Below are 116,626 nucleotides of genomic sequence, written 5' to 3'. Positions count from 1 at the left end.
TTGTCTAACACACAAGATCATATTTGTTACTAGTGTATTTATCCACATAAGTAAAGCATCCATAGACCATCACCAAGATTAAAAGGAGACATCTGACTAAACTATTACTGTGCAGAAGCCTAGAGTTATACAATAGTTTCACCCATGACACTGTCCATATGGAAACTGGATTTTCTGGGCTGAACAGTATGTCCAGAGAGGGACTCCTAGTATTCTAGTGATCTTTGATACTATGACTCCCAGCAGCATGCTGTTCAGTAGTGCTTATAGTACAGGACATTCCATCACTGGGAGGCAGGGACTCCTAGCATCTTAGATAGCTATAATGCTACATAGTGTTCAGGCTGGTAAATCATACCATGGATTTTTAAACCAGTTGACTGTAAGTGCCCTACAGCATTCAAACTACGTAAAGGCTGAAAATCACAGCAAAAACTGACATACTGTGGGTTTAAACTAAAGGGCTACACAGTGGCTTAGGCTGAGATTCCTTCACTAAGTGAACAGAGTTATATTGTGACACTGAATGTGATGCGACTTCCCATTGCTATAAGATCTAGCAGTGCTAGTTTTTTTTTTTTTTTATACAATAGAATTCACAGTTACGGCAGCCTGCAGGTTGCAATGTGCACTCTTATTCGCTGATATTAAAGGAGTCGAAGGGCAACATAATTTTTTGCCCTAGCCTAATTTCCACAGCACAGGTCACCTTGCACTGCAGGAGTTTATTTGTAGCAGCATCTTGGTTGATATTTGCTGCTGCCAAGTTTGTTGCGGTTTACCCATTGCAATTATTGCCCAAGTGTGATGCATGAAAAAAATGTCTGTTCTGTAACAGACACCGCACAATATATTAAAGGAATTCTATTAAAATGCTTTTTTTTTCATGATAACAAGTAGGAATAGCCTTAAGAAAGGCTATTCTTCTCTTACCTTTAGATGTCTTCTCCGTGCCGCTGTTCAGTTGAAATCCTGGTTTTCTTCGGTATGCAAATGAGTTCCCTCGCAGCACTGGGGGCGTCCCTAATGCTGCAAGAGAACTCTCCAGCGACACCTCCATCTTCTTCAGGAACCCGTCTCTGTGCACGTCGTCTTCCAGAGCTGGGTTTCAACCTACTAGGCCTCGGGCAGAGCAGACTGTGCATGCCCGCAGCCACAAGAAAATGGCCACTTACGCTTACTGTGTAAGTGGCCATTTTTTTTGTGGCCGCGGGAATGCACAGTCTGCTCTGGTGTGCCATTTGCATGATTATACTATATAATTGTGTAATTTGTGTAAATTTTTCTTGACCCCCTCTGGCTTTGCTCCTTGTGGGGTCTTATTGCTCTTGCTAATGAAGAATTTTCGATTGCACCCCTGGGATCCAACCTGGATACTGTTGCTGTATAGCACCCCCCCCCCCCCCCCCCCATACACACTTCTTTTTTTCTTTTTTTTCCCCCGTCTTTCTCCCCCCTCACTCTGTAGTCTCTTTAACAATGTTGCAATATGGGATGGGTCATTGGTAGTAGTTTCTGGACTTTTTGCTTTTTTATGCTTTTTGTTTGTATATTCATGTGTTTTGTGCTTATGGGGTGTGAACTTTAGTGGTTATATGTTATTGGTGCTAGTATGTTATAACATGCCATTACTAAGAGACGTGTCTCGAAACGCGTAGGAGTTTTCAGGATTACTGGATAATGGATATACTTTTTTTCAACATTAAGATTAAAAGTTAGATTTTAATCATAATTTTTTTTGTTTGGGTTCTAATCATGTTTACTTAGATGTGTTAACCTGTTTTGTTTTTGTTGCCTCGTCTCCTTTCTTTCCTCCCTTCCCCTCCTCCTCTTGTCCTCCGGCCTCTACTTGGGAGATCTTCCCGTTTTCTATAGTATAAACTGTTTTCCATGTCATTGCAGCTATCTGTTGTCACTGTATTTTATGCCTTTTTGAAAACCAATAAACGTTAAATAAAAAAACAAAACTACAGCCTGTTATGGGTACATGTTGTGCCTCCTCTTTTAGTGTATCTTCACACTTAGGTTATTTCCGTTAAATAACACTAATGTGAACCCACCCAGAGAAGCTAAGGGATCATTTCTCTCAAATTTCCAAAGAAAATTGTGGCGTGCAGTATTACATGTCATTTTCCATAGGTGATCTCAGCTAGCAGTGATGCTAAGACTGGTCACGGGGGTGCAGTATATACTTACGGTATGTACATTGTATAACATATAGGACTGTCCATGAGCCCCAGTAATATACTTAGATACATGCGGTTTTGTAATGCCATTTATACTAGTAAATCACTTTTGCACATGCGGTTTTTAACTGCTCCTCAACCACAATATGCGAATATAGCCACATATTGCTAACACAATAGGAAACCGTATACATAGCCCACAGTGCCATAGCACATTTATACAAACAAAAAACTCGAGTCTTCAGTAGTTGATTCCTTTTTTAATGGCTAACTAATAATGATGGTACATTGCAACGTTTCGTGGCTCTCGGCTTCTTCTTCAGGTATATCTGGGTAAAAAAATATGCAAATCTATTCTCCAGGATGTAATTAGGAGAACAGTGCCTCTGTATGCTGCCCTCTAGGGGCAGCCCCCTTTAACATCATGCATGACTCCGTTAATAAGCCTACTGACATGATGCGGGTTTATTGCCAAATTAGTACATCTGAAGATATACCTGAAGAAGAAGCCGAGAGCTCCGAAACGTTGTAATCTACCAGCATTATTAGCCATTAAAAAAAGGTACCAACTACTGAAGACTCTCAAGTTTTATTTTTTTTTTAATATTTCCTACCCACTGGCTAACACGGTACAAAAACAAACATTTTCCTTATAGCACATTTACACTAGCACATCCTAGTATTAGTACAGTTACACTTGCACATAACAGCATTAGTAGAGTACTAGCACCTGAACAGACACCACACACAAAGGTTTATAGTCCTCCCCCCAGCCTGGAGCATATGACTGCATAGCCAACCTATGTACAATGTCAGGGCTCCAGATCAAGAACCCGCACAACCTCCGCCGCGTTACGTAGTACAGAGGACGCGCACGTACAAGCTGACGCACGCGTAGTGGATCTATGAAGTCGGACGGCGTGATGACATCACTGCTTCGTAGATTGTTGTGCGCCACGTTACGGAGCACGGTGAGTATCAATTCAGGTGCAGTGTACAGAGCGCACAGCCGAGGTTTTCTGCCTCTGTGTGCCCTGACTGCACTGCTTGTAGGATAGTCCACATCGGTCTAGAGCAGGCTGTGCGGTGCTGACAGGCGGAAGTTCTATGTAATGGCTGCAGCCCCTATAGACACCTACTTCTTACAGATACCACCTATATGTTTTTGTAAACTGTTTTCCCCATTTTACATGGCATGCTCCCTATTTACAGGTCACACAATCCTTACTTACATAATAGCGCTGTAATGCCGGCTGCTCTTTGTTACATCCTCCATACTTTATATGGAAAGACTGTATTCATGGCCCCTAACCCTGCCTGTGTCCCCATTGTAGCCCCCCCCCCATGAATAGCGCCCTTTCTTATGTTGGGCTACACGCACATGATTGTAATGGTTTTTACTGTCTGTAATCTGTGACAAACATGTCAATGTCATCCTCAGTTAAGCTTGTATGAACCCTGACACCATTTCTTTGTGCCACGAATGCGGAGTAGAATAGGATCTGCTTCATAATTTGCAGCCTCTATATGTGGCATAGACCCACGGCTGTGTGTATGGTCTCCAACACAAAGTACATATAATATCCCGTTACTAGCCCACTCATACTCTGAAGGTTCCCTTTTGGCTATTCAGGGAGTTTATGTGCTCTCTCTCTCCTCACAGCCTCCTCTTCTCTAGTAGTCGCCCAGCAGCATGAAATGATCACTCCACTATGGCTGCTATGGTCCTGACTCCTCAATGGCCCTCAGCCATGATTTGCCATAGGTAATAGGACTCCTCAGAGAAGTAATAGCAGGACACCGCTCCGTCACAGTGTACACCCTGCAGTGATGTCTTGCCTGTGAGCTCCATGCTCTCTAGTCATTGTGTAAGAACACTGATCCTTCACTGACCAAAGAGTAATGGCAGTAAAATCACTGTGGCTTGTAAGCTCCGATGGTGCTATTCCCCATCATATCTGTGTAGCCACAGACAAAAATATCTGTGGCCCCATTCTGTCCTAATGGGGCCCTGAGAACAGCAGCCTAGTGTGTAAGTTGTAACTTAATTCTCTTGGACAGAGACAAGGTCCATGGACTCTAGGGGCTTATGACTCCACCCAGTAAACTTGCCAGCTCTTGTGGGAGGTCTCCCCTCATTTTAGCAACCTCCTAGATGTTCTGGGGCATTGGCAAGTATGCCTATAGCTGATAGCCACTGCACCTCAGTATAACATCTGTTACATTGTCATCATTGTCATGACCCGATACAAAGCCAAATATCGTTCCCTCTCCATAACACAATAGTCTCCAAGGACCCATAATGATACAAAGTCAGCCACAATACAAAGTCTTCCAATAGTGCCCCTATAATAAGAATAGCCATAGAGGCACAATACAGAGCCAACCCATAGTGCCGCTAAAATTGTTAAAACCCTTTATTAATCCATTAAAAAATATCCAAATGTTGTGATTGTTGTCTGTGAATTAACAAAAAAAAAAAGCAGAAGAGTTTTAATAGATTCCTTGAGTTGCTGGTTTTCTCTAAGGGTGCATTCACACTGAGTAAACACTAGCTTATTCTGAATGTAAAACACGTTCAGAATAAGCGGCGTCTAAAGCAGCTCCATTCATTTCTATGGGAGCGGGGATACGAGCGCTCCCCATAGAAATGAATGGGCTGCTTCTTTCACTCCGTGCAGTCCCATTGAAGTGAATGGGGAGTGCCGGCGTATACGGCAAGCTCTGCTCATGCCGGAGCGTACACGCCGGCACTCCCCATTCACTTCAATGGGACTGCTCCCATAGAAATGAATGGAGCTGCTTTAGACGCCGCTTATTCTGAACGTGTTTTACGTTCAGAATAAGCTAGCGTTTACTCAGTGTGAATGCACCCTTAGGGTGCATTCACACTGAGTAAACGCTAGCTTATTTTGTAGAGTAAAATTACACTTGTAAATTTTGCTATCCCATTGACTTCAATGACATTTTACAGGCGTATTTTTACAGGCGTATTTTTTACAGGCGTATTTTTACACTTGTAAAAAAATATCATTGAAGTCAATGGGATAGCAAAATTTACAAGTGTAATTTTACTCTACAAAATAAGCTAGCGTTTACTCAGTGTGAATGCACCCTTAGTGAGGATTCACAACCATTTCCTTTGGGCTTGTTCCATTACCAAGGCACCATTGCAGCAAATTTGTAGAAGTGAGCTGACTGCATCTGTGTTTAGTTCAGACATAACCATGGTGTCTTAATACATAGACAGCCCACCGGCCCCATAGCAATGCAGAGGCAGTGACAGTGCCAGCCATAGTGCCCACAGTAACAGCCTCAGCGCCAACCATAGCTGTGACAGCCACACAAACTATAATGCAAAGCTAGCTCACAGTGCCCCCATATCAGTGGCAGCCCTATTTCCTCCATATCCTTATTTTTTTTTTAATAATTTTCTACTGTTACCTGCTGTTTCTAAAAATCTGGTACAACACATTTGAGTGAATAGTGTTTTTCTGTACAAAGCAGCAATTTTGAGACACTGTTTTTCCACCCGCAGCTTGTACCAGTGAAATGCATTGAAACCTGCACAAGCAGCATGATTGAAAGCCACTATAATTAATACCACTATGTGTCTTGCCACCACAATGGATTCTCCAATTTGTCTACTACCACAATAAATGCATAGGAATTAGAAGGCAGACCCCAGGGATGAGTTTATATTATCACGAAAAGTTTCAGGCAAGCACACATTAATATACTCATTAGGAAGTTTGAAAAATAGGATTTTCCCAATAGCAACATCTATTCCTATGCACATAATGGGGAATAAGTGTCTGATCTCTGTTGCCATTGCTGGGACTTTCAGGTCATGAGAATGGGGGTCCTTAAATCTCATGGCTGAACATAGTGGTAGTGCATGGATGATCATTTACCAAAGTATATATAGGGTAGCAGCGGCATTCTGTTATGGAGGTGCAGAGGTAGGGTCCAAAATCATTATATGTATAAACAAGACCCTCACACACTCGGATTGGTAAAATATACCGGTAGTAGTATTCTTTTATTAGAATTGGAGCACAATACACGTGATATTTTAGTCTGGAACCTTATTCAGACACTGCAAAAATTAGTATATAGGATTCAAATAGAAGTACAAAATCTGAAGCCAATACAAGAAGTCAATGGAAAAGAGAAGACAAGGAGCATAATGTGCCGGTCTGGAACATCCGAGGGGAGAAACAATTTACACATCTGTTAATTCTTGCACATAGTACAATGATGCCATTTAGGGCCTCTTCTGGCATCACTTGTTATTCACATCAACTTGTTATATCGCCTTCACATTTTATATTTGTATTTGAATCCTGTATATTCATTTTGGCAGTGTCTGACAAAGGTTCCTGATTGAGATGTCAAGTGTATTTTACTGCAATTCTAATAAAAAGAATACTTCTATATTTCACTAATCCAAATGTGTGAGGTTCTTGTATACACATTTACTTATGTAAGCGCTGTATTGGCTATCTCTGTAGTCCCATATCATTGAATTGACCAGTGGCATCTCGTACACTACTTCTTCATTCATACAGGGGACTATGGGACTCCGGATTACATGATTGATAGTGTCCTAGTGGTCAGACTTCTAGGAAAGAACTGAGTGTTCTCTTATAGGAGTATATGGCTGTGTAGCTGGATGACTCCTATCTTACAAATTTTCACTGGCAAGAAGTTCAGTATCAATATAGCTTATAATGAATATATTGTATGAACAACCACATAAGTGACTTTCTTTATTTTCTTTGCAGTTGAATTTGTGGGGAAGTCTTACTTCAGTTTCCTCAGTGTTATAGCCTTCTTCTGAGACTTTGAGCCAACCGTGATTATGTCATCCATTAACAAATAAGAATTGTTATCTGGTAAGTGCCTATATTTATACCAAGTAAGTATTGACTTGGTCTTAAGGGTTGTTTCAACATTTAAAGGGGTTGTCTGGGATATTTTGAAATCCCTGCACTAATCTAAATGCCTTCCCTCCTCCTACGATCTACATAACATTACTAATAAAAAAAAAAAAAAAAAAAGAAGTATCATGTGACCGGGGGACAGGGACATTTTCTGATTATCTGATGACGATCAGTTTCCCATTTCTGGAAATGGATAGTCACTACTACTCCTCCCATCCACTGCACTCATACTTACCTAGCTGTGGCTTCTTCTGGCGAGACGGCTCCTCCTCCTGTACTGGCAGGTGCGCGCTCTTCTCCTACCATTGTGTGTGCATTGCTGCCAGTAAATCACCTCTACTGCGTGTCTACACATGTCCAGTAGAGGTGACTCCTCGCTGGAGGAGGAGCTGTCTCTCAGGAAGAGGCATCGGGGTTGGGCTGAGTAGGTAGCAAACAACATATAGGGGGTGTTCAAACTACCCTCGGTGTCCGACAGCTAGTGTCCGATGCTAATGTCCGTGCAAAATCTTGCGCGGATATTAGCATCGGACACTAGCTGTGTCCGTTACATTTTGCATTGATTTAATGGGACATCGGGTGCATTCTTTTACTGTCCATGTCTGTCCTTAAGTGTCCATTCACAAAGATGTCCGATTTTTCAAGCGGACAGCAAAAACCTACATGTAGGTTTTTGCTGTCCTCTTGAAAAATCGGACATTAGCATCGGACACTAGCTGTTGGACACCGACGGTAGTGTGAACGCCCCCATAGTATAGGAAGGATAGCTAGAGAGACAGGGAGGGGGTGTATGGGAAGGGGGGGAGTGAGGAAGGAGGGGGGAGAGAGATGAGAGGGGTTAGGAAGTTACATGGCAGGAAGCAGAAGGATGTAAACAAAATGGTTTAGCTTTGAGGGTGCATTCACACAGTGCAGCTAAGTCTGCATCTGAAAAAATGCTCGAGGTTTTCTTGTTTTCAATAGAGATGAGCGAACAGTAAAATGTTCGATATTCGTTTCGAGTAGCCGCTCAATATTCGACTACTCAAATTAAATATCGAATCCTATTATAGTCTATGGGGGGAAAATGCTCGTTTCAGGGGTAGGCAACATTCGATCAAATTACACTTACCAAGTCCACGAGTGAGGGTCGGGCTGGATCCTCCGAGAAGTCTTCTCCGTGCAGCGTCCCCGCGGCGTCTTCCGGCTCTGAATTCACTCTGCCATGCATCGGGCCTGGGCAGAGCCGACTGCGCATGCCTGCACTACAAGAACATGGCCGCTTACAGTCAAAGCGGCCATTTTCTTGTAGCGCAGGCATGCGCAGTCGGCTCTGCCCAGACCCGATGCCTGGCAGAGTGAATTCAGAGCCAGAAGACGCCGCGGGGAAGCTGCACGGAGAAGACTTCTAAAGGTAGGAGAAGAACCAGCGTTGTTTGGCCGACTGTATAGCATTCGGCCAATCAGTGCTGGTTCTGCATCGAACTTTTTCATTCGAATAGCGAGTGGTACTCGATCGAGTACGAGTATTTCGAATACCGTAGTATTCGATCGAATACCTACTTAATCGAATACTACTTGCTCATCTCTAGTTTCCAACAATAAATTCAGAAATGTTTTTAGTCTTCTGGTTAATATTTTTGGAAAGGTTACCCTGAGTCTGACAAGGTTGGGAAACACTGCCTCTAGATATACAATAAATATGCAAAACTGTTTTTGATCTCTTCCCTGCTGACATATCATTGCTTTAAACTGCAGGTTAAACACCTAACATTTCACTACTGACAAATTCATTACCCCTTTGTATTTCTGTTTGCGATTTTTTGTGGATTCATTTTATTGAATGCATCAAGATTTTATCTGGAATAGTGGCAGTGATGTGTACATGTGCGATAAATCCACATTGGGTTTTCAGAACAAAGCACCCGAGAGAGACAAGAATGTGACCTGTCATCATTGGGTTGTCTCAATATTGAAGCCTCAGCTCGGGACCTATAGTTTCCAATGATCCTAGAAATATATCACTATATATTACAATGTGCTTTCTTTTAATGAAATTGAGATGATTATTTGAATGGATTATTGCAAAAAAAAAACATTTTTTTTATTCTACTTACATTTTGAAGATTCCACAACATGAATTTTCCTGGCATTAAAGAAGACTGTGAGAACTTCCTTGGTCTCTTCCAGGCCACAGACAGTGTACGTTATGAAGAATTTTTATCCATATGGAAAGAGATCAAATTTAACACCATATTTTAGTAAGTCATTATTGATGGATTTTTTAAAACTCCTTTTAAATAATTTTAAGATAAATGTGTAGAGAAAAGTTAATAATCATTTTATTTTACTAATGTACTTTATTAGGGATTGGGCTATTTTAAATAGAAAACTGACTGTAAAGTTTCTTCTTAGCGACACTAACTGAGCATAAGTATTTAGAGCAGGCATATAAAGTTTGGTTGCAGTGACTGTACATGCAGAGACTTTTTTACTGCCTCTACTATCCCTACTATGCAGCTTGGCTGCAGTGACTCTCCGTGCAGAGGCTCTTTACTACCTCTGCTATCCCTACTATGCAGCTTGGCTGCAGTGACTGTACATGCAGAGGCTCTTTACTGCCTCTACTATCACTACTATGCTGATTTATTTAATGATTTTTACAGTGAATCTAAACATTAGATCACAGTCCCTAACTGCCCCTATGATTTCATTAATAAGCACCTCTTACCTCCCCCATTCAGAGACTGTTAGGGACAATGAATAAAAATTTAATAAAAATGGTTTGTTGTACTTTTTTTTATTATTTTCCTCAAGTTCATCAATAAGAGGTTGTAGGGGTTTGACATACTTAGGATCCACAGCACCTATAAACTTGGACCCCTTTGCTGTATAAATATGCAACATGCAGTAATGGCATCTAGTCACTATACAGGGCATGGAGTTATCTGCTTTTGGCTCTATGCGTGGTGTAGTACAAGTTCCCCGAGGGCTACCTAAACAATTTAGCTATGGTCAAATGCTGGTCAGAAATGACACTACATTGCTACAAATAGGTCACCCCCTAACCCATATTCTGTTTTCAGGATATGTCATTAATAACTAAGGGTGCATTCACACTACGTTTACGGCAGCTTATTCTGAACGTAAAAGACGTTCAGAATAAGCGGCATATAAAGCAGCTCCATTCATTTCTATGGGAGCCGACATACGAGTGCTCCCCATAGAAATGAATGGGCTGCTTCTTTCACTGCGAGCAGTCCCATTGAAGTGAATGGGAAGTGTCGGCGTATACGGCAAGCTCTGCTCATGCCATGCCGTACACGCCGGCACTTCCCATTCACTTCAATGGGACTGCTCGCAGTGAAAGAAGCAGCCCATTCATTTCTATGGGGAGCGCTCGTATGCCGACTCCCATAGAAATGAATGGAGCTGCTTTATACGCCGCTTATTCTGAATGTGTTTTACGTTCAGAATAAGCTGCCGTAAACGTAGTGTGAATGCACCCTAATAGATATGGGACTTGCACTAATGTTAAGAACAGGGTTCTCTGACAGTGAATGACTGGAGAAGTGGCCAGCTCTCTTCATTCTCTTCTATGAGAGTTACAGATTCAAGCCTGAAGACATAGGGCAGTCAACCATTGGACATTTATGGCTTATCCTGTGGAAATGCTATACATGTATATAGTGGGACATCTCTTAACTGCTGCATTTGCCATCTTTAGACAGGGGAAATGAAGGATTACACAGCTTCCTCTGCTATCAATGAGAGGCATATCCCATCCTTTGCATCATAGTCTTTTATATTTTATAGTGTAGTACATTTTTGTTGTAGTTTATTGTTTTCTGCATTGAATAGACTGTTCTATTGTTCTTATATGCTAATTTCTTCTTGTCCAAGGACAGTAATGACTTCATCGTCTTTGTATTGCAGTGGTGGGATGAGGAGTCTGGAGTTGAATAGATTCTCAAGGGAAGTGCTTTCTGTTGCCTCGGCCTATTTCCTTCCACCATACACATTTCAGATTCGAGTGGGTGCCATGTACTTACTGTATGGTTTATATAACACTCAACTCTGTCAGCCTAAACAAAAGGTATTATTATTATTGTTATTATTATTACTGTACACCATGTAATTTTTTCTTTTATTGCTCTTCACTGTAAAGTATGCAACAGGATCTGGTGTCCAAATGTTGATGTGTCCATCAGGGATTTTCTTTTTGTATTGTTTATAAATTTCTGTGCAATATAATTTGCCAGTGTACTAAACATAAATGATCTGTTGTTACCTGGAAACCATCAACAAGAAAGGTGCTTGCTGTACTAAAAAATCCTATTAAGACTACCTATTTTAACTATGTTTTACGTAAGTACCAAGGCAGCTTCTCTTACAGGAGTTGTTTGCTTTTGACAACTACTTTACAATATTCCAACAATGAGCTAATCACTGGAGGAAATCCTTATGTCTCTGTAGTGGACAATTAGCTTAAAGGGATTCTACCACTAAAACACTTTTTTTTCTAGTTACCACGTCGGAATAGCCTTTAAAAAGGCTATTCGTCTCTTACCTTTGGATGGGCTCTCCGCCGCGCCGTTCGTTCAAAATACCGGTTTGTACCGGTATGCTAATGAGTTCTCTCGCAGCGATGGGGGCGTCCCCATTGCAGCTCGAAAACTCACCGCAGCGCTGCCTCTCCGGTCTTCGGTGTCCTCCCCTTGCTTCTTCAGCGTACTGTCGGACGCCTGCGCAGTACGCTCTGTTCGACGAAGATTGCCGAACGTACTGCGCATGCGCGAAATAGCGGTCCCAGCCATAGTGTGGGCACCGCACTTTCGCGCATGCGCAGTACGTTCGGCAGTCTTCGCCGAACAGAGAACATACTGCGCAGGCGTCCGACAGACGCTGAAGAGGCAAGGGGAGGACACCGAAGACCGGAGAGGCGGCGCTGCGGTGAGTTTTCGAGCTGCAATGGGGACGCCCCCATCGCTGCTCCTGTGATGGGGACGCCCCCATCGCTGCGAGAGAACTCATTAGCATACCGGTACAAACCGGTATTTTGAATGAACGGCGCGGCGGAGAGCACTTCCACAGGTAAGAGACGAATAGCCTTTTTAAAGGCTATTCCGACGTGGTAACTAGAAAAAAAAGTGTTTTAGTGGTAGAATCCCTTTAAAGGGGACTTTTCACCACCTCCACCAGATCAAGCTCTTGGCATCTGTTAATAGTCTCTACTCCACTGATTCCTGCTCAGTTAGAAATTTATTTCTAGCTCACGCCATTCCCAAACAATAAGCACAGTTAATTTTGGTGCCTGATTTGCTGTCTCAGCTCTGAGATATTCTGGGGGCAGTTTCAGGCAAGGGGGTGTGATTCCTTGTCTGCTCCGGCCTGACATCGCCCTCCTGACAGTACAGAGCATAAATAGCATATCAGACGCCAAACTAACAGTATTGGTGGGGGCTAGAGAAAAAATTCCAACTGTGGTAGAATCGGTGGAACAGCAGCTATTAATTGTTGTAAAGAGGTGAAGGTGATGAAAGGTCCTCTTTAATGGAGGAACATGTCTATTTATCCAGTGTACAGCTGGTTGTTGCCGCTTTTTGTTCCTGGCCTTGAGATGTGATGATATTAGTGCTTAAGGGTACAGGCTGTAGTATTGTTCTTGTTGTAGAGACCTCGATACTCCTTTATGAAAAATAATGCTAATTAAACTCCATCTTTGGCATTTCCAGCGCAGGATAGAGGTGGAAAGCAGTGAATTGATTGCTGGGGCAGATTTACTAATCCTGCCTAAAAGTTAGGCAAACTTAGACTTCACAGTCTAAAAATATCCACATTTATCTCCATGGTGGATACTGTATGAGAAACCTGTGTATTGTAGACAGGCTTAGGCTAAAGCGTTGTTTTTGTCTGTTTATGCAGATTTTGCTGTGATATTTTTAGTTTACGTCAGCAGTGGCTTTAAAAGGAATGGAAAATATAAAAGAAACTCTTAGACTTTTCCCTTCTGTAAAACGCATTTTCGCAACGTAGGGCTGTAGCCTAAACCATTGTTCTTAACTAGGGCTGATTGGCTACAAAACACATTGATCAGCACCCATTCTGCACAGCCTCATTACAGCAGCCGATGCAGGAGGAACAACTACAGTGATGTATACTTTCATTGTTTGCATGCAGTACATTCCTTGTTAGATAGGTGATGTTCTGCCAATTATCAGTGACAGTCGCCTGATAAACAAAGCATAGCAAATGCTATTAGACAGGCTGACTATCAGGAATGAGCGCTTCTCGACAATTGGCTGTCAAACCACCCTGTCTAATAGGACCTTAACCTCCTATCTATACTGGTAGATTATTGAAGACTTTACCTAAATATTTTGCTTTGTTCTCCTACTATTTGACCTTATTCCTCCCATTGTTTACACAGCGTTGCTATAACCACGGGTCTATAGGACAAGTGACAACACTCACTCACTGCTCTTGCTGGCAGGACATAATTGCAGTTTTGCTGATAAACCCTGGTCTGTTATCTCTCTATGTAAACCCACAGATAACACTGAGTACATTCTGTACAAGCATCTGCATACTATCTGATCTATATAGGTGATGTGATACTACTTCGGCCATTTAGCAAGAAGGAAGGAGGAGAAATTCAGGAAATGAGAAGCAGATACAGCAGACAGACTGCAGAAACACTGAGATGGGAAAACCCCTTTAACTTTTAGAGCAAGTTCACATGGAACTACTATGCAATAGATTTCCTTGAGTACATTTGGTGCAAAAACTGCCCAGAAATGGGTGGTTTTTGTGTAGATATCTTCTGTGTAGGAGCATCAGATAGCTGCTGTTTTGAACCGTTGTATTGCAAACATTGAAAGCCAGCAGCATACACTCTGGTGTACAGTTTAACAGCATATAAATAAGATTTGGTGAACTGTCATCCACTTGGCTGGTACAGTGTGGTCCTGGCTTTTAATGTATTGCATTGGATTAGAGACCAGTTCTGACTTTCTCCTTTATCTCCTGCAGATACGTATTGCGCTGAAGGATTGGAGTGACATTGAACAGTTCCATCAGGAACTAGTCAGCGCTCAGCATTTAGATGCTGTATACATCTTCAGACAGATGCGTCGCATGCGGGCCTTTTATTTTACAGGGATGCCAACCATGGTAAGTGCAGATATGTCATCATTAGCCCTAATAACAGCATGTTGTGGTGAACACGCGTGTGCGTCATGATCTGCACTCAATAGCAAAATGAATTATTGATATAATAGAGTGCTCATTGAATGTCTGAAGGATCAACCCATTCCAATAATGTACCCTCTTTTGTACCTTTGAGGTAAGAGTGGTGTCCCCTGTTTAGGATCCTCACCTATTAACCAGATTGGATAGTGGGTACAATGAGCATCTCTTGGAGGATGAGACCCACTTTTGCATTTCATAACCTATTGATGTAAATTGATTCGGTAACGCTTTATTGAATATTTATTGTTGTTATGAAACATTATAAAAAATGTTTTCATATCTCATTTTTGTATAAATAGAATTGTAGAACCACAGTAAAGGCTGACACACAGACTAAGAGCGGGATCAGTAGGTGAAGTAACAATGCAATAATTGGTTTTCAAGAGGTATAGAGCTGATTGAGTGTTCACTGGCCCACTGCAAACCACATTCTGTGATATATATATATATATATATATATATATATATATATATATATATATATATATATATATATAATTCACTATGAGAACAGTGATATCGCCAGTGTCTATTTTGGAATCAGTGGCTTGGGAATATTCCACAGATCTAGGGATGTGTTTATACCTGCACTGAGAATAGTAGTAGATTTAACTAGACTGTAAGTTGTATGTCTTTTATGCACATTGATATAATATATATATTTTTTTTTGCATTTTGCAGCTGACATTCAGATCACAGAAGAGCATACAACCTGAAACATGCAGAGAGGAATTTATGGATAGAAAAGACAGAGTAGCCGACCTGATAACGTCAGAATCTTTAGAGGTAACATTATTTTTCTATATTTATTTTGAGTTTTCCTACTATTTTGTTCTAGGAAGCAATATTAAATCTTTATGAAGCTATGTGTTGCTCATCCATGTGCTAGCCACAGGGCAGGTATCCACAGGGAAGGTCAGAGTTAGAGATGAGCGAGTAGCATTCATTTGAATATCGAATCCTATTATAGTCTATGGGAAAAAACGGGAATGTTGCTCCGGTTTTCATGGAAACCAAAGTTCGACACCTTGGATCCTCCATGTTCCGGAAGTATCAGGACTATTATTATTTATTTATTTATATAGCACCATTAATTCCACGGTGCTTTAAATTTGGGGGTTACATACAGAACACAAAATGTACAGGTAGATATACTATAATACTAACAATGACCGACTGGCACAGTGGGGTAGAGGGCGCTGCCCACGAGGGCTTACAATCTATGGGGGAAGGGGGTAGAGACAGAAGGAGAGGGGGAGACTGTACAGATGGTGGTGCGGTGACAGTGTTATTGGAGGTTGTAGGCCTTCCTGAATAGGTGAGTCTTCAGGGCCTTCTTGAATCTTGTGATTGTGGGGATCAGGATGAGGAGCACGAGGAGGTTTTTGCATTGAATTCAATGGATTTTTCCCGCGTGGTATTTGACCGATACGAGTATTCGATCGAATAGTCATATTCGATCGAATACTACTCGCTCATCTCTAGTCAGAGTCTTTTCATACACAAAAGATCCATATTGTGCCTTGAACCATATTTTTTTTTCTTAGGAAATTATGAATATTCAAGAGCACTACCAGAAAACAAAATGTCATCTTTCTGCTGATAAATTCAAGCCAGATAAAACTCTAAACCTGATAAAAGAAGATTTTACAGATAACCTGCAATCTGTAGTAGAAGAATATCAGTTCTGGAAGCAAGAGAAAAAGGTGACGTAAAAGACACAGTATACAATGCATAAATATTATTTACATAGAGATTGTAGCTTGTCAAATCTGAGTATTTTTGACTAAATGTGTCAGATACACAGAGTAGTGAGATAACTTGACCACCAGAGGGTGTAATATCTCATTTAATGAGTTTTAGTAAGTGTTTGTGAAATCATCCCCATTGTGAAGCTGGATCACTGATCTTTGTAGAGCCCATATCAGAAAACTGCACAATCTGGGGCCACACGGTGGCTCAGTGGTTAGCACTGCAGCCTTGCAGCGCTGGAGTCCTGGTGTTCAAATCCCACCAAGGGCATAAAACCATCTGCAAGGAGTTTGTATGTCCTCCCTGTGTTTGCATGGATTTCCATCCCATATTCCAAAGACATACTGATAGGGAAAAATGTACATTGTGAGCTCTACGTGGGGCTCACAATCCACATTTAAAAAAAATAAACAAAAAAAACCTGCACAATCTGTTGTTATCACTAGGAAAAACTACAGCCAGCCATATAATTCCTTCCTGTAGGAGAAACCGGTGAGAGGAACACCCCACCCCCACTCTGCCACTATACTCTAATAGTCTTGTGAGTCTGGGTCTCTGAACTGTGGCAGTCATGAGAATGTGTGAGACATTTACAAAGGCACAATTCTCTGCATTTTTTTGTGGCTGTGTCTTTATGGTTCTGCAATTTTGCCTCGACTCTTTCACCAGAACAGAACTGAGATGCAAAAACCGATACAGTTGCCCTGAAAGATGTTTTCTGGGTTCAAGATATCGATTGCCTATCTTCAAGATAACCCATCAATATGAGTTCAGTAGAGATCCGATTCTTAGCATTCCTCCAGTCACTTGATTGAAGGGACTGCAGATTGTTTAGCGGCGTAACCTCCTTGCTCCTCCCGCTTTGTCAAACTCAACATGGAGAAAACAGAGTTCATCATCTTCGCCCCCCACCAAGTATGGCCCCTCTACCTGACCCATCTATCAAAGTTAATAGAACCACTCTTACACCTGTCCCACGGGTCTGACGCCTTGGGATAACCCTAGACTTATCCTTCAAATCGCATGTTCAAACCTTCAACACTTCCTCCAACTCAAGAACATCCATCGAATCGGCTCCTTCCTCACCCCTGAAACTACTAAGATGCTAGTCCAGGGGTAGGGAACGTACGGCTCTCCAGCTGTTGCAAAACTACAACTCCCAGCATGCATACTGGCTCTGCTGTTCTGGGAACTCCCATGGAAGTGAATGGAGCATGCTGGGAGTTGTAGTTTCACAGCAGCTGGAGAGCCAAAGGTTCCCTACCCCTGCGCTAGTCCATGCCCTCATAATCTCCCGCTTAGATTATTGCAACACCCTTCTCCATTGCCTACCAGCTAACACCCTTGGTCCCCTCCAGTCCACCTTAAACTGTGCTGCTCGCTTAATCCACCTTGCCCCCTCTTTCATCGGCTGCTCCCCTCTGCCAATCCCTTCACTGGCTACCTATTGCCCAATGTATTAAATTCAAGCTACTAGCGTTAGTATACAAAGCCATCCACAACCTGGCCCCTCCATATATCTCCAACCTAATCTCCCCCTACCTGCCCACACGTAACCTCAGATCCTCCAATGACCTCCTACTCCGCTCTGCTCTCATCCGCTCCTCGCACAACCGTCTCCAAGATTTCTCCCTTGCATCCCCCATACTCTGTAACTCCTTACCAAGACACATAAGACTGACCCCCACAATCACAGGCTTCAAAAAGGCCCTGAAGACTCACCTATTCAGGAAGGCCTACAACCTCCAATAACACTATCACCGCACCACCATCTGTACAGCCTCCCCCTCTCCTTCTGTCTCTACCCCCTTTCCCTCATAGATTGTAAGCCCTCGCGGGCAGGGCCCTCTAACCCCACTGTGCCAGTCGGTCATTGTTAGTATTATATCTGCTTGGACATTTGGTGTACTGCATGTGAACCCTCAATTGTAATGCACCATGGAATTAATGTTGCTATATAAATAAACAATAATAATAATAGATTGATGATAGGCTATCAGTCTTTTGAATCCAGATCCCCCCTCCCTCCTTTTGAAGGGCAAGACATGTAAACAAATGAACAGTGTCATTCTACTGGTTAGCAGAGCCCACAGGACTTGTGCCTGTCTTAGTAAAACACGTGTGACCTACCCTAATGAAGACCTAAACCATTAACCCTTTCGCTGCCAGGCACGTACACTGTACGTGCTCCCAAGGTGGCACTTCAGTAGCGGAGGACATAGTTACTACGTCCTCCCTACTAATGCCGATATCTCTGGACTGCATCAACATATCTTGATGCTTTAAAATGCATTTTAAAGAAGAGACTCTCATCTTTAAAATGATACCAGGGACTTGATGATTTTACTTACAGTCTTGGAGCCATTCACTGTTGAAAACACTATTTGGCATTGAGATCCAACTGCAGATCTCAATTCCCGACAGCGTTTCAACAGTGAATTGCTCCAAAACTGTACATCCAATCATCGAGTTCTTGATATCATTTTAAAGATGAGATTCTCCTCTTTAAAATGCAATTGAAAGTATCAAGATATGTTGATGCAGTCCAAAGATATAGAGCTCCAAAGTGTCCCACCCCCTCCTGTTTAAGCAAGCAATTTGCGATCTAACAAGAAAGGAAGAGGGACACGGAGCAGTGCAGCAGAGAGAGAGAGAAACGATCTGACTCTCTGCATAACTTGTATGTGACAGCAGGAGGGGGGTGGCAGGGACTCTATTGTCCCGATTAACCCTTCTCCTGCCAATCAGAGCGTATACTATACATTTGTCTCTGATTGTCACATACAGTTATAATGTAATTCCCCCCTGAGCTTTACTAGTGGGGTATTCTTATGTTATACCTCCTGAACATAACCAGGAAGTTTGTTGGCACTGTGACTCAGACGTTTACCATTGTCCAGGTCGCAGAGCCAAAAAAAAAAAGTCGCACCAAACACTTACACAACATATACATAAAGTCGCAAATAAAGTTTACATTTCACCCAATCCCTGTCCTGTCTATACCTGAGCTTTCTACAGTAAAATACGTCTCTAGTGATGTCCGTTACACACTAAAATAATAGTAATAACGATTATCACTAGAGATGAACGTATAGCTTGCTAAAATTAATATAGGGGGATGGGAAAATAACATTTTTATGTAAAGTCCTATTTAATTTGCATGCACAAAATGGGATGGCGCATTTCTGCGATTTTGGCGATTCTTTAACACCCGACCCTGTAAATATACACATGTGTGGTATGTATGAACTCCTCACATATTGCAGTTTTATGGACAGTACATTATGTATGCAGAAAGGGATTTCTTGAGCCGCACTTTAGTGGCAAATTTGAATTTTTGCGCAATTTTTGCTAGCAATCTCTGTTTGCGGCAAAGTTGAATGAAGGTGGTTGTATATATAAACTATTAAATTGTGTTTTTATATACGGTATGCTGTGTACTCTGAAAAAAGTTAGATTTTGGTGTCACAGTTTGGTAGGTGCAGTATAGCTTTTTAACATATTAATGAACAACAGCAAAATCCTGCTTGTCTTCTGCATTCATGTTTTTGGGAGTCCGAGCTCTTGTTGTAGTTGATGTTTGCAGTACATATACAGGTAGTATATTTACACATTGTATACACCATAAGCTATTATTTTAAAAGTATTTTGTATATGAATCTGAGATTGAACATGAGTTTTAGGTGCAAATATGTGTTTTAGCGTATTTTTAAAAAAAATTATTTGTGTTTGTCGCAAAGTTGCATGAAGGTGGATGTGGCTATCGATGACCCATTAAGACATTTGTAATCTTCAGGTTGTCTACTTTCAAAAAATATATAGGGTTTAGGGGTTCACTTACTTTTCATGGTGTGTAATCCCTACATTTTATAGGATGATACTTTTTTAACATTTCCAGCTTCAAAGCAGAATTTTGTTCCTTCCAGTTCTAGCGATTTTCTGAAGACACGTGCATGCGGGTTCAGGCCATGGTGATATGTATGAACTCTGCACATGTTGAACTCTTATTTTTAGGAGGTTTGGTGCATTTAATTTTTTGTTTGGTTTCCGCTTTTAACAACTAATATACATTTATTTGCATTTTTTCATAAAACATTCACTTTAAATCAAAATTGCATGAAGGTGCCTGTTCGTATACAGTACCAAGTTGCATTGAGACAATGCTGCAGGTGTCTACTTTAAGAAAATATATAGGTATGGGGGGGTTGGATGCTTTTTTAATGTTGCAATTTAGGTTTGATTTGTCCATCTCAAAAGTGTGAAAATTGCTCTGGCTACTGGAGGTGCAAAATTTCCAGAGACCCTTGGCAGCGAAAAGGTTAAGAAAAACTCCTGTTAAACCTCTGTTATGTATTTTTATTTGGTTTTCCTTTTATTAGGCACCAAGAACCCAAACTGACGATGAACAGGAAGGCACTTCTCAAGAATCATCAGAAGTAAGTGATACTACTTCATACATGCTCAATCAAAGGCACAAGGAAAAAGCTTAATGTTAATCTTACTTACTTTTGGTGTTGTCTGATGTGTTTATATTTTAGGGTTCAGAGAGAGCAAGGCATCTGGCAGCAATAAAATCGAAAACCTACAGTGCAGTGACCCAGGTAAGATATATAAGAATACTGCTGGGAATTCTGCAGCCTGGGCAGTGCACAGGTACATTGAGACATACTAGTCTATCATTGGTAACAATGTTTTCTCATTTTCATCTTGTTGATAATTCCAAGCAGTTAAAGCATACCTCCAATAATAAAACACTTTGTCATAAATTAATTGTACGGGAAAATATCAGAAACTTTGTAATGTATCTAATTAAAGGAGTATGTTTCATTCCTGACTTCTCAGGCTGAGTTGCTCTTTACACAGAAGTCTATGAAGAGGGGAGGAAGCTAGAAAAGACACAATTGCCCCCTCCTCTCCTCTCCATAGACTTCTGTGTGTGAACTGAGTGCAGAGACCGTTCTATATAAATAACCATTCTTGAGTGAAGCTAAGGATGTGGAGTGTCGCCTAATAAGTAGACAGGGTAAAAGATTCTTTAATAAGATATATTACAATGTTTCTTACATATACATTAATTTCTGAAAGTCTTACAATTTGACTTGCGTGTTAAGCATTGCATGAAGTCTATGTAATAATTTGTTGACCTGTAACAGAACAGAGTATTACTGGCCAGAGCTGGGCATCAGAACAAGATCAAGTAACATTCTGTGATTTGGGGGGATGGTAGCTTAACAGAACTCAAAATTCAGATGTACATAACTTACAATGTCTCAGTCCTATAATGATACACTGTGGGAAAAACACAGATGCATTAATACTACATATATGTAATCCTTGTGGAAGCCTATGGTATAAGAATTGTATTATACCTACATTTATTTTTGGAACTGAAAAGGTCTGTGGCTTTGGGCATTACCTAGAGTGTATATGCAGCAATTTGCCACTGACCTGCTGCTGTCTGCTAGCTCACATGATGGCAAGGCTAAGTCCTTCTACTAGTCTGGAGAAGTTGACAAGCTATGAGAGGGAGCAGCGGGGAGTGAAAACGTACATGCAGGCTTTTAAAAAAAAAAAATAAATAAATAGATCGGTTGAGGTCACCTAAATAAAATTTGTATACCCCTTATGAATCATAGTAACAAAGTAGATGAGATTGGAGGAAGAAACAGGTCCATCAAGTCCAACCTATAACCCTACTGTGTTGATCCAAAGGGAGGCAAAAAAAAAAAACAACCCATGAGGCTTATTCCAATTGCCCTATGTCAGGGGAAAGAAATCCTTCCTGTCTCCAATCTAGCAATCAATATAAAAATCTGGATCATTTTGTCCATACCAAAATCTAAAACCCATAATAATTTTCTTTTCAAGAAAGGTATCCAGGCCGTCTTTGAACTTGCACAATGAATCCACCATCACCACATCCTGTGGCAGCGAGTTCCATAATCTTGCTGCTCTTTTAGTAAAGAAGTCCCATCTATGATGCTGGTGACATGTTCTTTCCTCTAGACGTAAAGGATGTCTAGTTGTCAATGTCACCAGCCTAAGGGCTAGTTCAGACGGGGGACGAAATGGCGTATTTTGGTCCTGTTTCTGATGCGGGAAGCCACATCAGAATTGGACCAAAATGCGACTGTCGCGGCTTCCCGCTCCGCAGTAGGCTCAAATGAATGGGCCTAGTCCGGAGGGTGCTGCTGCGAGGCGAACGCCACGGTTGCATCAGCCAAGGAGTCCGCCTGAAGAAAGGGCAGCTTGTTTCTTTTTTCCGTGAGCCGGAACATACCGCTCACTGAAAAAAGAAAGCTAGCTGTCTACATAGACGTCTATTATGAGGGGGCGGATTCAGCGTCAGAATCTGCCCCCTCTTGCCCAGTGTGAATGAGCCCTAAGAGTACAAAGATCATTAGAAAGTTTTTTTCTGCTGTCCGTTCAAGTTACATGTTATTGAGTCTCCCCATAGACGTTCTCTCTTTAAACTGAATAACCCCAAGTTTGTTAGTCTATCATTGTACTTCAATCCACCATTCCTCTAATAATCTTAATCGACCTTCTTTGCATTCTATATCCCTCACTTATGTCCTTCTTGTATACTGGGGCCCAAAATTGCGCACAATAGACTTTGGCTGTACCAGTGATTTGTATAGAGGCATAACTATGTCCTTGTCATGAGAATCTAGACCTCTTTTGATGCATCCCATAATTTTATTTGCTTTGGCAGCAGCTGCCTGGCACTGGTCACTAAGGGTAAGCTTACTGTCTACCAACATCCCCAAGTCTTTTTCAGTGGCAGTCTTACCCAGTAATTTACTATTAAGTACATAATCAGACATTTTATTTCTTAGACCATACAGCATAACCTTACATTTGTTTATATTAAACTTCTTTTGCCAAGTCTCCGCCCATGCTTCCAGCTTCCTTAGACCACCGTGTAATATTCTACTGTCCGCCTAATTTTTGATTCCCTCACAGAGTTTAGTTTCATCTTCAAGTATAGACATCCTCTGTGTCTCTGTTGCAAAGACATCCCAATTTTTGTCAATATGCTTATTGCCATGTATATTACCATATAACCACTGTTTCAAAATGATAAGTGGCAATACCCTCATCACAATGAAGTGCTCATTTACATAGTGACATCACAGCAATATCTCGGCCATGGAGACGCCAATGGGGGAAACATTATTTGATTCAAGTTACCCTAACCCTTCTGGGCTCTGGTGACAGTCTAAAAATCTTTGTTCTGGTCATGTGATCCCACAATAATGGACACCGCTCTAAATCACCGTGCCATCTGTGTGCCCATTATATGACCAGGATAAATTTCCACTCCTGAGAATATATACATAAGCAAGTGATACAGAAAATATATAAGAAAATTGGATTGCTATTCATTGAAGAAATATTGTTTCCTGAAACCTTAATACTTCCTTAAGATAATCCAAGAGTTAAGACACACTAGTGATTTTTTTTTTTTTTTTTTTTTTTAATCAATGCATACGCTCAGGCTGTCAAATCCAGACGTCACCGTCAGGTTCAGATGGATACAAGACCTGCTGAGGTTGGGATACATCTTCCAGTCACAAGAGCAGAAAAGGAAAGACTAAGGAGAGCCAAGAGGAGAGCTGAACGAGAAGCTGCAAAGAGAGGTAAACTTTTCTTTTTGCATTACATGATCTGCTAAAGCCTGTGCTATCTCTACCTGTTGGGGGCAGGGTAGTTATCCTCTACAGCATGTGCGATTAATGAAATTAATTTGATTCATTTGTCCCGAGAGTTTCTGATTATTCTGCTATTATTATTATCCCACCCTGCCAAATGGCCCTAATGATTGGTTCTGGTTCTTATGAAAGCCTTTTGAACACTCCTGACTGCCTTTTAACAGTTCCATGGAGCACAGAAAACTGGAAGGGGGAGGTCCTATAGTGCTACTGCTCTGTGATTGGCTTCTCATGAGGTCACATGACTGTGATGTCATCAAAGGTCCTGTAGACACTTGTATGTAACATCTGCAGATAAGGTTGAGTCTAAATCCTAGTAGCTCCGCCCACACCAGAGTCCGATCACATGGTCATGACGTCATCAGAGGTCCATTAGCCCACTAGGATTTAGCATCTGCCCTTCAGATGAGTGGCCAGGATTCATTGTGTCTTATAGAAGATGTCTGTTGTATGGAGGAGAGGAAGCTACAGTAAAGTGACACACACAGGGACCTTTCTTTAGTTACTCTGCCTATTAATGTCAGGCATTTGGGGTTATTAATTTAGTTTCGGTAACTCCATGTGCCTCACATTAATAACAGTAAACCCCATCATGTCCCTCATATTAACCCCTGTGTACCCCATATAAGGGTTAACTAATATTCCCAGTTTTTTGTGGTAAAATTAGGGGTCTCGGCTTACCGTATATACTCGAATATAAGCCGACCCGAATATAAGCCGAGGCCCCTAATTTTATCACAAAAAACTGGGAAAACTTATTGACTCGAGTATAAGCCGAGGGGAAGAAATGCAGCAGCTACTGGAAAATTTCAAAAATTAAAATGGTCGGAGTTTTGGGTGCAGTAGATGCTGGGGAAGGGGAGGGGGTGTTTTGGTTGTCTGTCTGCCCCTTCCCTGAGCTTGAGGACTGTTTTTTTTTCTTCCCCCACTTGGAATTCAGTCTGGCTGAATATAGAGCATCTGCAGTGCTCCTATTAACCCCTTCCTGACTGAACAGGGGCACTGCAGATCCCCTATATTCAGTAGACCGGGCACTGTCAGACACATGGATACCTAATGTGTATGTGTTTCACAGTCATTTTCTACTTTAGTATGTATTCTAGGGAAAGGAGGTGATTTAGGACTTTTTATTTATTTTTTTAAAATCTTTTTTTTTTTTTTTTTTTTTTTTTTTTGGCATTATTTTATGGGAGATTCTATACTTTAATATTGTGGCTGGTCAAAGACCCCCCCCCCTAAAAAAAAACCTAGAGTATAAGCTGAGGGGGGCTTTTTCAGCACAAAAACTGGGCTGAAAAATTCGGCTTATACTCGAGTATATATGATATACAGAGTATATACAGAGTGTTGGCCAAAAGTATTGGCCCCCCTGCAATTCTGTCAGATAATACTCATTGTCTTCCAGAAAATGATTGCAAGCACAAACTCTTTGGTATTAATATCTTCATTTATTTTGCTTGCAATGAAAGAACACAAAAGAGAATGGAAAAAAAAGGTCAAATCATTGATCATTTTACACAAAACTCCAAAAATGGGCCGGACAAAAGTATTGGCCCCCTCAGCCTAATACTTGGTAGCAAAACCTTTAGACAAAATAACTGCGAACAACCGCTTCCGGTAACCATCAATGAGTTTCTTACAATGCTCTGCTGGGATTTTAGACCATTCTTCTTTGGCAAACTGCTCCAGGTCCCTGAGATGTGAAGGGGGCCTTCTCCAAACTGCCATCAAGAGATCTATCCACAGGTGTTCTATGGGATTCAGCTCTGGACTCATTGCTGGCCACTTTAGAAGTCTTCTGTGCTTTCTCTCAAACCATTTTCTAGTGCTTTTTGAAGTGTGTTTTGACACTCTGAGGGAGACCCGGCTTTCTCACACTGGGCCCTACATTATGCTGCAAAATTTGTTGGTAGTCTTCAGACTTCATAATGCCATGCACACGGTCAAGCAGTCCAGTGCCAGAGGCAGCAAAGCAACCCCAAAACATCAGGGAACCTCCGCCATGTTTGACTGCAGGGAACGTTTTTTGTTTTTTTTGAAGGCCTCTTTTTTTTTTTTTTTTCCTGTAAACTCTATGTTGATGCCTTTTCCCAAAAAGCTCTACCTTTGTCTCATCTGACCAGAGAACATTCTTCCAAATCGTTTTTGGCTTTCTCAGGTAAGTTTTGGCAAACTCCAGCCTGGCTTTTTTATGTCTGTGGGTAAGAAGTGGGGTCTTCCTGGGTATCCTACCATACAGTCCCTTTTCATTCAGACGCTGACGGATAGTACGGGTTGACACTGTTGTACCCTCGGACTGCAGGGCAGCTTGAACTTGTTTGGATGTTAGTCAAGGTTCTTTATCCACCATCTGCGCAATCTTGCGTTGAAATCTCTCGTCAATTTTTCTTTTACGTCCACATCTAGGGAGGTTAGCCACAATGCCATGGGCTTTAAACTTCTTGATGACACCGCGCACGGTAGACACAGGAACATTCAGGTCTTTGGAGATGGACTTGTAGCCTTGAGATTGCTTATGCTGCCTCACAATTTTGCTTCTCAAATCCTCAGACAGTTCTTTGGTCTTCTTTCTTTTCTCCATGCTCAATGTGGTACACACAAGGACACAGGACAGAGGTTGAGTCAACTTTAATCCATTTCAACTGGCTGGAAGTGTGATTTAGTTATTGCCACCACCTGTTAGGTGCCTCAGGTAAGTAACAGGTGCTGTTAATTACACAAATTAGAGAAGCATCACATGATTTTTCAAACAGTGCCAATATTTTTGTCCACCCCCTTTTTTATGTTTGGTGTGGAATTATATCCAATTTGGCTTTTTGACAATTCCTTTTGTGGTTTTCCATTGAAGACAAATTAAATGAAGATAATAATACCAAAGAATTTGTGATTTCAATCATTTTCTGGAAGAAAATTATTATTATCTGACAGAAATCTGGCCAGCACTGTAGTATTTCCCTTTGTAGTGTGGGATTCTTTTTGATATGGACTTTTGCTACAAATAGAATGTATATTTGATACTGTAGAGATTTCTGTATGCTTGTCAGTCTGCATACACTTTCCTTGCTGGATCTGGAGTTACGCATGTCAAGTCACGTTACCAATTTGCTGGGGGCCATTTGATGTGATGTTTTCACAGCTGAGACTCAAAATGGGAGCAGTAATAGAAAACATCTCAACAAGGATTACATGCTTCAGCGTCTGCAGCTGGAAAGATCTATCTTTCCTAATTCATCGCCTTTATGGATCCAAGAGTGCTATAAATGGATAACATTGCTTGTCTGCTGTTGTAGACAAACTGAGTGACATACAGGGGTATAGCCTATAGGGGCACAGGGGTAGTAGTTGTCCCAATTGCCCATATGCCACATAAAAAGACAATAGTATTGTAAATGGTATCCTGGTAAGTAAGGGCCTATTACAGATTTTGCATGTCTCCCTTTCTATTCTTTCTTCAAGGTTATACTTATACTAAGTTCTGTAAAAAGGTTGTCCAGTAGGGAGACATATTTTTTTTCTTTCCCCCAAAAACAGAGACTTATTTGGTGGTTAAAAACTTCAAAAGAAACAATTCTCGCTTTTCCCATTCCCTAGTGCTCGGTTTCTTGAGCTTATTAGGGCACTGCTGCTTCCGGGTCCCATCTTGATGCACAGGAAATGCCTGTCCGAGGCTGTCACCGCTGCCGCCAGTGATAGGCTGGGTGGTCATGTCCTGTGTAATGGGAGGGAGCCAAGAAGAAAAGACCAGCTAGGGACCCAGGCAGCATCAGACCAGGAATGACAAGTATCAGGGATGTTGGTACTGCTGTCTTTATTTTTAACCTTTTCTAACCCTGTTTTCCCTAGCTGGGCAACCCCTTTGATTCTTTTCTTGTAAGTTTTATACTGCAGACCTTCCACCAATTTTGAAGTTTGTCTTTGGACCCCTGTGTACAGTAAAAGCAATTTTAATGTATTCTTGATATTTAAGGGAACCTGTCATCAGGTCATGCTGTCCAGCATAAAATCTCAACAGGGTCCCCTCAGGACTGAAAGCTACAAAAGAAAATGTAGTTTTAAAACTGAGCCGGGCATGGCAAATGGAGTCCGCTATGCAGCTTCTCCATGCATTGCTGATTGACAAGTCGCTCCCCATTTCAGAGAGATCTGTCAGTACAGCCAAGCTAGATGGGGAGCAATCAAACAACATGTTCCTATTACAGTACCTGGTTGGTATGTAAACTATGAAGCTGAATTATCATGGCTTTTACAGCTTTGGGACAACACAGTGGCTCAGTGGTTTGCACTGTAGCCTTGCAGTGCTGGAGTCCTGGGTTCGAATCCCACCAGGAACAACATCTGCAAGGAGTTTGTATGTTCTCCCCGTGTTTGCATGGATTACCTCCCATTCTACAAAGACATACTGATAGGAAAAAATGTAGCAGCTTCTGTTGCAGATTAGAATCTTCATGCAAAGTTTATTTGGCATCCTTATGCAGTTTTCCTAAAAGGGAGCAAGGTGGGAAGCAGGGCCACCTTGGTTTATCATGGTTTACATCAGTTTTCTGGCATAAACGATGCCAGAAATCTTTACCATCAGGGAGCTGACGTAGATATCTGTTCAAGCTTCTGGACTCAGTGTTTACAATGTTAATCCCTACCCTGGCAGACTTTACACCTAATATATGGTTAGGCGTAAACTTTGACATGTCATGGATTATATGGAAACCCTGGGCTTGATAAATCAACCCCTTTGTTGTCTCTGAAATGCTACACAAATTCCGAATAAATCACAGCTCTTTACCCTGTGGTTTGGGCAGCATGAACCTGATGAAGGCTCCCTTTAAGTCCTATCTAATAAGTAACTATGGGATTTATATTTCAATTGCAGCTAATACGCCATTACCTCAGAGGAATCCAGTAAAGATGCCAGCAATTCCAGAGGAGGATTCCTCATCGAGTAATGAAGGTGGGAATATTAATATAGTCTTTCTGTGTCTCCAGGAGGGACGTCATAGTCCACAGCCTGTCTGGTATTCTAGTTTTATCCCGAATGTGCATCAGGGCAGGTTTATGAACGTTAAAGCTGGTTATACACGTTACAGTGCGGATGCGACCAGGGGTGCAGTTTAGTTATTAAAAAAAAATAAATGGAATTTTCATGTCAGAGATTGGCCAATGAAAATCTAATGAGTACGTCCAGCTTTAGACGTCACAGGCAATTACATTCTTCTGTGTAACATCAGTGACAGTTTCAGGTAGCTGTAATGGTTGCTAAATGAATGACGTGCTAATAGTGTTGCCTGATAGCCCTGTAGAGGTCGCTGCTTTTTATTCCAATATTTCTTAGAACTCTGCACTGTGCAGTTTCTCAGTTGTTCCTCCTGGAAATGTATGATCAAATCAACAACCGTGTTTATGGCACATTTTACTGACAAGGAGAAACATAACTGCCGGGTGTCAGTTTATTAATACATTTGCAGAATTTCAAGGGGAATACATGTGTATAGTGATATTATGACATGTAATAGTTAATAATAGAGCCTTTAGTAAACAACCCTCTACTTCTGTATTAACCTTTGCAGATCTTCCTTCTTCAAAGAGACCGAGAAATGACTGCGAATTCATGACCTAAACTACCAAAGAGGAGAGAAGAACTGTGAAAACATTTGTATATAAATGTAATATATTTTTTATATTGTTAATTGCAGATTGTTTCTTTATTTTTAAGAATGATTATAGTGTGTGAAATAATTTTAACTGTTTTTTTTTTTTTTTTTTTTTAATTTACCTTTTAATATCATTAATAAATGAATAATCACATGTGAATTGAGTCATCTGGATGTTAAAACTACCGTTGTAGATGAACATTGTTTCTACATAACGCTATTTTTCGTCATATGACTTGTATTCTGCATTTATTAGCAGTTTTTGCCCTCTGCAGCCTCCATCTAATTGACCGTTTACCATGAGCTCAGCTCAGTGGGTGGGGACCTGGTGATATGATATCTCCCATACACAGCACAGGTTACATAACGTGTTCTTGGTGCACTGCCCCGCTCTCACACTCAACCACAGAAGGAGCAGCAGTATAACATCTTCTAGTATATACAGCATGTTTTTGCAGAATAGAGATCTGTGGGCTTGCAGACATTAGAAATAACAGCCTCTTACTAAAAACTGCAGCTGTGTGCGTCTGTGCCTCAGCATCTGCTCCGTCCTTGTTTTCCTGCCCCCTCTACACAGACTTCCATGGGTAACAGCTGTAATCGCACCCCTTAGCGAAGCTAATAATGTCTCTATCTGTACCTTAATTCATCTATACCTCCATCTGCCTTTAATAGATTTGCCCCAATATGTGCAGTTATGTATTTTCAGTGAATAAAATCCAAATAATGCCAAAGTACTGTTTCCACTTGTGACTTCTAATGAAAACCATCATTCACTGAAAGCAGATAAGTGGTCCTATCCTATGAACAAAAATTCACTGAGGGGATCAAAAAGTCCCAGAATAGGTATGTATAAATACAATTCAAAGTTCACCATTATTGAGATTACTAATAAAATCGTATCAAAGGTAAAACAATGTAATGGGACAGCACTCCGGACGGAGAGGTAGCCAGTTACAAAATAGTGTGCGTTCAACCACTTCATGTACACAATGGTAGTACCAAAGGGAGTGGGAAACACAGGGACAGGCAATAAAATATGTGCTGGGGTAGATCTGTCATAAATCGCCAGGCAAAAGTACTCTTAGGCCGGGTTCACACGGGGTTTTTTGGTCCGGAGGCCGCCTCAGGTTCCGGTCCAAAATACGGGTAGCTGCGACTGGATGCCGGTTCAGTGCACCAGCTTCCAGTTGTGCACTCCGCTCCGCAAATGAATGGGCCTAATCTGTAGGAGCAAACACAAACCACAAAAAAGGGTAAGTATGACATAATAAACACACTAATAATAAAAATCTCAAAAAATCTTTATTATAATAATTTAACACATACACAAAATAGGACGATGCAAAGAAAGCAAATGTACACATACACAAATGGGTATAATGGATGCCACAACAAATAGTGGTCCCTGTGAATACTGCTAGTTTCCCTCATGAGCCATAATAAAGTACAAAGTACACACTCTCGTATTATGTATTGAAATTCACATAGGTGAGTGTTACCATCATAAACAACTATATAGGACACAATTATAAATTCTGACTCCCAGTATTTTTATGTTCACCCCTAAGGATACTATAATATCAAAGACTACAGGTCCTATTAAGATTTATCTTACTTCCTGTATACAAAGAGCGGCGTATACATTGCCCTCAGAGGTCTAGTAACCACCATATGTTAGAAGAAAGACATGTTGCAAGTACAAGAAGATTTGTATAGACACTCACCCATGGGGAAGGTAATCAGCAGATCACCAGGGACGGGCACCCACTACCCAAACCCCGACGCGCGTTTCGGCGCAGAGAGCCTTCGTCAGGAGGAGGAGGAGGAAACATACATGCTCCCTATTTATATGCCGGCATATAACATTGGGGTCCAATGGGAGCAGTCCCAGCTGCTCACAATAAACTCGCATCATTGCGAGTGTACGCCGCGGGCGAATGGTGGCGCATGCGCATGGTGGCACACGGACAGAACACATGACCGGGACCCGAGGTATCGCGGTCACGTGACCGTGATCTCGCGATGTTACGGCTCCGGCATGTGTTCGTGCGAGCGCCCACCAGGCATGCGCACTCACCCGTTGCAGTATGTTATACAGTTACTATGGACTCATCCAAAGGACCCCAAAGACTATGGGTTAAAGAGATAGTAACCCATATTAAATTCAGAACAATGGAAGTATACAATCAAGATACCTTTACAGGCTAATAATTACATTATGTACCAGGTGATAATGTGTATTATAAATACATTAATAAAGTGCAAATACAATTCAAAATAGCACCAGAAGACAAAAGGTGCTATATAAAATATTACAATATATATGAAAATTGTGTGTTAAATAACAAAGGTGACACATATATTGGCCCTTGCTAAATGTGATACCAACATTAACCAATATGGTATACAAAAATATTAAATATTATATTTAAATATATATTCTATCAAAGAATGTTTTTATATACTACATCCATAAATAGTGATAATACATTACAGTGATTAAAGAGAAAATAATAAAAAAATAATAAAAATGAAAAATAAATAAATAAATGAAAATAAAAAGTGAAAATAAAAAAATTTATAAATAAGATGAAAGTGATAATAATAATAATAATAATAAAAATAAAAAACTTGATTGAAGACTTCCGAGAGAACACGTATTAGAATTTCCGAAAGGACACATACATGGCAGACAATATCTGTAACAGAAAAGACAATATAAGTACAAATACTATAAAGAAGATATTTTACCATTACCGACAAACAAACAAAGAACATATAAAAATGTCAAAACAGCGCTCATGAGCTCATAAAAAGGAGCCAAAACCAAGAGTTTCATTTAAACCATTCGGGGCAAGGGTGCCAAGTCTCCAGATCCATTTTGTTTCTAATTGAGCTAATCTCTTCTTTAGATTACCCCCCCCCGGATGTTAATAGGAAGGGTATCAATGCCACAAACTTTTAATAAAGATGGATCTTTATTGTGGTACAAAGAGAAATGTCTTGCTATTGGCTTAGATCTATCTGTATCTAGATCCGTAATGGATCTGATATCTCGTACATGCTCCCGTATACGTAATTTCAATTCCCGAGTAGTTAGACCAATATAGATCTTGCCGCAAGGGCATGTAGCATGATAGATCACAAATTTTGTATTGCAATCAATACGACATCTAATCTTAAACGTTTTATCTCCCCTTGCGTTGCGAAATTCTGTTGTCCTAACCATATTGGGACATGCTACACAGCGTCCGCAAGAAAAATTACCCACCTTTGGTGGACCAGCCCCGAAAATTCTTGGTTCTTCGATTTCATAGTGGCTCCTGACTAGTATATCCTTTAGATTTTGAGCCCTACGAGAAATAGCAGTAGGATAAGTAGGGATATATTTAGCTAATATGGGATCCCCCAAGAGCACAGGCCAAAATTTTCTCAATACCTCAACCATTTCACCCCATCGCGAATGATATTTTGTAATAAAACGTACCCAAGGTGGGCCTTGTCGCTTTACTTTAGAGGAGTGGATTAATTCAGTCCGTCTGGAATTTTTTGCCCTCATATATGCTTGTTTAATGGATCGTTGGCTATATCCACGATTTGTAAAACGTTCTTTAAGATCAGATGAAAATTTTTCAAAACTTTGATTCGTAGAGCATACCCGTCACATACGTAGAAACTGCCCTGTCGGGATAGCTTTGATAGCCTGTGGAGGGTGAGAGGAGGAAGCCAATAAAAGTGAATTCACCGAAGTGTGTTTTCTAAAAATCTCCGTCTGTAAATTATGACTATTGTCCTTGAAGAGAGACACATCTAAAAAATCAATTTTAGTATTGCTGTAATTATATGTCAAACGAATATTACGATCATTTCTATTGAGTGTGTCAATGAACTCACCCAATTGTACATCTGTACCCTCCCAGACGATCAGGATGTCGTCGATGTACCGCATCCAAGAATGGACGCGGCACATCGACGAGTCCCGATCGTCCGGGAGGAGGTCCCTCTCCCACAGCCCCAGGAACAGGTTAGCATAAGAGGGGGCACAGGCCGCCCCCATTGCTGTTCCCTGGAGCTGCAGGTAGAGGGACCCTTTAAAAGTGAAAAAATTGTGTGTGAGAACGTATTCCAACAAAGTTAGTATTAATTCGCATAAATCAGGGGGAAAATTACTCACACTTAGAAAAAATCTGGTTGCACGTAGACCGTCTTCATGACGAATGCTCGTGTATAAAGATTCAACGTCACACGTTACAAGTAGTGTGTTCTCATCTAGGGGCAGGTCATCAATTCGCTTCAACAAGTCACTAGTATCCCGGAGAAACGAAGGGAGAGTCTCAACCAACTGTTTTAAATAAAAATCTATAAAACGACAAATGTTTTCAAATGGTCCATTTATACCCGAAATTATAGGCCTACCCGGTGGTGTAGTAGAGTTTTTATGAATCTTGGGTAAAAAATATAAAGTTGGTACTGATGGTTCGTCCACTTTCAAGCTATTATATACATCTCTAGAAATGACATTCCTCTCCAAGGCGGATTGAAGTATAGTTTCAAGATCTCTACAAAAAGTCAACATAGGATTAAATGTCAGTTTCCTATAATGTTTCATATCATTTAATTGTCTAAAGGCTTCCGCTTCATACATTGAGGATGGCCACACTACTACATTGCCACCCTTGTCCGCAGCCTTTATAAGAATATCAGTTTTCTGGCTAAGGGATTTCAACCCAGATCTCTCTTCCTTAGATAGGTTGTCATTTCTGACATGCCATGGTATTTTCTGGAATTCCTGAGATAAGGGTGGAAACTTTTTTGATGGGCGTCGTATGCATTCAGGTACATTCACAACAGATGCTGTTGTGGAGGGAGGAGAGTTAGATTCCTCATAAAGCTCTTCTAAAATGCTTAGAGCTACATGCTCGTCCTCACCTATACTAGACTCATTTGGAACGTCACTTGCAGGTAAATCTGATCTATGAAATAATTTTTTAAAAATAAGTGACCTTCCAAAAAGGTGCAAATCCTTAATCGCTGTAAACCTGTCAAAGCCAGCGCTTGGCGCGAAATTAAGGCCTTGCGGACGCTGTGTAGCATGTCCCAATATGGTTAGGACAACAGAATTTCGCAACGCAAGGGGAGATAAAACGTTTAAGATTAGATGTCGTATTGATTGCAATACAAAATTTGTGATCTATCATGCTACATGCCCTTGCGGCAAGATCTATATTGGTCTAACTACTCGGGAATTGAAATTACGTATACGGGAGCATGTACGAGATATCAGATCCATTACGGATCTAGATACAGATAGATCTAAGCCAATAGCAAGACATTTCTCTTTGTACCCAATAAAGATCCATCTTTATTAAAAGTTTGTGGCATTGATACCCTTCCTATTAACATCCGGGGGGGGTAATCTAAAGAAGAGATTAGCTCAATTAGAAACAAAATGGATCTGGAGACTTGGCACCCTTGCCCCGAATGGTTTAAATGAAACTCTTGGTTTTGGCTCCTTTTTATGAGCTCATGAGCGCTGTTTTGACATTTTTATATGTTCTTTGTTTGTTCTTTGTTTGTTTGTCGGTAATGGTAAAATATCTTCTTTATAGTATTTGTACTTATATTGTCTTTTCTGTTACAGATATTGTCTGCCATGTATGTGTCCTTTCGGAAATTCTAATACGTGTTCTCTCGGAAGTCTTCAATCAAGTTTTTTATTTTTATTATTATTATTATTATTATTATCACTTTCATCTTATTTATAAATTTTTTTATTTTCACTTTTTATTTTCATTTATTTATTATTATTTATTTTTCATTTTTATTATTTTTTTATTATTTTCTCTTTAATCACTGTAATGTATTATCACTATTTATGGATGTAGTATATAAAAACATTCTTTGATAGAATATATATTTAAATATAATATTTAATATTTTTGTATACCATATTGGTTAATGTTGGTATCACATTTAGCAAGGGCCAATATATGTGTCACCTTTGTTATTTAACACACAATTTTCATATATATTGTAATATTTTATATAGCACCTTTTGTCTTCTGGTGCTATTTTGAATTGTATTTGCACTTTATTAATGTATTTATAATACACATTATCACCTGGTACATAATGTAATTATTAGCCTGTAAAGGTATCTTGATTGTATACTTCCATTGTTCTGAATTTAATATGGGTTACTATTAGAGATGAGCGAACACTAAAATGTTCGAGGTTCGAAATTCGATTCGAACAGCCGCTCACTGTTCGAGTGTTCGAATGGGTTTCGAACCCCATTATAGTCTATGGGGAACATAAACTCGTTAAGGGGGAAACCCAAATTCGTGTCTGGAGGGTCACCAAGTCCACTATGACACCCCAGGAAATGATACCAACACCCTGGAATGACACTGGGACAGCAGGGGAAGCATGTCTGGGGGCATAAAAGTCACTTTATTTCATGGAAATCCCTGTCAGTTTGCGATTTTCGCAAGCTAACTTTTCCCCATAGAAATGCATTGGCCAGTGCTGATTGGCCAGAGTACGGAACTCGACCAATCAGCGCTGGCTCTGCTGGAGGAGGCGGAGTCTAAGATCGCTCCACACCAGTCTCCATTCAGGTCCGACCTTAGACTCCGCCTCCTCCGGCAGAGCCAGCGCTGATTGGCCGAAGGCTGGCCAATGCATTCCTATGCGAATGCAGACTTAGCAGTGCTGAGTCAGTTTTGCTCAACTACACATCTGATGCACACTCGGCACTGCTACATCAGATGTAGCAATCTGATGTAGCAGAGCCGAGGGTGCACTAGAACCCCTGTGCAAACTCAGTTCACGCTAATAGAATGCATTGGCCAGCGCTGATTGGCCAATGCATTCTATTAGCCCGATGAAGTAGAGCTGAATGTGTGTGCTAAGCACACACATTCAGCACTGCTTCATCAAGCCAATACAATGCATTAGCCAGTGCTGATTGGCCAGAGTACGGAATTCGGCCAATCAGCGCTGGCCAATGCATTCTATTAGCCCGATGAAGTAGAGCTGAATGTGTGTGCTAAGCACACACATTCAGCACTGCTTCATCAAGCCAATACAATGCATTAGCCAGTGCTGATTGGCCAGAGTACGGAATTCGGCCAATCAGCGCTGGCTCTGCTGGAGGAGGCGGAGTCTAAGGTCGGACCTGAATGGAGACTGGTGTGGAGCGATCTTAGACTCCGCCTCCTCCAGCAGAGCCAGCGCTGATTGGCCGAATTCCGTACTCTGGCCAATCAGCACTGGCTAATGCATTGTATTGGCTTGATGAAGCAGTGCTGAATGTGTGTGCTTAGCACACACATTCAGCTCTACTTCATCGGGCTAATAGAATGCATTGGCCAATCAGCGCTGGCCAATGCATTCTATTAGCGTGAACTGAGTTTGCACAGGGGTTCTAGTGCACCCTCGGCTCTGCTACATCAGATTGCTACATCTGATGTAGCAGTGCCGAGTGTGCATCAGATGTGTAGTTGAGCAAAACTGACTCAGCACTGCTAAGTCTCTGCATTCGCATAGGAATGCATTGGCCAGCCTTCGGCCAATCAGCGCTGGCTCTGCCGGAGGAGGCGGAGTCTAAGGTCGGACCTGAATGGAGACTGGTGTGGAGCGATCTTAGACTCCGCCTCCTCCAGCAGAGCCAGCGCTGATTGGTCGAGTTCCGTACTCTGGCCAATCAGCGCTGGCCAATGCATTCTATTAGCCCGATGAAGTAGAGCTGAATGTGTGTGCTTAGCACACACATTCAGCTCTACTTCATCAGGCTAATAGAATACATTGGCCAATCAGCGCTGGCCAATGCATTCTATTAGCTTGATGAAGCAGAATGTGCACAAGGGTTCAAGCGCACCCTCGGCTCTGATGTAGCAGAGCTGAGGGTGCACAAGGGTTCAAGTGCACCCTCGGCTCTCCTACATCAGAGCCGAGGGTGCGCTTGAACCCTTGTGCAGCCTCGGCTCTGCTACATCAGAGCCGAGGGTGCGCTTGAACCCTTGTGCACACTCTGCTTCATCAAGCTAATAGAATGCATTGGCCAGCACTGATTGGCCAGAGTACGGAATTCGGCCAATCAGCGCTGGCCAATGCATCCCTATGGGAAAAAGTTTATCTCACAAAAATCACAATTACACACCCGATAGAGCCCCAAAAAGTTATTTTTAATAACATTCCCCCCTAAATAAAGGTTATCCCTAGCTATCCCTGCCTGTACAGCTATCCCTGTCTCATAGTCACAAAGTTCACATTCTCATATGACCCGGATTTGAAATCCACTATTCGTCTAAAATGGAGGTCACCTGATTTCGGCAGCCAATGACTTTTTCCAATTTTTTTCAATGCCCCCAGTGTCGTAGTTCCTGTCCCACCTCCCCTGCGCTGTTATTGGTGCAAAAAAGGCGCCAGGGAAGGTGGGAGGGGAATCGAATTTTGGCGCACTTTACCACGTGGTGTTCGATTCGATTCGAACATGGCGAACACCCTGATATCCGATCGAACATGTGTTCGATAGAACACTGTTCGCTCATCTCTAGTTACTATCTCTTTAACCCATAGTCTTTGGGGTCCTTTGGATGAGTCCATAGTAACTGTATAACATACTGCAATGGGTGAGTGCGCATGCCTGGTGGGCGCTCGCACGAACACATGCCGGAGCCGTAACATCGCGAGATCACGGTCACGTGACCGCGATACCTCGGGTCCCGGTCATGTGTTCTGTCCGTGTGCCACCATGCGCATGCGCCGCCATTCGCCCGCGGCGTACACTCGCAATGATGCGAGTTTATTGTGAGCAGCTGGGACTGCTCCCATTGGACCCCAATGTTATATGCCGGCATATAAATAGGGAGCATGTATGTTTCCTCCTCCTCCTCCTGACGAAGGCTCTCTGCGCCGAAACGCGCGTCGGGGTTTGGGTAGTGGGTGCCCGTCCCTGGTGATCTGCTGATTACCTTCCCCATGGGTGAGTGTCTATACAAATCTTCTTGTACTTGCAACATGTCTTTCTTCTAACATATGGTGGTTACTAGACCTCTGAGGGCAATGTATACGCCGCTCTTTGTATACAGGAAGTAAGATAAATCTTAATAGGACCTGTAGTCTTTGATATTATAGTATCCTTAGGGGTGAACATAAAAATACTGGGAGTCAGAATTTATAATTGTGTCCTATATAGTTGTTTATGATGGTAACACTCACCTATGTGAATTTCAATACATAATACGAGAGTGTGTACTTTGTACTTTATTATGGCTCATGAGGGAAACTAGCAGTATTCACAGGGACCACTATTTGTTGTGGCATCCATTATACCCATTTGTGTATGTGTACATTTGCTTTCTTTGCATCGTCCTATTTTGTGTATGTGTTAAATTATTATAATAAAGATTTTTTGAGATTTTTATTATTAGTGTGTTTATTATGTCATACTTACCCTTTTTTGTGGTTTGTGTTTGCGCTTTTTGTGGTAAGGACATGTGTTTATAGGGCGTAGAATACATAATGGAACTGATATATCTACGTTTATTTTGTGTTCCGATTTTGCTTTGTGTCTTACAATCTAATCTGTAGGAGGGAGTGTCTCTAGGTGGATTCACGAGGCGAATCTGTCTGAATAATGAGCATGTCCGTTCTTTTTTCCGGGAGCCAGAACAAATGGCTCCTGGAAAAAAGAACGGACTGGTTCCCATTGATTTCAATGAGATCCGGCTTTTTGGTCAGGATTTTGAGGCTGATACGGCCTCAAAATCCTGACCAAAATACCCCGTGTGAACCCGGCCTTAGCCTGACCTTTTCATCCACCAATTTTTCTTAACCAGAAATGACTTGCAATGGACTCCATTATAGTCAATGGTGTACCCCCTGACTCAGATGATGTCGATTATTTTTGCAGTTTGTTTCTCTTTTCATCCGGTCCTGCAACAGACATCAGGGAAGATGTAAACTTAATGTATGCAGTATATAACATAATCTATGACAGAATTCAACAGATATGTGAATGTAGTCTAAAGCATGTATGTACAGATTTGCAACTATGTTTTTCCCAATTATGCTTATGCATGAAGAAAAAAAAATAGGCGAACAGTCTTGATCAAGAAAATGTCCTACAGCTTTGTGTGTAAAGCTGCTATGCTGACCCATGTGTCTACAATATATATATTATATACCTGCTTCTAACCTTCAAGTAGCGTAATACGGAAGTAATAGAAATGAGTCAAAGGTGACTGCAGCTTCAGACTACATGATATTTTTAATCGATTTTCATAGAAGTAAATATTACATGCAAGTTGTATGAAAAAGCAAAGTGGGGAAATCTTGGAAAAGAGAATGAAGCTGTTGTGGTAATTCTGTATCGAGCGATCCAGGTGTCATTCCTGGGCTTTTTCTTCCGTGCAGTACTATGGATCAAGAGATTACACACTGCTTGATCTCTACAGGACTATGGTGATCCAGTAGTGTCACTCAATAATGACAAGGTTTGCTGCTAGGCAGCCATAGTAGCAAGCACAGCATTTCTGAGAATTGTTTATTAAGGATTCATTACATTTAAGACACTGTATTGTCCCCATAGATGCATAATATTGAAAGGCTTGCCTGCTGTACACAATGTTTAATGACTCCCTAAGCAGTACTAGGCCATATAGAGGTAATAGAGCAGGGTGCCTAAGCCAAACCCCTCTACCCGTCATTAGCCAAAGCAGAGCCAATGCCAATATGTTCTCCTGTGCTGGAGGACTGCTCACATCCATGCGTTACACTGATGTCTATTGATTTTAGGGTGTATGTAGTCCTCAGTGGAGAGCCATTTTACGGCATCAGAATGGAAACTTAATGAAGTCAATCCTTTTTTAATAAGTAGGACAGAATGGTGTTCAGATAAGCATATGGCCAAAACCCTCAGCGATCAATGGTAAAGCTCCATCGATTGTCACACACTTGATCGTTAACTCAGGGTTATTGATCAGTACGGTTATTATTATCATCATAGTATATAGATGCTATTATAGTATCAGTAGCAACTCACTGAATCTCCAAACACATCACCAATCTGTATCCTACCATCTTCTGATTCATATTACTGTATTTTCTGGTGTATAAGACGACCCCCAACTTTTATAGTTAAAATATAGAGTTTTGGATATACTCACCGTATAAGACTACCCCTCTTCTGCGGGGTACCTCTTTTTAATGAATACTTACGCCTTGGCATACTCGTTAATGCTTTTTTATTTGCTTTCCAGTCCCGAATAGAGAAGAGCGAATAGTATTCGAAACTATAGTTTCGAATACCTCGCTCCTATCGGAATGAATGGAAGCGGCCGAACACCAAGGGGTTAAGCGCCGGTGTCGGCTGCTTCCATTCATTCCTATGGAATGAGGTATTCGAAACTATAGTTTTGAATACTATTCGCTCATCTCTAGTCCCGAACCATCTTTTATGTAAAGGATGGTTCACACTACCGCTGCATTGGAAGTCTCACCGTGCACTCTCTGCTATTCTCTCCTACGTGTATGCACAGCACAGGCTGCTGTTGCTGATGATGACACCTCTCCCTGCTCGCTCACACATAGGAGAGAATAGCATGGGATGTACGGTGAGACCTGTGCTCGCTGGAAGCTAATTAGCATGTGAATAAAAACGGGCTCATTCAAAAACCACTGAGGCGATTTACTTACGAAAAGTAGGTGTGGAATAGCATTTCTAAACACTATGCAACTATGTACTTATCTAAAAATGACTTTTTCCAATGATAGAGCCCCTTTAATGGATTCATGTAGACCAGGGGTGCCCAATACGTCAATTGCAAAGGACGTATGGGTCGATCGCGGGATGCAGCAAGGGATCCCCGTGTCTGCTTGTTCACAGTGCAGGCTGAGAGTCGACTCTCAGCCTGCGCTGTGAACAAGCACTCTGGACACTTGCAGGCCGGGCAGCAGCAGCTCCGGGGGATGACGCGCTCCCTGCTCTTAGGGATGGAGGGGGCCGGGGTGCTGCTTTTTCACAGCGCAGGCTGAGAGTCATCTCCAGACACTGGCAGGCGGGGCTGCCGCAGCCCCAGCCTGCCGGTGTCCAGAGAGAAGTCTCAGCCTGCGCTGTGAACAAGCAGACACCGAGGATCCCTAGGCGGCCACAGAACGCCGCTGTCTCCTGCTCTCACACTCCACCCGTCCCTGCCCACATGCCTGGCCCTGCCCACAAGAAGAGGGTAGTAGATTTTTTGTCTTGGTCAGTTTATAAAGTAGCTCACATGCTGAAAAAGTGTGAGCACCCCTGATGTAGACCTTACAATGGACCAATGGTCAATGGAAAAGAATAGAGACAAGCTCTATTTTGGTTTTGTGGATCACGCTACTCCATGCCTATGGGTCCATGAAAATCTTGGACAACACATAGCTGCCATCTGTATTCTGCAGTTTTTCATGGACTCGGGGATGTTGTAATGTAAAGTAAAATAAATAATTAACCATCCATTTTTCATGTATCATTCATAGACCACACCCAGACTAAAAATAAAGCCAGATCATGTGCTGCCCATGATTATGCAGACCTCACTAGTCCACTGAAGGCTAAGGCCCCACATTGTGGAAACGCTGCTTCTTTTTTGACAATCCCCTCTTGGCTTTGACTCAAAATGCAGCAAAATTAGAAAAAGCTGAATTTCCTCAATGTGGCCAAAAGCAGACATGCCAATATTTCCCTAATTTAGGAGACCTGGTCTGGGGTGTGAATTTGATTTGGTTGTTTGATTTGGGGTCTAAATTTGTATAGGGGGGGATTGAGATCTGCATTTGTTTACCGGGTCTGGTTTGGTGGCTATATGTTTAGTGGTTCTGTATTAGTTCAGGTGTCTGGTTTGATCTTTGTTTGGAGCCTGTGGGGTCTGTATTAGTTCACGGGTTGGGTATGGGGGTTTGTATGTGATTAGATGGTCTGTATTAGTTCTGGGCTCTATATTTGATAAGGAGTTGTGGGTCTGTATTAGTTCAGGGGTTGGGTATGGGGATTTGTATGTGATTAGATGGTCCGTATTAGTTCTGGGCTCTATATTTGATAAGGAGTTGTGGGTCTGTATTAGTTCAGGGGTTGGGTATGGGGGTTTGTATGTGATTAGATGGTCTGTATTAGTTCTGGGCTCTATATTTGATAAGGAGCTGTGGGTCTGCATTAGTTCAGGGGTTGGGTATGGGGGTTTGTATGTGATTAGATGGTCCGTATTAGTTCTGGGCTCTATATTTGATAAGGAGTTGTGGGTCTGTATTAGTTCAGGGGTTGGGTATGGGGATTTGTATGTGATTAGATGGTCCGTATTAGTTCTGGGCTCTATATTTGATAAGGAGTTGTGGGTCTGTATTAGTTCAGGGGTTGGGTATGGGGGTTTGTATGGGATTAGATGGTCCGTATTAGTTCTGAGCTCTATATTTGATGAGGAGTTGTGGGGTCTGTATTAGTTCAGGGGTGGGGTCTGGGGTTTGTATGTGATTAGATGGTCCGTATTAGTTCTGGGCTCTATATTTGATAAGGAGCTGTGGGGTCTGTATTAGTTCAGGGGTGGGGTCTGGGGTTTGTATGTGATTAGATGGTCCGTATTAGTTCTGGGCTCTATATTTGATAAGGAGCTGTGGGGTCTGTATTAGTTCAGGGGTGGGGTCTGGGGTTTGTATGTGATTAGATGGTCCGTATTAGTTCTGGGCTCTATATTTGATAAGGAGATGTGGGATCTGTATTAATTCAGGGGTGGGGTCTGTGGTATATGTGATTAGCTGGTCTTTATTAGTTCTGGGCTCTATATTTGATAAGGAGCTGTGGGTCTGCATTAGTTCAGGGGTTGGGTATGGGGGTTTGTATGTGATTAGATGGTCTGCATTTGTTCTGGGCTCTATATTTCATAAGGAGCTGTGGGTCTGCATTAGTTCAGGGGTGGGGTCTGGGGTTGGTATGTGAATAGATGGTCTGTATTAGTTCTGAGCTCTATATTTGATAAGGAGCTGTGGGGTCTGTATTAGTTCAGGGGTGGGGTATGGGGGTTTGTATGTGATTAGATGGTCTGTATTAGTTCTGGGCTCTATATTTGATAAGGAGTTGTGGGTCTGTATTAGTTCAGGGGTTGGGTATGGGGATTTGTATGTGATTAGATGGTCCGTATTAGTTCTGGGCTCTATATTTGATAAGGAGCTGTGGGGTCTGTATTAGTTCAGGGGTGGGGTCTGGGGTTTGTATGTGATTAGATGGTCCGTATTAGTTCTGGGCTCTATATTTGATGAGGGGATGTGGAGTTTGTATTAGTACATTGGTTGGGTCTAGGGTCTGACCTAATTTTGTTGTGTGATGAGGTAGATCATGTAAACTTTTAGGATTCAAATGCTGCGACATGACCTGACCTATATAAATAGGTGAGGTATAAGGAAAAAATGTATGTATGTATGTTTCAGAACCTCCTTGAACTCTTATTACGTATATGATTGTAATGGTATACGGTATGACAAATCAAGCCGTCTATGGCCTTGTGCAGACAGACAGATATGAAGTAATGATATGTGTTATGACAGCTGTCCTGATGCCAACATGAAATGATGAGCATTCAGCATATGCTTAGCATTGATCAGCATCCACTCAGCAGGCTCTCCAGTGACTTGTGTGCTCTAGATCTGCAGTAGATTGCTTAGCCCTGAGCAGTAACTCCTCACAGGAGGTAGTGAGGCTGCAGCTGGAGTGTGTGCAGGGTTAGCATGCACTAAGGCCAGCTGCATCAGCTCCACTAGCATTGCTTCCCTGTGCTGTCCGCCTGGGTAATATGAAGCCTCTCAGCATCATCCCTGCTTCTCGCTGCAAGCTGCTGCTGGGCTAGGGGTGGGCTTCTTCTGCGCCAAGCACCATGGCCACAGACAGTGAGTATATTCATGTGATGGGAGCCTGGCAGGGAAGGGGATGGTGCAGTCATTTTGTTTACTTTTGATAAGCAGGTACCAACCCCTCCTGGCAGATCTGCAATAGGAAGCTATGAAGGAGGATGGGGAGGTTAGTATGGGAGGGAGGCATCTATGTGACTGCTGTATGTGTACATCTTGTATGCGTGTCTGCAGTTAAGTCATGCGTATCATTTTTTGTGTGTGTGTGTATGTAGAAGAGTCATGTGTATTATAGTATGTGTAGTATTGAGTGCAGTTATGTATTGTATGTTTGCATGCAAGTGGAAGAGTCGTGTATTATTGTATGTGTGTATTATTGTATGTGTATTATTGTATGTGTGTATGCATGTGGAAGAGTCGTGTATTATTGTATGTGTGTATGCATGTGGAAGAGTCATGAGTATGAATGTGTATGTATATGAATGTGTGCAAATCTATCCTATCTATCTATCTATCTATCTGTCTGTCTGTCTGTCTGTCTGTCTGTCTGTCTGTCTATCTAATATGTATCTGTCTATCCAGTATCTATCTGTTGAGTATCTATCTATCTATCTATCTATCTATCTATCTATCTATCTGATCCATCTAATATGTATCTATGATCTATTAGTCTGTCTATCGAATGTGTACAGTGAAAATGGTGTTATACAAACCATAATGGCTCATTTATTTAGAATATATATTTATGAAATCTTGTAGAGCACTTTAGGAATATGATCGTCTTTGTATATTTTAGCCATTGTCTATACACATGTCTGCCACTTGTATCTATCAGCACTGTTCTAATATTCTCATGTAGTGACAGAGCGGATATACCATGTGTGTAGCCAGTGCAGCTGCACGAGGGCCCGGTAGGTAAGGACCCCACTGCTACCTTCAAATCCGCTGTCTATTAGACTGTATGTATAGGGCTGAGCAAAGGATTTCCAAAGCTTGATGGTTAGAGATATGTAATGGAGTGCCCTATGACAAGCAGTTAAAGGAGTTATGTGTTCAAAACTATTTATCCTCTCTACGTAGGATAGTGGATAAATTGCTGGTCCGTGGGGGTCCTAGTAGTCAGGCCTCTACTGATCAGCAATTTATCCAAGGAACAGAATTTCCACATTGTGAATGTAGCAAACCCCCTGGTGGACACAGATGCATCCCTGGCCCATTCACTTCAGTAGCAGGACTGGAGGTAGCTGTACTTTGGCTATCTCCAGCAGTCTCATTGAAGTGAATGAGAGCAGGGGTGCGTCTTTGTCTGCCAGGGGTCCCGTTTCCTTCACAACAGGGGTAAATCACCCCATGTTCTCAGGATAAATGGGGCCCCCACCAATCAGTAATTTATTCTTCATCTCGTGGATAAAGGATAAATATTTTTTTGTGGCATATCCTTTTATGGAGCCTGGGGGCCCATATAGTGCCCTTATCTAGCGTTCTGTGCTGCCTCTGTCCACCCCTGCATAGTCTATTAATATTGTTGCTCATAATGACCATATTTCTTGCATAGCTTTGGAGTGGTTTGGGGCAACATGTGCCCCGTGTACTGGATATTAGCGTGGGTACTATCAGGTATGGGACGGCTACCACAGATCTGATGCATTATATATTTCTGCCATAGTCTTGGTAGTTACCTTGGGGGGTGATAAGTTATGAAATAGTTAGTGATATTGATTAGACATTACAGCTTTCTGTCCACTTGGGAGGAACGTGTTGTTCATTCAGCTGTTACTGACTTCTTACAGAGCACTGATGGATGCACAATGCTGTGATTCTGTATGTGGAAGTATGTGGCTGCGTCATAAAATATTTATTCTCTTACATTGTCACTTACAGTTTAGCTCGCTGAATATCAGGCATGTTCACAGTACTTAGGTAATGGGGTGGCTACCCTGAGACTTTTTGTGTCTATACTGTTGGCCAATCATCTTCAAGCTGCTGCAAAACTATAACTTCAGCAACGACATGACAGGCACAAGTTAGAGATCAGTATTATAGTCTGTAATAGGCAGCCTGGCCATCTATATCCATTAATGTCTGTTGCCTCTCATCTCATGACAGATGAGAGCAACAAACATTAACTAATGGTAGTGCAAACCTACTTTTACATATGTTGTGAGAATCCGCAGAATCCGATCAGTGCATTGTAGAGAGAAAGCCGAGAGAAGACACATATAGGCTGCGAGGAGAGACCTGCCCATCTTCATTCACTGTGTGAAGAGAGACCAGCCCCCTCTCCCACCACTCACTGTGAACCTGTCTTGTTTCTGAAGGTAACTAGGTACGGAAATTCCCTAGTAACTGGGAGTGAACAGCTAATTAGCTAGAAGGGAAACACCTAGTGGCAGCAACTTTAAGGCTAAGGCCCCACGGGCTGGAAACAACTGCGGCGTGAACACATCACGGTTCTTCCCACAGTGCTTTGAACAGAAGGTTCACAGAGTTTTCCTCCACGGACTTTCTGTTACAATTATATCTATGGGGAAGTTGCTGGAATTTTTGTAGATATAATTGACATGCTGCGATTTTCGAAACTGCAATGGTTTTGGAAATCGCAGTGTGTCCGCGCTGCATTTTTTTCCCCGCAAAGTGGGGATGAGATTTGCATGAATCCCATCCACTTTGAAAGTACTGTAAAATGCAGCAATTTTTCCTGCGGTGGCAAAACTTTTAATCATTCTCTCTGTCTTCAATGTAGTTACTGAACTTAACTTAGAAGAACATCTTTAGGAGTTCTGACACATATACCAAACACATTACCACACATAGAAAGAGACACCAAGAGGAAGAAGAACTGCAAGTGGACCCCATCACCCATACCAGGGAGAAAATTAGAAGGGGTGCAGTTGTGAAATCAAGGGAATCATGTTCTAAGAGTAAGGAAGTTGAAGACACCTTTGTTGAGTATGCACTAAGGTTAGATAATGAAGCTACATGTCAATAGTACATGCTGGTAAGAGACTATTTTGTATAGTAGCCTCTCTGTTACTTCTTGTCTGCATTGACCTCTATGTCAGCAGAATCCATACACCAGCTGCTAATAGGTCACTGCTTGTAGCTTGCAGTTAGCAGAAAATATAAGAACAGAGAACAAAAGGATTTAACCACTGTATCTGTTCACAGGATAGGTATCAATGGCAGAGCCCAGTATTGGCACAGACAGATATAGGCCCAGCAATGACTTAGGTACCACATTACCTTGGGCATACAGTACTAAGGGCAGTGGGTTTTTTGTCTTATGATGTAAACCACCCGGGCCAAAAGATGTGAGCTAAGCATTCAGCACTCAAAAGAAAAATGAGCAAAGTTGAGTTTATTGTACAAAGTAGCAATCTAAAATTGCCAAGTCTCTATCAGGATTTGATGACAAAGTAGAATCCTACTGAAGCACCAAAGCATTGATTGAGTGACATGCAGATAATTTTTTTTTTATTTTTTTTTTATAAATTTCCGTGAGAGCAAAGCGTCATTGTAGTGGACATGGGGGACAAGAGAGCACTGTGCAGGATATGGAGGTCACTGTTGGGGACCATTATCATCCCGGAATAGTGGACAAATCCTCTAAACCCAGTGAAATGTATGTCACACCCTCAAAAAGATGGAAGTTTAGTAAAAGGGAGCATGATCATTTTATAATTATCACAGTACACCATGCATTTACATGACAAGAATCTGTATAACTAATGATATACTAAGTAGTTACAAGCCAAATTTATGAATGAGATAGCAAAGATGACTGTATATAAAATGATGGAAGTCTCACGTTGTAGCTGTAGGGGATGTGGAATATGGAGCATGAAAGTCACAAGTACAAAACATTGTTACCCTTTTGCTCGTCGATGCAAAATGTCTTTCAGTGCGTTACAAAAGCAGGTCTAACAATGATCACACACCAAGACATAGACTATCCAAAAGTGACCTCTGATAACCTTGTTACAGGAAATCACTTGTACGCCCTCTAGTGGCAAGACTTAGTGTCTTATCAGACACCAGTAATCCTTTACATGTTTGCCTGAGACATAACTACATGCTGAGTTTTGCAGTAATTTGACATTCCTGAGTATGTTATTTTTTGTCAATGAGTATACATGTATGCATTATTCTTTATGTAAATGGAGAATCATACTAGGTAATTCCCCCCCCCCCTCCCCCAAAAGAAAAACACCCCAAAACTCTAGAGATCTGTACATACTGATTATTAGTATAATATTTCAGCATTTGGCGGATGCTTTTTTCATTTTGCTAAGGGCCACAATTTATCTAAAGCCCACCCAGAGTTGGCATCAAAATCAAGGGAGGCTTTATCCTCACACACCTGGGAAGGCCGTGCTCCCCTCTGCCCATTTCATGGTGGTCGGCTATGGAATCTGTTGTAAACTAGTTGAACCCCCACCCCTGCTATAACATTCCATGTTAGGTCATTGAAGTTCACTGGACAATACAAGCAATTCCGGCATTGACAGGACTCAATATAGTCCTGCACCTGAGTCTACGCTCTGCAAACAAGACCCCCTGGTATGCTGGAGGGACAGGTAAATGGCCGGTCACCTGCTAGCTTAATACATGTGCAAACTTCTGGCGCCATTCAGTACCTCAGTGAGTGTTAATCCCATGCAAGGAATTCCAGACAAGCCAGGGGATACTTACAAACTGCAAACATGCAAAACCACAGAACAGATCTCCTTCTGAGATGTTATTGTCCTCTAGTTTTGCACAAAAGGACACAATTTTATCGGAAAATTTATGGGTTGCTAAACTTATCCAAGTTTTTAGAGATGCAGGAAAGTAAATAGAAAAATTGGGCTCGATCACAATTACATGACCCCCGCACATATCACCCGCTTGATAGGAGTGATGTTTAGGAATCACCAACATAATACTAAGAGGATTGTCAGACCCCCACAGATCAGTACTGATGATCTACACTGTGCGTTGGTCATCAGTATCCACAATGCATATCGGTTGGAAAATCCCTTTAACTTTCCTGACGTTTCTTAATAAATTTTTACATTTCCCATAAAATGATAATTCTGGAAGATCTTTATAGAGAACTTTGCATTGTGGTTTTCCTCTATTAGGGTGCATGCACACTGAGTAACGCCGGGCGTGTATGAGAGCCGTACACGCCGGCATTACGGCAGACTGCCGAACACTTCCCATTCACTTCAATGGGAGCGCTCGTAACAGCGGCGTTTACGAGCGCTCCCATTGAAGTGAATGGGAAGTGTTCGGCAGCCCTGCTGTAACGCCGGCGTGTACGGCTCTCATACACGCCCGGCGTTACGTAGTGTGCATGCACCCTTAGTCTTTCTGTAAATGCATGAATACATTGACAACTATCTATCACAATTTTCCCTTATTACGGCTTCTCTTTGTCACTGTCCAGTCAGGGATGAAATTTTGTCATCCAGTTGTCAATACAATCCTATATCTCCAGGAGGAAATACCGAGGATCAGCCTGGTCTGGCCTCCACTACACACAGAGACTACCTATATGTTATGGACAGCATTTTCATAAAGGATTTTCATCACAGAAATGTACCGCATGTCACGTCTACATGATGTGCTGTAGATGGCTGATAGATCTTATTTGTCAACTATCCCAGGATGTCCGGGACGCTCCTGAAATAAGCGAAGACTTTTCAGACTTCTGGAAGATCTAGCCAATATATATTAATCTCTATGTGATATGAGGGCACGGTATGTGCCAATCATGTCGGCATGGATGGAATATCTTCTCATCTCAATGTGACATGACCCCAAAATGGGTGTGATCATTTTTGACACGCTGTCCCTTCTGGACAAGTGCCACAAAATCTTGGAAAGTATTCTGATAGATCCATGTCTCAACTCCAACCCCAACCCTGTCTTACCTAGTGCAATGTTGTAACATTACTTTTGGGGTTATTGTTTTTGGCATTGTTCCTTTGTATCTGCAGCACTGTTGCTTATGACTTAGTGGACTTGGTCACTTGCTCACCCCACTCCATAGATATATTATACTGGCGATATATGGCCCTACCACAGTAGCTGTTTGTGATATTCACAAGACAAGGTTTCATAGCCACGTCCTAGCCATGGCACACGGCCCCATAGAATTGGTTCGCATGACCGATTATTTAATGGTCGGTGTGACTGGGCCATTAAATAATGGAACTTGCTCTTTCCTGGGCCATTTTTACGGATCCCTCAATAGAGTCAAGTTTACCCTAAGATATATTCTCAACGGTGAAAACAATACTGTTGTGTGAATAAGCACTAAGATGGATTGTTCAAAGCAGCTTCTGTTTTTTTGCTTAAGGGTGCATGCACACTACGTAACGCCGGGCGTGTATGAGAGCCGTACACGCCGGCATTACGGCAGACTGCCGAACACTTCCCATTCACTTCAATGGGAGCGCTCGTAACAGCGGCGTTTACGAGCGCTCCCATTGAAGTGAATGGGAAGTGTTCGGCAGCCCTGCTGTAACGCCGGCGTGTACGGCTCTCATACACGCCCGGCGTTACGTAGTGTGCATGCACCCTTAGGAAGATAAAAATATGGATGAAAACAGATGCTTTACATTTCTGTCCATCACACATTGACTTCATCTGTAACATGTTTTTGCAATATGATTATCAGAATAATGTAGCATCTGTTTCTATCTATTAGTATACGATAACATATTTAAGAATAAATAGATGCTAAAAAACAGACGATAAAGTGGTGTGAATTCCTTGTGGCTCTATCTTATTGGCGCTGGATACAAGAGGTATTTTGTCTCCGTATAACACCTTGTTCTGCTTTAGCTGCACTGTGTAGCTATATAGATACGTGACAGTACCACACTTTGTGGCACTGCTGAAAGAATATGGACCATTAGTTAGTACAGGTAACCCATCAAGGTAAACACAGACATTACAGTACCCTAGTGTATGAACTGTATATGGGCCCTTTGTTAACCAGTTCCTTATCATAGAGTACCCCGTATATGTCTCTCTAACAAAGTACCAGGAACCAGGCAATGAATTTACATAGCTATCTAATAGATAGCAGGAAGCAATGGTGGTAATAGACCCCCCTACCTACTGGCCCCCCCTGCAGCTGCACGTGTAGCGTACATGGTATGGCCAGGGCTCATCAGTTAGGTCATCCAAGAGAGAGGGCTCTTTATGCACTGCAACAAGTGTTAGGGAGAGAGGATTGGCAAGGCCAATATTTTATGTGGCCCATAGCACTGTATCTAGATCACAGACCTTCACTGTTATTTTATAGTAGGGTTAATAGGAAGGGGTATTACATCATTAACATTAAATGTGATGCTCCACTATCATAAGCATCATGGGGGTCCCAGAGATTGGACTATCAGACAGTGATAAGACATCCCAGCCAGATCATCACTTACAGTCTTACTGATTGTAATAGATTACTGGCAGAAACAAATGCCTCTGGGTAAGCAGCTAAAGATGAAGTCAGTGCTTAAGGGACAGAACATTACAGCACAATGAGCAGTCTATTCTGATTCCTGCTGCCTTCATGCTATGAACTGTAGCCATTGCTGGGAGGGGAAATTTAGGATCCTTGTCAGGCACAGTACCCCTGTACTGTGCAGCGCAGTATATACTAGAGTGGCACTGCCTTAGTTATATGGGCTTTCCAGGCTAAATATACTAATGACTCATCCTAACGATAAGTTGTCAGTATCAGATTGGTAATTATGAAACACCTGACATATTCTTTGTGTAGTGGTCAGACCAGGTACTGCAGATCTTCTCAATTCTTTCTGTGTCATCTACTGAGAATAACTAATCAATGGGGGTGAAGGGTGCTGGACTCTCCCCGATCTGATTTTTAGGATAGCTCATCAATATTTTTAGTCTGAAAGATCCCTTTAACATTTTGCTTCCTATATATCAAATAGGCATTGCAGGTCTATCCTGATGGTCTTGCAAATGAGCTTACACTAGGTTCACACTATTGCTGGTTCTTTGTTGTTCAGGTCCATCAGGGGACCAGAACAACATAGGCGGACCACTAAAACATCAGTTACACACAGAGCCCCGGGGACCCTACTGACTATAAAGGGTTCATCGGATGCCATCATTTTTAAACTGAAAGCGGAGGAGAAAAAAATCCTCCGTGCAAGACTTTTTCCTCTGCTGATTTTTGGCGGACTCTGCAACGCAATCTGCACTGGAGACTCTGACGCAGATGTGAACGCAGCGTTACTAAGTCTTTGTCCTTGATCCGTACATCATTGAACAGACATAATAGATGTTTTCCATCAATGTTTACATTATTATTATATGGCAGTCAGATATTAATGTCTGCAATAATTAGCTTCTTTCTTCAGGCATCTGTGGCCTAGATATGGGACCGTGCACACTGGGACACATTACACAGCTTGATGAGCGGCCCACGTGACAGGACTGTGATGAACAGAAGGAATATGCAGAGCTGGCCTAGTAACACATCCACAGGACTGACATGGCTGATTCCTACAGCTTTCTATATACTGTGGTGTGATATACAGGAAGACAGTGGGGTGCAATGTGCAACTGAAGCAAAGGAAAGGTTAAACCGTGGCCCACAGCAGGATAAGTGTTTATTACACTGTTGTAGTCTTGGCAGTCTTAAGTAAGATGGTCAGAGCGGCTGCACAAGTCTCTTCTGTCTTTGTTTCTAGTTTGATAGCTCTAAGGCTTTGTTCACATCTGTGTTGGAGGCTTCATTAGAAGTGTCTATCTCAGATTCAGCAAAAATGCCCAGCGATATTGTGTGATAAAGTGCCAGCCTCCTGACGGAAACCAATAGACCGCAGAGTCCGTGGGGCACTGATTGAAATAGAGACAAAATTCTGTTATTTCTGCATCTGTAATGGAACAACGGATATGCTAGTGCAGGTGTGAACAAAGCCCTATACTAATATACCCTGACACTAATCTTTGTTTTCACAAACTTAGCTGTGTCAGTGTTTTTAGATCTTTTAATCAGATGTTTCTATGATATACTGAAGTATAATTCTAAGTATTCATTGGCTTTTACACTTTCATGTTTAAGAAAAGACTGATGAGAACCAGCCCTTGGTCCCATTGAGAATCTGTGGACAGTCCTCAAAAGCAGCTAGACAAAAAAAACACAGATGTTGTATTGAACTCTTTGCCCAGATTAGACAAGAATGAGTTGTCGGCAGTCAGGATTGGCCTAGAAGTTGATGTCCAGTATGATTAATTGTACTTCAATATACCATAGAAACAAAAGATTAAAGGGGTTCTTCCATCTCAGGGCCCCTTCACATGGAGGATACGCTGGCTGATTCGGAACATGTAAATGTTCCGAATCAGCGGTGTTTAAAACAGATCCCATTGCTTTCTATGGGAGCTGCCATACGTGCGCTCCCCACGTTTACATGTTCAGAATCAGCCATCGTATCCTCCGTGTGAAGGGGCCCTCAGTCTTTCTCCAGGCTGCATGCAGTGTCTGCTTCTCACTTCCTGTATTTCTCCTCCCTCCTCCTCCCTCTTGCTAAATGGGCTGGAGAAGTCTCACAACACTTATACAAATCAGATAATATGCAGATGCTTGTACAGAATGGACTTTGTGTTATCTGTGTGTTTACATACAGAGATAACAGGCTTTATCAGCAAACTGCAATTAGCTGAGCTGATTTTCCTGCCAAGCACTGAGTAAATGAAGTCACTTGTCCAATAGGTCCGTGGTTATAGCAACGCTCTGTAAACAATGGGAGGAACAAGGTGACATAGCAGGCAAACAAGGTTTTCAGTGTCGGTCTGGAAGGGGGGGGGCATGTCAAAAGTTTGCCATGGGGCCCCGCCATTCCTAGTTAAGCCACTGCAGTCAAGTAACAACTTTTGGAGCATTTTTTCCAAGTTGTGCCATTCCTATTATTATATTCTATTCCTTCTGGAAATGTATATATAAATTGACATCTGTTTCCTTTATCTATAGGGCATCTTTCTACATAGCCTCAGTGTGACAATGATTGAACTGTGCAGAGACACATACCATTGACAAGGGTAATGTTAACATATGGTTGCCAATTTATTCATACATTTCCAGGAGGAATAACAGAGGGATGGCACAATGCAGTTTTGAAGTGTTGATGCTCTAGCATTGTTATAAACCAAACATGTCGGGGGAGGGGACAGTCCTCCTCAAGCTTTATTTGTATACAATTATAAAATCCCTACTGACGTAGTAGAAATATCCTCCTTACTGTAAACTGCAGCTTGTCAGTGGAGATTCTGGTTCCTGCGCTACATCCTGTACATGGACATTGTCTTAATGAGATTTGCAAGGAAGGAAGTGAGATCTTTTCCCAAAGTAACTTACTGGTTGAAGGAGTACAAATGTAAGAATCATATTAGTCTCCACTACTGCAGTCATCTTATATATTATTTATATCATGGAAAGTTCCAGGCAGATCACTTAAAGACAGGGAAAACGAGGTGAAGACTTTACCCTGCAAGAAGCAGAAGTCGGGGAAACATGTGAGTTGTGATAGTTTGCGCTTTCTTTCTTTAATTTTCCTGAAAGTGGTGTTCCAGTTCATTTTCTTTACCTTTAGGGAGACTTAAAGGTGTTGTCCAGGATAATATTTTTTTTTTCTATTAGGTCGGGGAAGGTGAAATTTTTTAAAAAAAGCCCATACTCACCTGTCCCTGGTGCTCCGGGGTCTGCCAGCACAGTCCGGTCCTGCTTCTCCAGTGTTTTCTTCCAGTGGAAGTCTCTGCCGAACATGATCGTGGAGACCAATCCGGGATATCACTACTTGTGACTTCCCATCCATCTCCTTTTCTTAGGCCGCTGATGCCAATCCTTGGCTTAAGGAAACGGACATGAAACACCACAGTGTGGGGGGACTTATGGCAAAACAAGACAGCAGAGCAGCAGGTCTGGACTGTGCTGGGAGACACAGGAGCACCGAGGACAGGTGAATATGTTTTCTTAAATTATATCCACCTTCCCCAACCTAGTATAACATTTTAAATTTTTTTTATCCTGGACAACCTTTTTAAGGGTAAGGCCCCACCTTGTGGGTCACAGCAAAAAAAAAATACTGCGGGAAGAACCGTGGCGAAACAGAATTGTGTTTTTTCCTGCAACGCTTTTCACAGAAAGTCCACAGAGGTTTCCTCTGCAGACTTTCTGCTTCAATTATACCTAGAAGGAAACCACCAGCGTTTTTGAACACTCTTGAGATGTGCAATTCCTATTTTATCATTATCGACATGCTAGATTTCAAAAAACGCATTTTTTTATTTTTTTTTTTTTGGGGGGGGCAATCGCAGTGTATCCACTGTGCATATTTTTTGCACTGTGTGGATGGGATTTGCTAGAATCCCATCCACTATGCAGGGACCGCAAAATGCTGCTGCGTTTACGCCACATGGGGCCCTGGCCTAACAAAAAAGACACGTGTTATACGACAACCATTACGCTTGCCAATGATATGTTGTAACACAGTCTGGATAATCATGGCCAGACGGAGCCATTATATGAACATACCCTATTGACAAGGTGACTGATAACAACCAGATTTTAGTTTATATTAATTTTATCTATTTCCAGAAGTGATAATATAGGAATGGCATATCTCAGCGTGTTCAGAAAAGATGCTCCAGAATTGTTATTTCATGAGGAAGACAAGTATCCAGGGCTGTACCTGCAAAGGATAAGGTGAGGAATTGATCCACAGTTGTAGAGAGAAACAAGTGCCAGGTCCCTCTGTCCTGGGCAATGAACCCGGCTCCATAAACCATCTTCTTTAAAGGGATTTTATCATTAAAATCACATTTTTTTTCTCGATCACATGTAGGAATAGCCTTAAGAAATGCTATTTTTCTCTTACCTTTAGATGTCTTCTCTGCACCGCTATTCGGTAAAAATCCCAGTTTTCGTCTGTATGCAAATGAGTTCTCTCGCAGCACTGGGGGCAGGCCCAGCGCTCAATCAGTACTGGGAGCGTCCCCAATGCTGTGAGAGAAATCTTCAGCACCGCCTCCATCTTCTTCAGGAACGGTCTCTCTTCGAGTCTTCTTCTGCAGCTGGGTTCAAACTTCTACGCAAGTGCAGTCGCCTCTGCCATCGGGCAGCTTAGTGTGTAAGTGGCCACAAGAAAATGGCGTCTTACACCAGGCGGGCATGCGCAGTTGGCTCTGCTCGATGGCAGAGCCGACTGTGCATGCGTAGAAGTTTGAACCCAGCTCTGGAAGAAGACGTGCAGAGAGGCCGTTCCTGAAGAAGAAGGAGGCAGCGCTGGAGTTTTCTCTAGCAGCATTGGGGACACCCCCAATGCTGTTTGATTGCTGAGGCCCACCCCCAGTGCTGCGAGAGAACAAATTTGCATACAGACGAAAACTGGGATTTCTACCAAACGGTGGCGCGGAGAACACATCTAAAGGTAGAAGAAGAATAGCCTTTCTTAAGGCTATTCCTACGTGTTATCAAGAAAAAATGTGATTTTAATGAAAGAATGCTTTAAAGAGCAGTTTTAACACTTTGGAAACTTCCTTTGACTTTGACAACCTTGCTTTAGTATATAATAAGTACATTTCTTGGTATATAATGTAGTTTTATAAGAGTCATTTGGTAAGAAACGTAATACTTTCACATAATTATGCCCCAGGGACGAGAAACTTACACCATAAAGCTTTTAGGAGGAAGCCAGTCAGGCACACTAATGCGCTTTACAGGGATATTTCTAATGCATTTTGCTTGATAAAAGCCTAGATCCTAATAAGTACCAGGGTAATATGATTCTCTATAGCTGGCACTGCATACTAAGTCTGGGTAGATCTACCATTACTGATCCATTCTCTCTTACTACATATTTTCCAGCAGATGTCAGTGCTGGTCAATACCTTGTGGGCTTGCTGTAATTCTGGATAGCTTGTGCACATAACGGGAACAATTACTTGAGTAGCATTGGACCAAGGAGTTGCTACTTACTTCTTAATCTATTCCTTTTTAACCATTTGTGTTTATTCAAGCTTTAGAAGGTGCAAAGCATTGCAGTATTGTGAATGTGACCCATATTGAGGCTCTCATAGGATTGAATAGAGAAACTGACTTCCCATCCACTACAAGACACTGGGGTAGATAAACTAATACTGTCTAAGGCCGGGGCCCAACGGGATGTAAACGCCGTGATTTGCTGCAGTGGAGACGCTGCGGGAAAAATCGCGGCGTTTTACAGTGCAAGCAAAGGGGATGGGATTCATGCGAATCCCATGCCCACTTTGTGGAAGAAATCGTAGAGCGGACACGCTGCGATTTGCAAAGCCGTTGCGGCTTTGCAAATCGCAGCATGTCAATTATATCTATGGAAACACCGGCGACTTTCCGGTAGATATAATGGGAAGAGAAAAGTCCGCGGAGGAAAACTCAGTGAACTTTCTCTTAAAAGCGCTGCAGAAAGAACCGCAATGCGTTCATGCAGCGGTTCTTTCCGCAGAATTTAGCGCTGCGATTACGGCCGTGGGACCTTAGCCTAAGGCCAGGACCCCACAGGCTGGAAACGCCGTGATTTGCCCACAGCAGAGGCACCACAGGGAAAATCGGGCCGTTTTACAGTTGAGACAAGTTGGATGGGATTCTAGCGAATCCCATGTCCAATTTGCAGTAAAAACTGCTGTGCGGGCACGCCACAATTTCCAAAACCGGCGCAGTTTTGTAAATCACAGCATGCCAATTATATCTACGGAAACGCCAGTGGTTTCCCCATAGATATAATTGTAACAGAAAGTACACAGAGGAAAACTCGACAAACTTTTTGTTTAAAGTGCTGCGGGAAAAACCGCAATGCGTTGCCGCTGTGTTTTTTCCTGCAATGCTTTTTAGCTGCAAGACGTTCCGTGGGGCTTAGCCGAATAGTGAAAAATGAGACTAAACAGTCTTAGGGTGCATTCACACTGAGTAAACGCTAGCTTATTCTGAACGTAAAACACGTTCAGAATAAGCGGCGTCTAAAGCAGCTCCATTCATCTCTATGGGAGCCGGCATACGAGCGCTCCCCATAGAAATGAATGGGCTGCTTCTTTCACTCCGAGCAGTCCCTTTGAAGTGAATGGGGAGTGCCGGCGTGTACGCTCCGGCATGAGCAGAGCTTGCCGTATACGCCGGCACTTCCCATTCACTTCAATGGGACTGCTCGGAGTGAAAGAAGCAGCCCATTCATTTCTATGGGGAGCGCTCGTATGCCGGCTCCCATAGAGATGAATGGAGCTGCTTTAGACGCCGCTTATTCTGAACGTGTTTTACGTTCAGAATAAGCTAGCGTTTACTCAGTGTGAATGCACCCTTAGGCCTTATGTATACAACGTGACATTTTTTTTATGGAATTTTTTTGACCCAACCCAATGATTCGAATTTAATGACTGACATATAGACATTGGTCACCAATGAGCCATATTCTGTCACAATTGACTTTCTATATCACTTACAGTTGAGGGTCTCCTGCATGCTCAGGTGTAGGTGCCAGCAGCGCCGCACCTCCCATGAGGCGACCTGAAGCGACCGCTTCAGGCGGCGCTATGCCAGGGCCTCAGGGAGGGCGGCATTTTTGGTTACCTAAGCCAGTCCAGGACAAGCTGTTCTGGACTGGCTTAGCACCGAGCGGTGGTTTGGGGAGGCCACTGGAGCAGCGCTGCTCCAGCAGCCTCCCCTCACGCTCAGGCAGAGAGCAGGTCGTCTCCGTACCTGCTCTCTGCCGACGAACGGCGCTAAGCCCCACCCCCTGCACTTCACCACGCCCCCTCCGCTCCGCCCCTCCTTCCGGCAGGGGGGGGGGGGCGGCTTTCTGTAGTTCGTCTCGGGCGGCAAAAGGGGCAGGTTCGCCCCTGGGTGCCAGGCACCTGCTCCAAACACCCAGGATCAACAAACAGGCGATCCTGGGCATTTAACCCCTCTGGCATTGGAACCCCTGTAAACAAGATCGTAGAGGTCAGATGCATTTACCTGTCAGAAAATGACAGGTAGAATAATGCATTGCCCTACATAGGTAGTGCAATGTATTATAAAAGTAATCAGAAGATCAAAAGTTAAAAAAATGTAATAGTTTAAAAACAAAACTGAAAAAACCCCCACACAATAACACCTTAATCCTCATGCCAAAATGTTTAATAAATAATAAAAAATTTAAACATAATGATCCGAGCAATATAACTGTAACATTATTTTACACACATGATAAATGGCGTAAAAAAACCCCCAAAACTGTGCACCGATAAAAACATGCTATAAAAAGCAATTAAAAAGCGTTATGTTCTCCAAATGGCATCAATAAATATGTCAGGTCTTCCCGTAAAAAAAATAAGCCATCGCACACAACATCTGAGTGGTTACTTTCACATGTAGATTTTATTCTGCCTAACTACAACCCACCGCACAATACTCAAAATACATCTTCGCAATCCTTACCTAGTCCCTGGGCCATAGTCTATGGTGGAGGGACTAGTGAAGAGCTTATGCCTGAGACATGGTAATCTTCACTGTATGGACCACTAGGCTATTAAGGGGTTAAAGCCACATCTTCAGGATCCTTCTTATAATTGCTGTTTTACTCATTTCTAAAACTCTGCTATTCTCTGCTCTTCTTTGGCCTTGCACAGTTTTATTGCGAGGCTCCATGGCAACAGCAAAGCTGCGCTGCTAAAATAGCAACATGGCAGTTGGCATTACACAGATGATGAAAGGATGATGAAACACAATTATAGGTGCTAAGGACGTGAATAATTATGGTAGATTGTCTCTGCCAAGACTAAATACAAAGCTCCCACACAGAAGGTGAACAGGTGGTGCTATGTATGAGCAGAGGCAATCATTGGTCCTTCCATGAATTGTTTATTTTGCGCAGTTCATTCTTTCTTCCTGTAGATGGCAGCACTGTACCACCAGCTTTTAGTATCACAAACCACTATCACAAGCAGAAGCCCTAAAAGTAATAATATGACTAATAATTAAAACTCCTTAAAGTCTTCTTTCTTGAAAAGCTGTTTAATTTCTAGGAAAGTAGGGAAAAGTAAAAATAACGCCGTTGTTGCCGCCCAACAATTGTCAAATATCTGTCCTGGATCTTTGATGCAGTCACATAGTTCAGATTTATGTGTAATTAGAAAAATCATTCAGGAATCTAAAAAAGCTGAGTGGTATGTAATGTAAGGGGTCAGCCTAAGGGTGAATTCACACTGAGTAAACGCTAGCTTATTCTGAACGTAAAACACGTTCAGAATAAGCGGCGTCTAAAGCAGCTCCATTCATTTCTATGGGAGCGGGGATACGAGCGCTCCCCATAGAAATGAATGGGCTGCTTCTTTCACTCCGTGCAGTCCCATTGAAGTGAATGGGGAGTGCCGGCATATACGGCAAGCTCTGCTCATGCCGGAGCGTACACGCCGGCACTCCCCATTCACTTCAATGGGACTGCACGGAGTGAAAGAAGCAGCCCATTCATTTCTATGGGGAGCGCTCGTATCCCCGCTCCCATAGAAATGAATGGAGCTGCTTTAGACGCCGCTTATTCTGAACGTGTTTTACGTTCAGAATAAGCTAGCGTTTACTCAGTGTGAATGCACCCTTACAAAGATTATTGCACCTGTAAATGGTATTCCTCGGGGACCTTCTTGAGAATGATTGGTGGATATAACAATATCAAAAGCTACTATAGATTTGGGTGAGTTCACTTCTGCATCATTAATAGTGTACACCTGAAATTGGTAGACATATGATTTTTTTTTTACCTGGCACTTTCAGTTTAAAGACAACCAACCACGTACCAGGTATTATAGACAATGGATTCTGTTGGGCTTTGTATGTGTCCACTATTTTAATGGTTTTCTGGTCCTCTGACAGACCAGAACAATGGTCTTTTGCTTAATCCACTCCTGGCTTCTGCTCAAAAAATTGCAATAAAATCTGCAACAAAAAAAGCTGCGTTTCCACACCATCAGGCTTTAGCCTTAAAGTGAATTCTGAAATCAGCTAACAAACTAATTGGTGTGAATTCTAGTTATCATTTACCAAAAGAAAATTGGCATAAATATGACATTGATTTTGGGGGGTTTTAAGGTTGGGGTGGGAGAGGGGTTGTCCAAGAATTGATATTGTTGGCCTATCCTTAACCCTTAGGGTCAGTTCACACGTGAACTGCCCGCGCGGGTTTTGACACCTAGAGAGACGCGTCGAGCCGCGTCTCTCTCTTGTCAAAACCCGCCTGCCGCGACCATCGCGGTTGCGGCTTTCCCCTCCGCTGTCGGCTCAAATGAATGAGCCGACATAGGAGGGAGCTTCCGCCTGAAGATAGGGCAGGTCGTTTCTTTTTTCCGCTAGCGGCAGCCCGCCGCTAGCAGAAAAAAAAAAGCTGTCTCTAACCTCCCCTTCATCTCTAAACTCTTGGAACGCCTGGTCTATTCTCGTTTAATCCGCTATCTCTCTGCTAACTCTCTGCTTGACCCCTTACAATCTGGTTTCCACGCTCTGCACTCTACTGAAACGGCCCTCACAAAAGTCTCCAATGATCTCCTAATGGCTAAATCCAATGGCGACTTCTCTCCTCTTATTCTTCTGGACCTCTCTGCAGCTTTTGACACTGTTGACCATCAACTCCTCCTCACTATGCTCCGCTCAGTTGGCCTCAATGACACTGCGCTCTCCTGGGTCTCCTCTTATCTCTCAGACCGCACTTTCAGTGTATCATTTGCAGGCTCTGTTTCCTCCCCTCTTTCCCTTGCTGTTGGGGTTCCTCAGGGCTCGGTCCTAGGCCCCCTGCTCTTCTCTCTCTACACAGCCCCCATTGGACAAACCATTGCCAGATTTGGCTTCAGGTACCATCTTTATGCTGATGACACCCAATTATACACTTCTTCCCATAACATCACCCCTGCACTCATACAGAACACCAGTGACTGTCTCTCTACTGTCTCAAATATCATGTCCTCTCTCTATCTGAAACTAAATCTCTCCAAGACTGAACTACTACTGTTTCCACCATCTAATAGATCTGTCCCTGATATATCCATTGTAGTCTCAGGCCTTACTATAACTCCTAGGCAGCATGCCCGCTGCCTTGGGGTCATGTTTGACGCAGACCTTTCCTTCACCCCTCATATTGAATTACTCGCACGCTCATGTCACCTCCACCTCAAAAACATCTCCAGAATACGGCCTTTCCTTACCAGAGATACACTAAAGACACTTATTGTCTCTCTGATTCATTCTCGCCTTGACTACTGTAACTCCTTACTAATCGGTCTTCCCCTTACTAAGCTCTCCCCTCTACAATCTATTCTGAATGCAGCGGCCAGGCTCATCTATCAGGCTAGACGCTACAGCAATGCCTTCGGTCTGTGCCAGTCGTTACATTGGCTGCCTATTCATTATAGAATAAAATATAAAGTTATCACTCTCATCCACAAGGCTCTCCATAATGCCGCACCCCCATACATTGCCTCCCTCATCATAGTCTACCGCCCAACCCGTGCTCTCCGCTCACTCAATGACCTAACACTTACATCCTCTATTATCAGAACCTCCCACGCTCGTATACAAGACTTCTCCCGAGTTGCACCACTTCTCTGGAATGCTCTACCCCGGACAATCAGATTAACTCCCAATTTCTACAGTTTCAAACGCAAACTAAAGACGCATCCTTTCAGACAAGCCTATCACAATGTCTAACGTAAACCCTTAACCGTCCTCTGTCCCCGCTCCCACATTACCCCACATAATATGATGTCATCTCAGGATAACTTTATAGGTCCAAGCTCCATCCACATGTTACAGGACACGACTGGTGACGGCTCATAAAGTCTTATGTTTGTGTAATGACAGTCACCTCTATTACAAAAGTGTCTGACCTCTGCATAAGCAATGCCGCCCCTGCTACCTCTTGTGTCACCCCCTCTACCTCATAGATTGTAAGCTCTGCGAGCAGGGCCCTCAGTCCCATTGTGTGAAATGATTCTGTTTGTAATGTATCTGTCTGTATTTGAACCCTACAAATTGTACAGCGCTGCGGAATATGTTGGCGCTATAGAAATAAAATGTATTATTATTATTATTATTATTATTATTAAAAAAGCCCGGCGGTCTACATAGACCACCATTGTAAAGGGGCGGATTTTGAAGCAAAATCCGCTGTCAAAATCCGCCCCTTTGCCCATGTGTGAACTGACCCTTAAGTACTATCATGGTGTCTATCATAATGATATGTGTATGATAGTGGTGTATGATTGACACTATGATAGTACTTAAAGGGGTTGGCCACTTTCAGACCAATATTGACAAACAAATGTACAATAAAAAGATATACAATTTTCCAATATACTTTCTATACCAATTCCTCACAATTTTCTAGCTCTCTGCTTGCTGTTATTCATTCTGTTACTTCTAGAGGATAAAACTCTGCCCATGGTCATGTGATTTACGGTCCATGGTCATGTGATGAGTACACAGGTGTCGCTCGTTACAGTCACAGCACAATATTCAGACATCTGCCTGCCTGACCAGGGACCGTAAATCACATGACCATGGTCAGACTTTTATCCTCTAGAAGTAACAGAATGAATGACAAGTCGAGATCTAGAAAACCGTGAGGAATTGATACAGAAAGTATATTGGAAAATTGTATCTCTTTTTATTGTACATTTGTTTGTCAATATTGGTCTGAAAGTGGCCAACCCCTTTAAGGGTTAAGGATAGGCAATCAATATGGACTCTTGATAACCCCTATCCCATCTCTACCTCAAAACTCCCCCAACACCTCCAAGAAATGCTGTTTTGGGGCCCAGTTCAAAACTGAAATTTCTGTAGCAGTGACTGACTATCTGATGTATCTTGGAGTCTTGTCATGTAGGAGATATCCAGGGAAAGAAGAATCAGGCATGTTGGATTTAAAGAGGACCTTCCACCATTTTTCACACAGGCAGTTCTATATACTGCCGGAAAGCTGACAATGCGTTGAGTTCAGCGCACTGTCGGCTTTCCTGATCTGTGCCCGGTGTGAAGAGCTTACGGCCCGGTACCGTAGCTCTTCTATGGTCAGAAGGGCGTTTCTGACTGTTAGCCAGAGACGTCCTTCTGCCTCGTGGCGCCAATCACGCTGTGCTGTGCTATTGTTGCTCGCAGTACTCGTCCATAGACGAGCATTATCAGGGAGGGAGGGGGAAGACCGTAAGCTCTTCACACTGGGCACAGATCGGGAAAGCTGACAGTGTGCTGAACTCAGCGCACTGTCAGCTTTCCGGCGGTATATAGAACTGCCTGTGGGCAAAATGGTGAAAGGTCCTCTTTAAGCATGCCTGATCTGCTGTTCCTAAAAGATATTGGGAAGGAAATCTTGTTAATATAGAAGTGTGAGGTATAATGTGAAAAAACATAATCAAAACCAACCGGCTACAATAAGGAAAGAAATATTTCTTTGAGACCTAGCAACAGGCCTGGCGCTGAGCTATGGAGGAGGCCGCTGCCTGAAGCGATTGGTTGCTGGCTAATATGTAATAGCCGCTTGTACTAGTCAGAAGGCCAGCCTGTTGTCACGGTAACTGACCGCTCAATAGGGTACTCAGGTGAAAGGATATAGAAGATAAGAGCAAAGGTTCTGTGTAAAGCATCTCTTCCATATTGGCATTGAAATAAAACAATAAAACACTTCCACAGATGGGGAGGAAGCGCAATGCCGACCTTATTAATAGCAGCAAACACACAAAGCTCGAAATATACAGTGAAAGCAATTTCTGCACAGTTGATTGGACAATTTTATTACTCTGCACATAAAGTATTGACCATTATAAACCTTTGGACTATCCGTAGTCGAGCAAGTACAGATCACGGACATAACTAGAAATTGCTGAGCCGCATAGAAAACTATTGACTGATCTCCCCTCAGACCAGCTACATGTAAAAGATAAGGTCAGGGCACGTTTGTGAATTGAGGAAAAAAAGTAAACCTACCAATTTGATGGGCATCAGACTCCCATATCCCAAAGACATTATGCCGCCATATGTGCGCCAAGCTGTGCTGCCGTATCTACCTGATGTACTGACCACACAAGAGTTCAAATACATTCAGACCCAAGACCACATCTTCAAACATATCAAGACTCCAGAATAGACTTTAAAGTAATTTCAGACCCTAGATCATACCCGCAAATTAATGTAGACCCCATATGAAACCCTAGAATTAATTTAGACCATCGTTTCTGTACTTTGCAAACAAAGTATCCCCCGATGAGAAAATGTCCCAACCAAGTACTGCTAAAGTAGTGATGACTTAATGTTAAATGTTAATAAAATAAGGCTTTTTTTTGAGCTTTCGTTAACACCTATGTAAAGGCACCCTCAGTACCCACACACTAAGTATAATGGCATCAACAGTGCCCCCACACTTAAGTGTCCCACATGTAATATAATGGCATTCACAATTAAAATAGGAACCCCTCCTCCCCATATAGTATAATGTCCCATAGTGGCCCCTCCATACAGTATAATGTCCAATAGTGGCCCCTCAATATAGTATAATGTCCCATAGTGGCCCCTCAATACAGTATAATGTCCCATAGTGGCTCATCAATACAGTATAATGTCCCATAATGGCTCCTCAATACAATATAATGTACCATAGTGGTCCCTCCATACAACATAATGTCCTATAGTGGCCCCTCCATACAGTATACTGTCCCATAGTGGCCCCACCATACAGTCTAATGTCCAATAATGGCACCTCCATACAGTACAACATCCCATAGTGGTCCCTCCATACAGTATAATGTCCAATATTGGCCCCTCAATACAGTATAATGTCCAATAGTGGCCCCTCAATACAGTATAATGTCCTATAGTGGCCCCTCCATACAATATAATTTCCCATTGTGGTCCCTCCATACAACAAAATGTCTTATAGTGGTTCCTCCATACAGTATAATGTCCCATAGTGGCCCCTCCATACAGTATAATGTTCCTTAGTTCCCCTCCATACAGTATAACGTCCCATAGTGGCCTCTCAATACAGTATAATGTCCCATAGTGGCCCCACCATACAGTATAATGTCCTTCTAGTGGCCCCTCAATACAGTATAATGTCCTATAGTGGCCCCTCCATACAGTATAATGTCCCATAGTGGTCCCTCCATACAACAAAATGTCTTATAGTGGCTCCTCCATACAGTATAACGTCCCATAGTGGCCCCTCCATACAGTATAATGTTCCTTAGTTCCCCTCCATACAGTATAATGTCCCATAGTGGCCTCTCAATACAGTATAATGTCCGATAGTGGCCCCACCATGCAGTATAATGTCCACGGGTAGCCCCTCAATGCAATATTTTGTTCCTGAGTGGCCCCTCCATGCAGTATAATATCCTAGAGTAGCCCCTACATTAATAAAATGCCACATGCATAGGAATTTTCTTACAATATCTAGTTTGGTTGAGTCCACCTTTTTTTGTGGTATGAGTACTCTGGGGAACGTCCATGCGTCCCCGGGTTATGCACCATGGTTAAAGTATTCCCCCCCCCCCCCCAAGTATTTTGTGAGGTATTCAAACATAAAAAACACTGTTACTCTCTTGCTCCAGCCTACAGAGATGACGTCATGCAGTCACGTAGCGTATACATCATTGTGCTACGTGATCCATATGAACCACCTGATGATATCTCTGTACACCGAAGCAGCAGCATCACTTTTGGTGCACATTGTGCTGTCTTTTAGTCATTTGTTCTGATGAGTAACATGATGCATGTTGTACTTTTTTTCTACAAAAAAATGTAAATCAGTTAGAAGGAGCCTTCCATTTTCATATAAAGATGATATTATTAATTCTAATTTACATAAGAATTTTAGATAGATAGATTTTCCCCCTTGTGAATTGGTGCTTCCATTGATGAGATAATGCCAATTTGTCAATATGCAAATTAGTGATGAGATAATGCCAATTTGTCAATATGCAAATTAGCTGTTTGGAGCAATGAGGGCATTGCCACTTATCTCTCTGGAATAATGCCATTGTTGCTCCAAAATAGCTGATTTACGTAATAATGAAAATGGCGATATCCTGGCAATAGAGGCAGCGATTCACAGAGGGAAAACAATGTGTGATTCTGGTGACCCTAAGCTGTCTGCAGGACTGGGTTGATATGCTGGGATCTGGTGACTCCCTTACAGGTTTGCTAAAATATATTCCCTTTCACATCAAAGAAATTATATATAATTGGAAGGGTCTGGAGAGCGACTTTCAGGAACAGTTAAAGGGGTTATATGAGATTAGAAAAACAGCTTCTAATAACAGCAAACTCTTGTCCGTGGACCTTGTGTGGTATTGTTGCTCAGTCCCATTCACTTGACTGAGACTGTGTTGCCATATTGGTCTTGGACTAGCCTTGCATAGTGTGTAGAAGAAAGAAGTCATATTTTTCTAAAGTTGCAAAAGTCTGCTGGAACCAATGGTTGGCAAGTGAGTTTTCTGCCATAGGCAGTACCACGCGTGGCCATAATAGTATTGAAACGTTAACCCTTTGTGATCATCAACCTCCAAGAACTGGGTTTGCAAGGTCTCATTCAGTGTCATACAGAGAAGAGAGGGGGCACATACCAAACTGGGTTTCCATTATGGTGTTGAGTTTGCCAGGACAGAAGGACTTGGTGTATTATTATTCCTTTCACTGGAGAAGGAATGCCTGCACAGGTTCTTATCCCTTTATATCAACCTATGATACTTTTGCCATTGTCTGAATACATAAAAAATCCTGCTAACACACTTAGCGGGGCCATTACATTACCATGTAATGAAAAGTTTCTTAGGTCTAGTAAGTGTAGTGCAAAACTGAGAGTCTCAGTGTGGCCCTGCATCCTCTTACCTACTATATTAACCTAAGTGCCACACGATGAGTGGCACATTGGGCACCATATGAGCACCAATGATCTACTTTTGATTCTAACCTGCAAGGCCAGGAGGAATGTATTAATTTTTTTTTTTTTTTTTTTTCAAAAGCCAAAAATATTTTATTGCATAAATTAAATACCGTATATACATAATACAACGTAAAGCAGAGCGGGGTCATTGTTATTCTTCTGGTTCATACTGTTCAAGCAAAGAACTACAAAATAGCTGACGACCTGGGGGTCTCCGGCCCAGTAATAGCTGTCCACTGATCCAGAATCTCCTGGCAACTTTACTACACTGTATAGTATGCAGGGATTGTACCTGTAGTACCAATGGTGGCCACTAGATGGCAAACAGAGCCAATCCAGAATAGAAAAAAAGCCATAAATATAATGTTTCGGAGCCAGGTTACTAACATGGCACAATGAACTTTAAAGGGAATGTGTCATCAGAAAATGACTTCTTGTCAATATGAAGTTTTCGTTTTGATTATATTTAAAAAAAAAAATTACAATTTTTTTTGTTTTTCATTTTCCATGTCACTATCTACATTAATAAACAAAAACAGAAATCCTGCAAATTAAACACTGACCGGTGATCCTCACTATAAGCTGATACTGCCTGTAAATGAGGTGACTGCTGCAAAGAAAATCCCCGCAGGAGGAATGTATTAATAGCACATCACCGCCTATGGAATAGATGCACAAACAGGCAATATACTGATAGCTAAGACAAGCTGACACCTGACATCTTTAGGGCTTACACTAGAAATAAGAAGAAAACTTGTCTGGTCAGTTCTCCGCTTCACCTGTTGGCTGACATTCCTTTGGTGATTTTTCTGCCCCATATGTAAATAGTATCAGTGCCTTGTGTGACATGCACAGTACCACTCCCCAGCCTTTACAGCCAGGCGAGTTCACAGAAATCTTTCCTTGTTACACAGGAAGGAAGGAAAATGGGTGTAAGGGACGATTGTTGTGCTCATTGCAAAACATAAAAGCATGAAATGACCCTTGGAAGCTTTTAATCCATATAGCCAGGTCTGTCTTATGCCGGCAAGGTAAGATTGGTTATTTTATTATACCATAGCATTTGTGTTTGGCTAATCTTGTTACAAATCACTGTCTATAGGATGAGTTAATAAGAATAGTGAAAGTTGTTGTTACATACAGATTCCATAAACCTCATGAGTTATATAAGCATCCCAAAGCCCAAGGATACGTAAGTACTTTTGGGTCTGTCTTCAGGTGAAGACCCTAGGTGAAGGCCAGCAAAGGTTAAACATGGCACATACCTGCATGTTTCTAAGGAAAGTACATGTGAATGGAAGATACATAAAGTTACTTAAAATTAGTTATTTAGGGGCCAATAACAGGACCATAAACATATTGTTGTGTCCACAAACCAATAACAATGTGGGGATGCTATGGATATACAAATTAACCGCAAGTGCATCACAGGCGGGTCTCATTCACCTATAGACACGTATTCTTATAGGTGGGTCTCATTCTCCGACAGACAAATGTTTTGACATTCTTCTAAAATCGCCGTCCTTATGCCCGGTTCACATTAGCGTTCAGGTTTCTGTCCTTTGGGTCCGCATGTAGGACTTTTCTCTCTGTTGATTTAGGTGGATTTAGCGGCAGAGTCTGCTATGAAAATTCCAATGGTATTGTGAATCTAGCCTTAATTGATATTTTTAGCCTCTGGCTGTGTTAAGGCTGTCTGTACACAAATCTGGTAAATCCATAAATAGATGATCATCTCTGCCTTTTTTTGTGACCACAATGGTATCAAATCAAACAGGCTTTATTGGCACGTCCAAATAGATATTTGGCATTGCCAAAGCTAGTAAAGTGTGTGTGGGGGGGGGGAGTTGGAGTCGGGGGGAGAGTTGGGGGGGAGAGTGGTGGGTACAGGGGGTGGGGTGGGTGATTTGGGGTATAACAGTCCGTGGAGTCTCATCTTCCTCTTAGTTGGTGACCGCTGTATGGGGGGTGGGGGGGGGGTTGGGGTATAACAGTCCGTGGAGTCTCATCTTCCTCTTGTTTGGTGACAGCTGGACACATATTGGGCAGCAATCTCCACAGTGGCCTCTTCTTCTCCCAGTAGGATGTAGAGTTTCCTCTTCTCGTCTGCAGATATGAATGGGATGTGGATCTGGGATGTGGGCAGAGAGTCTTTGGAAGTAGACGGCCCTCACAGCTAAGTATTTGGTGCAGTGTAGCAGGAAGTGGGTCTCGTCTTCTAGGGCCCCCTGGTCACAGTGCTGGCACAGTCTGTTCTCCCGTGGCTTGTACGTCTGCCTGTGTCGCCCCGTCTCCATCTCCAGGTTGTGGGCGCTCAGTCTGTACCGGCTCAGGGTCTGTCTGTGTTTGAGGTGGCGTATTCTCTCCTGGTAGATGGCCATGGTGTAGTCCCTTTGCAATGACTGGTGCACGGTGAGTTTCTTGGAGTTATTTATTGCGCTTCTCCATTCCTCGATGTACTGCTCTTTGTCTCTCTCAATTACTCCTTTTATTTGAGCCTTGTTCAGGGCATGTTGGGGGTTTTGGCTTGGCAGATGGCTGATGCTTGGTTGGGGGTATCGGGTTTGCTCAGGGCTCTGTGGCTCATCCAGGCTTGGTGGTGGTAAGAGCCAGGGCTGCTGCCCTGTATGTGTGTCCAAAATGATAGAGCCCTCTTCTGCATGGTGAGCCATAAGGGGAGTCTGCCTAGCTCTACCCGGCATCCCATGTTGGAAGTGCTGCGGTAGACATGGAGGAGGTACTTGCAGAACTCCAGGTGAAAGATCTCTGTTTGGCTGGAATCCCACTTTGACTGGTCTGAGTAGGTGGCTGGGCCCCAAACCTCACTGCCATAGAGAAGGATCAGAGCGATGACTGCGTCAAATATCTTCAGCCAGACCCTCACCAGTGGTTTGAGGTGGTACAGTTGTCTTCTGATGGCGTAGAAGGTTCTGCAGGCTTTTGCTTTCAGGGTTTCTATTGCTGCTTTGAAGCTTCCTGATTGGTTGAGCTCCAGTCCCAGGTAAGTGTAGCTGTTGGTTTTCTCCAGTGTGGAGCCGTTCAGTGTGAATTGTGGGGTGGGGGCTTTGTTGTGGCTCTTCTTCTGAAATACCATGACTTTGGTCTTCTTGTGGTTGATGGGTAGAGCCCATGTGGTGCTGAATTTTTCCAGCACTGTAAGGCTGTCTTGGAGGTCTTTCTCGGTGGGGGACAGGAGTAGGAGGTCGTCGGCGTATAGCAGGAACTTCACCTTACGGTCGTTCAGGGTGAGGCCTGGAGTTGGTGAGGCCTCCAGAGCTGTAGCCAGTTCATTGATGTAGATGTTGAAGAGCGTTGGGCTCAGGCTACAGCCTCCTATTCCACTCTCTAGGAGTTTCAGGAGCAAACCCGGGTGCCATACTGAATCAAATGCCTTCTTAAAATCTACGAAGTAGACGAATATCTTGCCTCTTTTGGTGTTCTGGACGTGGGTCTTGCTGAGGCTGTGCAGGGTGTAGATATGGTCTGTGGTGCGGTGGTTTGGCATGAACCCTGCTTGACTCTTGCTGAGGACCCCGTGTTGTGTGAGGAAGGTGAGGTTTCTGTTATTGATGATGCTGTTGAATAGTTTCCCCAGCGTGCTGCTGGTATGCTTTTCTGCTCCCTTTTCTGCTCCTATTAATGGCTCCTACAAAGCAGCATGTTGGGCACGAGATACTCCCTTTAAAATTAATGGTTGGTACATGGGATTGCTAAATTAATAGCCCCATATGCCTCACATACACCCCATGACATCATTATAATGACAAAATGAAGGCACTGATCAGCTGATCTCTACGGGTCCTGTTCTCAGCACTCCCATAGCTTTTTAACTGTGGCCACAGCTGCTGAGGGGGAAATGTAGCATTACATGGTGACCATGCAGATGAACAGTCATTCACGTAATACAAGGACGACTCCAGTCTGCCAAAACAAAAGCCATTCTCCCAGGGTGGCTCTCAAGTGTGACTCTTCAAGACTCAAGCTCATGCCAGATAATGATCGTACTCTTACCTTATATTCATTATGTTCTTTATATAACAATCAGACAAGAAATGCTTTTTTTTCCTTCGTCAGCCCCTATTATCAGATGTACACGCACATGAGTCACACGCGGGGTAATTATGTGATTTACGTAATTAAATCATTTCATCAAATTACAATAGATCCTGGCTCTACAGAGCGTTGGTGAACCTTTGTGCACATAGCGGGGAATTGCTCAAATAACAGTCCTGTAATATAATGTTATTGATTTCCCGACCAGATTAGAACATGCTAGACTGCAAAAGAATTCAGATTCTCATGGATTTACTGCAAATTTGTCAGCAGGAAAGCAACATAAAATAGGGGTGCCTACTCATGCTGGGGCTTCGCTCCAGAGACCACCACTAACTGCAGACAGAGTGGGAGATGTCACTCAAAAAATATGGGTGGAGCTTGGTGGCAGTTAGGGGCGATTATCTGGAGTAGAGAGCGACGCCCTGACAAGAGAGTACATACCACTAAAGCCATCTCCAGCTCATTTGCATCAGCATAAAATAGTGATTTTCATGAAAATGGAGCTGCAATGAAGATTAAGAAAGCCATTTTTGGAAAGTGTACAAACGGTACTACAATTTACTGTCATTAGTGTAATACCAATTTTCCTGCTGACAGACTCCTTTTAAGAAGCACAGTAACCTGTATGGGGAGCAGATGTTTGACGTTGAGTGAAATATATACATTGAACATAGGTCTGATGTTTCTTAGAGAAAAAACTGTGTGACAGGTGGTGAAAGTGTCTTGTACATGTGCATTAGCTGGACCCTAGACATAAGTTTCCAGTAGAAGTCAATGACCTTTTTAGTTGCAACGCTCTTAAACTTGATGGTTGTTCGTCGTTGCCTGAAAATATAATGGCTTAAGGACTAAAATGAAGAATGTGTCAGGGTATACTTGTGACTCAGGACCATAGCATACAGAGAGCTGGCGGGTCATGTGCCCCAAGTGGTGGGTGCTAAGTACGGTGCCAGTAAACCATTCTACCATGGGCAAGGTATTGAGATACAACGCTAGAATATTGAACGGGCTCCTCTCGGGTGACGCAAAGCTTAGCTATGACTGTGCGGTAACTTGTGATAGGTTGTCAGTCTCAGCTGCCATTGTGACTCTCTAATGTCCAAGAACAGAACATTTAGCAATTATAACAAACTCTGAATTGGAAAATATCATTGAAGGTATTTAGTGTCTTTTGTAGAGGGGAATTATTTCTGCACTATATACGAGGCCAATTGGAGCTGGTTTATTATCTGAGCTTTCCATCAGCTCATTGTGTATAATCAAAAGACTTAAAGAATCAGGCGGCGGTTAAATAACCGCGGCAGGCGTCTCGTTTAGATGGCCGCGTCTGTGAATACTAAGCACCAGTCATCCCTTTGAATGTGTGCTATATTGGATGCATAAAATATTAGAGGGAACTATTAACAGATTAAATAAATGTTGCGGACAGACGGTGCATGTAGAAAAGAAATAATGTGTTGTGTAGGTTGATGTTTTTCAGCACAGACTGCTTCCTTTGAAGATGAAGAAAACATAACCTCATAAATATATATACCAGTATATATATATATATATACCAGTATATATATATATATATATATATATATATATATATATATATATCTAGAGCCAAGTCACATTATTATGGCCACCAGCTAATATCCTGAGTAACCACCATGTGCAGCATGAACGGCAGCTGGGAGTGACTCAGTAAGATGCTGGTAGGTTGTCTCAGTAAGATGCTGGTAGGTTGTCTCAGTAAGATGCTGGTAGGTTGTCTCAGGTATTTGGAGCCATACAGTCTGCAGTGCATCCAACATTTTCTGGAGGGTGAGGGGGAGCATCCACAGAGCAAATATGATGATCAAAGTGGTCCCACAGATGCTCAGTTGGGTTTGAGTCTGGGGAAATAGGTGGCCAGGGAAATACTTAGACGTCTTGGTCATGCTCTTCCAACCATTGTCAGACATTTCTCGGCTAATGACACAATGCCACATTATCTTCCTGGGAAGATTCCATCTGTCCCAGGGAAGACAAACAGCATGTAAGGGTGTACATGGTTTGACAGAATGGGTTCATACCCAGATCAGTACAGAGTGACTTCCACATTCTTACACACCTATATTCATCTGTTTCATAGAGAAGAAAATGTGACTCATCAGAGAAGGCAACTCTTTGTGGGGGACCAATTTGATACTGACCTGCAATTTATAGCCTTCCCAATGTTGATGGCATTTATGCAGTGATCATCTATCTGCTTTGAAGCCCCATACACAGTAGGGTTTGCTGAGACACACATCTGGCTGCCCCTGGTTAATTTTTACAGTGAGTTGACCCGCTGTAGCTTGTCTGTCTACCCTTGAGGACCTTTGTAGATGTATCAATAAAGCTTCTGAATTCCTGAAAAGGGGATGTATAACTCTATGGAATCCTAATATAGCTACATGCAATGCAGATCTGTAATATAACTATGAGCTCCTGGACCAAACACTGAGCTGGGATGTGGACTTCAGTATCATAGTGATTAGAGATGAGCGAACATTGTTCGGATCAGCCGATCCGAACAGCACGCTCCCATAGAAATGAATGGAAGCACCTGGCACACAGACTTTGCCGGCGGCCGGCCGCTTAACCCCCCGCGTGCCGGCCGCTTCCATTCATTTCTATGGGAGCGTGCTGTGAGCATGCTGTTCGGAACGGCTGTTCCGAACAGTGTTCGCTCATCTCTAATAGTGATCTATGACACTAGGACTTCCGATGGGACTACTGTCTTTGATTACAGCCATGCAGCCAAGGGCATAGCTATAGGGGTTGCAGTGGTAGAAATTGCTACCAGACCCCGGATCTTGAGTTGGCTTAAAGTCATCTCTACAACATAATAAGACTCCAGTATTTTAGCTAGCACATGATAAGTGAGAACCCCATTACAGATTTTGCATTGGGGTCCAGAAGTTCAAGTTACGCCTCTGCATGCAGCTGTGTACTAGGGAACCACATAGCCTACATGGATCCAGATGGAGTCTATATCCACATGGGTCAGCCCTATGCATAAGGAAAAAACAATATTTAAGTAATCAAGACTAACTTATGTTTCAGACGACATCCTTGGTAGGTTTGAGAGTAAGTAAGAACCCGCTGTTCCAAATAATCGTTGAAAATTGCAGTAGTGATTGAAAAATAAATGTGTCTTGTAAAATGTACATGTATGGCAAATCATAGTGTTTCAGGCATTCTATGGCCATATACAATGGGCTTTGTAGGATCTGAAATGCCACGTAAGCGATTATTTTGTCACTTAGCTATGTGATAATTACTGCTGGTACTGCAGATGGCTCTGGATGCCTCTCTGCCCAGCCATCCTGATAACATGGATACAATGTAGCACACAGTGTGGGTGTGCGAGTGGGTGTGAACATTTGATCGAGCCTTGCTGCTAATCACCGACTTACTTTCTCTGTATGGTTTCCTTAAGAACTTCTTCCTACGCAGCAGCCCCTCCCCAATCCTCTATGCATGTACAATCATAATGATCTGGTAATGAAAAATGTCTTTTGTGCTAGTGGGAAAATAATAGCTTGTTGCGCACATATAGAGGGTGCAATTAATTAAGGTAATAAGGCATAATATTTTGTCACTTTGTACCAAACATTTGCATGAAGTAAGGATGCTGAGACAATTATTTGACGCTGTATCAAGGGGGGAAGCACAAACACGCAGACTCCAGAGGTCTGGTATAAAGAGCACTGCAGCTGACTATATAATATCACATACAGAAAGCGGATTTCTAGAACTCCGGGGGCATAACTATGGCTGAAGACTCAAGAATGTGACTATGACATACCAGTAAAGGATTTACGTAACAGATACCTGTAGGCACAAAATACCTAAAGGGAGGTAGGGTTACAGTAGTATCTGAAATTATCCACAGGATATTGTGCCCAAATATTTCCTCCATATCTTTTCAATGTCACCATATCATACAGCTCTCAAAGTCTAGATCCTTTAGATTCTGTCTTGTAGGACGTTTCTGTGTGAGATTATTATTCACAAAAATGTTATTATTTGAGCTCTACATAAATCTGTTACTTTATAGCACCTATGTTTTCTGGATAACAATATGGCATTATCATTTAGTACTGTGCTATGTATTCTTTTGGATTTGGATGTGAAACCCTTACTACCAGGCTATATTTATGAACAGTTATTTATAAAAATTCTGCTGAGGGATAATGGTAAAAAAAAAGACTTTTATTCTATATGCAAGGCCTGTCTACCATGATTGATTGCTGTAGTTACACATTCTGCAGTGTAATCTCTCCCATAGTAGTGTGATTGACATTATGGAGGGGGTCATTGCAATCACCTCCCAATGGATAATGTAGAGAATGTCTGAAGTTTCAGCACATCTATGAACTCTCATACATGCATCCCAACTCTCCCTTCTCCTGGCTATACATGGTAAAGCTGGGTATATTAGCTCAGGCTACATGAGCACACTGCGCATGCGCCAGGAGATGGGGAAGCTGGTGTACATGGGCAACTATGGCTATGATTACAACATGGAATAGGTGACTATTTAAGCCCTTAAAAGTAAATTTTTAGCATTACACCAAAGTTTGAATTTTATACTTAGGGATCATGTTTGTAAACCACAGGTTCCCTTTAAATAAATGAATGACAAGTTATTCTAAATCTTCTGTTACAAAACTATACATATTGGTCTGCTCATCTCCTCCTCTCTATAACATGTTGCCAGTCCAGGCGTTTGCCATGTGACAGGTTCCCTTTAAATGCATGCACTAGATCTGCATATCTTGTCCCCTGTCACATGATAAACATAAGTATACACCATTATATATCTCAGGGTATGTATGTAGAATCCACCTAGAGGGGAAGGGTGCACTTCATCCACAGTTTTTACAATTTGCATTAATCCAGAAATAGTTATATAACGCTACTTTCTGCTGTTGGTCTGAACTGATGTCACATTGTGGGAAAGTAACTTGAGATTTGAGAGTGTGGCTATTAATTAATAGCAGACGATGTAGGTGTTAATAATGAGAGCAAACACATATTCCCATGTGACTTCACTGTCATCTGATCAGGGTGAGCCAGACACTGATGCAATCTGTCTGCTCATTTCACTGTCAGCTTCTTTGCTGACAAATAACTCCTTAATACGTTCCAAACATACAGAATTTAAAGGGATATCGCAGCCGGGACAGAACCCTTTAAATCTGGGTAATCCAGTACATTCTTATAATAGTAAACTAGTGATTTCTGCTGCACAGAAACAATATAATGTAATCCTTTGTATGCTTTCATTTGGACATAACTGTAAAAGCAAAATGAAATTTCTTTTAAGACCTGTTACAAAATTGCTTCATTTTTTATGCATTGTGAGTTATGAGAATACAAAAGTTAGTTGTGGAGGAGTACATAGCCTTTCAATGGGATTGTATGCTCATATTGTCATGAAGTTCAAGTGCATCTCATACAACTTCATGGTTTCTTTGTGTTATATTTTCTATAAAAATGGAATTCTTACAGTATAATACATCCGGCCTTCACCTCTGCACCACTTCTTCATTATGATGATAGGAGGGAAAACACATTGTAAAAAGACTTGTTTACTTAAAGGGTTTCACTACTTAATCTCCACTGATATGTGCGAGATGATGTAAATCTGCAGGTAGGTCAGGGCTGATAACCCCTGAAGATTTACTTACTGTTCATCTAAAATTACAGAAATGACTCATTGTAACACGTCACTGCAGTGGTGTAACTAGGAATGTCGGGGCTCCGTGGTGAACTTTTGACATGCCCCCCCCCCCAAGACCAACGCCGAAGAGCCCTCCCGACCCCCTCATCCCCCAGCATTCCAGAGCGCTCTATTATGCCCCACAGTGGCCCCTGCACACAGTACTATGCCCCATAGTGGCCCCTGCACACAGTATTATGCCCCATGGTGGCCCCTGCACACAGTATTATGCCCCATAGTGGCCCCTGCACACAGTATTATGCCCCATTGTGAACACCCATGAACAATTATTACAGATTAAAATATTACAGATTAATATACTCTGGGGTATTTTCAGACCCCAGAGTATATTAATCAGAGACCGAGAGGGGATACCAACATAAAAAATATTTTTACTTACCTCTCCCTGGCTCCACTGCACTCCTCGGTGGTGTTGGCCATCTTTAATGATGTCAGGGATGTCACAGAAGTAGGCTCAAAGCCTGTCTAGAACCTGGAGAGGTAAGTAACACTGTTTTTTATGTTCCCTCACCTCTCCTGGGACTCCGATCATTATGCTCGGAGGTCTGAAAAGACCCCCCCCCCAGTATAATAATAATGTTTGTGGGGCCCGCGGCGCCACTTAATGATCCCGGCCCCTGCACATTCTGCTGAGGTTTTTTGAGCCAAAGCCAGGGGTGGATTGAGCCAAAGGCAGAAGCATAAGATCTTCCTATACCTTCCCCATTTCTGTTGTAGCTATTCTTGGCTTTGTCTCAAAAAAACTGCAACAAAATCTGCAATAAAAAAAGCTGCATTAAAGCAACGTGGGGCCTGAACCTTAAACAGGTCCTAGTACCCTCTTAGGAGCTAGAAAATAGTTCAGCTGTGAGTTACAAAACATAAGGTTATCACTTGTGCTCAAGCTGTAGACTAGAAAACATTCTTTTACCTGATTTGATGACCTTTGAAGCTACAACAGCATGTTATGTAAGTCATTGAGTTGCCGTAACCATAGTCCAAGTTATCTGAAAGTATTTATTTTAGGTCCCAAGCACATAGCAAAGGATATGTGCTGCAGTACCATACTACAGTATGGTTATATTCAGACCATGCATGAGTCCTTGCAGAGGACTGTCAAAGATGGACATCAACAGTCTAAAACAACTAAAACTCTTCATTTAGTTGGCACTAGACATAAATGGCTAAGATTCCTCACAGAGCAGAAGGACTTGTGTCACATCCCTCTTTTAGGACTCCATAATTATGGTATATTTTGGCAGAATTAGGTAGGGTTCACACTACCATTGTTGTCCGCTCAAAAGGTGTCTGTTTAAAAAAACAAAAAAAAAACCGGACACCTGTCATAACAAACACAAACAGACAGTAACTGATGGCTATCAGTTACTGTCCGTTATATGTCCGTGCCCATAGACCTCAATGTTAAAAAAAAACAATGAACACTTGTTGTCCGTTTTTTGAAACGGACAGAAAAGTCCTACAAGTAGGATTTTTTTGTCCGTTTAAAAAAACGGACATGGTTCTAAAAGGACACAAGATAAATTCCCATTGAAATGAATGAAACCTGCAAACGGACCAGATAGTGTCTGTTGCTAAAATCTTGTATGGACAATAGCCATGGACACTGCTGAGCAGACACCAACGATAGTGTGAATGCCCCCTTAGTTTTATGTCCCTCAGCTATTGCAGCTATCTCCATCAATAATACCATGTATTTTTTTCCTAGTCACCCCGGAGGCCATTGGTTTTCTGTCTGCAGTGGGCGTATTCATTGTTCTTCTAGCAATTCTTTTCCTCCTTATAAATAAGAAGTTGTGTTTTGAAAAAATTGGGGATTTCCCATGTTTGGACCAACGTGGGAGAAGAAAAAGGCCAAAAGAAAAATCTGGAGTTCTGCAAGGACTTGGTAAGTTTTGCTTTGCTGAGACTTAGTACTGGAAGCTTTATTAGATTCTTATCATAGTTCTTCTTATATGTCTTAATAAAAACATAAAGAAAGTCAATGTAAAAAGTGTCCTAGTTAGTGTGTTGGTTAGCTAACACGTTCCTTGTCTTCTCTACAGTCATTGATGTTCTGTATATATCACTGCATGCTTTCTGATACATGTGAGTGAAGCTGCGTAAAACTGTGTACATGTGCTTTGTGTATGCTGATAATATATATGGCGCTTTTCTAGATTTTATAATTACTTTACTATTAATCTTCATTTACTCTTATATGTAAACTACAAGGTTCACATTTATTGAACCTGTATTATATTTAAAGAGGACCTTTCACCACTTGGGGCACATGTGGTTTTATATACCGCTAGAAAGCCGACAGTGCACTGAATTGAACTGCGCACTATTGGCTTTCCCGTTCTATGCCCCCGCTGAAGAGCTATTGGTGCCGGTATCGTAGCTCTTCACTGTCAGAAGGGCGTTTCTGACAGTCAGTCAGGAACGCCCTTCCTCACAGCAGCGCCTATAGCGCTGTACTGTGAGAGCGGTGAGGAGCGCCCCGTTCCCTCCTGATAGTGCTCGTCCATAGACGAGTACTGGGGGGGGTGTTGTGACATCATGTTCCTTGGTCACGTAGCCTGTTCACAGCTGGTCCCATTCATGATAAGAGATTGAGTTGCGATGCCTAGTTTTATACAAACATGGCTGCTTTCTTACAAAACGGTGGCGCCCCTGTCCATGGGCTGTATCAGGTATTGCAGTACAGCTCCATTGTAGGGAGGGGGGCTGAGTTGTAATGTATTTACTTATTTAGTGCTAACATATACCTGCAGTGCTGTACAGACATTGTCATCACTCATACCAGCCCTTGACCTGAAGGGGATTCACAATCTAATTTCCTTTTCTCAGACACAATCTGAGGTGGATTTCATAGGATGGAAGTTTTCCAAATAGTATGTTTTTAGAGCATTGGGGTAAATAAGGGAGGATATACCCATGTCACTGTCGTCCTTAGTCAGATTTGAACCAAGGACCCCAACCCTGCAATGCAATAGTACTAACTGCTGTGCTGCACAGCTATACACAACCTACATGCAACCAGTCCAACCACATGTTGGACTGTTTGTACAAGTCATCTATCCTTGGGCAACGCCAGTAAGATACAGAAAACAGATTATCTACTAAACCTACTAGTAGCCTACTTTGTATGAGTATTACTGTATGATTACTTTCATTCAATAAAGGCTTGTATAAATCTTGTTTCGATATCTTCTTCGCTACCTAGTCTTCTTTGCATGTATCTTTTGCACGTGTCATATTTAACAATCAACTCTTGTTGCAGATTTTTTTGCTATCTGTCTGCCTTGTGTCATTATAATGTAAATGTTCTTAACATCTGTCAATTGTACTAAGTTTGCTTTCCAAGTTTTGGGACCCTTGATGTCTATATTGTCTTCCTGTCGTGGCGTCTGAGTAGTTCACCTTAACGTACTTTCGTCAAGAGGCAGTGAGTCTGTTGTTCCTTATTCTTTGTATGTATGAATACTTGCTGTGCTGGGCTCAGGGTCTCTTTGCTGTCAGAGGGATCTATTCTATATTCCAGCGTTAAAAAAGTATAATTTATTAGAAAGCAATAAAATGCCCAAAGCACTAATATTACTGTATTTAGAAAATGAAGTAAAAATTAGAAAGTAAATACAGGAACATTTAGTAGAAAACCAGTGCAGAAGCAAACCATTACTGTATGATGTGCCATAGGAATCATAGAGATGAACATCTGTGCAAAAATTTAAAGCAAGAACATTTTTAATTAAAGAGAAGTTGATCTTTTAATAGGGACCTTTCACCTCCTCCACCATCTTCATCTCTTCGCATCCTTCAATACCTATTAAAAGATGCGAAGAGTTGTTTGTGGTGAAAGGTCCTCTTTAAGCTCACCATACATTTTAGAGGTCAGGTGAAATTTTCAGTTTGTAGCTCTCTTATGACATTCCCATCACCCATGTTCTAAATGGGTATAGGAGTCGGAGCTACCGCCAGATACATCAGACAGTGGCCTGCCTTCCGTAAAACCTAATAAAATGAGCAGGTTGATATCCAAGAACATGATCCTTTTCGCCTTGACAGTTGTTGCTCAGGGTTGAATTGGGAGCCCCACATACACTTTAGATAGTTGACTGGTTCAACCAACATCATTCTAACATGCATGGTTAGCTTTGTCCCATGATATTGTTTACTGGAAATCCCATGATATATGCATGATTCAGGCACTTCATGGTACCAGCAGCAGGAGTATTGTTATAAAGCCAGAACTCATCTATATAGATGACATATATATGGTGGTTTATAACACTACATGCCTGTTGTAGTAGTTAGTAGGCTGGCCCTTCTTTGATCCAGAGCTTCTCTCTGTTTTCAACATTTATGTAGCCCAGATAGGAAATTTTATATTGAATTTGCTCATTGGCCTTCAATTTCTAAATGAATCTCTTGTACAATGTAGTCTTATAATATATTGTAGTGTAATAATTTTGGAGCATCTTTTAGGGCACTGCATTGTGTCATTAGCCTATTATTCTTACTGGAAATGTACAAACAACTAGCCTGTTACCACTTGTCAAGGAAGTGTGTCCTTACACAGTCTGATTCGGTCAGCATTGACTGGTCAGGGTCAGACTGTGTATGGACATGCCCCATTGAATGGTTGTTCCCAATTGCCAATTTATTTAGACAGACCTTAGAGCAATGAAGGAGAAAAAACAAAGTGTCAAGTTCTAATATAAAATACTTCTGTATTTCCAGATTGTTATTTTATTGGAAAAGAAATAAAGCAGTAAAATGACTGAAGTACTAAAACAGATAATTCAGAAGAGCCGACAGATGTTCTCTGAATGAGTCTCTGTCAGCCTGAAGGCTTAGAGATAATGACAGATACATATGATGTGGTATGAGAAAATGGATTGCTAGCTAAGTAGCTGGAAATAGTTCACATACAGGGACTTAGTGTAATAATTTTGCCCAGTGTAGTCATAGCTTTATATTCGGAAAGTTAGTAATATACACCCCATGACTAGGCATTGCAGATTACAGGGGGCGCCTTCAAAATACCACTTGGATGTGCTGCCCTGGCCCCCATCCACCCTGCTCCCATACGTGTTACCCCACCACTAACCCCACCTGTAAGAAACACACACTCACAACCAGGGATGGACTTATTTGGCCACAGCAGCCGTATTTATTGACAAACAACATAAAGTAAACAACATAATTAGCAATAATAAAATTACTATAAATAACATAACATTAACATAAATTAACATAAATAACCTGGGTAAGAGCCCTTGGCGCTACAAAGATTCCGAAACCACCGGCATGGCGCTACCATAACCACATACACTTACCGCCAGCTGCGACTACCGGCTGAGCAGCACCATGATTAAAGATGAACCCCTTCTTCCATGTACCAGCTCACAGGGCTAAGACCCTGTAACCATTCAGTGAGCGCCAGGCCATCAACCATTGATTAATTACCACAGAATGATTAAGGTGGAGCCTACCATTGACTCCACCTTATTTCTCACCAAAATTGACCACCAACTCCAAGGACTCCACCCGCAACGGCTACCGCGACATCATAACCTGCGAAAGAAAGAACAAAATTACCACATCCTAACAAAAGGAAGGGAGGGACAACCTTCGACTATGCCACGCAGCTCACGAGTGACTGTTTCTCAGTCCGTGCGGCATAGTTGAAACAGGCCCAACTAAACGCATTTATCCCCCCTACTGCCCCGCCCCTAGTCATGTTCTCTGCTCTCTACGGAGCGCCGCTCCCGTCATACTGTCCCCTGCCGTGACAATGCTTACATTATATTGTAGGGGGTCATATGTTTGTAGGAGCAGAGCAGGGTCAGTCCTTGCCCCCGGGAGTCAGAGAGGCAGTCATGGGGGATTAGAATATATATTACTAACTTTCCTCCCCCACACACACATATAAGCCATTTAAAACCTTTTAAGAAAACATGGCTGGATAGATGTTTGCTAATCTACAAAAAGCAAGGTAAAATATTAGGTCAGGATTATGTAATAAAGTTGGAATTTAACATATAAAGTTTAGTGTGCAGTGTAGGTTAGTATACAGGATGTCATACAATATGTGATACAAAGAGGTATAATATGTACTCCTACAACAGAAAACCCCTTAATTTCAATAATGCTTATTCTGTAGCTCACGGACTTAAAATTGTGGAGATCAAGCAAATTTGAATACCCGATAAACAAATTCTGGTCATGGTTTTAGACATGGCTGGCCAGAATTTCTTCCAGCCGGTTTCTTCTTGGATATCTCGCATGTGTGAAGCTGTTCATCTTACTGGAGGTCCCACATCCAACCCTGCAACTAATTTAACAAAAGCAGAATCAGGAACTATTAGTGAGCAAAGTTCAGAACTAAATAATTATGATCACGACCTTGACGACTATCCTGAAGAAGAATTTTTGAATGAGAACCCACCACTAGTTCATACCTCAGATGCTGAGTCCTGGACATCTGGAGAAGAGGAAACCAATAACCTGGAACAGCAAGGTCAGGCCGGTCCAGAAACAGTGGAAGATAATGAAGAACCCCAACACCATGAAGCATCAAGGTCAATCCCTAAAATCAAAGAGGATGATTCCTTGCTAGAAACGCTCTCATCAATCCCAGATGATGAAGATTATGTGAATGATCAAATAAGAGCTCTATTGAGGGACATTGAAACACCAACTTGTAGTTCTGTAGGAACAATTAATGGTAAGAAACTTTTCAGGTAAGACCTTCGTCATTCTTCTGGCCAACCTCTTCTTTGACACCTTTTTGTCTGCCTTGGAGTTAGTCTGGTTGATGCAGTTACATCTCTGGAAGCTATTTTTCCAAATAATTCTCTCTAAAATGTTTATCTGCTGCAGATTCAAAGTACATGATAATGCTTTGGTTCATAATTGCCATACAATGGACATATTATTTTTGTACATAGATTGAACTCTTTGGTACTCTACTTGTAATGTCATGTATCATAAAAAACTAATTTGGGGGCAACACGGTGGCTCAGTGGTTAGCACTGCAGCCTTGCAGTGCTGGAATCCTAGGTTCGAATCCCTCCAGGAACAACACCTGCAAGCAGTTTGTATGTTCTCCCCGTGCTTGTATGGATTTCCTCTCATTCTACAAAGACATACTGATAAGAAAAAAGAAATGTACGTTGTGATCCCTATATGGGGCTCACAATCTACATTTGTTTTAAAAATAACCCAAAAAACTAATTTGAATACAATACTAGTTCCCAAATTTCCTGGTGTAAGACTTCTCATCACTTTTGCAAATGAGATGGATTAATGTTATTCTGTCCCAAGGTGTTTGGTAAAACAGTCAACAAACCGTCCAGGTTAGACTATAGTTCTAGGAAAGAATCAAGAATGTTCTACCACATTCACAAATTTTCTTAAGAAAGAAATGGTAGGAATAGAAGTCCCCTAAAGCTGAGTAAAGTTTTTAGAGGTTTCCCCCCATGATTAGCAGGAAACTGTGGAACAGAAGTTGATTCTTTTAAAAATGGATGGTATTTTAGATTGACTTTCCGAGTTACTTGTTTTAGAAGAATTATGCAATGTAGAAATTACAAAGTTGATAGTAAATTTCCATAAAGGAGTATCCAGAACTACAATATTGATTGATTGATTAATTGATAATCAATTACAATTGATTATCCCTAGGCTCAGTCATCGTTATCAGATTGGTGCAGGACCAACACCTGCCACGTCAACTGATCGAATGGACAAGTTCCCCTTAACTATTTTACAGCACAAGTCTATACCTTTGGTAGTGGCTGTGCCTGATGTTGCAGGGTTGTGTGATCCAAAATTTCCTGGTTCGACTGGTGAATTGCCAATCTGAAAATTCTTTTAACAGGACACCTTGTCCAAAATTATGGACGACAAATGTATTTAATGGACAAATGAATCATAAAGTATATCATCATAAATCATAAGTAGGACATATCTATAGTTCAACAAACTGGTATGAAGACATTACCAGCATTTACTGTAAGCTGTTAAAAATGGTAATAACTCGACCAAGTACCACCAGCCTAAAAAAAAACATAGAAACACCTTTTATTTTCATGCACAGTAGAAAAAGTTTACAGACTGTCCTGGACGGTTGGCAACCTTGGCAACCCTGGCAGCAGACTCTTTCCCATTGACATTTAAAGAGTAAGTAAGCTTTCAAACAACATTTGATTTTCTGGCAGAATTTGTGATATTAATACATTTTGTAATATACTTTATTAATTAATTGTGGCTCCTGTTCATGAAATTCTCTGCTCCTTTATTCTTTCCCTTGTTTCTCTGTTGAGCGTTGAAATCTATAATCCAGAAAAAGGTAGTGATTCAGCACCCAGTCTAGTGTCGACTTAAAAAAATTACTTTTATTACACCATTTAAAATTCTAAAATGACAAGAAACCAGTGAAAAAATAGTAGAAAAAAAAGACACAGCACTTACATATAGATGTTTCTTGGATTACATGGAACAATAGATTACACGAAAAAAGCCTTAACCGCCTACGCGTTTCAGGGTCAGAGCCCCTTCCTCATGGTGTAATAAAAGTAATTTTTTTAAGTCGATACTAGACTGGGTGCTGAATCACTACCTTTTTCTGGATTGTCTAATAGTACCTGTACCGGCAGGGTTCATAGTTTTTCGTGCACCAGTTACAGTGAATCGAATAGACCTTCACACACATAGGAACCACAGGAAAGACGAGGGCTGTGAAATACAACTTTGTTAGTTGAAATCTATACACTGCTTTCACTAGGGGTATGAATGCAGGGTCTCTTATATAACGCAGGACAGCTGAAACAGATATATCTCAGGCATTATAAAACCTATAACAGTGCTCTAGTTATTCTGGTGTCATGTGAAAAATGAGATTCTCAGCTTTCATGTGACACCAAGATTACAGCCCTACTTGCATTATTTCCTGAAATGTCATAAGTTGAAAACACATTTGGCATGGGGAGCAGCTGCTTGTATATATGCCAGTCCTTACTTGGAAATAATAAATAATTGCAGGATTTCACAGAAAGGAGCCAAAATTCATTAATACAGTATGCTGGTAAAAATGTATGAATGACTCAAATCATGCCAGAAAATCAAAAGTAGTTTGATCGTTTAGTTAAGGAGAAGGTGGCTGCACTTTTGTGCTTGTGAATAAGTGTCAAGGATGGCTAGACATGTATAGTATAGCAGGTTAGGGAGGAAGAACTGCCTATCCATGTATTATGTGGTCAGCCATTGATTTGATTGGGTGATGTGTAATACTACATGCGGATAGAGGAGAGCTTGACTTCATTAAACATCCCTTATTATATTATTTTATATTACCTTCTAATGTAAAGTTACACCTGTTAGCTGTTCTGAATTTCCTGGGGCAGCCATCATTTTTAGGAACTGTTCTGGTAAATTTGTTATGAGGGGTTTGGCTTAAAACTCCCCACCTCAAAGATAGTAGACCCGGTCATTTTAGGGGCAAGCCGTGATGGTGCATGCCCCAATAGCCTTTTGGTTGTTAGGACATGCTGGTAATTGTGGTCATACCACCAGTCGAGAACTTCATGTTGAATAAACTCATGATGTAGGATCCTAATGGTTTGGCTAATAATTACCTATTTTATCTCTGTGTATGAAGCAGTATACCGGTAATTGATCTTTATCTAAATATATATATAATATATATTCTCTTTCTTACCTTGGCTGGGATGTTTTGTCTTACAGAATAATCATATTTCCGGTAGATTAATAGACTGTTATGTCCACAAGTCTTTCGCACTGACTGACCCATTTTCTATCATTTACAATGGCAGCTTGTAAGATAAGTTGGCACTAATGGAAAGTTATGTTGAATGCTTTTTGTTTCCATGGAAACGGTTCTGATCACTTATTGTAGACATGGTTGTCAACGATGATGTAAGAGAGAAAATGGATAAATATCACTTAGAGAGCGCCGATTACACGCTACAACTGGCGTTCTCAAAAGACCGGCAGATTCTCACTAATTGATCTAAATGGCGATTATTTGTTTTTTTTTCAGTCCAGACTTTTAAGTTTAATAACTTAGACTTGAGAGTAGACTCTTCATATGGATTAAAGAGAAAGTTCAGGCTACCTCACTGACCTCATATTATTATATACTTATGTGCTCAATACTAAAGGGAGGCACAGAGGCCACCCATATGCAGTATGATTGGTGGGAGTCCGATCCTTGGGCCCCCAAGATCAGTCAGCTGGCAGGCCTTTCACAGTGGCATATGTACAAGTGTGATTTTGCCTGTTATGGTAGATCATCTCTGTTCACGGCTAAGGTCCCACATTGCGGAAATGCAACAGAAAAAAAAACGCTGCATTTTACAGTATCAGCAAAGCGATTCTGACTAGTCCCGTCCACGCATTGCAGAAAAAAAAGCCATAAAAAGCTGCATTTTTGAAAACCGCAGCATGTCAATTTTACCTGCGTAAAAGCTTGCAGTTTCCTTATAGATATAGTAAGGTAATAAAAAACACAATGAAAGATTCTGCAGAAAAAATTGTGACGCGTTTCCGCATGTAGAAGACGGAAAGCTGTCAGACCGGGTCCAGCTGTGAGTGCCGGTGAGCGTTTTTATGTTCTCCGCCGCGAAGCCGTTTTTTTTTAATAATAAAATGTCTGTCCTACACTCAAGGACTCCTAAGGGGATTTGTAAGATATAAAGCAGCGATCCTGTGTTCCATCCAACATTGCACGGTAGTGAGATGCGCAAGTACACTGGCACAGACACAGAATTGATGTCTTATTTTGCATGTAATTTTGTGTATAGTTGTTTGTGTATAATATAAAGATAGAAATAAAATTCACACAAGCCGTATGTGTCCTGCAGTGCATTACAGTACAGAATAATTTATCATTTAACTATAGTATTTTAGAATTGTGCCGTACACGCACAGATGTAGCAGAGCTGAGTTTGCCATCTCATCATGGTGCCCAATGTATCTATGCCTTTTATACAGTTATATCTGCTGTGTGCAAAGAAAATGGTTAAGTGTAACTTCAGCTCTGCTACACTTGTGTTGTATAACAATGGCTGCATTTACATAGACTTACATGATAACCTGTACACATGACTGACAGCCCTCTGATTATCAGATTCTTCTGCCTCTCCAGAATTTTTTGATTCTCAGCTTACACGGTGAGGCAATGGCTGTGTGTGGGAGTACATTTTCCTAACCTTGATTTTCAGCTGCCTACACATCATCATTGCCATGACTGTATTTATCCAATCTAGTAGTTATAGGACAGGCTTCAAAGTGTAACTCAATATTGCAGTATACATTTTCCCTGTGTATAGGGAAATACAGGATTCACTTTATGGCAGGCTATGATCTGGATATGTGGCTAAGTGACGACTGCAGATTGACACAATTTCAGTTACTTAGTACCCAGATGGCAGCGGAAAGCTAATATTACACAGTAATATTAAAATAATATTACACAGTCTTGTGTATACTTACTCATGGGGCCGTCTTGTAGTCCCCTGTCTTGTGTATACTTACTCACGGGGCCGTCTTTTAGTCCCCTGTCTTGTGTATACTTACTCACGGGGCCGTCTTTTAGTCCCCTGTCTTGTGTATACTTACTCATGGGGCTGTCTTGTAGTCCCCTGTCTTGTGTATACTTACTCATGGGGCTGTCTTGTAGTCCCCTGTCTTGTGGGTACTTACTCATGAGGCTGTCTTGTAGTCCCCTGTGTTGTGTATACTTACTTATGAGGCCGTCTTGTAGTCCCCTGTCTTGTGTATACTTACTCATGGGGCTGTCTTGTAGTCCCCTGTCTTGTGTATACTTACTCACGGGGCCGTCTTGTAGTCCCCTGTCTTGTGGGTACTTACTCATGGGGCCGTCTTGTAGTCCCCTGTCTTGTGTATACTTACTCATGGGGCTGTCTTGTAGTCCCCTGTCTTGTGGGTACTTACTCATGGGGCCGTCTTGTAGTCCCCTGTCTTGTGTATACTTACTCATGGGGCTGTCTTGTAGTCCCCTGTCTTGTGGGTACTTACTCATGAGGCTGTCTTGTAGTCCCCTGTGTTGTGTATACTTACTTATGAGGCCGTCTTGTAGTCCCCTGTCTTGTGTATACTTACTCATGGGGCTGTCTTGTAGTCCCCTGTCTTGTGTATACTTACTCACGGGGCCGTCTTGTAGTCCCCTGTCTTGTGGGTATACTTACTCATGGGGCTGTCTTGTAGTCCCCTGTCTTGTGGGTACTTACTCATGGGGCCGTCTTGTAGTCCCCTGTCTTGTGTATACTTACTCATGGGGCTGTCTTGTAGTCCCCTGTCTTGTGTATACTTACTCATGGGGCTGTCTTGTAGTCCCCTGTCTTGTGTATACTTACTCATGGGGCCGTCTTGTAGTTCCCTGTCTTGTGTATACTTACTCATGGGGCCATCTTGTAGTCCCCTGTCTTGTGTATACTTACTCATGGGGCTGTCTTGTAGTCCCCTGTCTTGTGGGTACTTACTCATGGGGCCGTCTAGTAGTCCCCTGTCTTATGGGTACTTACTCATGGGGCTGTCTTTTAGTCCCCTGTCTTGTGTATACTTACTCATGGGGCCGTCTTGTAGTCCCCTGTCTTGTGGGTACTTACTCATGGGGCTGTCTTGTAGTCCCCTGTCTTGTGTATAATTACTTAGGGGCCGTCTTTTAGTCCCCTGTCTTGTGTATACTTACTTATGGGGCCGTCTTGTAGTCCCCTGTCTTGTGTATACTTACTCATGGGGCTGTCTTGTAGTCCCCTGTCTTGTGTATACTTACTCATGGGGCCGTCTTTTAGTCCCCTGTCTTGTGTATACTTACTCATGGGGCTGTCTTGTAGTCCCCTGTCTTGTGTATACTTACTCATGGGGCCGTCTTTTAGTCCCCTGTCTTGTGTATACTTACTCATGGGGCCATCTTGTAGTCCCCTGTCTTGTGTATACTTACTCATGGGGCTGTCTTGTAGTCCCCTGTCTTGTGTATATTTACTCATGGGGCCGTCTTTTAGTCCCCTGTCTTGTGTATACTTACTTATGGGGCCGTCTTGTAGTCCCCTGTCTTTTGGGTACTTACTCATGGGGCTGTCTTGTAGTCCCCTGTCTTGTGTATATTTACTCATGGGGCCGTCTTGTAGTCCCCTGTCTTGTGTATATTTACTCCTGGGGCCGTCTTGTAGTCCCCTGTCTTGTGTATACTTACTCATGGGGCCGTCTTTTAGTCCCCTGTCTTGTGTATACTTACTTATGGGGCCGTCTTGTAGTCCCCTGTCTTGTGGGTACTTACTCATGGGGCTGTCTTGTAGTCCCCTGTCTTGTGTATACTTACTCATGGGGCCGTCTTTTAGTCCCCTGTCTTGTGTATACTTACTCATGGGGCCATCTTGTAGTCCCCTGTCTTGTGGGTACTTACTCATGGGGCTGTCTTGTAGTCCCCTGTCTTGTGTATACTTACTCATGGGGCTGTCTTGTAGTCCCCTGTCTTGTGTATACTTACTCATGGGGCCGTCTTGTAGTCCCCTGTCTTGTGTATACTTACTCATGGGGCCATCTTGTAGTCCCCTGTCTTGTGTATACTTACTCATGGGGCCATCTTGTAGTCCCCTGTCTTGTGGGTACTTACTCATGGGGCCGTCTTGTAGTCCCCTGTCTTATGGGTACTTACTCATGGGGCTGTCTTGTAGTCCCCTGTCTTGTGTATACTTACTCATGGGGCCGTCTTGTAGTCCCCTGTCTTGTGGGTACTTACTCATGGGGCTGTCTTGTAGTCCCCTGTCTTGTGTATATTTACTCATGGGGCCGTCTTTTAGTCCCCTGTCTTGTGTATACTTACTTATGGGGCCGTCTTGTAGTCCCCTGTCTTGTGGGTACTTACTCATGGGGCTGTCTTGTAGTCCCCTGTCTTGTGTATATTTACTCATGGGGCCGTCTTGTAGTCCCCTGTCTTGTGTATACTTTCTCATGGGGCTGTCTTGTAGTCCCCTGTCTTGTGTATATTTACTCATGGGGCCGTCTTGTAGTCCCCTGTCTTGTGTATACTTACTCATGGGGCTGTCTTGTAGTCCCCTGTCTTGTGGGTACTTACTCATGAGGCTGTCTTGTACTCCCCTGTGTTGTGTATACTTACTTATGAGGCCGTCTTGTAGTCCCCTGTCTTGTGTATATTTACTCATGGGGCCGTCTTGTAGTCCCCTGTCTTGTGTATACTTTCTCATGGGGCTGTCTTGTAGTCCCCTGTCTTGTGTATATTTACTCATGGGGCTGTCTTGTAGTCCCCTGTCTTGTGTATACTTACTCATGGGGCTGTCTTGTAGTCCCCTGTCTTGTGGGTACTTACTCATGAGGCTGTCTTGTACTCCCCTGTGTTGTGTATACTTACTTATGAGGCCGTCTTGTAGTCCCCTGTCTTGTGTATACTTACTCATGGGGCCGTCTTGTAGTTCCCTGTCTTGTGTATACTTACTCACGGGGCCGTCTTGTAGTCCCCTGCACAGCACAGTAGGTAGCCAGGAGCATCTTTGTGCCAGGAATATTTTTTTTGCTGTTTTTTTCATGTACAACTGGGGAATTCTGGTAGTTTGACCCCCACAGCTATTAAAGGGAACCTCGTGAAAATGGAGTATAATCTGCAGTCAGCATGGTCTAAAGCTGGGGGAGCAGAGTGATACAGGTATATAGTTTAGTAGAGATAGTTCCGGTATAACTCTTCTCCTTTACATCTCTGCTCATTCTGATCTTAGGAGTCCAGTGGGCGGTCCTACACAGTGACTGACAGAGGCAGCCATCAATCGCTGATAAGCCCAAAATGAGCAGACATTTAACTGAATAAAGTTCTACTGAATCTTTTCTTACAACACTATATATCACTCTGCTCAGCTCATCCTGCTCCATAATATTAGACTGCTTTTTCATGGTGAAAGGTTCCCTTTAAAGAGCTTCTAATGGATCTCCATATTCCTCCAATGTCATAAAATAGTGGCTTGTTATATCAGCTGTTTAGTGGGACGCAAGAAGCCGGTCTAAGGCTAAGGCCCCACATATTGAGCCACAGCCAAAAATGCTGCAGAAAAGACCGAGGCGGAAACGCATCATGTTTTTTTTCCACAGTGTTTTTCTCAGAAAATCTGCAGTTTTCCTTTCTGTCCCTATATATAAAATACCAGCGTTTCCATAGGTACAGTATATTTGACATTCTGCAATTTACAAAAATCTGAGCGTTTGTATAATTGCAGCTTTTACATTACAGATCTTTTTCTGCAATATGTAGATAGGATTATCCAGAATCCTATTTACTTTGCAGGTACTGTAAAATGCAGCATTTTTTGCCGCCATGGGGCCCTGGCCTAAATGTTTGCTTTACCTTTTTTTATATGTACCCCCAGGTTCAGGATTACCCTTAGAATTTTGTATATGGACATTCACGTTTCAATATACACTTTGGTGTTTTATAGCCTGCAGTCTCCTGTGAACAGCGGAGGTTTGCTGGATGTGTCCTGCTAAAGGCTTGCCATTATGCATGCCCACGTCCTCTATAGCCACTTCACATCAGTCATTGCACTTCAGTCCCAGTGTGAGGCTGCTTTGATGACCAGATACTAAGTGTATCATATCCAGGAGTAACCAAGAGCGAAATCCATTATATTCCCATTGTTGACGTTCATGAAAATGTTTCTTTGAGTACTTTTCAGCCATAGCATAGAATAACGTATAGCATATCTTGGCCTTTTATACCATGCAGGCTTTTCTGAAGAGCCCCTCTTTTTCCCATTCAAGGACATATAATGGCACTTGTGGCTCAGGCGCTGTACATACCTTGCTATTATTCACATGAGAGTCTTGAATGTTCTCCAAAGTCTATTACTGAATGTCAGTGAAGGAGAAGGGGCATATTGATTTATCCTCGGATTTCTGATGGATTGCCACGCTGAAGAATTTCTATTTGGATTTGGTGTTTGCTTTTTGACTTCCTACAGTTGAGACATATTCAGGATACAGTAAAAACTACAGAATCTAGGGTCCTAATTGTGTTTTGTACCATGATATATGATACTCAGGGGTTAAATATATTTGCAAGCAACAATTACCAAAAATTTGGTAAAGTACCATATACATTAATGGTACAATGTGACCGCTGGTGATGATGGCAGCAACACACTGATGCCAAAACAAGCCTTATAAAGGAAAAGCCCTGTCCAACATCACTGTCATCTTATCTAGTCACCTTATACAGTTACAGTATATGTGCTTCAGGGGGGAGGGTTCCAAATTTTAATATCTGCACCCTTTACTCTAGGCTTTAGTTTATTGGTAATTTGGAAAGAAAGATATATTTTAGAATTGGGGTGGAAGTGGGATAATATTTCCTGCTTGACAACTGTATATGAACTGTGAACCTTTTATCAATCTATGGATCAATGTGCTTATGGTTAATTGTATAGGATAACTCACTCTATTGTAGATAAGGGAGCTGAGATGCAATACCAGATACAACCAGTGGAAAGATGTGGCACTGTTTCTGAAAGAAAGCAAATATAGTGCAACGCCTTTAAAGAGGCATAGCATTAGTTAACGCCATTTTATAAATACCCAAAATGCAGAGCGGCATAGCAGTATTAGATAACATAATATGGTTAAATAAATTAGGGTAAAACCACTTAGAACTCCTCCTTTGTCTTCTGGTTTTTGACTGGAAATATTCCAGATTATCACAGTGTTTTGTGTTATAGAAATAAACCTGGATTATGCCAATTTATAGCATATTATTTGCCGAATTGAAGGAATTTTACTGTTCTTTGCAGTAATTTTAAGTTTTTAATCCTCTTGCATCCAAAACTAAATTCAGACTATAGTCTTCTTGTTTCTGGAGTTCATTGCATAACAGGATTACAAGTGACAGATACACTAAAATATAATGTTGCATGACAAACTCTGAAATTAAAAAATCTTTATAATAATATATTAAAAATATTATTATTATTATTATTATTATTATTATTATTATTATTATTATTATTTAGTATTACCCTGTAACAGTTTTATTTCTGCTTTGCAGGTGCATAGAGGTTATTTGATGATATAATTATTAAGCAAAATAAAGTATTACCCTTGGAAAATCATAGCAGTTATGCCATAGGGAATCCATAAGGGCAGTTTGGAATACTAAACCACCAACAGGTCCTCATGGATTGGGGTTTAGAGTCCCAAATTGCCCTTTTCTAAAGCCATCCGTGCCTGAAATAAAAAATAAAAAGCTTTATGCTCACCCTTCTGCTGTACTCTTTGTGCCAGTGCAGTTCTTCACTGTAGCCAGGGTATTACCCCTCACCTTCATAGCGCATGCCCTGTATCTCCGGCACTTGTGCAGTGAAGCTGAGCTTCATTGAAGACTTGCACAGACCCTGGGAGCACCAGAGATGAGTCCAATGAGACTCCTCAGACTCATCTCTGCGGGATGTCCCTTGGGATCTTAGCCTCAATGGGTTATATGGAAAAAGAAAGTTGTCACAGTGCATGCATTACACTGGATAAACATGCTCACTCCTAAATGAGGGTCCCCTGGCGCCCTTGTTTTTACATTTTCAGAGTACAGCAGGGTGCTAACAGTCTGTGCACTCAGCCTCATCTGCTGATACTCCAGCTCTCACATGCAGAGCACAGAGACTTCAAACAACCCAATGGGCTCTGAAAATCTAATATTCGGGCCGCGGGCACCACTGAACCCTCACACAGCAATTTTTAAAAGACTTAACATTACGCAAATGTTTTAAACCCAATGAATGTCTATGGGTCTATTCACATAAAAACAGACATGAATTGTTAATTTATAAATATGTAATACCCGAATAAACAGTAAATGCATCATCATAGTATACAGCAGAGGTTTCCAACCTGTGGCTCTCCATCTGTTGTGAGACTACAACTCCCAGCATATCTTGACGGTGATCAGAATTGTAGTTTTGCAACAGATGGAGAACGACAGGTTGAAGACCACTGGTATACCACATGTATTTGCATTTCCAGGTCAGTCATACAAGGATCTAAGTCAGGTTGCTGCAACCAATGGAGACCAAGCTGTGAGTTTTGATGTGGTCACTACGTACCGAATCCAAGGACCATGGGTACATGGACCTCCTGCAGCTTGGAAACTATGGGATGCAGGCCATCTGCTGGTTTTTACTGGGCTTAAAGGAAAGTCTAGACGCTGTATTTTATCTTTCCTAGTGAACAGTTATGGGGAAGATGAGGAGCTAACTACATCTTCAGACAGTGATGAAGAAGTGTTTAAGCAGTTTCAGATATCAGTGTCGCGTTCTCAAAGCTTTCGCTCCACAGTGTCTGAAAAGGCAACACAGGCCGGCTCTGAGGGCAAGCAAAAGTTCAGCCGCTTGTTGTCAAACCACGAGGAGCTGAGCACAGAGGCCTCTGAATGTGAAGGTATTGCTGGGATATTGTTTTGAATCTGCAGCATTTTGACATTTTGGAGCATGGGAAGAATCACATTATTTCTCGCAACTTTTTGTTTTGTTCTTTGTTTCACTCCATTTGAGCTGCATTACCTTATTTTATTCATCTTTGTCTCTATGTTTTTTCTTTCGCCTCTTTGTCTGCTTTTTACAGTTCTGATTTATCTTTGTACATTTCATTTTTTATGCATTCATTTATTTGCCGCCAGCATTCATGTATTTCATTGTATCTTTGGCTTTTTATGTCTTTTCAGAGTCTATTATTTGCTTTTGATGCATAATATCTGTACTTATGTTTTTTTATGGCTCTGTACATATGAATATTGCTGCCTATACTGGAGCATTGAGCACTATGTCTGATCCATTTATGAGCAGATACCTATGAATCCTGATAGACCCTATTGACTCTAATGGGGTTGGTTGAGGTTTTGTCTAGCTTTCATAATTTACAACAAAAATAGCTCTTCAAATAATACTGTTCTTGCTTGAAATCCCCATAGACTGGGCTAAAATCCCCTATAGACTCTTGTTAACACTAATGTGACAAGAGCCTTATCAATATGTATATTAGAATATTAGAATATTGACATTGTGATCAATATTAGAACCCATACAATAAAGTAGAATTTGACCTTCTGTGCATCCAGAATCACTGGTATAGGGTAAACCATCCATAACCACTGGTATAGGGTAACCCAATTCATGGGAAGGCAATTCCTGGCCCCTACTCAAACATGAAACATTATAAACCTTCAAAAGCAGAGCATTAGGATTAGGACATTGGATTGACACCCCTATGTGTTATGATGTGAATACTACACATGCCCTAGCCTGACATGGAGAGAAGAACTATGTGTTTACAAAGTTGACATTGACAGTTTCTAAGAAGATGCTGATCTGTCTTGGGCAGGGATACTACATATAGTAATTTGTGATCCCTATCCGGGGTTGCTTGCCTTCTCCCAAAAATGTACAGTAGAGTAATGGAAACTTACCATAAAATAAGTATAGTTAAATAACAAAGTAAACAAAAAAGTAGATGTGCAAATATTCCCATTAGGTAGATAATTGTCATCGAAGTCACACTGGCCTCCTAAGATGTCAGTAGACCATTCATCTGTGTTAATGGATAAAACTACCAGGAACTTTCCTGTAAATTCTCAATGCATGTTATGCACAATGGCCCAGAATCATTAGAAATGCTAATTTTATTATTTTAAATTCATGAATGCTATTTTTTTTATCAACAGTGCATCACGGACAGCTTTTATGTTTGTGCATTTTTACATTGTGAGGTTTTTTTTTTTTTTTTTTTTTACTAGATATTACCTTATCTAATGAAGGGAATCAAAAGTCATAGATTGATATAGATTGGATTCATTGAATAAATGTGGTCTTCTAATCTGTTTAGACTTGGATGTTCTTAGTTACCAGTCCTACAATGAAGATGACCATGTATCCATACACTCTGCCCCAGCATCAGTGGCTGGTGGGAGTCAAAGTGCAGCCAGACAAGAGGCTGCGTCCATCTGTAGTCGTCAGGTCACAGAAGGAAGTCAGGAGATGGAGACCGCTTTCAGCAACAATAGCTTTGAAGGACATGATGATACAGATAACTCCTCAGGTTGGAGTGGGGAGGTAAGGCTTTTGTCTCTTGTCCAGCAATGTAAAGTGTAGAAAGATTATACAAAAAGTTATGCTTTGGTTAAAAATACAAATGTATATCACCCTTTTATAGATATAATTTTTGTTTAAAGTTTACCTAAAGTTATAAACAACTTTTCATAATGCATTTTAATATAAGAAACTTTGGAATCTATTGTATTAATTAGATGTATTTCCTTCACCTCTTATTAAACTGTTCTCCTGCTCCTTATCTTCAATCTCACTGCTTGTTGACTTAAGAATTGTTTCTGTATTCAGCTTCACACATAGACCCCATGGACTGTTATATCCCATTACTGCCCCTTCTAATCACCCATCAACCCCCATGCGCCCCAATCCAATGCCCCCCATACCAACCACTCTCCTTACCAACCCAACCCCCCCCCCCCCCCCATACACTCTTTGCTTTGGCAATGCCAAATTTCTATTCGGACGTGCCAATAAAGCTTTTTTTTATTTGATTTGATTCATAGAGTTCTATGTGGTATAAGTAGGTAGGAGTAGGTAGTAGGTAGCTGCTTAATTCATGTATTGCCTTTTTATGTGTGCTGATAGCCTCCTATCTATAACCTAGCAGTGTTAAAAGAGCACAACAGAGTAACAGCAGCAATTATTTTAGTGCCTTTTCCAGAAAGCGCATCCTACTCCTCCCTTCTTCATAGACTAACATAATAGAAAGTAACCCAGCCTGAAAAGAAGTCCAGATTTATTTGAAACCAAAAACTGGGTGTAAGCAAGAAGTACCAGCATACCTCAAGTAATCACGTAGCAATAGGAGACTAGGATGAATTGCCAAACCATTGGCATGCATAACACATTGATCAAGATGGAATAATTGTGAATTATCAATAATGAATTCTTATAATAGGGGAGAATTTATTAACTGCTTGACAACAGTTTTTTGGTGCAAACAATGTGAGACCCATGACCGGAGCATTTTACAGGCTTTAGAAATTGCAGCATGTCAATTATACCCACGGAAAAGCCAACAGTTTCCCTATAGGTATAATGAAAGCAGAAAGTCTACAGAAGAAACCTCTGCGGACTTACTGTGAAAAGGACTGCGGGAAAAACTACAGTGCATTGCCTGCGTGGGTTTACCTGCAGCACGCATTTTTGCTTTTGGCCCGCAACGTGGAGCCACAGCCACAAGGCCCAGGACATTAGGGGGTCCGTCAGCAGCCGGTACCGCTGCAGATTTTTTTTTTTTTAATAGGTCATTATCTGCTAAAATTATACATGGGAAGAATATGCAAATCTGTCTTCCATGGTGTAATTAGGAAGTCAGTGCCTCAGTCATGGGGTCCAATAGAGGGCGCTCCCTGAGGATGTGCAAGTCTGTCTTCCATTATGTAATTAGGAAGACAGAGCCTCAGTCATGCAACCCAATAGAGGGTGCTCCCTTTAACATCATGCCCGACATTCCCAGAGGCCTTTGCTTGCAATGATGTGGGGGACTAAAATTATAGTCACTAAAATTATAATGACACTATATGCCTGTTGCATATAGATTTCATTTGTTGGTGCAGCGACAGCCAAAGATGTATTTATGATTATCTATCTATCTATCTATCTATCTATCTATCTATCTATCTATCTATCTATCAATCATATTATATGATGTATAATTTTAATGGTCACAGCTACCTTCAAAATAAACCTTGCTGAGTGCTGGACCCATACAGAACTTTTAAGACTGTGATATCGTGCTTGAACGCCAAGTATCTCTGATCCAAATGGAGATATATTGACTTGAAGTCTATTTTGTCCTGTAATTTTATTTCGAACCTGAGAACAGAGTTGCTTCATCTTTCAGTGGATACTATGTTATGGAGCTTTTCTTCTCTAGAGGCAGAAAAAAGTCGCTCCAATATGGTTTAGAGAAACCAGACAATGTGCCTCTAGGTTTGTAGTATGAAAGTTTATGGATTCTGTGAACATGAGACTTGGTTAAGGTCTAAATCTTTTCCAGAAACTATAAAAATATAAAGAATCAAAAATGTATAAATTAAAACTAAAGTATAAAATCAGTAACACTTGGTACTTATTTCATCAATCTGGCCTTATTTACTGGTGTAATAGATCTCCATATTTCCTTCCATAGCTTCTCTGTATTATTTTCATTTAATTTAATCTAATCTCATTCATTATGAATAGCACACCAAGAAAAAAGGCAGATAGGTCTTCTTGGAAAAGTTGAGCTTTTAAGCTGGACTTCCCTTTCAGAACATGAACCATCGCCCCATCTCCATTTACTGAACAGCCTGCCCTCAGATCATGCTCACACATAATCCTATTTAGTCTACTTTTAGTAAAGTTAACCGTTATCCATGGAAACCATTACATCATTAATCTAGTGCCCGGTTAAACTTTCCAACTCAATAGCGTAGAGGAGACGATCTTCTCCCCATAAACTCTTTCTAATCAGGGCTCGCTTGTTCTACTCTGCATTTCCATTGAATTTTTTCCCGTCTGCTGCGTAATAAACCCCCCTGTAATTATAACACTGTCTGATTATCCCATTTACATTCTGAATAATATTAAATTAGCATACACTTCAATTGTGTTGGTCTTATAATTATATAAGCAAAATTGCTAAGTGGTTTATAGGCATGGAATAGAGAAGTTTGTTCCAACGCTGACTGTACATTATAATTTTATGCCTCTGAGGAATTCTGGAAGATCAGAAGTGGTTCACTACTTTCCAGTTACAATAATGGAAATGAATATTTATGTTATAGTATATGGAAAGATGGAACACTGTATTCATCTAAAATCAAGAGATCACTACTGAAGTCTCCGAGGTGTCCCCTCTTATTGACCGGGTCAAAATGTATTCAGTTGTTTCTCAGTTATGTCCATTTATAGGAAACACCAGTGACACCCCAAAGCCTCCGTGACTGATTGGTCTGAAACCCCTTAATTTTGGAAAGCGTTGGTTGCCCATATATACTGTGTGCATCCTGGCCTGTGGGACATATCAACACGTCAAAAGACCCAGTTTAGATTTCACCTTTAAAGGGAGTCTATCATTAGAATCCCTTTTTTTAACTAAATACACATCGCAATAGCCTTAAGAAAGGCTATTTTTCTCTTACCTATATTATTCTGATCTGCACCGCATTTCCAAAAACTCTCCAGCGATATCCGTCAGCCATTTTCCTGTGGCCAAATGAGCGCTCGTGTAAGTGGCCACAGGAAAATGGCCGACGGACATGCGCAGTTGGGGCTTTTGGCTGAAGATGCGGCCGATGACCTGGTAAAGAGGCGGGCCGGAGAAGAAGAGGTGTTGCTGGAGAGTTTTCGGACAGCACAGGGGACGCCCCCTGTGCTGTTTGAGCAAAGGGAACATCTCCTGTGTTGTCTGAAATCTCATTTCCGTAACAAAGAAAGAAGAAATTCCTCAGGAACGGTGACACAGATCAGAATGATAAAGGTAAGAGAAGAATAGCCTTTCTTAAGTGGTGCCACCTTTTGCTTTTCTTGTATTTTTTCTTAAGGCTATTCCGACGTGTATTTAGTTAAAAAAGGGATTGTAATGATAGAATCCCTTTAAATATTGTGGAGAATAACAAATAACACCACAACTTGAAAATGATTTAATCTGTAAGGCTACGACTACACAGCAACTTTAGCCACGACAAATCGCTGTGTTTGCCTGCAACTCCTTTACTAATGTAAGTGAATGGAGTCTCATTGCAACGCTGAGGGTGCTACAACTTCTAGTGGCAAAAAACCAAGCTTGTTCTTTTTGCAAATCGAAGTAACAGTAACAGCATCCTTAGGGTCTTAAACTCCATATTTATGAAGGTGTCGTAGGACAACACAGTAATTTTTGGTAGTGCATTAAGAGTCATTCATGATTCTTAAGAATTGCTCCAGGCAATTTTTACTTTGTGTTATATTTAATGAAAGTATGAAGGGGCCAGTGTGGGGCACCCAGATTGAGAGAAGACAAAAGAAAAAATCCCTGCGTTATGTACCCCTTCCTAGGTCTTACACTATATCTAACATACTGCATGAGTTTTGCCCAGGGTCATCCTTTGTGATACCTAGTGGATCATAAACTTTTATCTTTTGAACAATTTTTTTCTAACTTTCGGGATTACATACAATGCCAACAAACCTGCCATCTACTGTTTTCATTTTTGTGATTTAAACCTTGGGTTTTACAAGTAAAAATTTAGTTTTTGTTCTAAGAAACGACACCTTACTGATCACAGGCTGTATCTGCTCTAGCAGCTAGAGTTCATTGATGCCAATGGGGCTGAACTTGATACCCCACAACTTGTGAATAGGGGTGTCATGTGTTTTTTTGGGACAAAACCAGCCACGTTTCTTTAATTTCGCACCCCCTTTAGTACAATATTATTTTGCCTAATTTATGGGTACATTAAATAAAATGTCTTTTGCCTCCAGGAACAAGGGGAAAACCTTGCTGCTCCCACTGTCCATGTGCCAATTTCTAAATGCGGAGACCTAGATGTTGTACTCAATTACAAAGCTGCAAGTCAGAAGCTGACTGTCACCATCATGGAAGCCAAAGATATCCCCGATAAGGATCGTAGTGGAGTGAACTCTTGGCAAGTCCATGTTGTATTACTACCAAGCAAAAGGCAAAGAGGGAAGACTGCTATCCAAAAAGGCCCCCAGCCTGTCTTTAATGAGACCTTCACCTTTAACAAACTGGAGCCTGAGGAAATAGCCAACAATGCCCTTCGATTCCGCTTGTATGCTGTACACAAGATGATCCGTGAAAAGATGATGGGGGAAAAGCTCTTCTCCTTAAAAAAAATTAGAGCAGATGAGCAAATCACAAAGACATTGTTGTTAGAACCAAGAAGTAATTTAAGTGTAAGTATATGTGTATTATGTATTGTGTCTACTTATCTGCCTATTACAGTAATATCAGTCCTGGCAGGAAGCTAAATCAATGGAATAGATGTTAATGGTGTTGTGAATATGTGACCACGTTCTTCCAGGAACAGGTCCTGCTCTCAAGATTGGTGAGGGTCACAGAGATTGGCTCGCCACCAATGAGACTTTTATGCTTAGTCATTTGTGATGCGTAGACATTTTTTGGAGCAGTAATCACACTTTGCATAATCTTCAGCCTGTATGAATAGCTTGGAATCAAATTATTCACTGCTATTTCACCAGACTTTGCATAAATCAATAGTACAGGCGAAAACAGCTTTGTTCTCCTCTTAGACTGTTTTCCGCCTTCACCCCTTGCTAGAGTTTCACTCTGAAATATCTGTTATATCCATCCTATGATAGATTGCAGGTCACATGTATCACATTACACATGTCTATAGAAGTTTATGGTGAGTAAATGGTGTAGAGTAGAGATGAGCGAGTACTGTTCGGATCAGCCGATCCGAACAGCACGCTCCATAGAAATGAATGGATGCACCTGGTACTTCCGCTTTGACGGCGGCCGGCCGCTTAACCCCCCACGTGCCGGCTACGTCCATTCATTTCTATGCGAGCGTGCTGTTCGGATCGGCTGATCCGAACAGTACTTGCTCATCTCTAGTGGAGAGGATTGAGCAGAATCTAAAGGCTTAGAACATGGGCTTAGTTTGAAGATGGAAATTAATAAAAATTTTCTATCACAGACCAAGTACTTTATTCACCTCAGTATATACTAGTACTTCACTTTATTCTTTCTTATGATCATATGTCTCTGAGTGAGAGGGAGTAAGGTTGAGAGCAGATTGTTTTTTGTGTATTGTGTATAGTGCATGGCAGCTGCTCTGCAACCACCAGCTAAGGGACAACTGCGAATTATAGAGTTTGCAAAGGAGAAAACTGCAAAAAATGCGTGCTATACATCACATAATAGACAGCAATAGTGTTATTTCTCAGGTACACCTTGCAGCTTAAAGCTAAGGCCAACGGAATGATACGCAGCACTAAAGCGCTATGGGAAAAGACGCGGCGGAAACGCATTGTGGTTCTTCCTGCAACGCTTTGAAAAGAAAGTTCACAGAGTTTTCCTCCGCGGACTTTCTGTTTCCATTATATCCACAGGGAAGCCAGCGGCGTTTCCGTAGATATAATTGACATGCTGCAATTTCCAAAACCGCACTGGTTTTGGAAATCGAAGCGTGTCCGCGCTGCGGTTTTTACCGCAAAGTGGGCATGGGATTCACATGAATCCCATCCACTTTGCAGTTACTGTATAACTCCGCAATTTTTCCTGGAAAAGGGGTTTTCCAAGTTAAAAATATAGGTCGTCAGTCTCAAACTGGTGGGTGTCCGACACCTGGAAAACTTGCAAATCAGATATTCTAATGTAGCTGATACACAGGGAATGGAGCTCCATCAGCCACGTGCATATTCCTCCTCCATTCACCCTGCAGAAACATAATTGATAGGTTGCTGTATGTAAGTGCAAACACAGCAATCTATCAAGGGGGCGGGGGAAGGCAAAGAGCCGGAGATCAACTCTTGAGCTCATGTATATAGCCAGACTCATACCATAAGGCCTGGGCAATTGTGCTATTTGGCTACTAATAGCCTAGCCCTGTCTATAGAATATTCTACCCTTCTTAAGATACACTTTATGGTGGATGATGTTATAAAGGCACTAGAGAAGAACGACCATTTGTGGTAAAATATACGGTGTACCTTACATGCATAATGAATTTCTGTTTTATACGTATCTGCCATTGTTTATTCAAATAAATAATGATATTAATAAGCTTCTCTCTTTTTGTTTTCTCAGAGTGGTGATTCCCAGCTTAGTTTCTCTGCCATCTCTCATAGTGACAGTGTCTCGTCCTCTCAATCCCTGTCACATGGCGGGGTGCCTGAGCTGTTAGTAGGGCTGTCATATAACGCAACAACAGGGCGGCTTTCTGTACAGATGATCAAAGGAAGTCATTTTCGCAACCTTGCTATCAATAGACCACCTGGTAAGTAGACACTCATCTAATATCAATACATTATGTAACAGTGCATGAAAAGATACTTTGTTTACCTGGCAGAGACAGATCTTTCTGTAAGAGCATAGGGACACTAACATATTAGATGGCAGCTTTCAAGCTGGAGGGCTGGAGTGTGGACACTCATATCATCCATTCCTGTTATATGTTTATGAAGTATAGAGTAGATACATCATTGACATCTTTAAGGTTCTGTTCACATTACATTTGAGCCTACAGAAGTATAGATCAGGAGGATTTTCTAATGTATAGCACATTACAAGACACTGACATATTGTACATTACCCTTAGGCTCTCATGTTAAAAATGTATGATGTGTAGAGATGAGCGAACACTAAAATGTTCGAGGTTCGAAATTCGATTCCAACAGCCGCTCACTGTTCGAGTGTTCGAACGGGTTTCGAACCCCATTATAGTCTATGGGGAACATATACTCGTTAAGGGGGAAACCCAAATCCGTGTCTGGAGGGTCACCAAGTCCACTATGACACCCCAGGAAATGATACCAACACCCTGGAATGACACTGGGACAGCAGGGGAAGCATGTCTGGGGGCATAAAAGTCACTTTATTTCATGGAAATCCCTGTCAGCTTGCGATTTTCGCAAGCTAACTTTTCCCCATAGAAATGCATTGGCCAGCGGTGATTGGCCAGAGTACGGAATTCGACCAATCAGCGCTGGCTCTGCTGGAGGAGGCGGAGTCTAAGATCGCTCCACACCAGTCTCCATTCAGGTCCGACCTTAGACTCCGCCTCCTCCGGCAGAGCCAGCGCTGATTGGCCGAAGGCTGGCCAATGCATTCCTATGCGAATGCAGAGACTTAGCAGTGCTGAGCCAGTTCTGCTCAACTACACATCTGATGCACACTCGGCTCTGCTACATCAGATGTGTAGTTGAGCAGAACTGGTTCAGCACTGCTAAGTCTCTGCATTCGCATAGGAATGCATTGGCCAGCCTTCGGCCAATCAGCGCTGGCTCTGCCGGAGGAGGCGGAGTCTAAGGTCGGACCTGAATGGAGACTGGTGTGGAGCGATCTTAGACTCCGCCTCCTCCAGCAGAGCCAGTGCTGATTGGTCGAATTCCGTACTCTGGCCAATCAGCGCTGGCCAATGCATTCTATTAGCGTGAGCTGAGTTTGCACAGGGGTTCTAGTGCACACTCGGCTCTGCTACATCAGATGTGTAGTTGAGCAGAACTGGCTCAGCACTGCTAAGTCTCTGCATTCACATAGGAATGCATTGGCCAGCCTTCGGCCAATCAGCGCTGGCTCTGCCGGAGGAGGCGGAGTCTAAGGTCGGACCTGAATGGAGACTGGTGTGGAGCGATCTTAGACTCCGCCTCCTCCAGCAGAGCCAGCGCTGATTGGTCGAGTTCCGTACTCTGGCCAATCAGCGCTGTCCAATGCATTCCTATTGGAAAAAGTTTATGTCACAAAAATCACAATTACACACCCGATAGAGCCCCAAAAAGTTATTTTTAATAACATTCCTACCTAAATAAAGGTTATCCCTAGCTATCCCTGCCTGTACAGCTATCCCTGTCTCTTAGTCACAAAGTTCACATTCTCATATGACCCGGATTTGAAATCCACTATTCGTCTATAAATGGAGGTCACCTAATTTCGGCAGCCAATGACTTTTTCCAATTTTTTTTCGATGCCTCCGGTGTTGTAGTTCCTGTCCCACCTCCCCTGCACTGTTATTGGTGCAAAAAAAGCGCCAGGGAAGGTGGGAGGGGAATCAAATTTTTTTGGAGTTTGCCACGTGATGTTCGATTCGAATCGAACACATCGAACAGCCTGATATCCGATCGAACATGTGTTCGATAGAACACTGTTCGCTCATCTCTAATGATGTGATGTATATGATTGTTGTGGGTTCCTCTACCTAGAAAACCATAATTGACTACATTTTTGTATGAGCTATAAAGGATGTACGGGTGAACGGGTATCTGTTGGGTGAACAGGGGCCTATTGACACATCTAACACATGCAGAGGAAGCTTTCACTGCCAAAGAAGTATATAAAGTATTAAAGCTGTGATGCTATATACACCCCTTATACAGTCACATGCATTTATATAGGGGTTATGTGCAAGGCCTTTGCTTGACTGTCGTGCCTACCTGACACAAACAGGATGGCACTGCCAACTGAGGTCTATAGGGAGGGACAATGGAGAATAAGGAGGAGCACAGTGACTAAGAACCAAACAGAGAGAAATAAGCTTCTAGGCCATACCAAGATTTCTTTCTTTATATCACCTTTTATTATAGTTTTTCAGCAGAGCTTAGCAGAACGTAGTAGTATAGATGTGGCTGACTAAAGCTCTGAGAGAGAGATCTTATTATAATATTACTATACCTCAGCTTTGCGTCTTTCAAATGATCTCTTTACTCCTCCTGATTGACAAATTTGGAGTAAGGGTGCATTCACACTGAGTAAACGCTAGCTTATTTTGTAGAGTAAAATTACACTTGTAAATTTTGCTATCCCATTGACTTCAATGACATTTTACAGGCGTATTTTTACAGGCGTATTTTTTACAGGCGTATTTTTTACTGGCGTATTTTTACACTTGTAAAAAAATATCATTGAAGTCAATGGGATAGCAAAATTTACAAGTGTAATTTTACTCTACAAAATAAGCTAGCGTTTACTCAGTGTGAATGCACCCTAAGGAAGGAAATTTTTCCTCTGACATGGAGCAATTGGCATCAGCCTGATGTTTGTTTTTTTTGCCTTCCTTTGGATCATCACTGTAGGGTTAAAGGTTGGACTTGATGGACCTGTGTCTTTATCCAACCTCATCTACTATGTTACTATCGCTAGGTTCACACTTGCGTTCGGGTCTCCATTCTCAGCTTTCCGTCTTCTGCATGCAGAAGACAGAAAGCTGTCAGAGCGGGTCTGGCCATGTGCGGCGGTGAGCGTTTTATGCTCTCTGCCGCGAAACCGTTTTTTTTGCATGTCCGATTTTAAAAAAACGGTTTCGCGGCGGAGAGCATAAAACGCTTGCCACCGCTCACGGCTGGACATCTTTGAAACCCTGCATCTGTTTTGTGCAGGAAACGGAAACCTGCAGAACGGAGACCGGGCACAGATGTGAACGAGCCGTATGTCTGCCTGCTTCTCAATCACTCCAAACTTCCCCTCATAGAGTTGTATGAACTGCAGCTTGTGTTCAGTAAAGATGGATCTCTCAGTCAAATGAGCAGTTTAGCAGGAAAGGAGCTGATATCAGCAGACCGAAGCGCTTCCCCTTATATTCACCTGAACTGTTCATTTACATATTTACTCTTTAGCTATTTACTCTGCTAGACAAAGTTGTGAAAAATTATGAAAATTTCCTGGCAAAAAAACCCTGCAGCTACCTTTGGGGAAGTAGACGTGGCAGAACATGGTACAACCACAGTTGCACAGTTCACAGGTATCTCAACTTTCTGGTGCATTCTCAGCATAGCAATGTGACAAGTCACTGGCTACATCTCTTACCTGCTGATGTTAAGATCACTTTTTTTTTAAGTCATTCTGACCCTTTTCTAAATTTTTTACTGCTCAGAAAACCTTCTTTAAGCTAAGAATATTTTGTGTGGCCTGACTTTGCACTTTGGACCGCAATATGAAAATTATAGGACAATATAATTGATTGTACAAAGCAAAAGGAAGATATCTACTGTCGGACTTCAAGTACTTGGATGTGTATAGCTTGTGTATAATGAAAGGATGGATGAATGGTTGTGTAATAGGAAGTGTCTTTGTAGTAATATTCTCAGGGTTAGTATATAACTTGTATGACTCATGAGCTACTTTCTTTCTATCTGATCTGCTTGGCTGTTCTTGTACAAGGACCTTGTCTGAATACTTTTAGAAAAATATAAACGATCTGAAATACTCAAGGTGAAGTTTGTGTGTATGGCTTTTTTCATTTAGAAGTCTATATCTCAGTAGGCCTGGAAATACAATAAAGAAATGTCATTTTGCTACTCATAAGAACTTCATATATTGATGTTTTTATTCCCACTCCACCCCCATCACTCAACTACATTAGAAAACACAGTCAAAACACTGAATAGACTATGATAGAGTATTCACTAATCCCCGAAAACTGCTATTGGGAACTGGACTGCGGGACATGATTTGTTACACAAGTGAGAAATGACCTTCTGTAGTCCACTGCCCAAGAATGGGGTTGGGGGACTACATCTACTCATGTGTTCAGCCATTAAAGGGGTTGTCCAGGGACTGTAACATACTACTTCCAGGCATCTTTTCAAGCTGGACCTGGGAGCTCCAGATTGGTTATGACTCCAGGTTACATGATTGGAACCAGTCAGCGTCCACTGGGTTGCCCTGCTTCCTCCTTTACTCCAGTTTTCACAGGTGCTATGGGGCTTGCAGACTATAGTAAAGCCAGCCCCTTTAGGGACTTTTCTCCTGTGAAAATGGGAGAGGAGTTAGGAGGCCATGCAACCAAGGGGACACAGGCTGGTTCCGGTCACGAGACCTTACGTCGGAACAAGCCGGGAATCACCAGGTCTATCTTGAAGGAAGTTAAATTAAAGTCTCTGGATAACCCCTTCAATAGATTTACAAAATTGAAGAAATGATATAGAGTTCCATTTGAATCTCTTTCTGTTTCTATTGTATTTATGATGTTTTACCTTCAGACTGAGGAAGAATAAAATGCATGGTCAGACGGACCCATCCGGAGGACCCTGTTGTCCCAAGAGGGTCCTAATGCCCAGCAAAAGACACTATCTGCAACTGAGCATACAGTATACTATTGATTTTTGACCATCTCTTTTTAGTTACGGTAGTTCCCAATTACAGATTTATTTAATAAGCTTTGTCTTGTTAGTTGTTTTTATCTTTGTTGAAATTTAAAGAGGACCTTTCACCACTTTGCAACCTGTGCAGCTTTCTGCCCCATGTTATAGATGCAGCTGCATAGACTGTAGTGCACTTTGAATTACCTCCCTAGCCCCCCTCGTTTTGGAGCTGTGAGCCCTGTAAATTTTGGCGCCCTGTATGGTAATTAAGGCTTTAGTGTCAGAAGGGCGTTTCTGACGATAAAGAGAAAAGCTACGTCAGACACTGTCCAATTAGCAGTGGACAGTGTCGGAGCTGCTTCTCCTGCCTAATCTCGTGAGTTCTCGTGAGATCAGGCAAACGTCTCTTCACAGGGCTGCACAGAAGACCCGGAGAAGCGATCCAGGCTGAGCACTGAAGTGGATGAAGGAGAACTTCAGTGACATCTTCACAGGTAAGTGAAGAAACCCCTAAGCAATGAGCATAACTGCCCTGTACACCCTGTGGTCCTAGGTCTAGCCCCTATACAACGAGCATTAACCCCTATAGCCCCCTGGCAATGAGCATTAACCCCTATAGCCCCTAGCAATGAGCATTAGCCCCTATAGCCCCCTGGCAATGAGCATTAACCCCTATAGCCCCTAGCAATGAGCATTAGCCCCTATAGCCCCCTGGCAATGAGCATTAACCCCTATAGCCCCTAGCAACGAGCATTAACCCCTATAGCCCCCTGGCAATGAGCATTAGCCCCTATAGCCCCCTGGCAATGAGCATTAACCCCTATAGCCCCTAGCAACGAGCATTAACCCCTATAGCCCCCTGGCAATGAGCATTAACCCCTATAGGCCCTAGGCAATGAGCATTAACCCCTGCTCATTGCTAGGGGCTATAGGGGTTAATGCTCATTGCCAGGGGGCTATAGGGGTTAATGCTCGTTGTATAGGGGCTAGACCTAGGACCACAGGGTGTACAGGGCAGTTATGCTCATTGCTTAGGGGTTTCTTCACTTACCTGTGAAGATGTCACTGAAGTTCTCCTTCATCCACTTCAGTGCTCAGCCTGGATCGCTTCTCCGGGTCTTCTGTGCAGCCCTGTGAAGAGACGTTTGCCTGATCTCACGAGAACTCACGAGATTAGGCAGGAGAAGCAGCTCCGACACTGTCCACTGCTAATTGGACAGTGTCAGACTGACGTAGCTTTTCTCTTTATCGTCAGAAACGCCCTTCTGACACTAAAGCCTTAATTACCATACAGGGCGCCAAAATTTACGGGGCTCACAGCTCCAAAACGAGGGGGGCTAGGGAGGTAATTCAAAGTGCACTACAGTCTATGCAGCTGCATCTATAACATGGGGCAGAAAGCTGCACAGGTTGCAAAGTGGTGAAAGGTCCTCTTTAATTGTTATAGTTAAGAAGATGCCACCATTGTGGTCACCATAATAAGACTGTTTGGTACTATTCCGTTATCGGGCCAGCAGCAGCGCATTTCAGCACCAGCTTTCGGGACAGCAGTTCAGTTCAGCAGCGGGAATTACAATGACATCCGAGGACTGCTGGCCCGATGCTTGTGCCCAGTAGCCAGTACATCAATGACCCCCCCTCCATCTCCTCCTCCTTCCAGTGCTGCCCCCCAGCTCTCCTTACATCTACCCCGTACCCTCTCCCCGCCACATGACTAAGCCGATGCTGGCCCGATGATAGAGGCCGTGCTTGTGTGTAGTAGGCAGTACATCGATCGATGCCCTCATCCTCCTCTTCCTTCCAGTGCTGCCCCCCAGCTCTTCTTACATCTGCCCCGTACCCTCTCCCTGTAATAGGCCTCACCGTAAATCTTGAGCAATGAATGCTACTAGATAGCCGCCGGACGCTGCAGAAAGTTTGTCCCTCCGGCTCGCTGTAGCTCACCGTTCCTATAGTCGGCGTGTTTCTTGTCAGGGCCTGGATTGAGCCCCGGTGTCTTTCCTTTCGGTCTCGGTACTAGCGCTGAGGTGAGGCCTAGTCGTGTGGCGGGGAGAGGGTACGGGGAAGATGTAAGGAGAGCTGGGGGGCAGCACTGGCAGGAGGAGAAGGATGGGGGAGGGGGGTCATCGATGTACTGGTTACTGGGCACAAGCATCGGGCCAGCAGTCCTCGGATGTCATTGTAATTCCCGCTGCTGAACTGCTGTCCCGAAAGCTGCTGCTGAACTGCGCTGCTGCTGGCCCGATAACGGAATAGTACCGACTGTTTTATAGAGATTTATAAGCATTTTCTTGTTGTAATGAATGAGGCCCATAACAACAATCTAACTACAATGACTATTGTAGTTCATCGATCTATCATTCATAATTACATTTGGCCAGCAGTAGCGCTTACCATTTTTTGGGTTAAATCACAAATTATCTACATGGCTCTATTAAATAGGTTGTCTCATAAAGACAACCCCCGTTCATTTGTCCGATCAGGGCATATGGCTGTCATAGGCCCTATTCACATCTGCATTCGGGTTTCTGCTTGGGGACCCTGAATGGAAACCTATACGCATAAAAAAGCGGTTACTTAAGGAAACGAGTGGATCCCAGAGACTATAATGGGGCCTGTGAGGTTTCTGCTTGGTTTCCGCATGAAACATGCAGAGAGAAAAGCACTGCTTACAGGACTTTTCTCTCCGCATGTTTCGTGTGGAAACCACAAGGACACCATTATAATCTATGGGGCCCGTGGGTTTCCTAATGCAACCACTTTTTTATGTGGATAGGTTTCTGTTCGGGGTGTTCTCAAGTGGACTCCCCAAACGGAGAGGCCCGAAGGCACATCTGAATAGGGCTATAGAAGGTTGTCCTCCCGTCATGACCACCCCTCTATGAGCCAGTAAAGAGCTTTGTACCAGCGGTTTTTGTTGTGGCAGTCAAACCATTTTCATATTACATGGACTACTATTCATCTGAAAGTATGCCATGTAATACATTTACTACTAATGTATTACATTCTATTGCATGGAAAATGTCTTCCTGACTAAAGTCTATATAAAAAGTAGTTCAGTCCGATAAGTGGAGAAAGAAACCTATTTCTTTAATAAAGTATATTAAAAAAATTCTCATATTCACCTGCGCTATTCATTTATGAAAAGTTGTTTTATGATAAGTGGTACACTTTAAGGATTTTTCAAGATTGCTTCACAGTACTTTGCTCCTTGTGGCAGGATAAATAAGTAATGCCCTTATAAATACTACTGAATATAACAGCCCTATTTTCCCAGTTTTGCACTTAGAATACTAGAATATCCTTTTTAGACCTTTCTTCATAGGTGTCACAGGAAGTGAGATGGCAAGTGTTTTCACACACTTTTCAGCACATAATTCTTGGCACAGTGCAAACTTACACTTCATACTGAAATAGAAGAAGATAAACAAAAAGGCGTACAACAGTGAAACTGTAGGTACATAGGAAGGGTATTGGGAGGAGAAGCTTCTTATCTACTCAAAGATCTTTCTTACTACTTTGAAAAATTGTTGATACAAGAACATGAACTAAGTTGTAACTCTAGGTGAAAAAGTATCATTTAGGTTTCATTTTTTATCATTTCAATGAACTCCAACTCATACCTACAGTATAGGAAAAGGAGATCTATAAGTTATAAGACAGGAGCCAAACTTTTGAGAACTTTCTTAGGTATTTTCTTTCTGTAGAGTTTGGGTAACTCCTTTATTTAGTCAGCTGTTATGTTGCTCTTGATGTAGTTGCCAATGGCACACAACTATTTGCTAATGTTGGCTCTAGGTTGTCATCTACCTGCATTAATGTAACCTTCCTATTTGTGATCCTATGTGATCCTACATGTAGGATTTTGCTGTCCACTTGAAAAATCGGACATCTTTTTAAACGGACACCTAAGGACACTAAAGGACACAACATGATGTCCCATTTAAAATCATGTAAATTGCAAACGGACCTGGCTAGTGTCCGATGCTAAAATCTTCCGCAGACATTAGCATCAGACACTAGCTGTCGGACACCGACATTAGTGTGAATGCCCCCTAAGAGAGTTTAAAGTGAGGCCCAATTCACATCTGCGTTTGGTTTTCCTTTCAGGGAGTTCACTTGGGGACCCCTGAAACAGAAACCTATATGCATACAAAAGCAGTTACCTAAGGAAACCCGCGGACCCCATAGACTATAATGGGATCCGTGTGGTTTCCGCACAACACATGTGGAGCGAAAAGTGCTGCTGTGGACTCCTCGAACGCAGATGTGAATAGGGCCTGAGAGGACAATACCCATGAAATCTGCAGATGGAGACAAGGGATCACATACACATGGTACAGATAATGGGCATCACTCTTGGAGGAGGGGGTCTGCAGGAGACGTGGAGGAATCTTCAGCAGCGATCTCTGTGGATGGGAGAAAAAAAATCCCAAAAGACTGTCTTATAAAGGAGAACCGTTTTCCATATGCCCTATGAGGGCATATAGGGTGGAGTCTCGTCTACTCTGGCTTTAAGTGTTCTTCATACATTTTAATGCTGACATACCATTATAAAACACAATCTACTGTAATAATAGGCAGAATAATGTCCAAATATTTTTCTCTCCCCAGATACCTATGGAAAACTCTCCCTCTTAAATTCTGTTGGCCACGAACTATCACGTTGTAAAACATCCGTACGAAGGGGCCAACCAAACCCAGTCTACAAAGAAACCTTCATTTTCCAAGTGGCTTTGTTTCAGCTTACTGACGTCACGCTGATGATTTCCATCTATAACCGACGCACCATGAAGAGAAAGGAGATGATCGGTTGGATTTCCTTGGGTCAGAACAGCAGCGGAGAAGAGGAGCAAAGTCATTGGTTAGAAATGAAGGACTCAAAGGGCCAAGAAGTATGTCGATGGCATACTCTGCTCGAAGCCTAATGAACTATATATATTCATCAGAAGTTATAGAGATATAGAAATATAGGGGTACAAGTTGGCACTGGAAGAATCCAAAGGCAGGATATATTTTTACATTGTGATTTCTAGAAATACTTGTTGTATGACAAAGAATTTGCACTTTGCCATATTTCTGGGAGACCCTCTTGTGCCAGTACAAGACAATGGTTGGCATCTTATACTAAATAATGAACGAACAATCTACTTAATAGGAATGTTTCATAGATCCTTATAATAGGGAGTTCAGATTGTCCAATGTTTTACGTCTATTGGTCACCTGTAGTCAGTTCATATAAGTATAGCTGAGACAGAATGGTCTTGGTATTGGTACTGGTATTGACAATTTTTTGTATAAGGGATCCGATTTGCAGGCAGCATGTTATAGAGCAGGAGGGACTGCTGATATATACCTAGGAGGGGTTGATATATAGTATATGGGAAAAATATCATTATAGCTTGTAATTTAGTGATATAAACCTTGCATGTTCTGGGCTTATCAGTCTGATGGGTAGAATGACTGAGAGGTTGACAGCCACCACTCTATGACTGTGTATAGATAACTGTCAGTCACTGATAGGACCGCCCACTGGACTCATAAGCAGAGAAAGGCAAAGGACTGAAATAGCTAAAATAAGCCTGTCCTGTTCTATAACATGATATCTGTTTGTAATTGGTTCCCTGTAAGGAATTGTTACTCATGTAGTTTCCCAATGTCATCATTAAAGTGGCCATAAGATGGATCTTCCCTTTAAGTTGTCATCCAAACCAGTTTGTCAGGTGACCTAATATAGAAAATGAAGTTTGAGAAGTTGTTTCAGCACGTTGTGCACATCATCCATTTACTAAATGAACTCCATTACCATAGTATCTGTAGTTACGCACATTCCTAATAGAAATGACAACTCTCTTCCCCTTGTATTTATTGCTGGGTAACTATGACACGGGGATTTTGTCGGTGTATTACACGTCTTATCCCAAATTGGCAAAGCCAGCTTTATCATAAGCACAAAGGGAGCTAAGATATAGGTAACAAGAGGTATGTAGTTCTGAAGTGACTATAACAAGGATCTGTGCTCTTTTACGTTAAATTTTCTTTTCTGTTAATTTTTTGTTGGGCTTTTATGTCTAGAATTGGGGAATTGGTTATATTTTATAAACATACTTTAATTGTTGATTTTTTGCCCAAAAAGAATACGGTCAGTGGTACAAACACTATTGGATTGTACAGCTGTACATGATATTCCAGTTATTTTAAGTAACTTCCTATTTACAGTATAGATGATAACGTGCTGATCGGTGAGTGTCCAACTACTGGGATCCCCGCCCATCTTGAGAACTGGAGTCCTGTTACCCTGTCTGAATGGGGCATCAGGTCCAGCACTCGTACTTCCATTCCATTCATTCTCAGTGGGACCTCGGATATATTTTGCAGCTACTGATGGCCAGGAGTAACAGGCATAGTATCTATCAGTGGCTTGGTACAAATCTGGTTGGCTACCAGGGTATACTGGGACTTGTAGTATCATAATAGTTAGTCCAGAGGTTGGGAGATCCATGGTCTATAGACCTGTCCTTGCTTGTCACTCTAAGGGTGCATTCACACTGAGTAAACGCTAGCTTATTCTGAACGTAAAACACGTTCAGAATAAGCGGCGTCTAAAGCAGCTCCATTCATTTCTATGGGAGCGGG

The 116,626-nt window shown here is 42.0% G+C and overlaps 2 protein-coding genes across 4 annotated transcripts; both read left to right on the top strand.

Moving 5' to 3' along the window:
* The first annotated feature begins 3,103 nt into the window (after positions 1 to 3,103).
* Positions 3,104 to 29,541, top strand: SNAPC1 (small nuclear RNA activating complex polypeptide 1). The gene is made up of 12 exons (XM_075282783.1): positions 3,104 to 3,157; positions 6,974 to 7,084; positions 9,238 to 9,372; positions 11,048 to 11,207; positions 14,144 to 14,284; positions 15,044 to 15,148; positions 15,910 to 16,068; positions 20,494 to 20,550; positions 20,653 to 20,715; positions 23,616 to 23,757; positions 28,697 to 28,774; positions 29,391 to 29,541. The coding sequence occupies exons 3-12, from the start codon at positions 9,248 to 9,250 to the stop codon at positions 29,438 to 29,440; spliced, it is 1,080 nt and encodes a 359-aa protein (XP_075138884.1). The 5' UTR covers positions 3,104 to 3,157; positions 6,974 to 7,084; positions 9,238 to 9,247; the 3' UTR covers positions 29,441 to 29,541.
* A 14,636-nt stretch (positions 29,542 to 44,177) lies between these two features.
* On the top strand, positions 44,178 to 116,068 carry SYT16 (synaptotagmin 16). Of its 3 annotated transcripts, none has more exons than XM_075282762.1 (7): positions 44,178 to 44,390; positions 79,825 to 80,004; positions 96,363 to 96,575; positions 98,016 to 98,242; positions 102,689 to 103,123; positions 105,003 to 105,192; positions 114,605 to 116,068. In XM_075282762.1, exons 1-7 carry the CDS (start codon positions 44,378 to 44,380, stop codon positions 114,916 to 114,918), a joined length of 1,572 nt encoding a protein of 523 aa, XP_075138863.1. In that variant the 5' UTR covers positions 44,178 to 44,377; the 3' UTR covers positions 114,919 to 116,068. The 3 variants fall into 3 exon arrangements, with proteins under 3 accessions (XP_075138863.1, XP_075138864.1, XP_075138862.1); XM_075282763.1 differs by lacking the exon at positions 44,178 to 44,390 and adding an exon at positions 84,268 to 84,831 and having other exon boundaries at positions 79,881 to 80,004; XM_075282761.1 differs by lacking the exons at positions 44,178 to 44,390; positions 96,363 to 96,575 and adding an exon at positions 84,268 to 84,831 and having other exon boundaries at positions 79,881 to 80,004.
* Positions 116,069 to 116,626: the final 558 nt, after the last annotated feature.

Source organism: Leptodactylus fuscus, chromosome 7, assembly GCF_031893055.1.
Source record: "Leptodactylus fuscus isolate aLepFus1 chromosome 7, aLepFus1.hap2, whole genome shotgun sequence".
NCBI lineage: Eukaryota > Metazoa > Chordata > Amphibia > Anura > Leptodactylidae > Leptodactylus > Leptodactylus fuscus.
This window is presented reverse-complemented; position numbering and strand designations above follow the sequence as displayed.

Coding starts and splice junctions, on each gene's coding strand:
- SNAPC1 (XM_075282783.1), top strand. CDS start 9,248: ATGAATTTTCCTGGCATTAAAGAAGACTGTGAGAACTTCCTTGGTCTC. Junction 14,285..15,043: donor TTACAGGGATGCCAACCATG/GTAAGTGCAGAT, acceptor TGCATTTTGCAG/CTGACATTCAGATCACAGAA. Junction 16,069..20,493: donor TCTGGAAGCAAGAGAAAAAG/GTGACGTAAAAG, acceptor TCCTTTTATTAG/GCACCAAGAACCCAAACTGA.
- SYT16 (XM_075282763.1), top strand. CDS start 84,330: ATGGTTTTAGACATGGCTGGCCAGAATTTCTTCCAGCCGGTTTCTTCT. Junction 96,576..98,015: donor AGAGGCCTCTGAATGTGAAG/GTATTGCTGGGA, acceptor TAATCTGTTTAG/ACTTGGATGTTCTTAGTTAC. Junction 98,243..102,688: donor CCTCAGGTTGGAGTGGGGAG/GTAAGGCTTTTG, acceptor TTTTGCCTCCAG/GAACAAGGGGAAAACCTTGC.